Source organism: Acomys minous (genome assembly GCF_964271855.1).
Source record: "Acomys minous genome assembly, chromosome: 2".
Taxonomy (NCBI): Eukaryota; Metazoa; Chordata; class Mammalia; order Rodentia; family Muridae; genus Acomys; species Acomys minous.
In genome coordinates, this window is record NC_140484.1 from 78,009,814 (window position 1) to 78,126,360 (window position 116,547).

Genomic DNA, 116,547 nt, shown 5'->3' on the forward strand with positions numbered 1-116,547 from the left:
GTCCACGGGATGGCCTGTGTGCTGGTCCAGCCTGTTCGCTGATCCACATGCGCTCAAGCCAGGTCTGAACTTGCTGCAGCTCCCTCCTCTCCGCCTGAAGGGCGGTCTCCTTCTCCCATTGAGGGTAGATTAGAAAAACAATAGTCCAGGTGGAGTGCCCAGGCCGCTTGCCTCCTGAATTCCAGGCCCAGGATGGCTCCACCCAGTCTATCTCAAGGTATCCATGGGGTGCCCAAGGGTAAAGCCCGCCAAGACTGCTTTCACCTGTGACAAAACTTAGTCTTTCCCACAGGTCATCAACCTTTTATTTATTGAGAGGCAGTAAGACCTTTTGGGGCTGGGGCCAGTAGTATGTGCTGGTGTGAGTGCTGGTGTGAGTGCTGGTGTGAGTGCTGGTGTGAGTGCTGGTGTGAGTGCTGGTGTGCATGCGCATTATTTCCCTCCCTCCTTTCCTCCCCCTCTCTCCTCCCTCTCCTCCCTCTCTCCCTGGCTGTCAGTGGGTGCGCAGTTTGGCTCTCCACTCTTCCCAGCAAGGAATTCTTGCCACAAAGCAACAAAAGTAAGTGTCCGGAATTAAACATTTTTCTCTACTAACTTCCCCCACCCCTTTTTTCTTTTTGTTTTTTGTTTTGTTGTTGTTGTTTGTTTGTTTTTTGTTTTTGTTCATTTTTTGAGGCAAGGTTTCTCTATGTACCTTTGGTTGTCCTGAACTGGATTCGTAGACTAGGCTGGCCTCGAACTCACAGAAATCCACCTACCTCTGCCTCCTGAGTGCTGGGATTAAAGGCATGTACCACCACTGCCTGGCTAAACTTTGTTTTTCCTTAGTAAATGTGACAGACTTTTTTTTTTCCTGGAAACTTAAGTCATTTGCAGTGAAATCATTCTGATCTCAGAAAAAAAAAATCAAAGTCAAGGTGAAACTGAAAACAGGTTGTTTTTCTTTTAATTTTTAAATAGCAGTGTGGGCTAGAGAGAGGGCTCAGTGGTTAAGAGCATTTTCAGCTCTTCCAGAGGACCTGGGTTTGATTTCCAGCACCCACATGGTGGCTCACAAACATCTATAACTCCATTTCCAGGGAATCTAACACCCTCTTCTGACCTCAGCCAGCACCAGACAGACACAGGGTACACACACATGCAGGCAGGCAAAACACTCAAACACACAGAGTTTAATTTAAAACAAAATAGCAGCCTAAAGACCTGAAGACTTGCAGCAGCAAACACAAATCACGAATTGTGCTTCCCTGGAGACCTCCCAGGGCTGCTCACCTGGGAGCTGTACCACCTGAGCATCTGAGCCTGAGACACTACATGGTGTGGAAGCCCAGCTGTGTCTTCTTGCTTATGTAATTGGAGGAAAATCACTTGACCTCTCCATGTCTTTCTCTTCCAAAGCTGAAAGGCTTATTATAGCACTTCACCACATAGTGGGAACCCGCTCTGCTATCATCTTTTGTTTTGTTTTGTTTTTTTGGTTTTTCGAGACAGGGTCTCTCTGTGTAGCCTTGGCTGTCCTGGACTCACTTTGTAGACCAGGCTGGCCTCGAACTCACAGCGATCCGCCTGCCTCTGCCTCCCGAGTGCTGGGATTACAGGTGTGCGCCACCACGTCCGGCTCACAGATCATTTTCTTAAGACCTAGAGTGGTAGTTTCTTTTAACTAACATGTCTGGAATGTTCCCCCAGCTCTGCCTGTGCTCTGAAAGCCTGCGCTCCGGCTGCTGATGCTCTCTGTGGTTGGAGTTCAGGGACCGATGACTAGAACCTCAGAGAGGCGGAGCCTGGCTAGCGGAAGTAGAACTGAGCCAGTGTCTGACGGTTGGCGCCCAGGCCTTGTTTCTCTCTAGTTCTGTTTCCTGGGCAGCCACAGTGTGACCAGCCAGTCACCGCCTCATGCTTATGCCTTTTCCGCCATGATGGGCTGCAACCAAGACTCAGAAGAAACCTTCCGTCACTCACGCTGTCTCTGTCAAGTATTTTGCCATTACGATGAGCATAATGACGTAATATCTAAGCTTAGGAGGTTTTGTCCTAAGGGAATGAGATTGAGAACAGAGGGCAAGGAGGTACAAAACTCAAAGCCATCAAATGGTCAAACAAAAATCACAAATTCAGGCAGCAAACTCAGGTTATCTACTTTCTCAGAGATGCTTGTCTCCTGCTCTCTGATTTATATAACTTTTCCCACCTGATTCATCGCTTTGCCTCTGTGGCAGGCATGATGCTTCACCTATTTCCAGAGCATTCTGAGACTGGTTCAACAGTCTCACACCGACCTCGGTTTCTGTCACAAGGTACAAAGGAAAGAAACTTCCACATGCTCAGTAATAGTTGTTGAGCAAGGCAGGTAGCAAGCCAGGGCCCCAGACTATACAGCTAGAATAATACCCAAGCATAGCAACTCACATCCCTCAAGCTTGCTGCCTCGAGAGGAGGTAGACCCAACCGGCAACCGTGAAATGAGTGCTGAGTAATAAGGCTGAACTGTATACTGTTAGAAAGCTTTAGAGAAACACAGTCTCCCTGGGAGTGGGCGGCGGGACTCTTCAGGGCAAGCTGCTCTAAGGTTAGACGGCTTTGTGGCCCTCCTTCTGACATCTTCCTTTTTGTTGGTGTTTTTGTTTTTTTGTTTTGTTTTGTTTTGTTTTTTTGTTTTGTTTTGTTTTGGTTTGGTTTTTGTTTTGGTTTTTCGAGACAGGGTCTCTCTGTAGCCTTGGCTGTCCTGGACTCACTTTGTAGACCAGGCTGGCCTTGAACTCACAGTGATCCGCCAGCCTCTGCCTCCCGAGTGCTGGAATTAAAGGCGTGCGCCACCACGCCCGGCCGGTTGGTGTTGTTTTTTGTTTGTTTGTTTTTTGTTTTTCAAGACAGGGTTTCTCTGTGTAACAGCCTCGGCTGTCATGGAACTCACTTTGTAGACCAGGCTGGCCTCAAACTCACAGTGATCCACCTGCCTCTGCCTCCCCAGTGCTCGGAGGCCACCACATTCTTCTCCCTTTGACAGCTTCTAAGCTGCCAAGTTCCTGCTGGGCTATAGATGCACCCTGAATGACTACAGAAACAGAAATGGGGTATTTCCTAGAACCTTTTAGAATGTGAGCAATCATGGTCATAGAATTTTGAAGAAAACTATAACCATGCTTTGCATTCAGCCAGCAAGCAAATGGCAGTGATGATCATCCCCGCTGTCTCTAGACAAGGTACTTAGCAGTCTCAGGGATATGCAGCCATCGCTTTCAGTTTAGCCACTTGTGTGTGTGTGTGCTTTCAATTTAGCCACTTGTGTGTGCCATTGCTTTCAACTTAGTCCAGTGTATGTGTGTGCGTGTGTGCGTGTGTGTGTGTGTGTGTGTGTGTGTGTGTGTGTGCCACATGTATCCTTTCAAGCTTATTATCTTGAGCTACATAGTGAGACACTATCCAAAAACCAAAGGCTGTATGTGTATGTGGTGTGTGTGTGTGCGCGCGCGCGTGTGTGCGTGTGTGTGTGTGTGCGTGTGTGTGTGTGTGTGTGTGTGTGTGTGTGTGTGTGTATTAAATATGGACCTTTCAAGAGAGTTTATGAGTCAGAAGCCTGATAAAAGGAGAAAGCTCTTGTTTTCATTGTTTCTGAGGCATTTTCAAAGGTCCAGAGCTCTTTCATCTTGTTTTAAATGTGCTTTCAAAGCAACCCTTATGCATGGCCTCTTAATTGCTCTCTCTTGTACATATGTGGCTTTGGTCTTATGAGTGACTGTTCCCTCTCCACCCAATTCACAATATAACTTTATGACACCTCATTTTGATACACTTACTTTGAGACTATAAAAACCTATTTTGTAAAAAAAAAAAAAAACTATTTGTGACTCAAAAAATTCAAACTTCTGTTTTATATGAGACACAAAAACATTGCCCAGGACCATGAGAATCCTTTTAAAACCTTTTTAAAATCTAAATATTTTCTAACAGAGCAAATATTTGTGTACATAAACAAAGTTATCTAGAAGAGTTTGTATGCTGTGCCGCTGAATAGCCATGTGTCTGCTGGCATGAAGACGCCACTTCTTTGTCTTTGCACAATTACAAAGTGGTTAGAAATGAGGAAGAACATTTTGATGAAAGAGGGTACTTGGGAAATCCACCAACCCAGAAATCAGACAGAACTATCTCTCTTCTCTGGAGAAAACTGTGATTCATTTTTTTAATAGCCACATATAATCTGGGCTTGTTTTATAATTAAGCCTAGGATCTGCCTCATAATTAATGTGGGTACAACTCATTGTGGGGGTGAGGGAGAATAGAGCCTGGGGGAGGAACCTTAGCAGGAGCTCAGCTCATACTGTGCTCCCTGAGCTTGCATGAAGTGCAAGATGCAGACTTCAATACCATACAAAGTGAGCAAGGCTAGGGATATAGTGCAGTGCTTGCCCAGCATACACAAAGCCCTAGTTTAGCACACCAGCACGGCACAAACAGGACATGGTAGTGCATACCTATAATCCCAGCACTCAAAAGAGGAAGACAAAAGGATAAGAAGTCCAAAGTCGGACCGAAAAGATAGTGAAGTATTTTCCTTGCAATCATGAGATCCTAAGTCAGATCCCCAGAACACACACACACACACACACACACACACACACACACAATGACTCATGCTTGTAAACTCATCACTAGAGAGACAGAGACACTGGTTCCAGGTTAATTTGAGACCACATCTTTAAAAAAAGAAGAGGAGGAGAAGGAGGAAGAGGAGGAGGCAGACAATGCCTGTGTCTGAATAACAACACCCAATGTTGTCCCCAGACCTCCACAAACATGCACACAACCTGGAACCACACCCACAAAATTCAGGGTCATGGGCTGGAGAGATGGCTCAGTGGTTAAGAGCACTGCCTGCTCTTCCAAAGGACCCAGGTTCAATTCCCAGCGACCACATGGCAGCTCACAACTGTCTGCAACTCCAAGATCTGACACTCTCACACCAATGGACATAAATTAAAATTAAATAAAATATTTTTAAAAATTCATGGTCATCCTTGGCTACATAGCAAGTTTGAGATGGCCTACATGAGACTCTTTCTCCAAACACACACACACACACACACACAGAGAGAGAGAGAGAGAGAGAGAGAGAGAGAGAGAGAGAGAGAGAACAGAGCATCAGGAAACTCCTACAAACCAGAACATTTTGATGAAAGAGAATACTTGTGCAATCAAACCAGTGCCTGTCTGCAACCCCAGCACTTTAGAGGGCGAGGTAAAGGATTATGTGGCAAAGGCCAGATGGGCTACGTAGTGAGTTCTAGACCGAGGGAAGCTACATAACAAGACACTGTCTCTTTTGAAAAATGTAAACACAGAATGAGAAACTCCCTACTATTTTCCTCTCTGGTTAAAGTGTCACTTGTCAAAATTTGTTTCATACAGGGTCCTAAACATAGATGAAGTCAATACTGAACAGTTTCTGAGTTACTCTCTTCTTAGTTTATTAGCTTTCTAAGATCAAGATACTGGTTATTGACGTCAAGGTCCTGAACACGTTAAGTTAACCTCATGCCTGGTCTCAATGTTGAAGCCTTTGGTAAAAGTTCGAGACATTTCAGGATGTGTTCAACTCTAGCAGCCTTTCCCAAGCACAAAATCTCCTCTATGACCAATAGAATCCATATTCCACATACTACCCCCAATTCCACCACTGAGACACACGGAAGCCAGTTTTGCTTAAGAGCTTAAGCAAGGAGGAGTGTACATGTAAATATAGGTCAGGCTGGTCTCCCACCAAGAGATATCTCTTTTTATAATCAAAGTTATAAATGGCAGTGGGGCCAAAATTTGTTGCAATTCAAATGGACATCTAATTTAAACAAATTGCTTTAGGTGAGTTATATGTCCCCATTGCCTTTTTGGTGTACTGTGTAAAGTACATACATGCTTGTGTGGGTGTGAGTGTGTGCGCAGGTGCATATGAGTGTGTACACAGGTGTGTTTGCATGACTAGAGTTGGCATCAGCTGTATTCCTTGCTCATGCTCCACCTTATTTTTTGGGACTGATTTTTTTTCACTGGTTCAGCTAGGCTGGCCAGTGAGCTCTAAGGATGGCCCCGCCTATCCTCGTCTGTGCCAGTGCTGGGATTACAAATACGTGCCAGGCTTTTATATGGGTGCTGGCGGTCTCAACTCAGGTCTCATGTGAGCCTGTGAGGCAGGTTCTTTACCAACTGAACTGCCTCCTCAGCCCTTGATTTCTTCTCTCGGTTTGCTGTTTGTATATACAAAGGCTCCTGGGGTTTGTGTGTTACTTTTGTGTCCTGCTACTTTGCTGAATGGATCTATTAATCAGCTGTAATATTTTTCTAGAAAGGTCTTTAGGGTTTTTTTGAGACAAAGTTTTACTCTGTGACACCTCCAGGTTGTCCTTGAATTCATGCAATGATTCTTCTGCCTCTGCTTTCTGAGTGCTGGGATTATAGGAATGAGCCACTATGTCTAGACCCCTATTCTACTGCAGTAAAGAGTACCCACTTTGTCGGTACATACACTAAAATTGGAACAAGCAGAAAGGATTAGCAAGCTCCCTACATAGGACAACATGAAAATCTGAAGAATATTCCATATTTTTAACCTTAAAGGGCAGGTGCATAGCCATTTTCAAAAGGGAGAACAAGGAGGAGGAAGTCTTTACTATTATTTATTATTATTATTATTATATTTCAGGTCTGAGAGATGGCTCAGCAGGTAGGTCCTTGCTGCGAAGTCTGGTCTTCTGAGTTTAGCTGCAGGGCCCACATAGTAGGAGACAACTGACTTCTGCAAGTTTTCCTCTGACCCCAACATGTGCATCATAGTATATGTAAACACAGACTGAAGACACAGACACACACACAAACAAAACAAAAACTTTTAAAGAAGAGAACATAGCCAGATGGTGGTGGCACAAGCTTTTAATCTCAGCATTGGGAGGCAGAGGCAGGCAGATCTCTGTGAGTTCGAGGCCAGCCTGGTCTACAAAGCAAGTCCAGGACAGCCAAGGCTACACAGAGAAACCCTGTCTCAAACACAAAAAAATAAAAAAGTAAGAAACAAATAAAAGAAGCAACATTTGTATGCATCACCTTTACCTCCATCCACCTCTACAGTTTTTCATGCTTCCAAGCTAAGATTTTTTTTTTTTTTTTCTTTCGAGACAGAGTCTCTCTGTGTAGCCTTGGCTGTCCTGGACTCACTTTGTAGACCAGGCTGGCCTCGAACTCACAGTAATCTGCCTGTCTCTGCCCTCCTGAGTGCTGGGATTAAAGGCGTGCGCCACCACCGCCCAGCTCCAAGCTAAGATTCTTTATGTTGAATGTTCATTTGTCATCTCTCCTCCCCTCACACCCTGACAACTGCCATTCGGCTTTCTGCCTTTAGGAATTTGACTCCAAGTGTCTCACATAAGTGATATCCAAGTGTTCTTCTATGGCTGACATCTCACTCAGTATAATGTACTTATACCTCATCGTTACTGTAGCATGTGTCAGAATGTCATGCCTAAGGCTGAGTAAAATTCATATACAAATGTGTATATATACACATGTGAATAAACATTGTTTATCCATCCTTCTGTCAACTTCTATATTCCCAGCTCATCCAGTCCCATACCATCTTTATCATAAAAAACAAATGAACATTTGACCAGGACACAGGAGACCTAAAGTCTAGTTCCTTCCATTATGTTTTTTGTGTGCGTGTGGAAAATCCATAGCCCTAACAATTTTATCTGTATACATGGCAATGCGGCCCCGGGAGATGGCTGAGTTAGGACACTGTTAGCCTTTCAAGTGTAATAATCTGACTTTGATTCTTAGGACACACATAAAAAGTCAGGCACAGCAGCGCATGCCTGTGACCCAGCACCAGGCAAGCAAATGATCCCTGAGGCTTACCCACAAAGGAAGGCTAATTAAAATGACAAGCTCCATGTTCAGTGAGGGAATTCTATGTCAAAGACAGACAGACAGACAGACAGACAGACAGACAATGAAGAAAGACACTTAGTACTGACCCCTGACTTCCAGGCATACACAAACACATGCATGTGCACCCACACACACAAGTACACACATCCACACAAAATGATAGTTAAGAAAAACACTAATGCACAAAGGTATAGGATAGTCACGTGTTTGCTTTCAATAATGAATCATGAATCCTGGACCATTTCCTCAAATTCTAATAAAAATGTATCTGCTCTTACACAATCCACAAGAGAAGTGGAAAAGTGTTTTCCCACATACCTTGAAAAGAAATCTCACTGTTTCAGGGTTCCATAACACTCAAAGAACGGGAAACATATTTTAAGAACTATGTAGAAGAAATTCTTAGTTTCTTGTGACCTAAAATAAAATCCTTTGTCTCTGTCATCCATGCACATCACAGGCAGACACACATGCACACATGCACACATGCACACAGGCTCCATCTGCTGTTTCACAGTGTGTGAAGCTTGCCCGGTCCACTGTGAAGCATCAGGGAAGAACTCAAGACATGAACATGGAAAAAGACATATTTCTGCCTGGTGGAATTCTAGGTCACAGCCTACTCATCCAGAAAGAGAGTCCCTTCCCACGTCCCTGCGTGGGCACCACCTGTCACTTAAAACAATGGCAGCACGTACTTGGTGCCAGGCACTGTGCTGAGTGTCTTACATGTGCCCTTTCCTTAGTCCTCGTGACTCTGGTGAGGCTGTTTCTCTCGTTCCTACCTTTTCCCAGCAGCATGCCTCAAGCCACCGCAAGTTTTCACTGCAAAGGGGATGAGGCAAGATTTGAAACCCGGCTGTCTTACAGAATGCCTTCATCTCCTTGACTCTCTGCTGCCTCCTAGTGCTTATGGACAGGCCTCCACATGCTAGCACCACCCTGGCGCTGCTTAAAATGCACGTTTGCGGAATTCTCCCCGGTGTACCGCTTCAGAATTCTATAAACAGGGAGTTTACAGTCTGGTTCACAAAGAGAAGGTCTTCATCAGAAGCAATGACGCACTCAGCAAAACTGAGAGTCATGGGACATTTTATACAGCCTGCTGTGGTAATTCAGAAGAAAAGGTGACACTTCCCAATGGCGTCTGTGAGACAGAAACAAGGTAACAACCAAAGAAAACAATGAGAACCAGTGCTATCACCAACTTTGTCTTTAAAAGATAACTCGCCATCTTTATAATTTTTGAATTTTGACAAATATATATAACTGTGTGACCTCCACCAAAAGTAAGATACAAAGTAGGCCCAAACCTTAAAAAAGTTCCTTTGCCCCTTTGCATCAACATCCAACTCCAGGCCACAGCAGCTGCTCTGTCTTCTGTGTCTTCTGTGCTGACAGGCTTGCCTTCTCTAGGATATCATGCAAATGGAATCATACAGCACAGTCTTTTGCATCTAGCTTCTTGTACTTAGTTTAATGTGCTCGCCATTCAGTAAATAACCTTTCTATTGCTACCTAGCAATCTGTGATGTAGATGTATCACAAATGTGTATCAGTTTACCAGTCACAGGGCATCTGGGTTGTTTTAATTATTCTTTGGTATATAAATGAAACTGCCATGAAGATTTGCATATGTGTTTTGTGTGATCGTGAATTTTCATTTCTTGGGCAAGTTAAGAGTGAGAGTTCTAGGCCAACGGTGAAACATATATTGGCTTACAAGAACACTTCCCATTTCTCAAAGCTTCTAATGACCTTAATTCATACTAAGAATATATATGTTTGGGGAACCCCAACTCCTCAGCTTTTGGCTTGTTATAGGTTTTTAATTCTGTGATTCTTACTCTTTTTTTCCCCCAACATAATTTTATTTTTTTAGTTATTTGGGAATTTCACATTATGCACCCTGATCATACTTATTTGCCAGTCCTCCCAGGTCTGCCCTCCCACCTTTGTGACCTCCCTCCACCCAAAAAAAGAAAAGTAGTCCAACTTGTGTGGTCCGTATACTCACTGGAGCATGATCAAACTCCCAGTGACCAGCCCCTTAAAGAAAACTGGGTCATCCTCCACCACCACCCCAGCCGGAAGCCATCAATGTGGAAAGCTACACTTCAGCATCCTTAATACAAGTTTTAAGAGTTTTCTTTGATGGCTTCCTATCTGGGCTGTTATTTGTGGGGGAGGGGGGGGGTTGGGGCTGTCACAGAAGCCATCTATGTCCCTCTTTCTCAGCTGTGTGTCTGCAGTTATCCATGGCTTCCTTGATCTTTACTGTCAGCAGAACCACCATGGATCATGGATGTGGTTTTTGGCAACAACACAGACCACAGAGGTCCACATGGTCTTTGATGGCAGTACAGACCACGGGCATCAATGCGGCCCTCTGCCACAGCATGGACCACAGACACCATCATAGACCTCAGCAGCAGTGCAGGCCAAGTATGTAGCCAGGCTTTTGGCTACTTTACTGGCACCTCAATCCCTTCCAAACCCCCCAACACTAGGTAGCAGAGAAAGAAGGATCGAGGGGGCATAGATCTCTTTAGAGTACTTCCTGCTGATTAGGGGCAGCAAGTTCTTTGGGGGGAGTTTGAGTTTCAGGGTATCTCCAGCCAGCAGTCCAGCAAACAGTGAAAGCAGCTGCAGAGAGCAGCAGCAGCCTCTTTGGAATGCCTCTGCCCCTTTGGCAGCTCTGGCATTTATGTACTTTCTGAAGAGTCCCCAGAATTCTAATTGTAAACTATCTGCAGCCGGCAAAAGCACACCTCCGCACTACAGCTGCTGTGGACGATCTGAAGCAGCCCCACATTCTACACCTGGGATTAAAACAAAAACATATTCCCAAATAACTTTTTTTTAAGGAACCAAAATTTTCACTACACAAGGACACCAACATGACCTCTGGGGCAATATGGGCATGGACACTAATATGGTCCCCAGTGGCAGCCCAGCCATGGACATCAACATGGCTTCAGGTAGCAGCACAGACTATGGGCATCCACATGGCATCTGGGGTAAGACAGGCCACAGAGAATTCTAATTCTTATATAGTGCTATCTCATTATTGTTTTGTTTTGTTTTGTTTTGTTTTGTATTGTTTGTGTGTCTTCTTTGATGAAATGTCTATTCTTTTTTGGGGGGGAAGGGGCAGTTCAAGATAGGATTTCTCTGTGTAGCCCTGGCTGTCCTGCAGCTTACTCTGTGGACCAGGCTGGCCTTGAACTCAGAGATCCACCTGCCTGTGCCTCCTGAGTGCTGGGATTAAAGCCATATTCCACCACTGCCTGGTTGCTGTTGCTTCTTCTTCCTCTTCCTCTTCAAGAATTTATTTATTTAAAAAATAATAAAAAATAAAAATAAAATAAAAAAGAATTTATTTATTTACTCTGTATACAGTGCTCTGCCTGCATATACACCTACATACCAGAAGAGGGCACCCGATCTCATTATAGATGGTTGTGAGCCATGATGTGGTTGCTGGGAATTGAACTCAGAACCTCTGGAAAAGTAGTCAGTGCTCTTAACCTCTGAGCCATCTCTCCAGCCCCACTGCCTGACTTCTTCACATGTTTTTTAAATTAAACTGTGATTTTCAACTGAAGTTAGAGCCTTTTAGTATTCCCAAAAAAGTCCTTTATCACTAGGCATTTTGTAAACAATGCCTTCCAGTTTGTGGATTGCATGTTCACAATGCTAACATTGTCCAAAACAGTCTTGATTTGGTTTTTTGCATTATAAAACTCTATAAGTTCATAAATATGAGGAAATGTTTCTTCAAAGCATGAGAACCTAAGTTCAATCTGACACAAAACCTAAAAAATTTTTGAGCCAGGCGTGGTGGTGCAAACCTTTTATCCCAGGACCTTGGGAGGCAGAGGCAAGCAGATCTCTATGAGGTTGAGGCCAGGCTGGTCTACAGAATGAATCCAGGACAGCCAGGGTTCTCTGACACAGAGAAACACTGTCTCAGAAAACCAAAAACAACACTTAGGGTAGAACCTGTAAGAAAGAGTAAATCACAGTAAAAGTTTCTGTGTATGTAGTTTACAATAAATAAAGTGTGATGCCTCATGCCTATATCCCAGTACTCAATAGGCCGTAACAGGAGGACTACCTTTGGTTTGAACCCTGGCTGGCCTAGAACTTGCTTTGTAAAGCAGTGGCCTCGAACTCACAGAGACCAGCTTGCTTCTGCCTCTAAGTGCTGGGATCAAAGGTGTACACCACCACACCCAGCTCTTTTATTTATTTTTAAATCTGGATATTTGTTTTATACATTCGTGTTGAATTTGCTACATGTTTTAGCTATCAGCCCCTTCTTGGGTGCATGAGTTACAGATATTTTCTCCCAATATATGGGCTGTCTCTTCGTTCTGCTTCCTTTAGTGTGCAGAAACTTTTCGGTTTTATATAACTCCATGTCTTTTTCTTCTATGTTTGCCTTCATTGGTTTTTTATAGTATTGAATGTTGTTGTTGAGTCTTTAATTTCACTTGACTTTTACATTTGGTGGGTAAAGCAGGTCAAATTTCTAAATGTGGCTATCTAATTTTCTCAACATCATTTATTAAAGACACTTTCCTTTCTCCCACTTGTATGTTTTGTTTGTGGTGGGGTTTTTTTTGTTTTTTGTTTTGTTTGTTTGTTTGTTTGTTTTGGGCCATTTCTGGGCCTTTGTTCCTGTTCTAATGGTTCTCCTGCCTCCTTTTCACCAGTAATATACTATTTTTACTATAACAGTTTTGTAGCACATTTCCAAATTAAGGAATGTAGTGACCTTCCCTACTTTTTATCACAGAAAAGTATGCAGACAATGCTGATACAGTGGTAATGAGGGAAGGTGTAGGAGGCCTCTTCTTGGTGGCAGAGACCTATAATTCCAGCTACTTGGGAGGCTGAAACAGGAGGATCACTGTTCAGGGCCTGCCAGGGTGGGCACTGTAAGTTCAAAGCCAGCTTGGACAACTTAATGCTGCAAAATAAAAACATTTTTAAAATGTACCTCCGTGGTACAACATTTGCCTCACATGAAAAAGTGTCCCAGCTCGAACAGGAAAAAATGGGAGGAAGGAATGCTGCCTTTTCATAAAATTGGTCAGAGAAGCAATATGAGATTTGAAGAACTTTGTTTGTTTGAGACAGGGTTTCTCTGTGTAGCCTTGGCTGTCCAGGACTCACTTTGTAGTCCAGGCTGGCCTCGAACTCATGGAGATCCACCTGCCTCTGCCTCCCAAGTGCTGGGATTAAAGGTGTGCGCCATCACCACCCGGTGAGATTTGGAGAACTTTTAAGAGGGTGTGTACTGAGCGGCGAGCCCCAGTTACACACGGCAGCCCAGCGGTGAAGAGTCTCAGGTCCCAGGCTGTGAGAACGCCAGGAAACAGCCCATGGAGAGGCAGTAACTTAAAGAGGCAAAAACAAACAAACAAAAACACTCAAAATGTGCTATCAGGTTTTGTTTTATTTGCTTCGGGTTTTAAACAGCTGAGAAGGTGTAAAGATCATTTCCGCCTCTGAGCCCAGCACAGCCTGTAAGACCTGGCAAGCACTTGAAGGGGTGTCATGGCCACTGTGCTAACACAGTCCCTACTGAGTAGTCTGTTCTGCTCCTGATGGAGAAGGAGCTCCAAGTCAGAATCTGCACTGTGGCGATGCCCAGCGGGACCACACACACCAAACTAAACACGCTGTCTTGAAGATCTAAAAATATTCTAGGGGAGAAGATGTACAACGGTTAATATTTCCCCAAGCGGCTTCTTTCCTTATTAAGTCAGAGCTATCCAACACATGGCGTTCAGTAACACTTTATCTATGAGATCATTTATCAAGAAAGGGACATTGTGTTGCATAATATTGATTTGTTCGAGTAATTTCTCCCTTCTAGTTGCTCAAAGGACGGTGATCCCCTTCCTTGGTGACAAGAGCTGCCTCTGTGATACAGAACCACATGCCGCGCATGGATGGACAGAGAACAGAGCCCAGGACACAAAGTGGAGGCTTTCAGTGCACCCTCAGGCTGGGCATGGTAGTGCATGCTGAAGCAGGAGGGCTGTGGGTCTGAGGCTAGCCTGGGCTACATAGGCAGTTCCAGGCCAACCCAGGACCTTGTCTGAAAGACAAACAAAAGAATTATACTGCTGGGCCTGATGGTACAGATTTGTAACTGCTGAGACAAGAGGGTCGCAAGCTCAAGGCCTGTCTGAGTTACAGAGAAATATCATTCATCCTGTATATGTATGTGTATGTGTGTGTATATGTGTACGTGCGTATGTGTATGTAATATGTATGTATATACATATGTGTATGTGTGTGTCTATGTATGAGTGTATATGTATGTATGTGTATATGTGTATGTATGTATGTGTGTATGTACATGTATGTATGTGTGTATGTATGTGTATGTATATATGTATGTATGTATATATGCATCCTCAAATGTATTCAGTGTTGAAATATCTGCCAAGCTTTAAACAAAGAGGATAAGTTTAGATATTCTTTCCTAGTACATATGATGCCTATAAAAGTATTATGATGGAACTTCTCAGGGTGATAGAAAAGAACCTTTTCTGTCAGAAGCTTTTCCTACTTTTAGCAAGTGAACTCTACTAAAGGCTTCTCAGAAAAAAGTATATCAACAGTTCTGAAAATATGCATACATGTCAGCTATAAGGCTTCTGTCTAGAATTATATGAAGATATTCCAGCCATATCTACCACCCTCTAAAAGCCCTGTCATGAAGCGGTCGTAGTACCCTGCATTACACTTGTTAGGTGTGGCCATCCTTCTGAGCCTCACTCCTTAAACTCACCCTTCACCTTGACTCCTACAAAGTCTGAGGTCAGCAGCTAGAATGCTCACTATTCCAGATGGTGGCCTCACTTTACTCTGCCCAAATTCTCCATGGAAAATGTCATTCCTAGAAGCATGTGGTATTTTGTCTTCCCAGAATTCCCTCTTTTAAGAAAAATCTTTTCCCCTCTTCCACAGGAAACTGCCTCTGTCCTTGAGACTTGGTGGGGCCTAACTTTCCCACTCCAGTCCCAACAGTCAGAGGGAAGTCATGCCTTATAAATTCCTACTGCCTCTGTGATAGGCATGTGACTCACACAGTGCCTCTTGGGATCTGCCTGCAGACTTCTGATGTGCTGCTGGGTCAAAGGTGCATATTTCTTCACAGCCTGGAGCTATTCAGTCAGTAAGCCTATGAGCTTTGAAGCTACCAGTAGTAAAATCTTGAAGCCAAAACGGAGAGAAGGTGAAAGGCTCCTGACATCATTTGGGACTTTTCACATATAACCAGAAGGTCCCTGTTCTGTTGAGGCTAGCCTACACGACATTGCTGCCACTTGCAGCCACAGTGGCCTGAAAACCATGCCTTCCCAATTGGCACTTATGCCCATGTTACTGTAAATTAGCTGCTTTGACGCATGCTGGGTGAAGGTGGTATGCAATTGGCCACAACCAGTTAATTAGTCTCTTAAGACAATGAGGTTTGAAACAGCTGAGCACAGATTTCCAGAGTGAGAGCACAAGGTCACGGCTGTGCTTTTGAACCCGAGGTTGTAGGTGCGTGTAACTGTGAGGCACTGCTCAGCAGCCCTGACTGTTCATTGCTTTGACATACAGCACACTAGACAGGAGACAATGGGTGCAAAATTCCAAGAGGTAATGGAACCCACATTCCACTCTGAAACAGAATCGTGTCTGTAATAAAAGAGAAAAAGGAAGTGGCCTAATCAAGCCCTTAGAGAGGGGGACCACAACTAAGAGCTGCCTGCTGGGCAGAATTATTACAATATGTGCCTTATGAAAAGGCTGGTTTCTGCTTGGCAGAGGCACCTCTGTGCTCTGGTCTCAGTGTTTCATTAGCTACAGGAGCCCATTATCCTTCAGTATTCTCTAGTTATAACAGATTCCAGCTTCAGAAATATCAAGAAATTGGATTCCAGCTGCAAGGGGCTCTCTCTGGGAGCTTTTCCACCTCTGAGATGGAAACGTCTTTTTTTTTTTTTTCCTCCTGTTTTCCTGGGGAGAAGGTTCTGGAGAACACCTGTGACAATTTGTAGAGTCAGAGCCTCTAGTGAGCATGCTGCCTTAGACTAGGCGAGGCTGCAGAGGCGGCTCTGTAGGTAGTGAGCAGTTGCTGCTCACGCATGAGGACCTGAGTTTGCATGCCAGCGCTGTGTAAAAGCAAGCAAGAGCGCTGGGTACACCTACCACACCTGTAACCCCAGTGTCAGAGCTGGGCGGGGGAGGATGGATGAGACTGTCTGGCTGCCAGCCTAGGGTTCAGGTTTAATGAGAGGCCCTGTCTCCAAGTAGCATAGAGTCAAACAGCAGCACATCCAACATCCTCTTCTGGCCTTCATGCATGTGTACCCACACACATACATGCATATAACACACCGTGTGTGTGTGTGTGTGTGTGTGTGTGTGTGTGTGTGTGGTGTGCGTGCGCACGTGTGTGTCTACATGCTCAAAGGTAGCAAAGGAACAAACATTCCAGTGGGTCCAACTATCTGGCAGCTGTCCTGCTAGAAGTCCATGAGGAACACTTAGGCTTATGTTGCCCTGAACGGCTTCACCCTTTCCAAAGCACCTGTGAGTTCCCCATTACTTCATGGGCTGTCTTGGAGCTCTTCAAAGATTTCTTTGTCTTTCAGGTTCTTTTCTTTTCTCAAAACAGGGCTTTATTGTAGCTGGCCTGGACTGATGACATAGATCAGACTGCCTCAAACCTGGGGCAACCCTTCTGGGGTAACAGGCACGCACCTGCTTCTCAGTGCTCCTTTCCCACGTATCCCACGCTTGCTTCTCAAGATTCCTTTCTCTTAAAATTGTGTCCCAAGAAGAGACATGATTTTAGAGAATTTGTTCTCCTCTCTCCGCTAGAATATGCATGAACCTATTGACTAACTAGGCTATTTTGCTGTCCGCATGTCTTCACTCGTCATTTCCAACCTCACCAACTGTTCTGGTTTGAATGAGAGTGGCCCCCACAGGCTCACTTATTTGCATGCCTGGTTCCCAGTTAGCTGGTGGACTGTCAGGAAGGACTGGAAGATGTGGCCTTATTGCAGAAGGCATGTCCCTGGGGGTGGCTTCAAGTTTCAAGAGCCCTCACCAGGTCCAGTGAGCTTTCTCTGCCTCCGTCTTGCAGATCAGATGTAAGCTCTTAGCTACTGCTCCAGCACCATGCCTGCCTGTGGCCATACTGCCCACCATGCTGATCATGAACGCACCCCCCTGAAACTGTAAGTAAGTCCCCAATCAAGCGCTTCCCTTTTATAAGTTGCCTTGGCCATGGTGTCTCTTCACAGTGCTGGAACAGTAAGATACCAACATTTTGAATGAATCTCCAATATAAAAAATACTTCTTAAGGCAGGTAAGATGACTCAGTGAGCCACATTTGATCCTGGGGACCCTCACAATGGGAAAACAAATTGACTCCCACAAATTGTCCTCTGACCTCCACACTTGCACATGCACATGTTAATTCATTCATTCTTAAGCTGTGCCCATGCTTTTTTCCCACCAAATATTTATAGTATATCTGCTGCTTTAGGTTCTTAGGATACAGAGAAGAAAAAAAAAAATAGAGTTGGGCTGGAGAGATGATGGCTCAGAGGTTAAGAGCACTACTGGCTGTTCTTCCAAAGGTCCTGGGTTCAATTCCCAGGTGGCTCGCAACCATCTATAATGAGATCTAGTGCCCTCTTTAGGCCTGCTGGCACACATGCAAGCAGAATACTGTATAAATAATGAATAAATAGATCTTTAATAAAAAAAAATTAAGTTGGCATTCAACAAGCCTTCTCTTCTAATGGAAGCAAAGAAACCACAAACAAATATGTTTAATTTGAGCATGTAATTATAATGATATTTTTCCTTATGAGAAAATTTTATGCACCCCATTTTCTTTCATGACTTTCTCCTCTCAAGAGAAAAAATAACCTAACTGTAGGCAATAATATCTTCAAATATTGTCATCTAGTACATCTTACTTTCTTAATTTACACCTGCTAAGGCATTTGTAGAGTCAGCGCTCTGAAGCAAAGGGGGGGAGTAAGATCAGCTATCATACTGGAACCTCAATTTTTATTATGTATAAACTCTCCCTAATCACAAAGCTGAAGTGAGGCCTGGCTCCTCTCCACTCTCCTTTTCCCCACTGATATCACCTGAAATTCCTGGGGCTGCATCCATGAAGCAACTTTTATTGCCAGTAGTAAATACTGGCAATCCTGGTCACTGGAGTTGTAAGCCAAGTCAGTACCAATGCATATCCCTGCTGAGGAAAGATGTGCTCAGGATGGAAAGGGCCAAAGAAACTTAAGGTCTACCTGGCAGAAAAATCTCTTGTGACAGAGTTGGGGAAACTCACAGATACAGAAACTGTTGCTACCTTGGGAGCAGAGAAGAAACTCCCCCTTTTGTTCAGTCAGTTGTTAAGAATAATTGCCTATAGCTGGGCCTGTAATCTCAGGACATGGGAGACTGAGACAAGAGATCACAAATTCAAGGTCATTCCACATTACATAGCAAGACCTGTACCAAAAAACAGAGCCAGGAGTGGGGGAGGGGTCTAGAGGTTGGGAACCAATATTGCAATTTTTTCCCTCACGGTTCTAGAAGCTAGAAGTGTAAGACGAGAGAACCAATTTGGTTAGATTTTAGTAGGGGCTTTTATTTGTTTGCAGACAGAAAATGATGCCCTGTGAGACTGCAACTAGGATCTTGCACACATAAGGCAGGCATTCTACCATTGGGCCACATTGTCAGCCCCAGGAAATCATGTCCTTTCATGGTACAGATGTATGGCAGAAAGAGAACATTTATTTATATTTTTTTCTCCCTTTCATGTGTGTGTGTGGTGGTGGTGGGGCAGTGAACATTGGCAGATCCGTCTGCAGCCACATGGCGTGATGCAGGCAGGTGAAAACCCCCAGAGGCCTGCCAGCCTTGTGGCCTGCCTGCAGCGGGAGCCAATATGTAGTGGTGGTGCACGTATGTAGCAGGCAGATGGGAGAGAAAGAGAAGTGGAACAGTCTGAGCATCATAAAGAGGGGCAGAAATGGAGGCAAGAGAGGAACAGCCTGTTGTGAAGAGCCTGCCCTGCTGCCTAAGGCCATGGTGAAGTCACAGCCCTTGCTGCCACTGAGGGCCATATCTAGGTCCACTGCTATGTAGCAGCAGGGTTTTGTGTAGATGTCTGTGGCCCATGTTACCACTGAAGACCACATGGACATACTGGTCTGGGCTGCCTCCTGGGACCATGTTGATGTCCAAGGATCATGCAAAGTTGGCCCCACCCCTCATTGGCTGTAGCACTATGGAGAGAAGACTCTATTTCTTGCTGGCTACAGCACCTGGAATACACGTCCTTCATCTCGCCTGGGCATCACAGTAGAGCTGGCCCAGTGGCTGGAGCAGTGGTGAGCTACCTCAAGGGTGTAAGCACGGGAGAGCTGGCCCCACCACACATCTGCCTGTGAGGAGGCAGGGACACTAGGGAGATGCCCTCCTCCTTACCCCTCACCACCTGCAGCAGGCAGGAGAGGTGGCCTCGGGGTGATGAGAGCAGAAGAGCTGGCCCTGCCCATCACAGGCTGCAGTGCTTGAGAGAGCACCTTGCCTTGGCAGCACATTAAAGCTGGCCTTGGTGGTGTAGATGTAGGCCAGCTGGTCTGAGGGCATGAGAGTGGAAGAGGTAGCCCTGCCCCTTGCTGGCTGAAGCATTGTGTGAACTAGCCTGGGTAGTGCTGGAAGTGTGGGTGCAGGAGAGCTGGCAGGCTGACCAACTCAGCTGCCAACTAGGCCCAGATCCAGGGTTTTGAGCTGTCCCACTCCATCATCTACCTCAGTGTAGCAGGAGCCAGAGGCCTCAAACCAAACCAATGACTCATTGCAATGAACATTTGCAGGTAAAGATATGTGGACAAAAGGATATACTGTGAGACACACTGTGACACACAATAGCTTCCACGACAAGATTTTTTTATGTTTTTTATGTGTGTGTATGTATGTATGTATGTATGTGTATGTATATATGTATATATATTTCATTTTTGCTTTCTTTTGGGGGAGGTTGAAAGGGCAAAGGGTGGCTATGAAGAGACATGGAGATGAGAGGGATTGGGGTGTGTGATGTGAAACTCATAAAAAAAATCAATAAAAAGTTTTTCTTTAATTAACAGAGGCCGTAATTCTATGAAAAAATCAAAAGTACATATATGTTTGTGCTTCTAGGCACATCTTGATAGAATTTCCCCCCACATGTCATAACCCCATTTCTGACATGATATCAGTAAACTAATGTAGCCTTAACTGTAATCCTTTGGGACAAATGTTTTTAATTTATAGTGATGCAAATGCTTGTGTCCACTATAGTTAGTGGAGATAAGAGAAGATCACTCGGGCTCACAGGCAGCCAGCCTAGCTTGCATGCTGAGCCTCAGGCCAGTGACAGACCCTGCCTAAAAAGTGAAATAGCACTTCAGGAATGACATGAGGTTGACCTTTGTCCTCTACATACACGTGCAATTGTATATATGCACACACACATGCGCACACACACCCTAAAGAAAAAAAAGAAAGATTTTAAAATACAAACCTTAAGACTACTTTGGATTTGTAGGTGATTCACTCTGAGATGAATCATTTTGTATCTGAGTCCTTGCTACTCTGCCACTGAAAGAGGGAAACACCACTTTCTAAACTTTATTCATGAATATAATTTTGGAGGTATCTGTTATGAAACTTCAAGACAGAAAACCAGCAAAAGAAATGGTGCATATGTTAAAAATTATTTTAATTTCTGAAACAAGTTCTATATAGCCTTGTCTAGCTTAGAACTCTCTATATAGACCAGATTGACCTTCAACTCATAAAAATCTTGCCTGTCTTACAAGTGCTAGAAATAAAGGCATGTGTCAGATTAAAGACATTTGCTACCACACATGGTGACCTCAGTTTTCTTTAGAGCTGAGTAATATTTATTTTATATATGTATCAGACTTTCATTATTCATTCATCTGTAGATGGACATGAAGGTTGGTTCTAATTCACTACTATACATAGTAAACAGAGCAACAATAAATGTAGATGTATGAATATCTCTATGGTAAGATATACAGTTCACATGGAACGCTTCATATGTAATTTTTAACACACTTGTATGTCTTGGGGTGGATCTCAGTGGCAGAGCATTTACCTAGCATGCCCCAAACCCTGGGTCACATTTCCAGTATTAAAAAAAAAAGGGGGAGAGGGAGGCAGGCATGGTAACGTACACCTTTAATCCCAGCACTCAGGAGACAGGCAGATCACTGTGAGTTCGAGGCCAGCCTGGTCTACAAAGTGAATCCAGGACAGCCAAAGATACACAGAGAAACCCTGTCTTGACAAAACAGAGAAAGAAAGAAAAAAAGAAAGAAAAGGATAAGGAGGAGAAAGAAAGAAAGAAAGAAAGGAAGGAAGGAAGGAAGGAAGGAAGGGAGGAAGGAAGGAAGGAAGGAAGATGCTGTAACCAGATTGGCTACAGGAAGCCATTATTCATTTTGGTTTTTGTCTTGCTTTGGTTTGGTTTGGTTTGGATTTTTTAGATAGGCTCTCATATTCTATATAGCTTAATTTGGCCTAGAACTCCTGTATAGTACATGCCAGCTTCAGAGTCATGGTAATCCTCCTGCCTCAGCCTCCTATGAGGTAGTATTAGAGGTATAAGCCATTATACCCAACAAAAATTATTTCTTAAATGATTTAGTTAGTTTTTCAAGATAGGGCTTCTCTGTGTAGTCCTGGTTGTCCTAGAACTCACTCTGTAGACCAGGCTGGCCTCAAACTCTTCATCCTGAGTGCTGGCATTAAAGGCCACCCCCACTGAGGTTTCAATTTTATTTATTAATCAGTTATTTACAACACACCAGTAGACGAAAAGTGTTATCCAGGGAATAAAACTGGCGGTCTATGAGCCCTGGTGAAATGTACCTTTGTATTCCTAATGCCCTGTGAAGCAGCAGGACTGCTGGGCACTCCTGACGCATGGAGCCGGTGTGCCTGCTGCATCCTGAGCAAGTAACCAATTACACGCCTACATTCCTTTGCAGTTGTGGCTTCTCTCACCTCTGGACTTGCTCAGCATACTGGACTTGCCCTTCTGCCCCCCTAATGCCATGTATACAGAGAGGGAACAAACCTTAGGACTCTAGCTTAGTATTAACACTACAAAAATTTCATAAACATCTACCAAGAAAGAACACAAATCTACTTAGTTGAGCAAGTGAAAGGAGGAGATCTTTTCTATAACACCTTAGAGCTATATTGTGCATTCTCTTGTGCAATATGATGGCAGCTTATTCTATAATTTCTAAACTATCTGCTTCATGTTTGCAATGCTAGGGATTGAACCACACACACACTTGGCAAGTGATTAGTCACTGAACTACATCTCCAGAGTTCATGTGATTTTTTTTCAGCAAATTATGTATATAAAATTGATGATCCATTTCTTTTCTTTTAAAGACAATGTCTCATTGTGTAGACCTGGTTGGCGTCAATTTTACAACATAGATCAGGATGGCCTTACACTCACTGTCAGGTGTGGTAGCATACCTGTTTAATCCCAGCATTTGGGAGGCAGAGAGAGGGGATTTCTGGGCCATCTTAAGCATACACAGCAAGTTCTAGGGCACCCAGGGATACAAGGTGAGAGCCTGTCTCAAAAACAAACAAATAACAACCCAGGTGTGTCCTACCATGCCCAAGCCTGGTCATCCATTTCTACCATCACTACATAACATATCTTACCCCATATAACTAGGGATTATACTGGTTTTCTTGCTCAAGTTACCTAACTATAGACCTCTATTAACAAATTCACTCTAGCCTAGAATGATCTGGAACTCACTGTATATCCCAACCTGGCCTAAAACTCACACAATCTCCTGCCTCGCCTTTTCAAGTACTGGCATCTAGCTCAGAAATAATATTTCTTTAATCACATCAAAACATTTAGAGCATCTTTTAAAAGGGGCAAAGGGAAGAACACTAGCCTGAGTTAGCTGGCTCTGTACACTGGACAGAAAGCAGAGAATCAGACGCTACACTCAGGAGGAGAAGCAGGTGAGTCTCTGTGAACTCAAGGCCAGACTGGTCTACACAGTGATCTGTAGGACTACATAGAGAAACACTGTCTCAAAAACAGGAAGAAAAGAAGGGAGGTAGGAAGGAAGGGAGGGAGGGAAGGAGGAAGGAAGGAAGGAAGGAAGGAAGGAAGGAAGGAAAGGGGTAGGATAGGATGAGATGCTAGAAAACGTATCTGCAAGAGTGACACTTATTTGGACAGACAGGTTTGCTCAGTCCTTTATATTGGTGGGTCTCTGCTCAGCAAAGCACACCTGCTGAGTGCTACAGTCAGCCTCTGGACTTTCAGATAGTATGAGCCACATGAGGCCACCAGAGGCCAAGGTTTAGTTATCACTTAAAAGATAAATGATACCCAAGTGCCTATGTGTGCTTGTATCCCTGAAAATGCTTACAGTATCAAGAAACTAGTTTGCCAACATGTCAGGCTGCCAACGTGTCATGTTGCTGAGCCAACAAGAATCAGTGCTCAGAGCTGCTGGTCCCAAGGCTGTAAATCTCTAGTTTCTCACCTTGGCTTCAGGAGGGCAAAGGTGGGGAGCTTTAAAGAATGCTGGTGGCCGGATCACTCCTCCAGAGTTTCTGACTGAACTGATCTGGGGTGTGACCTGGCCACTGGAGCTTGTAATGCTAATGTACAAATGGGGTTAAGGATCTTGACTGTAGAGCCTTTGTGGTTTTTGAAAACAGAGATAATTCAGAGCAAGTTAAACAAACCTGTTCTTCCTCCCTTGCTGTCCCAATTCTCTAGGAAGCTAAAACAGGAGCTATATGGCCACACGACTCTTTGAGCCTGTCTCTTCCCCTTCCCATCACCGTAGCTTTCTGCCACAAACTTACTTGAAGCTTTTAATTATTCTAGATTTACAGCAGCTCCCCCCATAAGAAAAAGAGTCCCCTAGTACATGGGGATTATGAAAGAGTTCCCTCAGATTCTACTAAAAGATGGGATGCTGCTCAAGGCCCTGAGAGCGATCCCTAGTACCACAAAAACAAAGGTGGCCAGATTAAGCCGGGCAGGGTGGAGTACGCCTTTAATCCCTGCACTCGGGAGACAGAGACAGGAGGATCACTGTGAGTTCAAGGCCAGCCTGGTCTACAAAGTGAGTCCAGGACAACGAAGGCTACACAGAGAAGCCCTGTCTTGACAAACCAACAAAACAAAATAAAAACCCCAAAAACAACAACAAAAAAAGTGACCAGATTATATGGACTTTACAGAAGGACTGTATAGACACGTGGGGTCTGCTCATCTCAGTAAGCCCAGCACTTGGGAAGCAGAAGCAAGAAGGTTAAGAGTTCTAGTTAGATGGCTGAATGGATAAAGGCACTCACTGCCAGGACGGACAACCTAAGTTCAATTTCTTGGACCCCCAGAGTGGAGGGAAAGACCCAATTCCTGCAACTGGTTGCTGGTGTGAGTGTGTGTGCATGTGCACATGCACATGCACACACACACACATGCACACTGAATAACCAAATGTACAAATTTCCTAGAACCAAATATGTATGATATTAATTCTTTAACCTAAGGAATGACTATATGAATTTTCTCTGTACTTTAAGCTATTTTGTGTGTTTAAAATTTTTCATAATGGGGGCTGGAGAGATGGCTCAGTGGTTAAGAGCACTGACTGCTCTTCCAGAGGTCCTAGGTTCAATTCCAAGCACCCACATGGCAACTCACAACTGTCTGTAACTTCAAGATCCAACACCTTCACACAGACATACATGCAGGCAAAACACAAATGCACATAAAATAAAAATAAATAAATACAAAAGGTTATTTGTTTTTTTGAGATAGGGTTTCATTGTGTAACCGCCTTGGTTGTCTTAGACTCGCTGTGTAGACCAGGCTGGCCTCGAATTCACAGTGATCCACTTGCCTCTGCCTCCTGAGTACTGCCATTAAAGGCATGTGCCACCACGCCCGGCACACATTTTTTCATAATAAAAATTTGTAAGGAAAAACAAGTTGTCTGGATTGATAAGCAGAAGAAAGGGACACTGATCAGTCCAATATAGACAGCTGAATCGACGTTTGATCATGTGAAACTTCCTCGATGTTTTCACATATGTGAAAATATTCATAATAAAGTAGAGAAGTTATAACAAAACTTTAAAACCTTTGTCTATGTAGAAAAAACATAAAATTGACAGAAAAAATGACTGGAACTAAAAAGTAATTATAAAAAAACTGCAAAATATTTTGCCATGCCAAAGTCAATGCTGTTCTTATATACAAGCAAAAAACAAGTAGACTTTTACATCACAAATGGAATGTCACTTATATTAGTGCCCCAAAATATAACTTACTTAGATATAAACCTGAAAAATATGCAAGATCTACATAAGGAAAACTACAAAGCTGACAAAGGAAGTGACAGGAGGACTAAATGACCCCTCCTCACAACAAGGCCCTAAGTGCTGGAAGCTGTCAGTCCTTCCCATCTGAATTCACGGAGCCGCACTCCTATGCGTGTTCCTGACCACAGGCAGACTGGGGCAGGGAACACCCCTCCACAGAATCGCAGAACACTGGGTACTTCCGGGAGGATACTTTTGCTTTTGTGGAACTGAACTTTCAGCTTTCAGCATGCTAGGTAAATGTCAGCTGTCATCCCAGACTTTGGCAGGAACGTATCTCAGGATTTTGTAATCTTTAGAATCCTCTGGAGGCTCCTTGTTCATCTTTTATTCCCAGTATTGCTTTATTCAGAAAGTCCTCAGAAACATGAAATGGAGTGGACGGTATATAAAATATAATCAATATGTAGCTTCGTGTGAAGTATACAGACATATGCAATATATGTGATTTCAATAGTGGTATTAAAACCATCCCATAGCTCCTTAACATTAATACTTTTATTATATCTCACTTGAGATATGTGAGTTAATAGCTAACAATATCCAAAGTCCAAGACGCTTTCTTTTCTTTTCTTTTTTTTTTTTTTTTTTTGAGATGGGCTTTCTCTGTGTAGCCTTGGCTGTCCTGGACTCACTTTGTGTTGTACACCAGGCTGCCAAGACGCTTTCTTAATAGTTAATGGGAGAAAGGTGAATTTGCTTGCATGACTGCAAAGGTTATTTTGGTTTTTTACTCTACCTGTTGTTCGGGTCTCCATATCCATATTGGTTTAGCTTAGAGAGTATCAACATGGGAGCTAAAGACTGGGCAGGTCTGGTAAACAAGGAACTGATGCCAAAAACCATCAAGGGAAGAGGAGACCTGTAAGAGACAACAATAGTGTTGGTCTTTGATCAATATAAATCACATTTTGTTCTATTTCTTCTTCTTCTTCTTCTTCTTCTTCTTCTTCTTCTTCTTCTTCTTCTTCTTATTATTATTATTATTATTATTATTATTATTATTATTATTAAGATAGTATGTCTCACTGTGTAGCTCTGCCCTGTTTGCTACAATTTACTATGTAGACCAGGCTGGCCTTGAACTCACAGAGACCAATTTACCTCTGCCTCCCACGCTGGGATGAAAGGTGTGCTCAACCATCCCAACATATCTGTTGTGTTTCTATACTCAAGTAAGAAGGCCTCTTCATGTGTGAAGTTCCCTTCAACCTAAGTAAACAACTATAGAAATAGCTTAGCAAATATAAAATATGAATTCCTTAGTCTTAAGAGAGAATAGAACTTAACTCTTTTGTTGTTATTCTTTTTGTTGTTGATGATGATTTGTTTGAGACAGTGTAGGCCTGACTGAACTTCAACTCACTATTTAGCACAGTCTAACCCTGAACTCAGTCTCTGCAGGGCTACGGTTACAGGTGTGAGTCATAACACACAACTATTTACTGAGACAAGGTCTTGCTATACAATTGGCCTAGAACTCAAGCGATCCTCCTGCCTCAGTCCACTGAGTGGCTGAGACTTCAGGAAGGTGTCACTATGCTTATCTGACAGTAAACAGCCATATGGCATTTATGTGTGTTGAACTTTCATAAATGTTGGTGTACTGAAATTTGTACAACATAAAACAAATTGAGATTTCACTTTAGTTCCTAAGCATTAACCCTGATGTACCATTGGTTGTGTGAGCCTAAGCAATAAAAATGATGATGTCCTTTCAGAAACAGGAAAATACTGCCTGGGGCAGGTGATGCAGCTCAAGGGCAGAGCACTTGCCTAGTATGTGCAAAGCCCTGAGGTTCACTTCACAGCACTGCAAACCAAGAAAAGAAAAAGCTGCCCGGGGTGAGTGAATGCGACCATCCTATGATATTCTGTTCTCTTGGTCCCAGTGACAATCCTTAGCATCATCACTCTCGTATGTGGTAGCTGAGCTGTAGGACTCTGGTAATTCCTATCAGTGTGACATTTTGTAGTTAATACCTGAATACATATACTTACTGCCTGTTAAACTTCAGCAAATCTGCATCGACCATGTCAGCCAGTGGCAAGTTAAATAAGCAAAAAGAGGCATGTACAATCACCCTAGAAAAAAAATCAAAATACTGTACACATATGAACATTCTACAACTACAAAGCACAGATCAAAACAAAACATGGGGGTGGAGTGATGGCTAAGAAGTTAAGACAACTGGCTGCTCTTAAAAAAACAAAACACAAAAACAAGAGACAGGTTCAGTTCCCAGCGCCCACACGATGTCTTATGACTGTCTGTAACTCCAGTCTCAGGATTACACTCTCTTCTGTCCTCTGTGAGGGCACCAGGCACACACACACAAGTGAAACATTCATATACATAAGATAACTTTAAACTTTAAACAATAAGCAAATGTGGGCACAGTGTGCACTCATGCACCCCCAGCCCCTGGGATGCACACGCTGGAGAATCAACACTCACTCTCGTTACACAGTCCAAGGCCCTCCTGGGCTACGTGAAACCCTGTCTCAAACAAACAGAGCAAAACAGAAGAAGACATAGGCGAAGACTTTCAGATTGGGCAAGTCTAACAACAATAAGAGGTCATTTGAGTTGCTCAGCATATGAGCTGATTTAATTTTTATAAAATATTCAAAACACAGAAAACAAGAAGCAGAAATAGACAAGTAGAATTACATGAAACTAAAAATGTACTCAAAGCAAAAGGAAATACATCAAGAATAAGGAGCGAGCTCACAGGATGGGAGAAAATACATGTCAACTATTAATCTGGATTAATACACAGAATATATAAGGGTTTTTTAAAACTTCATAACAGCAAACTATAAAAAAAAAAAAAACAACCTAAAACTAAAGCCAATCTCATTAAATAGTCTGAACAAACTTTTTCCAAAAGAGATACAAATGGTCACACTGGAGTCAGGGCTCAATAGTTAAGAGTACTGAATGCTATTTTAGAGGACATACGTTCAATTCCAGCACCCACACAGTGGCTCACAACCACCTGTAACTATGGTTTCAGAGGATCTGATCTCCACTGGTACAAGTATACATATGCTGCTCAGATATACATGCAGGCAACCTCCCCACACACATAAAATAATTTCTAAAAAGATAAGCAAATGGCATAAATATATGCTAGAGTAGTCATCAGGAAATGTCAGCTATTACTTTACTCCGGCTACAATGTTTATTTTCAGCTGGGCATAGTGTTGCACACATTTAATCCCAGCACTCAGATGGCAGAGACAGACAGATCTCTCTGAGTTCAAGGCCAGCCAGGTCTACATAAAAAGTTCCAGGCCAGCCAGGTCTACACAGTGAGACCCTATCTTTAAAAAAAAAAAAAAAGGATGGCATGGCAGAGGCAGACAGATCTCTGTGAGTTCAAGCCAGCCTATTTACAAAGGGAGTTCCATGACAGCCAAGGCTACAGAGAAGCCCTGTCTCAAAAACAAAACAAAAAAAACAAAAAGGAATGGCTATTATCAAAAGCACAAAAACCAAAAGTCAAATGTGGGTGATGTAGAGAAGGCTCCCCCATACTGCAGACGTGCCTGTGCATTAGAGAAGCGGCTGTGCAACAGCAACTTTAGAGCCTGAAACTAGAGCACCGGCAGATCCAGCTTCTTGGCTGCTGGGTACCCCACCAAAGGAAACAGACGCCAAAGAGATGCTCACAGGGCCTAGTTTACTGCGATACTACGCACAGTTGATATGATATGGAATTAGCCGAGGTGCCTGCTAATGGATGGACAGATAAGGAAAGTATGGTATGTTTATATAATGGCATATTATTCAGTTATAAAGAAGGATGAAATCCTGACATAAGTAGCAAAGTGGATGGACCTGTAGAGCACTAGGTTCAGGGACATAAACGAGACTTAGAAAGACAAGTACCACACATCCTTGTTCTCTCTCACATAGTTTTGTTTTGTTTTTAAAATAAGTCTGAATGTAGAATAGTGCGAACAGGAGGGTGGGAATAGCTTTTTCAAAAGGATAGGCATGGTAAGTACACATGCAGGGGCACCAGGATGTCATGCTCAATTCCAGAAATACACAAAACATTGGTTGGCTTGCTTGTTTCTGAGATGGTTTCACACAGTCCAGGCTGGCTTTGAACTTGCTAAGTAGCCAAGGATGACCTTGAACTTCTAATCCCCCTGCCTCTACGTCCCAAGTACTGGAATTACAAGTGTGCATACACCTGGGTTTTTGTTGTTGTTTTGTTCTACTTTTTCTTTTTTTTTACATTTATTTATTATATGTGTGTAATATATGTGTTTGTGTAGGTGTGTGTGAATAAGCATGTTGTTTGCACATGGGTACTAAATGTGTCTTCCTCAAACATTCTTAATCTTTTTAAAAAATTATGTATTCATTTATTTAATTAGCTAGTGTGTATGTATGCATGTATGTACCATGTGTGCATAGGGGCCCACAGAAGTCAGAAGGGGACATCAAACACCCTGGGACTGGAGTTAAAGATGGTTGTGAGACGCCATGTAGGTGACAGGAACTGAACCTGGGTCCCTATTGAGTTACCTCTCCAGCCTCCATCTTGTTTTTTTGAGACAAAGTCTCTCTGGTTGAACCTAGGGCTCACAGGTTGGCTAGTGAGCTCCAGGGATGTTTTTGCTGTCTCTACCCCATGGCCCATGGCCTCCTCCCAAGCACCTGGTTAGAGACACATGCTGTTGTGTCTTGGCTTCTTAGGTGGTACCAGGAACCCTAACACTTGTGTGGAAACCAGTTTACCAACTGAGCTATCTCACAGCCCCCTTTTGAGGTTGTTTTGGTTTCTGTTGTGTTTGTTTGTTTGTTTTGGCTAGTTTGTTTTGAGACAAACTTACTCTGTAGTCCAGGCTCAACTAAAATTTAGGACAATCCTCCTCCCTTAGCCTCTGGGTGCCAGATTATAGAGATGAGCCACCACACCTTGCTATTAAACAGAGCCTATCTTTGACACAAATCTACTATATGGAATGCTTCTAATATGCAAGCTGTAAACATTCAAACAATTTCACTGAAAGATACAATGCCCTGGCCTACAAATGATAATTAGATTTCATTAAGATCGGATATGTTAAGACGGGCATGGTCCCTCATGCTTGTAACTCCAGCTACTCAGATTAAAGATATTTTGGTGTTTAGAAGGGTACTGAAAAGGTGCAGTATAATGCTGAAAGGGACCTGGCATTTACTTACATGATAACAGTGAGATAAATAGCCAAACAGGAATAATATTCCTGTCCCAGAAATAACATGACAATGGCAGCTGCTCCTTCTAGGTAGAAAGAAATTAAGATAACTTTATAGTAACCGTATTTCTTCAGCCAGGACTGCCCTAGAAGTACCAGGCACTGCAAGGAAAGAGATTGACACTGTTAAGAAGGAACCCGTCCCACCTGTTAGTCCTGCTTACCTGTGATGACAAAGCCAGCTTCTCCTTACAAAACCAAATTGCTTCTGGATTACAACATCTGTTGCGTCACATCTTAAGACTGTCTTAAGGAGAAATGTGTGGGTTTGGTTTGATTTTGAGATGGGGTCTCACTATGTGGCCTCATCTGGCCTGGAAGTTACCATGTAGCCCAGGCTCAGCCTTGAACTCTCAGTAATCCTTCTTCCTCAGCCTCCTAAATGCTGAGGTTATAGGTGAGCCACTGCACCCAGCTGTTAATTGGTATACATCAAAAGTTGAGCCGGGCATGGTAGCATGCGCCTTTAATGCCAGCACTCAGGAGCAGAGGCAGGTGGATCGTTGTGAGTTCGAGGCCAGCCTGATCTACAAAGCGAGTCTGGGACAGCCAAGACTACACAGAAAAACGCTGTCTCAAAAACAAAACAAAACAAAAACAAAAACAAACAAAGTCGAAGGGGGTGTAGCTCAGTGATCAGAAGCATACACAAGGCTCTGGCTTCCACCTCAGCACTGCCAAAAAGAGAGGAGAAGAAAAGGAAACAACTACAGGCATTAATGCTGTGCGAATACTGAAGAAACTGGTACTATTCCAACTACCAGGAAGTGGAAGGCTCAATACACACTTTACAATTGGAAGTTAAATCTAGCACTGACCGAAGGCAGCTACTAAGCATCGTACCACCCACACTGTGAGGCAATCTGAAATGCTTCTCACCCTAAAATCAGAAGTCCAGTTCACAAGAGCTAAGCCACATCTCATTTCTTCTGGTTAAGTGTTATATATTTTAATAATTCCGAAAGATTCACACCAAGAACTTACTTTTTGTTTTGTTTTGTTTTCTGCATTTTTTTTCTGCCAATTCTGAAGATGTTCACTGTTCTAGATTTAAAAGTCTGTTACAAAGCAACAGCCTACAGACTGGGAAAAGATCTTCACCAACCCTTCATCTGACAAAGGTCTAATATCCAAAATATATAAAGAACTCAAGAAATTAAACACCACCAAACCAAATAACCCAATTGAGAAATGGGGCTCAGAACTAAACAGAGAATTCTCAACAGAGGAATATCAAATGGCTGAGAAACACATAAAGAAATGCTCAACGTCTTTAGTCATCAGAGAAATGCAAATCAAAATGACTCTGAGATTCTATCTTACACCCATCAGAATGGCTAAGATCAAAAACTCAAGTGGCACCACATGCTGGTGAGGATGTGGAGAGAGAGGAACACTCCTTCTATGCTGGTGGGAATGCAAACTTGTACAACCACTTTGGAAATCTATCTGGCGCTTTCTCAGAAAACTGGGAATAGGGCTTCCTCAAGACCCAGCTATTCCACTCCTTGGAATATACCCAGAAAATGCTCCACCACACAACAAGGACATATGCTCAACCAGGTTCATAGCAGCCTTATTCATAATAGCCAGAACCTGGAAACAGCCTAAATGTCCCTCAGTTGAAGACTGGATAAAGAAACTGTGGTACATTTACACTATGGAATACTACTCAGCTATTAAAAATGAGGAAATCCTGAAATTTGTGGACAAATGGAGGGGACTGGAAATGATCATACTGAGTGAGTTAATCCATAAGCAGAAAGACTCACATATAATCACTTATAATTGGGCACTAGCCCAAAAGGTACGTCCCACGAAAGTCTTCACTTACCAGGAGATTGGGATAGATGTGAGGACATCCTACTGAGACTCTAGGTAAGACAAATATAGGAGATGGGGAAATAGAAGGACCCAGAGGGTCCTAGAAACCTACAAGAAGAACATTGTGATGAGTGGATTGGGGCCCAGAGGGGTCTCCTCAAACTATTGCACTAACCAAGGACAGTACAAGTAGTAAACATTGAACCCCTACTCTGATCTACCCAATGGACAGGACATTCTCCACAGTTATGTGGAGAGTGGGGACTGACTCTGACATGAACTCTGGTGCTCCATATTTGACCACCTCCCCTTGGTGGGGAGGTCCAGTGGCACTCAAAGAAAGAATAAGCAGGCTACCAAGATGAGACTTGATAGCCTATGACCATATAGTGGCGGGGGAGGTCCACCTAGGGCAAGGGAATAGGGTGAAAGCAGGAGGGAGGGAGGAATGTGAGGATACAAGTGATGGGATAACAATTGAGTTGTAATCTGAATAAATTAATAAAATTAAAATTAAAAAATAATAACATTCACACACAAAAAAGATTAAGGCAGAGAATACTTTTTGTACTTTCTTAGTCAATACCCTCAATAAAGATTGCTACTATTTTAACTCCTAAAAAAATTAAAAATAAAAAGTCTGTTACATGTGCATGCACAAAGATCAGAAGACACTCTTTGTTTTCAACATGAAAAGCACATTGTTTAACTCAGAGAAGTGTCCTCTAACCAAACATAGGTACATTACAATAGAAGAGAATTCTGAATAACCTAAGTGGACTATGAATGTCCTTTAATGAGCAGAGCAGTCCCCTCCGGCCCACTCTTTGGCTTACTCCTCTACTCTCAAGGAACAAGAGCTCATTTTCTAGAAGCTGAGAACCGTAGCTCAGTGATGAACAAGATCCACAGCATTTCTTAGAGGGGAAGTACACAACGCACCCAGCAAGGCCCAGGGGCTCCTTAGTGTGGCTATATGATAAAGGCACTCATGCCCACTTACTGAAATGAAGCTGTTTCATGTCAGTCGCTAATACAGAAATATGCATGAAATGTGTGACAGAGTGCAAAGTGCAAGATTTGAAAATCAGATGCCTTACATCTGCAGCGTAGCTGTGCCACTTTTAGTTGCCTGTGTGTTCAAAGTCAAGTTATTTCACCTAAGAGGGTTTGGAGGGAACACAAGTAAGGGGATAAAGATGTAAATGTATTATAAATTAGAATGTTAAAATGTTAAAGCCCTATCTAGGCCTACGTGTGCAGACCTCCAGGTTCTGCAGGGGCAGAGGCAGGAGGACTGCACTTCATTCCAGCTAATGTCTTTAAGGAAATGGACATATTTAACCCTACAATTCGTGTGGATGCTCAACAGACCAGAATAATCAAAATAATCCATCAAGAAACTGGGGAAAAAGAGCCTACAGAATAGGGAAAATATAAGCAATCTGCCTGATAACAGATTATATCTAAGAATGTATGAAGTACCAATATAACTCAGTAACAAAAATACAAGAGTTGGGTGTGGGGCACACATGTTAATCCAGCACTTGGGAGGCAGAAGTAAGATGCACTTGAACTTGAAGTCAGCATGGACAACACACCAAGACTCTAGATCAAAAACAAACAAACAAACAAAAATATAGGACTGGAGACACAATAACAAACGGAACCCTGGGGGTTGCTGACCAGCCAGCCTACTTGGTAAGTTCTAGGCCAGTGAGAAGTCTATCTCAAAAAACAACAACAATACAGAAAAACTGTATGGCACCTGAGAAAGGATACTCAAGACATTCAAGGCTGTTCTGTGACCTCCACAAGCTCTTGCACGCATGTGCACATACACTGAACACACACATGCACTTGTGCATATATACAAAAATGCATATACATACAAAAATTAGAAGATAGACATAATGTAGGGCTTTAAAAGTATATAATGAAGCCTTGCGTGGTTGTAGAGGCAAGTGGATCTCTGTGAGTTCAAAGCCAGCCTGGTCTGCAAAGTGAGTCCAGGACAGCCAGGGCTACACAGAGAAACCCTGTGTCAACCCCTCCCCCCAGCATATACATAATGAACAAAGATTACAAAGTAACCTATTTAAAAACTGGGCAAATAATCTAACTAGAATTTTTTCCAACAACAAGCAAGCTCAAGCCCAGCTACACATATGAATCTCAACCATAGCTCTCTACACATGGTTTTGATGGTTTCTGCAGTTATATTGGTGAAGTGGTTAAAAGGTTAAGCATGCTGGGTGTGTCATCTCACATCTGCAATCCCAGCATTTTCCCAAGGCTGAGGTAGGACTACTTTGAGTTTTAGGCCAGCCTGGGCTACAGAGAGACAATGTCTCAAAAGAAAACAATTAAGTACAAAACTGCTTTAATGTGTTTACTAAGTGAGATTATAAGTTGGTTATAAAATAAAATAGGTCAAAGGTTAAAGGAATCTCAAGCTACATGAGTCATAAGGAACTCCAGGCCTAAGCTCTATGAATGTGATCCACTATCTTGTTTATAAGAGTCCTTGACTCTTACCTTTTCCCTCCATGTGTTTTGATTTTCCTTGCCTTTCTTTCCTGTCCCTTTAAGATTTCTTCCATTAAGATAAAACTTTACATGCTCAAATAAAGCAAAAATATATACTCAAAGAAAGCCATTTACTTCTTCCACAGTTGGCAGATGCTTAGATTCAAAGCCAAGTGTTAAAACACTGGACTGTGGAGACGGCTTGACACCAAGATTAACACCTGAGTTTATTCTCTGGAATCTACATAATAGAAAGAGAGAAAGGATGCCTCAGATCTGTCTTCTGACCTCTACAGGCCACCCTGGTTCACACACACATATACACATGCACACAATAGTGTAGGCATCAGGCTCCATACATTCAAAGCCAGCTTGGCCTACTAAGCAAGTTCCAGGCTAGCCAGTACCATACAGTGAGACCCTGTCTCAAAACAAACATACACACAATAAACAAATAAGCATAACTTTATTTTTGTTTTGGTTTGGTTTTTTTGTTTGTTTGTTTTTTTGAGACAGGGTTTCTCTGTGTTATCTTGTCTGTCCTGGACTCCAGCTTTGCAGACCAGGCTGGCCTCGAACTCACAGTGATCCACCTGCCTCTGCCTCCCAAGTGTTGGGATTAAAGGCCTGTACCACCACACCTGGCAATAAGCATAGCTTTAAAATCTGTATTTAACTATGCTGCTTCGTCCTCACTGAGCTTATCCCTTGCTTGCTTTTCATTTGCTTTCCCATTATTTCTATGGAATCCTATACAGAGACTGGGCTCTGACTATTACGGTTTCCTGGTAAACATGTGTCAATTAGTAACACTACTCATTTAGTCACAATTTCTTTTTATCTCCTCAGACAGCTAAGAGTTCATCTTCAGTCCCCCTAGGAAAGCCCTGAGAGAATCTTCACATACCTGAGGGCAGACGAAGCCAGCCCCATACATGATACTCCTTATGGAAGAAGAGACAGCCTCGATTGGAATGAGGCTATCTGCAAAGATCATCATGAAGTTACTCAAGAAGGACAAATGGAAGACTTGAAAAAAACTCATGACGAGAAAAAGGAAGAAGTTCCTCTGAGACAAGATTTGCCTCATCAGCAAGATGGCAGAGGTCCACACCAGCTCCTGTTCACTCTCGGAGAGGAGGCTTTCCTCTGGGTTTCTCTTAAATTCCAAACGTCTCATATGGAACATGCCGCCATAGAAGCTGGCAGCCGCCAGGGCGGCAATGACGACAGCGATGGCCTGAAAGTTGGGCAGGATTTCCATGTTGCGAGAGATGAGGCCACAGAAAAGGACGCTGGTGGAGCCCACCAGGGATGCCACCTGGTTCATTCTGGACAGCTGCAGCCTGCTCTCGTGCCTGGGGGACATCTCTGCAAACAAGCGACACTGGGCTTGCTGCACCCAGGCGAGGGTGCTGTCAAAGGCACACAGGGAGACGACCAGTTGGAGTCCACTAAGCCAGTCACCTTCTTGATAGTGTTTCCAAGGGAACCACGGGAGAAGGAAGGCCACTGTATGCAAAAGCGCTCCAAAAAGGGAACAGTGGTAATTTAGACAGCAGTCATACTGAGAGTTCATGCGAAAATACCCACTCAGGTCATTCAGAATGTTGCAGATCATTAAAATTACCTAGGGAGAAAAAAAATACACATAGGACTCTTTCATATAGTTGTTATTAGCATAGACTACTACATTCAAGATGACACTGACTCCTGAGGCTGAGTGCGGCGGCACAAGCCTATACTCTCAGCACGTGGGAGGCTGGAGGAAGATCACTGAGACATGACTGAGCTACACAGTAAACCAGAGAGCAGACAGGAGGAAGGAAAGAAAAGAAGGAAGGCAGGAAACAGGAAGGAAGAAATCCCTGATTTTTTTTTTTTTTTACCTATTTTTACTTATGAGACGTATCTAAAGCTGAAAAATCTGTTTCCAGAACTATTAATTAGCACCTATAATAGTGTCAGGCATGGTGATATACCCTTTTAATCTCAGAACTCAGGAAGCAGAGGCAGGTGGATCTCTGTGAGTTCAAGGCCAGCCTGGGGTACAGAGCAAGATCCAGAACAGCCAGTGCTGTACATTGAAACCCTGTCTCCAAAAAAAAAAAAAAAAAAAAAAAAAAAAAAAAGAGAGAGAGAAAGAAAAGGAAGAGAAAGATTAAGAATAATAATAAAGCAACTCAAAATCAACATGGTAAATATGTAGTTCTGTAATAAGCAACATCAGAAAGCCAAGGGAAAATGTAAAACCACGATAGCTATCCACCCACCTCATGTGTGATAAGTTACAGTATAATTTGTCAATATCATCAATCCTTTCAAGGTACAGCATATAGGCTGTGATATTTTATGTCAACTTGATATAAGTTGGAGTCATCTGAGAGGAGGTCACCTCAACTGAGAAAATGTCTTCATAAGATCAGGCTGTGGGCATGCTGGACGCTGCCATCCTGTGTCCTTCATGTTCCAGGCCCAGGCACCTCAGTTGCTGTTACCCATCAGAACAGGGCAGCTTTATAGAAAGCTTCTGATCCCAATTGGTCTAGCATTTCAGACTGTCTCACACAGGACTCCTATTAAGCCTGGAATTTCTCAACATTTAAAAAGTGGACCACAAATGCTATCCTTGGCTTGTTTAACCATTTTCCCCAATTTTATATGGGCCCCTTCAAAGATATTATTTGCCCTAAGTGTGCCTAAAGAAACCTTAAGAGAACAATGCCCCATTTCCCCTAAGAGGGGTTTCTGTTTGCTCCTTTGGCTACAGATACTTATTTTCATCGGGAGTTGGTTATAAGTTATTATTGGTCTTATACAGAGAGAAAACTAGGTTGGACTTAGGGATGTCTCTCTTTTCTCTTTCTTTTGTAGGTAAGAAAATAGGAACAGAAAAAAAAAAGAACGGGGGATATAGAAATATATAGGGATGATAGAACAAAAAGTAGATTATTGAATCTACTCCTCAACTTAAGACTGTAATTGTTACTCACAAATAAGGTTATTTTTAATTCATCTGTATAGAATTTCGTATATTGATGCAAAATACGGTTAATTTTGATACATTGGTATAGAACTCAAATTTAAGATTATTTTTCATGGGGCTGGAGAGATGGTTCAGCGGTTAAGAGCACTGACTGCTCTTCCAGAGGTCCTGAGTTCAATTCCCAGCAACCACATGGTGGCTCACAACCATCTATAATGTGATCTGGTGTGCATTGTATACATAATAAATAAATCTTTAAAAAAAAGATTATTCTTCACACATATTATATATATTCTACTCTAATAGGAGGTATTGTACCCATCCAACTCAATTATAATACAAGGTTTACTTCCAATACCTTGACAGTGGTAATGCAGGCTGTGTAAGATAATTGAGTAATATGAGCTAATTGTCAGTTGAGCAAATCATGGTCATGCCAATTACTAGTCTATTTTTATCACAAGAATATATATCCTACGTCTAACAGATAGATATGATTCTAAGGCAAAATAGGTTAGGTCTTCAAAAGCCCCAGAGACCTACAGAATATGGTATTTAAAGATGTTTTTATTACTCTAAAGATTCTTTGACAACAAGACTGTGTAACTCCTGGCAACACCCAGAATACCTCAAAGAAGATGATGAGCATCAAAGAATCTCCTTATGGAGATGGCTTCAAATGTGGCAAACCAGCCACTGGGCACAGACAGAATTCTACCTAAAAATGGGCAAGCTTGGATACAGAGAGAGTCGATGGACAAACTCTGCCAAGGCAGGGTAAGTAAGTCCTCAATAGTTCCTGCCTCTCAAATATGTCTGCCAGTTATATTGGGCCAGAAGGCTGAAGATGATGTTCCAACATTATAGAGAGTTTTGGGTCACTTCACAGGCAGTAAACTCTGTCATTTTTTCATTTTGGAAGCTACTAATGTGCACTTTTGGTTCACTCAGGTAATTAAGTTTTGGTCCTTCTCAAGTCTCTGATGGGGTTGAAGACCAGATAGTTTAGTCTTACAATTAAGCTTAGTTGGTTAGGGATTAAGATGTTTTTAGGTCTAGATAGATGTTTGAAGTTAATAGAGATGAGATATGATAGGTATGGGCTTTCATTCAGAATTTTAGACTCAGCAAGATAGGAAAGATGTTCACCTCAAGTTTGCCAAATAGGAATAGGCAAATCACTATGAATGTAACAGTTATATATTCTTGATTGTTTCAGTTACTCCTGCTGTATATAGTTTAATTTATTTATGTGTAATAATATAAATTTATATGTTAAAAAAAGAAATATAATAATAAAAAAAGAATTTTTTAAAAAAAAGACCAGGCTGCAGGCTGGGCTCAGTGATGCATGCCCAGGTGGGTCTCTGTGAGTTCAAGGCAGCCTGGTCTACAAAGGGAGTCCAGGACAATCAAGGTTACACAGAGAAACCCAATCTCAAAATACTAAAAAAAGAAAAAAAAACACTACCTACCCACGCACCCCCCCAAAAAGATCAGGCTGCAGGCAAGACTATAGAGCATTTTCTTAATTACTGATTGGTGTGGGAGGGTCTAGCACATGGGGACATCCCTGAGCAAATGGTCCTGTAAGAATGCAGGTTGAACAAGCCATGGGAGCTTGTGGGCTCCCGTGTGGGCAACCTTCTATGGCCTCTGCACTGGCTCCTGCTCCAGATTCCTGCCATGACTTCCTTCAGTGATGGACTGTGATGTGGAAGTGTGAGCCAAACCATTTCCTCCCTAACTTGTTTTTGGCTGCGGTGTTTTATCACAACAGTAGTAACCATAACTATCTCCTTTTCTTTCTTCCCTCTCTTCTCTCCCAACCCATTCCCTGTCCCTTTCTTCTTCTTTCCGCCCTCCCTCCCTCTCTTTCTTTTTGAGATAGGTTCCCTCTGTGTAGCCTGCACCAGCCTTGGATTCTTAGCAATCTTCTTGTCTCAGAGTAAGTACTGAGACTACAGGTTTGCATCACCACAGCACACACATTTTTTCTTGATAACACTTGCAAGTATGTAAAGAATGCACTCTTTGATAAATGACAGAAACATGCCACTGTAAGTAGGAAAGCTGTGTCCTCTACCTAAGGGAGCGAAAATTATCTCTCACCTGAGATTGATAGAAGGCCAGCTCTGAAATCTTGTATAGTTCCAAGAAAAGTTTCACATAGTAGAAACTGAAGAAAGAACTTAACATTTCAGTTCCAAGTGTAATCAGAGAGTATGCCCAGGCTGTGGATTTGATATTTAAAGGTGTCATTTTTCATACAGAGGCAGTTTTTCTCCCTGTGTGAGAAATAAAGTTAGAATTCATTATTTGCATATAGTAGTTGATGCGTAATAAAATTCCATTAACAATAGTAATTTTAGTTAGAGCCCCAAAACACAGATTTCTTTATCTACTTATTTATACTTATTCAACATTTTGGGATGTTACATGAGCCTCAATTTGCATAAAGTATGACTCTAATTATCTTTTCCTTTGTGTTTATGTGCTGGCACACAGAGACCATATGTCAGCAGTGAGTGTCTTCTATTGCCTCTCATCTTTTTAAAAGACAAGGTCTCTCGCTGAACCAGGATCTCACCTATTCAGCAAGACTAGTGACTGGAAAGACCCAGGCAACCATCTGTCTCTGCTTCCCCCGAGCTAGGGTTACAGGCTTCTCTTCTCTCACGTGGATGCTCAGGATTGAACTCAGGCCCTCAGGACTGTATAGCAGGCACTTTAAACAGCGAAGCCAGTCTCAACCTAAATGTTCACATTTCTTATAAACTATGAAGTGAGATTTCTGCAGGAGTTTGAACATGATTCTCTGGTGACCAAGGAGATATGTTTATTCATCAGCCTCCCTAGTTGAGAAGGAAGAACAGAAAATGAACAGTGAGGTGACAGCCTTTTGCTAAAGCCAGAGAGAAGGAAGAGAAGGTCCTTATCTGTGATAAGCTGCTCATTCCATAGCACACAGTCAAAGGGAAATAGTTACTTTTAACCTTCCCTTGATCGACTATGATCCAAAGGCCATATCTAAGAGGAATACAGAAATAATATAGTTTTGTTCTAACGTAGATGTCTCTCTTAAATAGAATCTATCACCTTACCTTCTGGTCTTTACAACTGGAAAATTGGGAAAGGTTAGCTAAGCAGTAAGGAGGTGTAAATTCGGTTTGTTTTTTCCCCCCAGACAGGTTCTCATATCCTCAAAGGCTGACCTTAAACTTGCCATGTAGCAGAGGCTTGCCCTGAACTCCTGCCTCCACCTCCCTGTGCTAAAGTTACAGGTGGACATCACCACACCCAGTTTGTGTGGGGACCAAGTCCAGAGTCTCATGTATGCTAGGAAAGCATATTGCCAACCAAGCTACCTCTCCAGCCCAGACTAACTTTTGAAAACTTGATTATTGGCCAGGCATGGTGACACATACCTGTAATCCCAGCACTCAGGGAGGCAGAGGCAGGCAGATCTCTATGAGTTCGAGGACAGGCTGGTCTACAAAGTGAGTCTAGAACAGCCAAGGCTACACAGAGAAACCCTGTCTCGAAGGAAAAAAAAAAACCTTGATTATTGGTTCTGTATTTAAGATAATGTAGTTCAGGTTGGCTTTCAACTCTGAATCTCCCTGCCTCAGCTTCCTGCATGCTAGAATTAGGGGGGTGTACTACTGCACCCCACTGATCTTCATTATCCTTGGCTCACTAGACACTTTCTCCAGCTTTCGCTAGACTACTGAATTGGGGAAGAGAGAAGCTTCCACATAATCTGGGGGCATTATTTGCTTGAATAGTTCTTGGGCTTCTGCTTTAACCACAGAGAGTCAGGAACAAAATTAGTCAGACAACTCAGGCTACCATGCCCAGTTTCTTAGGGAGAGGGAAGGTAAGATAGAACAGAACTCATATCACAGATGATCAAGTTATTGGTCCCTGAAACCACAAAGAAAACCAAAAATGAAAAAAACCAAAAAACAAAACTTAGGCGAGGCAATGCAGACCTGTAATCTCATCACTCTGTGGGGCTGGGGTAGGAGGTTCAAAGAAGTAAACTCAAGACCAGCCTAGATTATATGAAAGTCTGTGTCAACCTGACGTCCTCAATTACTGGCTCCCCATCTTTAACCTCTGGTAAGACCCAGGAATTAGTTTAATGGTAATGCATCGTAGAGTTCAACTGGGCATGCTAGTGCATACCTGTAGTCCTAGCACCCTGGAGGCTGAGACAGGAAGATTGTGAGCTTGGTGCCAGCCTGGATTAAACACTGAGACCTTGTCTCACAGATTAAAAAAAAAAGTTGTTAAGTCTATATGAAACACTATTAGTTAATAAATAATTTTCACTTTGCCTGGGGAATGTAGCTCATTGGTAGAGAGAGTGTCTTTACAGTATGAGGATGACCCTGGGCTACCTCCCCAGTACTGTAATAAAAGCACTGAAAATGTTTTATCCATGTGTGTATTTATATGTTTTCTTTTATTATGGGGCTGTTGTATGGAGCTGGTATGTGCACATGAGTTTAAGTGCCTGTGAGGCTACAGGCGTCAGATCAACCTGGAGCTAGAGTTAACCAATGAGTCATCTCTCCAGCTCCCTGTAGCAGTATTTTGTTTGGTTTTGTTGAGACAGGGTTTCTCTGTGTTATCTTGGCTGTAGTGAATTCGCTTTGTAGGCCAGGCTGACCTCGAACTCACAGATATCCATCTGCCTCTGCTTCCCAAGTGCTGGGATTAAAGGCATGTGCGCCACCACATCCAGCTGTAGTAGTAGTTTTTAAGTGAACATAAATTCTGCTTTAATGATAAAATGCAAATCTGTTTTGCATTTTATTGTTATATAGTTCTCAAGGCTTAAGAAGCCCAAGCACTACAGTATCACAAGGCCAAGCCAACAGTTTTGGCTTTAAAAGGTAACTCTCAAATCAGAAGAGCTGTAAGTACTGGTGAGGGCTTCTCCCTAGGGATTTGCTTTTAATGTAAGTTCAAATGAAGACTGAGGCTAGAGGTCACCTTGTTACTTAGTCAAAAACAAGCCAAGTTGGTAGAGCTCAAAGCCAAGATACAAACTTAGCCCACCAAAATCTGAGCATCCTCTTCTTTTATTTCAGGCTTTCTAGAATAAGAGGTTGTGCCTTTCTGAACGCTTCTATCATTAAGTCAGGGGGAGGCATTCACAGACTTTGATTTTTGCAAAGTATCATAAGCTCCTCAAGTTCAATTTCTTCTTTTTGAAGAATTTGAGTTAAATTCCCAGCCTATCTGAAGTGATTACAAAGTTTTCATAGCATTATGGAAAAACTCTGTCTGAACTCTTTACTTATATTCACTGAGGAAATAACGTCTTCCTTAATTCCCTCACAAAAAGACACAGCAATATTTTCCTTTCGATTGCTTTCATCCTAGTCAAGGTTTATTTCATTATCAAACTGAAAATCACTTCTCATCTTTTAAAAGCTGCTGTTACTGTCTAAAAATGATTTTTAAGCCCCTTTAAATGATTTTACTGTAAGACGCAGTGTTTCATCTTTACAGCCAAGAACAAAGGATTCCAGAAGCCAACCTGTCTTTACCACAAAGTGTTTTATAGAAAAGAAATTAAAAGCAGCAGAATGCAGTCATGATGAGGTTTGATGAATACACTATATACTGGTAAATTATTAAGTAAATTCCAAACCCCTCTGCTTAGCATCAACTTGCACAGTGATTCACTAACCAGCTTCTAGGCCAATTTTCACCACTGCGGATGCTATTTGTGATTGCCTCGTGGTGACCCTTGTAAGGCGGGGCTTTTAGCTTGCAAAGCTTTTCTCTTTTTTTCTTTTTTCTTTTTTTTTTTTTTTTTTTTGGTTTTCTGAGACAGGGTTTCCCTGTGTAGCCCTGGCTGTCCTGGACTCACTTTGTAGACCAGGCTGGCCTCGAACTCAAAGCAATCCGCCTGCCTCTGCCTCCCTAGTGCTGGGATTAAAGGCGTGCGCCACCACCGCCCGCTTCGCAAAGCTTTTCTCAATGTGCTTTTTGTTCAGGCTTTTGCAGCACACACACAAAAATGCTCTGTGAAAATAGCATCCCTAAAAATAAATCCATAAGCCAGGTGTGGTAGTGCACACCTTTAATCCCAGCACTCCGGAAGCAGAGGCAGGCAGATTGATGGAAGCCAACCTGGTCTACCAAGCAAGTCCAGGACAGCCAAGGCTACACAGAGAAACCCTGTGTCAAAAAAACCAAAACAACAACAACAAAAAATGAATCCATAAACCCACCTCAAAATGAATAAAGTCTACAGGGTTTGTTCCTTATTTCCTTTGAAAATTGTTAAAGAACATTCTAATACACCCCAAAACTCAAAACTGAGATGGGTTCGCCCTGGAGAAAACAGCGACCACCTTGTGCTGAGGTCAGATGAGTGAATCCAGGCCTCCAGCTTGCACACATCTGCAGGATTTTCTTTCTCCCTGCAGGGCTCTGTCTGGCTATGATAGTTGGTCCTACGCTGTCTCTTTATGACTGGACTGCTATACTGTCATGTCTGGAAGAGGCAGCTTTACGGCAGACCTGCTTTTCTGTTTTAAAAAATTTATCAGCGAAAAGTTGACCAGCGACACCTTGTCTTTTAGTGTACTTGTCCCAGAAGGGACTTGTGTTTTTCATTGTTGTTAATATTATACTTAGAGTGTTAGGGAGGTGTGAGGGTCACAGTATGCATGTGGAGGTCAGAGGACAACTTGTGGGAGGAGTCAGTTTTTGCCTTGCACCATGTGGGTTCCTGGCATCAAACTCAGCTTGTCCGGCCAGGAAGCAAACACCTTTGCCCGCTGAACTATCTGGCCTGCTCTCCTTTGGTCTGCTTCTGTCTTGTTCTTTGAGACTGGGTCTTGCTATGTTAGCACAGGCTGGTTGGCATCAAACTCACACCCCACTTGTCTCCATCTCCCAGGTGCTGAGGGTCCCACCGTCATCAGAGAATCTTACCGTGCTATTACTTTTATATTTTTAGTTGGCATTCCCCTATAAGAAAAACTGTTTCTCTCACTTATTTCACCATGGATTCAATATTAGCACTTTGCAATCTGTTACTAGTCCTACTTATTTAGATACTCATTGACTGGGACTGGGGCTCAGCACTTTTCCTTGCATGTGAGTGGTCCCTCAGTAGCACAGAAGGAAAGAAAAGAAAAAGGAAGGAAGGAAGGAAGGAAGGAAGGGGCAAAGAGAGAAGTGTATTATTTTGATGCCTTTGTTTACAATAAGTGTTTGAAATAACACAGCTTTACTGGGCACAGTTTCTTTGATTCTCAAAACTGTTGAGAAAAGAGGCCTCTGGTGTGCTAAAGGCTTCTTTGCTAGCACAAACTGTGGCTAGACTCCTAGACTTCTAACTCTAGGTCCTTGGTGCTTTCTAGTCTACTAAGGAGGCTTCCTTAAGAAATTAAGAGGAGCCGGGCGTGGTGGCGCACGCCTTTAATCCCAGCACTCAGGAGGCAGAGGCAGGCGGATCGCTGTGAGTTCGAGGCCAGCCTGGTCTACAAAGTGAGTCCAGGACAGCCAAGGCTACACAGAGAAACTCTGTCTCGGAAAAAAAAAAAAAAAGAAAAAGAAATGAAGAGGAAACCCTTTCCAGAACCACCTCACTGTAGAGACAGGGTGTGGTGGTGAGTGCCTTTTGTCCCAGCACTCTGGAGGCAGAGGCCAGCCTTGGGGCTGCACAGTGAGACCCTGTGCAAGCAACATAAACCTCACAATGGGGAGGCTTTCTTGTCCTTCACAAGACCAATTTTTTGTTTGTTTTTGTTTTTGAAGACAAGGTTTCTCTGTCTAGCCTTGGCTGTCCTGGACTCACTTTGCAGGGTAGGCTGGCCTCTGCTTCCCCAAGTGCTGGGATTACAGACATGTGTCCCCACGCTCAACTCAAAAAACCACTTTCCCAGGAGCAGGTGCATAACGTGACACTGATTTGAGCAAGGTGTATGATATAACCCACAAGAATGAGGAAGGGCTGGAGATGTATGCAGCTCAGGGGCTGAGTGATTGTCTGGCACGCACGAGACCCCCTTAGCACTGAAAAAAAGAAGAGAAAGAAAGAAAATCAGGGCAGTTTTCCTTAGTCCAAATTACACAAGATCTAATTCATTTATATAGAAAAACAAAAGTAACTCTGAGGATCTGTAACTTCTTCCTAGCAATTTCTCCTATTTTAAACCATAGTAATCTGGTACTTTTTTTTTTTTTTTTTTGGACAAGACAAACTTATAACTGCTTTCCATTTTAGTTCTGGTGACACTCCGGATGTGTGCGAAGGAGTTACTAACTTCAGGAGGTATCTAGCGACTCTCTACTGCCAAAGCTGGGCATTTTTACTCCTCTCCTCTTCTCTCCTCACTTGTTACAACTCTTCTTCTTTCCTCCATGGACGTTATCAGCTCTAACATCCTAAAGAGCTGCGCCGACCTTTCTCCTTTTTCCGTCTGAGAGGGACCCAAATATGCTAAAAGCTCATCAAGGCAAGAAACAGTAGTTACGTCTGCGTCAACAAGCGACACAACCCTGCTGGCTACCAAGTGCAACGCCTGCTCTCGGGTGTTTTATCTTGGGCTCTACGAACCTTTAAAGTACTCTATGCAAACCCGCTGTCAACTTTTTTCCAGGGGAGGCGTCTCCCACCCGCTAGTCCGGGCCTCCGAGGGTCAAGTGGGGCTGGCGACTGCCGTTTTAAGAGTTTCATGCCCTAGGAGGCGAGGGATCCGACATTCACGAGCAGCTTTAGCTCTACAATTCTCTCGGCCTTAACCTCGCGACCGACCCAGAGTCTCCCTCCGCACGCACATCACCGACGGTAAAGCCGAGGAGACTGGCCCGCTTCCGAAACCCTCGGGTGGGAAGATGGTGTCCCAGTGCCCAGAGGTATGAATCCTCCGCAGTTGGGTGCAAAACACCAGAGAGCGGGGGGGTGGGGGGGGTGGGTGGGGTTGGGGTGGAGGTGGGGATGGTGGCTCGCCGCAGCCACCTCCACACTCCGGAACCGGAGTGCGCTCACTAAGGAGGCGCGACGCACACCAAAGGGGAGGGGCAGTCGGCCGCACCCTCTCCGCCTTTACCCGCCTCCTTTGTTCCTTTCTGAGCCTTTATTGGCTGGTAGCCCTCGAACCCGCGCCCTTCTTTGAGAAACTATTGGCTGAAGTCGCTGTCCCTCTAGCGGCGGCCCATTCGCGATTGGTCAAGGCGCCGCTCCGGTTTGAATCGTCTCCCCGGCTTGGGAGGGTTCTGCCAAAGTGCCACGTTGGGCCGGGCAGCGGGTGTGAGGGAGCCGGCTCCGGGCGGCACCCGGGGCGCTCGCACTTGGGCGCCGGCCGTTGGGCGGCGGCGGGAGCTGCAGCGGGACCCGCGCGTCCCGCCCGAGGGCGGCTCTGGCTGAGGGCGGCGGGGCCGGGGGACAGCCCGGGGCAGCGGCCGAAACGGCAGGGCGGCGGCAGAGCCCGCTGCCCCCGGACGCCCCCGGCGACATGCTGGCAGATAACCTGGTGGAGGAGTTTGAGATGGAAGATGAGCCCTGGTACGACCACCGAGACCTCCAGCAAGGTGAGGGCGAGGTCGCCGGGGGTAGGGGTGGGGGTGGGGCCCCGGGGTGGGGTGGGGGCGGGTGGCAGATGTGGAAAGTGCTAGAAAGTTCCTTAGGTTGATGGTTTGGGGTACGCGGCCCCGGGCTCCTAGCGCTCACCTGGCTGAGGATCCGCCCATCCCGACCGCAGAGAACAAGCGCGCGGCCCACGGCCCTGCGGATGCGCAACATTGGCTGGGCTGATGCGCGGCGCTTTAAGAAGGCGCTTTCGGGGGCTGAGCGGATCCATCCCCTTTGTGGACCTCAGAGGTGGGCATGGAGTGAGCCAGCGTGCCCTGTTTTAGAAGGAAGCTGCTGACCCGGCTCCGGGTCCTACTGTCCTGCTCTCCCACTTGCGCCTTTTATGGTCCGCAGAGTCTGCAAGCCGCTGCAGGTGGTGGGGGGGCAGTACTGCTGTGCGGTACCCGCGCCATCACTCTGCGTGAGTAATTTTTAAAAAATATTTCTTTATTTTTGTTACCTGTTTCCCAGAAAGCAGAGTGGACCCCCTAAAGCCGAATATGGGAGCGAGTGTTTTTGATCCCACACACTTGGTATGAGAAGCCTGTAGACGCTGCTCAGATCTTAGCATCCCAATTGACCACTTAGTTGGGTGTCAAACTGTTTTGGTTTTATTACTTACGAATTGTTCATCGGGTGCCAAGTGGAATTATTCCAGGACAGTTCTATCCTTTTCTTTGCATTCGGGTTTTCAACTAAAAATTACCCTGCCTTGGCTTTCTTGCTTGCTGCATCTCCAGAGACAATCGCAAGAGTGCCCTCAGTCTGAAGCCGGTGGCCTGTTTTCTTGCGCATTCCTAGCAAGATTTTGCATCTGGGGACACTGATAGGCTCTTAACACCCTGGTAGGCTCCTTTAATTCTCCCAATAACGTCAATTGCTGCTATAGTTACCTCTGGCTGAGGTAGATACTGTTGGGGAAACTAGGTTTTTCACTGCAGACTCCAGAGCAAACATTCTGAACCACCACACAGTGTGATCTTAAGGAATTCTTTCAAGCATCCTATTTGGCTTTTCTATATAATTACTTCCACTCTAGACTTGTAGTGAAAATTATTATCTTTTTGAGTTGGCTATTAAACACACTGCTGCTTGTTCACAATTCCACCGAATTTGACAGGGGAAAAAGTGGGCTTGAATGAGCCATATTAAGAAAAGAAAAAGAAAACAAGTATGTCTTTGGAGAGGTGTAATTTGGGTTTGTTTGTTTGTTTTTGTGGGGGAGGGGGTTCTACTTTGGTCTGTCTTGATTCCTTAATGTGCAGCCCAAATGGATCCCTGTACTAATGTAATTATAGCTACCTACCTAGCAGTTACAGTGCCAATTTGCCATCACATTTCTCCATGTCCAGAAGACAAATTTGTTATACATTTAGCCTATTTCAGTTTTGCCCCATAAGGATTGATGACCTACTTTGATACTTCAGGACTAAAGCAACCACTGTACCGTTGCAACATTTTACTGTATTAAGGCAGTTCATATAATCCAAGGAAGAGGTTTTTCTTTGACATATTTAAGAAGCATCCAAAATCTTCAAGGACAGGCTGGTCTCCCATACCTAAGACCATATGTAACTCTAGAAACTTGATTTAATATTTGTTGGCCTGGCAGAAGCTCTCCTTCATCCATGTCCTAGTCCACCCGGCAGCCAACCCCCTTCTCTAGGAGGTTATCAGGAACAAGCAGCTGTGATATCTCAGCCTACAGAGAGGTAAACAAAACATGTTAGGGGCTATGTGTGGAATTCTTAACTTCTCATCGGAATGAAATTGTCATGTCTTCAAGTCTAACAAACCCTAACCTCTGAACTGCTTTGCTGTCTATTTCTATTTGGAATTTCTTCTATACTTTCCATAGTTTTTTGCATCTGTTAACCCCGTGGACTTTGCCATAGCTTTTATATCATAAACAGCACATAAATTACAAATGAAGATGTGAAATCCTAACTTTTAGCTTGTCATTTCACCCCTGAAAGAATGATGGCTGCTCTTTTGAGCATCTTTTCCCCAGTTTTGCAAACTTGGATATTAAACGTTTTTGTGTATATGGTGTGCTGGGATTGATCCCAGGGCCTCAGTCTATGCTAGGCAAGCAGTGTACCACTGAGCCATCCTAGAGCTAAACTTTGAGAAGAGATTACAACTCTATCTATCTCTGTCTCGGGGAAGGGGGGCAGGCGGAGGTTCTGAGACAGGGTCTCTCTCTGTAGCCTTGGCTGTCTTGGACTCACTTTGTAGACCAGGCTGGCCTCAAACTCACATCAATCTGCCTGCCTCTGCCTCCCGTGTGCTGGAATTAAAGGTGTGCACCACCACGCCTGGCTACAACTGTTTCTCAAGAACACATTGTTTTCTCTGTACTAGGTATTAATGTAGGCAATGGTACCATTGTCCCAGCCAGCTGCCTTTTAGGGAGACACGTCTTCTACTCACTGGGGTGCTGTTCATGAATCCCCTCTGTAGAGACATCTCTAGAGACCCTCAGCATTTGCTGCTAAGTAGTTTGGGAGCAGCTCTTTCTTTCTCTTTGTGTAGTAGATTAAGGAGCTCTAATCCGATTTTATCATGTGTTCTTGGTCATCCTCATTATTAACTTAGGCAGATTTGTATTGAATAGATGGCCTAAAACATTTTACAAAACTTGAGACTTGTTTAAGATAGGGTCTTAATCTGTAGCCCAAGCTGACTTTGAACTCAGGCAGTCCTAACCTCAGTATCTTAGTAAGGGTATCAGTTGCTGTGATGAAATGGCACAAGCAAAAACAAGTTGAGTCGGAAGGGTGTTTTTGGCTTACACTTTGACAGCATAGCCCATTACTGAAGGAATTCAGGGCAGGAACTCAAGCAGGGTTGAACCTGGAGGCAGAAGCTGAGGCCACAGAGGGGTGCTGCTTACTGGCTTGCTCAGCCTGCTTTCTTATAGAACCCAGCACCACCAGCCCAGGGCTGGCCCCACCCACAACAGGCTGGGCCCTCCCACACCTATCGCTAATTAAGAAAATGCCCTACAGGCTTGTGTATAGGAAGTATTTTCTCAATTTTGGCTTTCTCTTCTCTGATGACTATACCTTGGGTCAAATTGACATAAAACTAACAAGAACACTCAACCATAGAGCCTAGCCTTTTTATTGGGGGGTGGAGGGGCACATATAGAGTGTATGTGGGCGTCACTTCTCTCATTCCACCATGTGTGTCTTGGCAGTTGAACTCGGGTTATCAGTCTTAACGGCCAGTGCTCTTACCCACTAAACCATTCTACCAGTTCTTTACTTGGTGTGTAACCCAGGCCAACCTCAAACTCAAAGCAACCTTCCTACCTCAGCCTGCTGAGTGGAGACATTACATGCCTCAGGGTATTCTTACTGTGTGGGAAAGGAGGAGCGTGCCATCTGTCTGCATGTGTGGAGGTCATAGAAGAGCGTTGTGGAGGCAGATCTCTACTGCCTTATATGACTTCCTAGGATCAGACTCTGATCCCTAGCCTGGGAAGGCAAAACCTTTGCCCTCTAAGCAAAATTTTATTTTTAGTTATTTTATTTTCTGTGTATGTTTGCCTGCATGTATGTATGTGTACCAGAAGATGATGTCTGATTCCTTGGAATTGGAGTTACAGGCAGTTGTGAGCTGCCATGTGGGTGCTGGGAACTGAACCTAGGTTCTCTGCAAAAGCAGTAAGTGCACTTAACCTCTGAGCTATCTCTCCAGCTCCATGGCCTGCTTTATAAAACAACATTTAAAAAAAATTCCAGCAGAGCACAGTGGGAGAAGTGGTAGTACACACCTTTCCAGGTGGATCTCTGAGTTCAAGGCTAGCCAAGGCTATATAGTGAGACTGTCCGTTTTTTTTTTTAATTCATTTTCTAAAGCATTAGGACTATTACACTTTTTTATTTAGTAATCTAGTAATGGATGCCATTATCTACGTAGACAAACTGTGTCAACGTTTGTCAGGGCCATCCTTTCTATTCAGTTGAAAATAGTGAGAGCATTCTAACCTGAGTCATCAATGATCTCGTGCTCGTATCTTGTTCCATGTCAGGCTGCGCGGAAGCAGAAACGCTTTGCTGAGGACCTTTGTTAGAGGACGGAGTTGGCACACTAAGGGTACTGACAGTGATCTCTGGGCACAGCCTTTTCTGGGACAGCGGGAGCCTTCTATGTCGGTAATAATGGCTCTTGCTTTGAAATGTGCCCTCAGGAACACGGTGGGAAGGCTTCAAAGACTGGTTTTTCCTTTAGACCAGCTGCCATTGCATTCTCAGTTGTGGGGCTATGCAACCTTTAGAATAAGGATTTGGTTTGTAGGCGTATAGATGACCCAGTGAAGTAGTAGTTTAAAGGAATACTGAAATTCCTTTGCAAGATGAGTACAGCTTTCTAAATTTCAGGATGAGCTAATTTCCAAGTTCCTGATGTGCACTTAATTGCTGAATCATTGTTTAGAGGGTCATTAAAACTGACACCATCATTTTTTATGTTAATGTTAAGGTGTGTGTTGTGTGTGTTCTCAATTATAGTAATGTTGGCAACAGACATCGAACAGGAACGTCACCAGATGACGCATTTGACTTTGTAATAGGAAAAGCTTACAGCCTTGGTGTTATTGAATTACTGCTGCAGACTACAACTAATAGAATGCTGTCCTCAGCTTTATTGTTAGTTCATGTTTAAGAAACAAGTAAAATGAAAAGACTGTAGTAAATTCTGTAAGAGAGATTTAAAAAAAAAAAAATCAGTCAGCTACATTGCTAATGTCTTTGCCCAAGTCAGAGCTGAGTGAGTAACTATTTAAAGTTAGCAGCATACACTGAGGAAGTAGAGCATAGTAGGGGTCAGGTTGTAATGAACTAATGCCCTTACTTTTCCTGTATGTAGTCTTGCCTTTGATCCCTGGCATTGAAAGAAACAACAACAACAACAATAACAACTTGCCAGGACTGATGGATGGAAGAGTAACAAACACCTAGAACACAGATACATTGTAAACATATGATATTTATAGTGACTGCCTAAGAAAAGATGATGGAAATCTTTATTGTAATAGCAAGACAAGCAGGTGCTCAAAGCCTTGGAACTATATGATTTCCTTCCTTTGTACCTTAATTAAAAAATAAAATTAATAAGCCAAGTGCAGTGGCACACACCTGTAATCCCAGCACTCAAGAAAGCAGAGGCAGGTGGATCTCTGAGTTCGGGGCCAGCCTGGTCTACAAAATGAGTCCAAGACAGCCAAGTCTACAAAAAAAAACCATGTCTCAAAAACCAAAAACCAAAAAATTAAATTAAAGGGCATTCAGCATTTTCCTGTTCCCTCCACCAATTACTTAGAAACACTCCTTGGGCTTCCTGCCAGCTTTTGGCTCTTTTTGGTTGTGAAGGCCAGATGCTACATGACAGGAAATGACATGTTTTAAGGACTAAAACAGTCCGTTGTCTTTACACTAACAGATGAAGTAATGTCCTACTATACAGTGTGACCTCTTGGGTGTGTTCTTGTTGTTACGCTTTGACTTGCTAGAATTCTAAACATTCCATGAAATATTCAAACAACTGAAGCTTTAGGTTACTGACTCTGCTGGGGACTCTGTTTAACTGCAACTAAGGACTGAGGTAAAGATGAGTCTCAAATTCTTGTTTATTTGCTGTTGGCTGCTAATGGGAAAGAAAAGCGAGGTTATAGTTGACGTGTGCAGTAGCAGGAAACGTGCTCCTGCTTTTGCTAACAGGATAAGCAGTTAATTCATACGAGGAACTCAAGTCTTGATTCTGAAGAAGTCTCACTCAGTGTTTTAGTCAGTTTACTTGGCTTAGTTTGTTTTTGTTTTTTTCTTAATTGGTGAGAATTGGCCTCTATTTTGTGAGAATTGGTTTTTATTTTGTATTTTTTATATTTTCCATTATGTGTATTCATTGTGTACTGGTGCTGTGTGATGTACAAACATTCTCATATCAGTCAGTATATAATGCATGACAAGAGTATTCCCTCCTAGCTCCTGTCCACACTTTCCTCCTCCCAGGCCCTATTGGTCCCTTTTGCACCCCTAGACAGTTTTGCTTACTACACACACACACACACACACACACACACACACACACACACACACCTGACTTTATCTGTGTCAGCTCAGGTGTTAATTACTAGTTTCTGACCTGTCTCAGTGAGGTGTTGCCAATTTGCAGCAGGCCAGTGGAAAGACAGGCAATAGGAGATGCTGATGGTTTAATGCTGCGTCCTTATTGGGGTGGTTTTGGTTTTGTTGTTGTGTTTTAGATTGATTTATTTTATACGTATGGATGTTTGGCCTGCATGCATGTATGTGTACTACACGTGTGCCTGGTACCTTTGGAGGCCAGAAGAGGGAGTTGGATCCCCTGGAACTGGAATTATGTGTAGTTTTCAGCCACCATGTAGGTGTGGGAATTGAATCTGGGTTGTCTACAAGAGCAACAGGTACTCTAAACCACTGAGCCATCCTCCAGCCCCAGTAGTGTGGTGGTTTCATGTGGGCTGTGCACACACAGTACATAAGCTACAAGTAGAAAATAATTACTGTACCATTAGCCATATGCAGTTTTTGTTTATTTGGGTATTGTCGGTTTTGTTGAGATGGGTTCTCTACACAGCCCTGGTTCTCCTGAAACTTAGTATAGAGCAGGCTGGCCTTGAAGGCACAGAGATCTGCCTACCTTTTTTATTTTTTGTGACAAGCCTCACTATGTACTGCTGGCTGGTTTGGATCTCAGGTAGACCAGACTGTCCTCAAACTCACTGAGATCTATCACCTGCCTCTGTTTCCCTGATTGGATTAAAGGCACACACTGCCACTCCTGCACAAAGACTATAGTTCTTTTTTGATTCTGTTGTTTTGCCTTTTGAGACAGGGTCTCATTATATAACACTGGCTGGCCTGGAACTTGCTATATTAACCAAGGCTGGTGACTCCATTTACATTCCATATATATGCTCCTACAACAGTAGATTTCCATATGGTTTTTTTTGGCTTTGGTTTTGGTTTCCCAAAACAGGGTTTCTCTGTGTAGCCTTGGCTGTTCTAGACTCACTTTGTAGACCAGGCTGGCCTCGAACTCACAGAGATCCGCCTGCCTCTGCCTCCCTGAGTGCTGGGATTAAAGACATGTGCCACCATGCCTTCCATATGGCTTTTCAAATGGCTTTTAGAGTTGTTTCTCCCTATATTTCTTCTTTTACTGTTCTCTCCAGTCCTGGGAAGCGTTGGGGAAGGGGAAAAAAAATCAAGGTATATTGTATGAAAAACAAACAGGAAAAGTGTCTATGTCTGGAACTGAACTGGACTGGTATAGAGTAGATTTTTTGCTTTTGATTCCCCCCCTCAACCCCCACCTTTGGTGAGGGAAAAGCAACCCAGCACAATACTAATTTTGTTGTTGGGTGGACATTACTATATAATAAAGGTTTTTTTTATTACCGTTTATTCTAGGTTAACTTTTACTATCAATAGTGGATAGATGCTTAATCTGATGGGCTGATGTTAACTCTTGTTTGTCAACCTTTAAAAATTAAGCTTAAAATCATGTAGCTTTTTTATGATACGTATTTGTTTTCCACTAGCTGAAGTGATTTACCATCATATGGAATATAATTTAAACTTCTCTGCTATGGTTTGTAACATTTTACATGGCAGCTCTTTGCCCGCTTCTCCCATCTCAGCTCACTCCACTCTCTGTTCCTGTTCCTTCTTCCTTGCTGCTTGCCAGGGTATAGAGTATGATAAGTTATTTCCTGGGTCTTCCATGGTGACGTTCCATCTTTCAAGCCATAGCTAAAATTAGATTCCGCCTTACATAATTTAACTTTTTGCCTCTTATAGTCAGTATCAAATTAATCACCAAATCCTTAATGGCTTTTATTTCGAAGTCTGTTCCTTTTCTCCATCTCCAGTGTCTGGTGTGAGCCACCGTCCTTCCTCACTCACAATCCTAGGGTCCTATCGCTGTGTTCTTCCTTCGTCCCATTCAGAGAACCAGCCTGCCAAGCCTCCCTAGGTCTCCGCCTACTTTGGAATAAAAAGCAATGTCTTGCCTCCAGCTTTGTGCTACCCCAGCTGGCATACCTTGGAGTCCCGTTCTGCTTCCGTCTCATTAGCCTCCTCAAGAGCTTCACTCACGACTCCTCCCCGGGCCCCTGCCTAGCTTTGCCTCTGCCTGGAGTTCCATTCCCTTGCTTGTTCGCTTCCCCAGGTTCCTCACATCTCTGTTGTAGGGTCACCTGTGGTTTAGCCGCTCACATCGACATGCCTCCATGCGTCTTACTTGCTTCGCACAATCTCTTGAGTATCTGCTGTTCTCTATTGTGCTCCTTTCTCCTGTAGGCCGTAAGCCCCAAGAAGGCAAAACAGCGTATAAAATCTGAGTTCTTAAACTCCCCAGGGCCTATAATGTAATCTGGTCTTGCTGAATATGTATGTGAGTATGTGGTGAATACAGTCGTCAGAGCAACATTTGGGTGGTGATAGTGCCGTCACATTTGAAAATTTAGTGTTTAACACAGGCCAGCTTCCCCTAGCTGCCTAGGAAAGTCAACAAAACAGGAGCCTCACCTGTTTTGTAGCCAGTTTAGAACAGCAACAGTCATCTTTAAACCAATGCCTTGTAGAAATACTTTCTATATTGCCACTTAGTTTGGAAAGAACTTCCTGTATTAGTCCATTTGATTGTTACAATCTGATATCAACAGAATAGTCACTTCTCCAAATAAGTGCCAAAGCTCAGTTCCCAGCATCCACACGAGGCAGCTTACAACCACCTTAATTCCAACTCTGGCCTCTGTAGGCATCTACACTCATTTGCATATACCTAAACACACAGTTAAAAATGGCAAAAATGAAACATTTAAAAATCACTTTTCAGCCCGGCGTGGTGGTGCATGCCTGTAATTCCAGCACTCAGGAGATAGAGGCAGGTGGATCTCTATGAGTTCGAGGCCAGCTTGGTCTACAAAGTGAGTCCAGGACAGCCAAGGCTACACAGAGAAACCCTGTCTCGAAAAACAAAAAACAAAAAACAAAAAAAATCACTTTTCTAGAAAATATTAGTCAGAACTGGGCCTTATACCTTCCTGCCCAGAGGCCTACTGTATCATAGAGCTGACCCATAAAATGCACTGCTACACAGATAATTATTTCATTTACCTGTGTCACCGTAATTGTTGACATTTTTAAAGTAAAAGCCTTATGTTCTGGCAACTCCCCCTCCCCCAGCTAAGTTCAGCCACCAACCTTCAGAACACCATTAAAGAGACAGGTGATAGTGAGAAGCAAAAGATTTATTCAACATGGCTTCACTGGGAAGAGGACTGACTATAAGGAGCCTAATGACTGCACCCCCATGTCCATTAGAGGGAGAACTAGCATGGCGTGTAAGTGAAAACAGGGAAAGAGGTTTATGTAGCTAAGCTGTGTTGGTCGAGATACAGTCCTGCCCACCGTTGTTTTGGCTCTGGTCTGCCCTGTGGGCTGGCTGATAAGTTGTCAGAACTGTGTAAAACTGGTAGGGGATTCTCAGGGACTTCATTATTTGGGGGACAGGACACAGGTCTCTCTTGAGACTGTTTCTCCTTTCAGGGTGTTTACATTGCCACCATCATTTTGTATTTCTTTTTATATTATTACAAATTTCTATTCTTGGGATTACAATATAGCAAAACCTGCCTTATTTGCACATATGTCCAAGGAGATAGTTGACAAATAAGCTTTATAACAGGAAAGGCAGATGTGGCGGCTCACACTTGCAATCCTCACATTTAGGAAACTGAGGCAAGGCAGTTGCTATGACTGCCCAGGACAGCCAGGGCAACAGTGAAGCCTTGTCTCAGAGGTGGGTGTGGATGGATAAAATAGTGAAATAGCACCTGGCTCTGTGTTTGAGGGAAGTATGGATCAAAAGCATATTGCTGCTTGCTTAAGACCCAGGGGTGCCAGCAGTGGCAGCAGAACATGCCTTTAATCTCAGCACTTGGGAGGCAGAGACACGAGGATCTCTGAGTTCAAGACCAGCCTGGTCTACAAAGCAAGTCCAGGACAGCCAGGGCTGTTGTTAGACAGGGGACCTTGTCTCAAAAAACCAAACCAAACCAAACCAACAAAAAAACCCTAAAAAACAAAAACAAAACAAAGCAAAACAAACAAACAAAAAGCAATTGTGATAAATTCTGTGGGAAAAGGAGAGTAAGAAACAGACTTGTGAAGCAAGTATCTTACTACTGGTGTGCTTTTCTACTTCTTGCATTAATATTTAGTTCCCTTAGCCAGATGGTGGTGGAACACACCTCTAATCGCAGCACTTGGGAGACAGAGGCAGGTGGATCACTGTGAGTTCCAGGCCAGCCTGATCTACAAAGACAGTCCAGGACAGTGAAGGCTGCACAGAGAAACCCTGTTCCCTTGAGAGTCCAGGATAGATGGTTGGAGAGATAGCTCAGCTGTTAAAAGCATATACTGCTTTTGTGGAGGACCTAGATTAGGTTCTTAGCGCTCACATCAAGCAGGCCACAACCTCTTGTAACTCCAGTTCCAGGGGAGCCAGTGCTTGCCTCTGACCTTCAGTGGTGCATAAACTCATAAGCACACACACACATACACATAAATTCAAAGGAAAAAATATTTTAAGAGTCCAGATATCAACCTTTACTTTGATGGTTGTGTTCCCAGCAGCTTGATGGGAATTTTGGAGGCTGCAGAGAGGCCAGCTTGTGCTTTGGCTCAAGGATTCATCTTAAAAGCAGAATGTCAGGATTTGAATAAGGTTATTACCAAATGATGACTTTAGAATTGTAATACTGAATGGTCATTCCTGAATGAATGCCCACATCTCTGTGAGGTAGACTGCTGTCTTTCATGTCTGACAAGGGTGCATGAGTACTTCACCTGCTAGCCGGCCCCAGGTCAAACTGAATTTTGAGTAGGACTGTGTTTTGTTTTTTTTGTTTTCATTTTTCCAAGCCATTCTGCATTCCATTGGGATCTGACTTGTGTGTGTTGGGACTTGCTTTATATATTTTAAGAACTAGGTTATATAAAATGTTGACGTGAGCTCATACTTGCTGCAGTCTAAGATCTGTTTTTTGTGATAGATCTCCAGCTTGCTGCTGAACTCGGAAAGACACTGCTGGATCGGAACACAGAGCTGGAGGATTCTCTTCAGCAGATGTACACAACCAATCAGGAGCAGTTACAGGAAATTGAGGTAATTTACTCAGTGGAAGAGTTACATCCTCTCTGAGGTGTGGCTCTTTACTGTTGAACCAACCAGTCACATGCTGCTAAAATAGCACTTGTAGCTAGAAACAGTACTCAACTTCCGAGTTTTTTGAGAAATTGAGCCACCAAAGATATTTTCTTTAGCTTTTGCACTTTCTTTCAGTTTTCCTATTACGTAAATTTCCTCTGATTTTTAAAAAGTTTTTTTTTCAACCTTGGTAAAATATACAAGAAATAAACAATCTAGGATTTGCCAGTATATAAAAGCAAAGTAAAGCTTTACTTAATTTAAGTTTTTTCTTTTAAAAATTAATGTGCAGGGTGTAGTGGCACACACCTTTAATTCCAGCACTTGGAAGGCAGAGGCAGGTAGATCTCTGAGTTCAAGGCCAGCCTGGTCTACAAAGGGAGTCCAGGACATCCTAGACTGTTATCACAAAGAAACCCTGTCTGGGGCCGGGGAGGAAAAAGAAAGAAAATTAGTTAATATAAAGTATACAGAAAAGCATGATTATATAAAAGAGTGCACATCAAAGATCCACGCATATCTCCATATGCACACTGTTGACATTCCCTGCATACTGTTCCTTGTGGCACCTCCCTCCCTCTAACTAAACACCATTCCAAATTAGGTAAGAAGTTTTGTTATGTTTTGATGCAGTATCTGATTTTATAGTGTATTTAAACTCCCCATGCTTGAACTCAAAAAATTAATAAAACTCTTGTTATATTTATTTGTTTATTTATTTAATTATTTATTTGGGCAGAAGGTCTTGTTCTGTGATCTGGATCAGTTTCAGATGTGCAGTGCTCCTGCCTTAGCCCATGCGGTCACCATCCCATTCAGACACGCTAGCCTGGCCTCTATTTGAACTTCACATGAGTGGAATGACTTGTGCAAATTTTATGCAAATTTTAAACGAACCTTTTCTTTAGTTTCATTTGGTGCTGTGAACTGCACATTTTGAATACACATCTGAGACTGAGTAAGACTCCCAGCCCTAAATTTTGCAAAATGTTTGTTGACAGTATTCCTCACTAGACAGTGTTCCTCACTAGACAGTGTTCCTCACTAGACACTGTTCCTCACTAGACAGTGTTCCTCACTAGACAGTGTTCCTCACTAGACACTGTTCCTCACTAGACAGTGTTCCTCACTAGACACTGTTCCTCACTAGACACTGTTCCTCACTAGACACTGTTCCTCACTAGACACTGTTCCTCACTAGACAGTGTTCCTCACTAGACACTGTTCCTCACTAGACAAGTAATTAAAACATGGGGTCGTAGGTCTCTCTTTTTTTTTAAATTTAGAAAAGTAATAAGCCAAGTGTGGTGATGCACACCTTTAATCACCCAAGCCAAGACAGGTGGACCTCTGAGTTCGAGGCCAGCCTGGTCCACAGAGAGAGCTCCAGGACAGCCAGGGCTCCACAGAAAAGCCCTGTCTGATAAGAAATTTTTAAAGAAAGAAAAAAGTAAAATAAAAACAAAATCAATATCAATTATGGCTGAGAATCAAAGAATCAGCACTTACCCCCTCACCCAGAGAAATTTAAAAATATTGTGGAACAAACTATTCAGGATAGATGAGGAATATTGGTAAATTGGTGAAAATAGTAGGATAAAATTCCTAAAACTCTTACTTACTATGAAGAACGCCAAAGACTTGTTTGAGGGTGGGGGTGGGGGCATGGCACAAGTGTAAGTGTGAGGGCAGCGTTCTCTCCTCCATTCTGTGAGTTCCAGGGAAAAGCATCTTGATAGCTGATTTTAAACCTCAAAGACAATGCTTGACAAAACACTGACCATCTTTAATGATGACTGTTTGAAACACACGAATAGCCTTTGAAAGAATATTTGTATTAGTATTATAATCATAATCAGTCTTTGGAAGCTGAACATCATACACCTTTAATCCCAGCACTTTGGGAGGCAGAGATGGGCAGTTATCTGTGAGTCTGCATAGTGGGTACCAGGCCAGCCAGGATTACATTGTTGAGACTTTGTCTTTTAAAAAAAATACATTTTTAAAGTTTTAGAAAATTGTTTTTATGTGTATAAGTATTTTTTCTGCACTCATGTCTATACATCGATGTGTGTGCCTGGTGCTCATGGGAACTAGAAGAGGGCATCAGATTCTGCAGAACTTTTTGTTTTGTTTTGTTTTGTTTTTATTTTTTGGTTTTGTTTGTTTTTTGGTTTTTCGAGACAGGGTCTCTCTGTGTAGCCTTGGCTGTCCTGGACTCACTTTGTAGACCAGGCTGGCCTCGAACTCAGAGCGATCTACCTGCCTCTGTCTCCCGAGTGCTGGGATTAAAGGCATGCGCCACCATGCCCGGCTGATGAACTTATGAGAACCTCTGTGTGAGTGTTGGGAATTGAGCTCCAGTCCTCTGGAGTAGCAACAAGTGCTCTAATCTGCTGAGCCATCTTTCAAGCCTTAAAAAAAAAAAAAAAAAAAGAAGAAGAAGAAGAAGAAAAAAGAAACAGTTGAGTAAGCTATTGAAAGTAATGGTTTTACTGGCTTCAGAAAGGCCTGTAGCTTGAACACCCAATTTTAAAATTACATTTATTATTTACCCAAATTTGTAAACACACACACACACACACACACACACACACACACACACACACACACGGCGGTCAGAGGACAACTTGTGGAGTCTCCTTCTACCATTTGGGTTTCAGGGATCAAACAGTTCTTCAGGCTTTGTGACCAATGCCAGCCCTACACATCTAAGTTCTTAAAGAGTGCCGAGAAAAGCAGGCTTTTGTTTGCTTGGTTGTTTCAGGTCCTGGATGGGAGAGGGATGCTATGGAGGTTGATGGGATTTGACACCATCTTTCCTGTGCCCATGCATTCTTGTTACTTTGTTGCTTTGACACTTGCACTGTCCCAACAGGAGTTGTACTTGCCTGTTAAAGTACATCCCAGAGCATCCCATTTTGCAAGAATTCATTCCTTGGGAATGAGGGAGGAGAAGAGAAAGGGAGAAGGGGAGGGAGAGGAAGGAGGGAGAGGGAGGAAGAAGGAGGGAGAAGAGAGTGAGAGCACGCCTGTGCTTGTGCTTGTGCACACCAGAACCAGAGATTAATGTGAAGTATTTTCCTCTACTGCTTTCCACAATCTCTTTTTTGTTTGTTTGTTTGTTTTCTCTGTGTAGCCTTGGCTATCCTAGACTCGCTTTGTAGACCAGGCTGGCCTCGAACTTACAGCAATATGCCTGCCTCTGCCTCCCGGGTACTGGAATTAAAGGCGTGCGCCACCATACCCAGCCTGTATTTATTTCTAAGTTGACTTTATTCTACTTTCTCTTCATTTCCCATAATAATACCAAGATAACACTAAGGCTTGCTGCATTTATTCATGGTGCACATAGTAGGTAATTGGCTAATATTTTTAAAATCAGTATCCTAAGAAGAGAACAGAGCTCTAAGCACTTCTTGACTGTGGGTGTCTACCTCTGGAGACTTGTAGAGGGGATGCAGGGAGCATTGGCCTGTGTATTCTGAGGCTTTGGGCATACGCCCTTGATGATATTTGCAAAGAGAGAGTCCAGCCATGTAAACTGCCTCTCAGCTATGTCTGCTTCATTGTGGAATGGTGACAGTTGGTACACTGCATTGGTACAGAGTGCTCTGAAGGGACGATGAGATCACGGGAATTATGTTTTGGACTTCTGTGATTATTACATCATTACTTACTCATTTTCAGAATATTTACAGTGGAAGAGTCTTAATTCTGAAAAAAAAATTGTTGATTTAGTGGACAGTAGATCTTAAAAACTTGGCAAGCTGGGGCTGGGGAGATGGCTCGGTGCAGCTATGCAAACATGAGTTTGGGTCCCCAGCACCTACATAAAAGCCAAATATGATGGCATATATCTGTAATACAATGGGATCAGAGACGGGGGATTCCCAACACCAGTCTAGCCCATAGGTGAACTCCAGGTTCAGAGAAAGACCCTATCACAAAAAATAAAAGGAAGACACCTAATGTCAGTCTCTGGCCTACACACACACACACACACACACACACACACACTATACATACACACACAAGCTAACTTGGTAAAATTTGTTTTCTTCTGTTTTTGTTTTTCGAGACAGGGTTTCTCTGTGTAGCCTTGGCTGTCCTGGACTTGCTTTATAGACCAGGCTGGCCTGGAACTCACAGAGATCCACCTGCCTCTGCCTCCCTAGTGCTGGAATTACAGGTGTGTGCTAACGTACCTGGATCCTTGGTAAGCTTTTAATTGTGTAATTATATCTGACTTTTATTTTCATATTCTTTCTTACTTCCCCAGTCCTGTATGTTTTCTGGTGGAAATACATTACTGTAACCAGGGGAGATACACTTTTCATCATTCAATAGGAAGTACTTCTTCATTAGTATTAAAGGTTACTTTTGCAGTAAATTTAAAAGACTTGGCTATAATCCTTGATTAAAGCATAGTCCTCACACTGCTGGGAAACCAAATTTCCTTTTGTTGTTGGGTCTTTTGTTTGGTTTTGTGAAACAGGGTCCCTCTATGTAACCCTGACTGGCCTGGAACTCCCTATGTAGACCAGGCTGGCCTCACCTCAGAGGTCCACTTGCCTCTGTCTTCCCCAGGGCTGGGATTAAAGGTGTGCACCACTCGGGGTTTTGGAGGGTTTTGTTTCGATTCTATTTTGTTTTGATTTTGAGGGGGTTTTTGAACAGTGAGTTCTGGGGACTGAAGTTACTTTACTGAAATGTCTTCCTGAGCCTGATGTTCCTGCCAGAAGTTGTCACTTTTGTCTACTTTGCTAACAATCCCATGGTTCCCCATCTTGCACTGGCTTTTTTGTTTGTGTTGTTTTGAACTGGGGTTTTGGAGTTTCTATTTTGCTTTGGAGTTTTGTTTTTGTTTTTGAAACCCCTTTTCCCCTATTCAATATGGCAGTCAGATCTAAAGTAGTATCCCAGATTCTGAACTGAGAAAATGAGTCCATTTGAGGTAAATGGTGGGAAAGATAACTTTTCCTTCTATACAAAGTGAAGAGAAAAATACCAAGGTAGAGCCTGAGGCTGAGAGCCTGATGCCTGCCTTACGCAGCACTTACTTAGAAGCCAGTAGCCTTTCTGTGCAGCCGCTGACTAGGTGAGACTCCCTTGTAGGTTGTCTGTGACTTGAAGACTGAGCGGCTTTTCAGATTAATTTTGGCATGATATAATTAAACCCCTACCGTGTGAAAACAAGATTCTTGGCATTCTTGGGTTATCCTCAAAGCCAAGTCCTCTAAAGCTTAAGATATCACAAGTTCTTCAATGGCTTCATTGTCTTTATCACAAATTTTATATAGTGAACAAGAGGCACTTTCTGTAGGCTTTTAGTGGCCTCTTTGTACTTACTTGCATGTTGACTTATTTCTTGTATGTGGGCACAAACCTAAGTTGGCAATTTCTTTAAGAGGCTTAACTTAGGACCTGTACAATATATGGTATGTGTTGTACGTATCTCCACTTCAGACTTCTGAGTGGTGTGCTGGGGCCATGGGGTTAGTGGTTAGTAGGCTTTTCCCCAGGACGTCTGTAGCCAAGCCCATCACTGAAGCTTTCAAACTAGCCCTTCCTTGACATTTGTACTCTGAATTATGTGGTATGAACAAAGGTGAACAGAGGTCTAGAAATTAATATTTAGCTAGTGAATTGCAATCCCTTCTAAATATGTAAGAAACAGGCAAATAGAGAACAGTAACTATTCCTTCCCAGAAAGAGTGGCCGTGACAGTCAGACTTGAGTTGATTGTTATGTTGCTTGAGGTGCTGCTGTAGACAAGAGCAAGTACTCTGACAAGTGCATTTCATGTGTATGGATGCTTTACCTGCATGTATGTCTATGCTCCATGTAGTGCCTGGTGCCTGCAGAGCTCCTGAAACTGATCTTAGAGACAGTTGTGAGCCACCACCTGGGTGCTGGAAATTGAAGCTGGGCCCTGTGCAAGACTGGCAGACTAGTGGGAGGTGCTGAGTGTCTCCCGCCCCCGGAGCAGGTGTTCTGAAACAGGTTGCAAAGAGCTTATGTTTGAAATAAGGCCTAAGAAAAACTAAAGTGCTTGTCCTGTGTTTTGTGCCACAGATCCTGTTAGCTGTCTATCAAGGTCTATGGTAAGCCTCTTCAAATACATACTGGATTATAGCACCAAGTGTGGTGGTTCAGTTTCAGAATCTCAGGATTTAGGGGCTGAGAAAGGTGGATTGACAGTTTAAGGCCAGCCTAGGCTACCTAGCCTGACCTCCCTGTCTCAACTAAACATTGAATTATAAATGAAATGCCATTTAAATAGCCAGAAAATATTGTAGAAACAAATTCATGATATATAACATAGATAGCAAGATCTTGTGGCAATCTGGAAACCATCATAACTTCAAATATGTAAGTAATACATCAACACTTCTGATAGTATGACATGAAAATACCTGTGATTTCTATTGGTGTTAAATACTCCAGTACTGCTGTGGCTGTGGCTCCATTTATAATAGAAGGAAATGCCAGTTTTCAGTTAGAAATTTGCAAAATAAGTTGTCTTCCCCATCAGTGTTCACAGACCCTCTCTAAACTTGGAATCCAAGCAAAGGGCTGCTATGTTAGATGGAGCCACCCACCCGGAAGCAGCACGTTCTGGGGCGGCGAGATGGCTCAGTTGCTGAAGTTTAAGAGCATGGAGTGCCCTTGCAGAGAGCTGGAGTTTGGCTCCCAGCTCCCACATCATGCAATTTACAATGGATTATAACTCTGGCCCTAGGAGGAATCTGACACCTCTGGCCTCCATAAGCTCTGCATCCATGTGCCCATATGGCACATTCAGACACACACATTTAAACATAGTAAACATAAAATTTCAAACTTTCCCCTTTACTTTTATGTGTATGGCCATCAGACTGGAGTTACAGACAGTTGTGAACAGACATGTGGATGCTAGAAATTGAACCAGGGGTCATTTGGAAGAGCAGCCAGTGCCTGTAATTGCTGAATGATCTTTCCAGCCTCGTACAAATAAATCTTGGGGGTGGGGGGGAGGCAGCCGGGGGTGGTAGTTCATGTCTTTAATCCCAGCATTGAGATGCAGAGGCAGGTGGATTTCTGTAAGTTCAAATTTGAGGCCAGCCTTGTCCACAAAGTGAGTCTAGGATAGCCAAGGCTACACAGAGAAACCCTGTCTCAAAAAAACAAATAAAAAAGTGTTCCCTAGGAGAAAGGCAGGTGGGAGAAGGGCCTAAAGGAGGTTGGTGTTTGCTCTTATGTCTTCAAAAGTTTTTGGTAGAGCTATCTATTGAATTTGAAGACAGAAAATCTATAGCTAATATATGAAGCTGACAGGAACACTGAGGTGACTGGGAAAATTATGAAGCCTGGTAAATAGCAAGAGTGCAAGGTTTCTCCTTAGTTGTTGTGGCTACACTAAAATGAAAACTGAAAAATAGAAATAGATGTGCACTTGGACGAAGACGTCTCGAATTTGTTCTGAGATGACAGAAGATGATAAAAGTAGAGGCGTTAAGGCCAGCCTGGTCTACAGAGTGAGTTCCAGGATACCCAGGGCTACACAGAGAAGAAAGGCTGTCTCAAAAATAAGTGTGTGTGTGTGTGTGTGTGTGTGTACATATATATATGTTTAAAAACATGATGGGTAGGGTTTAGTTACCTATATAAAGTCAGAATTTGAATGGATTGAGAAGTCATGAAGTAATATGAATTTGAGGTAACTAGTGTGTAATGTTAGGGAATTCGTAGTTGTAAGAACATAACACCTGGGAATGTTATGTTTAGGTGGAAAATACTGTATCAGGCAAACTATAACCTGATTGTAGTGAATGACAGCAACCAAGTGATGTGAGAGGGAAGTAGTAGCCATAAAACATAGTTTGGGAGTAGAGTTACAGCTTACTGGTAGTTTACTTGCCTGGAATGCAGGGCGTCTGGATTCAATCCCTTCAAAGCATGCATGTGCATATCCATGTCAGTTTATCTTGGTGAGTGCTAGACTCCAGAGAAAAAGCCACTGAGCTGCATCCTGCATGGCTTGATGCTGTAAGACCTGACTGAGGTATCAAGGGAAATGAAGAAGTACAGAAAATCTGGGATTGGTGGTCCATGTTCACTCTGATAGAAGGCACCAAATGCAGCAGCAGCCTGGACCGCAAGTGTTTATTTAAACACTTGGATGGAAGAGACAGGTTTTTTATTTTGGTTTGTTTTGGTTTTTCTTATTTTGGTTTGTTTTGGTTTATTTTGGTTTTGGTTTTTTGAGACAGGATTTCTCTGTGTAGCCATGGCTGTCCTGGACTCACCTTGTAGTCCAGGCTGGCTTTGAACTCACCTGCCTCTGCCTTCCAAGTGCTGGGATTAAAGGCATGAGCCACCACACCTGGCCAGAGACAGGTTTTTTAATGTACAGCTGATAAAGCGAGTTTGATTTTGGTTTTGGTTTTTCTCTGTGTAGCCATGGCTGTCCTGGAATTCACTCTGTAAACCAGGCTGACCTAGAGCTAAGCTCATCTGCCTCTGCCTCCCGAGTGCTGAGATTAAAGGTGTGTGTCACACCACAGTTTATGGTAGGTATACAGCCGAATGAGGAGGCAGGCTTAGCTAATCTTAGTGGGAGGTTTCTGCAGGGGAGCAGTTTCAGGCTGTAGTCACCCAGGAGGAATCTGTGGTGTTTGATAGTTTCCACATATACTGGTCAGTTTGTACACCCTTGTACTTAAGACTGGAAGAAGTCTTCGCCATTCTCATGGGTCTGAGGCACCAGGAACTTGACATAACTCTGTCCATTCAGCATCGTGCATCCTCTCAGGATGACATCTGCTCCTTGCAGCCAGTCAGCTTCCTCAGCTCACACCACTGGGTCAGCACAAGGGGACTTCCAGGATTTTCCAAGATCTCAATTTCTCTCATTTATTCTCTCCATGTGCCAGTAGTCAGGGAGGTTCTGCTAAAATTTTAGATTCTTGTTTCTGTCATGGTCTTACTGCATCAACATTTGAGGAGAAAGGATCTAGGTCTCTGCAGTTGTCTTTCAGGTGAACCTTAGCATTGCACATACGAAGTTTAAAAACTAATTCTAAATGAAGATGACAGTAGCTATCCCTTATTGAACACTTTCGTCATTTCTCAGATACCAGACTGGGTTCTATATATTAAACTTCATGTAAATAAATGTGTGTATAGAAGGAGAAATAATGGACAGTTTAACAGGAATAAAATGTGTGTTTTTATATGCATATATAGGTGATTTTGAGTTCCATCTTCTACACGATAATGAAGAACAGTGTGCTCTTGGAGCAGGGATTAGATGGAGAAAATGGACTGTGACTGTGAGGGTGGCAGCTTACTGGGAGACGAGTAGATAAAAGCCAGTGAAGCTTTGTGGTGTGGAGTCCTCTCGCGCTGGCTCCTGGCCCAGCAGAGTCTAAAGTTGTGCTCAGTGGTTAACCTTCGTTCTGCCTGGTAGATGGGGAGGCCATGCAGCCTGCCTCTGCTTCCCAACTGCCGCCCACAGTCCTTACACCAACAACACATATCCTGAAGCCACATATCCTGGTCACATATATTAATCTTTATAGCCTCGTGAGGTCCTGGTGAGGAAATCACAGAAAAATTAGCAATGGCAAAGGGCCTTCAAGCCTGTACTCTCAGTTAGAATACCACTGCCTCCTACGCCACTCTGGTGTTGTCCTCACTAAAGGACTCATTAAAAACTGGCTTTTTATGAGCCTTTGTGGGACTCATGTAGAGGATGTAAGAATAGTTTCTTTATAAATAAGTTGTCTGATTATACATTTGCCTTTTTTAAGGTTATTGTGAGTCAGTCCCAAAGAATACTTAGGACTTGTTATAAATTATAAACTGTCGTATAAAATGTCTAACTGTATATGTATTTATTTTGAGAGAGAGAATGGTGTGTGTGCTTGTGTGCAGATGTGCAACAGCATGCATGTGGAGGGCAGAGGACAACCTCCAGGGGCCAGTGCTCTTCCTCACACCATGTGAGCTCTGGTCACTGGGCTTGCGTTAAGTGTCTAACCCCTGAGCCGTCTTACCACTCCGGCCATATATATTCTTTTGACCCTAAGCGCTTTACCCAGGCCGGTATTTCTAAGAAACTAAACACGTTCCTGTGGATGGGAGGAAACCACTGTGTCATTGCCAGCCAAAGGCAGAACCGTGAGCTTTCTCATGAAGGTCTGAAGAGGCTTTCTGCCAGAAGTTCGTTTCCAAGGGACCGAGAGAAATTTGTGGAGGTTCGGACAGTGAAGATACATGGGGTTTCATAGATACCATGCTACATGTTAACTTAGCTCATTTAGTCGTGTCCGTTCCAGCAGTTCCTAAGGTCTACAGCCTTTCACCACTCCAAACCCATTACCACGTCCGCACCCCAGAAGTCCTACTGAGGTCTTCCTTTTCCGTTTGCAGCAAATTAACTTGGTAGCAGTAAATCTTGAACTGATCCGAGGCTGTTTGTAATCTTATACTTTTTCTTTTTTTCTTTCTCTTTTTGTTTTGTTCATTTGTTTTTCGAGACAGGGTTTCTCTGTGTAGCCCTGGCAGTCCTGGACTTACAGACCAGGCTGGCCTGAAGTTCATAGAGATCTGCCTCCCAAGTGCTGGGACTAACAGCGTGTGCCACCATGTCCAGCCTAGCTTTATACTTTTTGATGCAGAAGTATCAATGCTTAATTACAGAGTCCTGCCCAGACCTCACAAGGGCATTAAAAAACATGTTATAATGGTGTCAACTCAAAAACTTTTCAGAATACTTTTGGCCCCAAGAGAGTGACATAAGTTGGAGTTAAAAAGAGGTTGTTAGTTCTGTTGGCACTGATGTGAGTGTCTGAAAGGGGGCCGTGTCATCACCGAATATCACTTAGCTCTGTGTTTTTTGTTTTGTTTTGCTTTTAAAGATGTATTATTTATTATTATGTATACAGAGCTCTGCCTGCTTGTACATCTGCAGGCAGGGTATCAGATCACATTGTAGATGGCTGTGAGCTACCCTGTGGTTGCTGGGAACTGAACTCATGACCTCTGGAAGAACAGTCAGTGCTCTTAACCGCTGAGCCATCTCTCCAGCCCCTAGCTCTGTGTTTTTTAAAGAAGACTGCTGAAAGCCATTGGAAGTGTTAACACCTGTATCCCTAGGACTAGGAGTCTGAATCAGGAGGGCCAAAGGTCAGAGCCAGCATGGCTGGGATATGTAACAGACTTTGTCTCAAAAAACAAAGGTCACTTGGCCCTGATGGTGCTTGAAGAGTTGTGTTCAAGAAGTGTTTGTAAATCAAGTCTGCCTTTCTCCCCCCACTCCCCCTTCTGGTTATTTCCGGAGAAACAGGAGCAGGAATGTTCTGCTTGGAATATAAGCTAGGCTTTAGTGGGAGTGGGTAGGGAGGGAGGCCAGGTGACCTAACTGTGGTATTAGGATTGTGCTTATTCCCCTTATCCTCAGTCTCAGCAGAACCAAAATAAACTGCCTGCTAAGTGTCTGTCTCACGAGTAAGGAGAATAGTGAAGAGAGCGTTCTTGTAGATTAGTAAAGTATCTGGTAAAATTAATGTAGTTTCACTAGTTTTTGTCTGAAATGCCTCATTCAGGAAAAAGGTTTGTTTGTTTTTCTTTTTCTTTTTTTAAGATGTATGTATTTATTATGTCTACAGTATTCTGCCCGAATATATGCCTGCATTCCAGAAGAGGGCACCAGATCTCATTATAGATGGTTGTGAGCCACCATGTGGCTGCTGGGAATTGAACTCAGGACCTTGGAAGAGCAGCCAGTGCTCTTAACCTCTGAGCCATCTCTCCAGCACCCGGTTTGTTTGTTTTTCAAGTAAAAAGCATCAAAATTTTTCACTTTAAGCTTTTCTTTCTTTTTCCTTTTAGTTAAACATATTTTTAATCTTTTCTGTTTTTTAACTTATCTGTATAAATGTTTTTGCCTGAACATGTGTATATGCACTGTGTGTATGCCTGATGCCTGCAGAAGCTGGAAGGACCGGCTCCCCTGGAACTGGAGCTAAGAGTGCTGAATGATGCTGGCAGCGAACCCATGTGCTCTGCAAGAACAGCCAGTGCTCTTAGCTACTGAGCCGTCCGTCTCTCCAGCCTCTGTTAAACACATTTTATTTAAACTTTTATTGTGTTTTTCAAGTTTTTCTTGAGGGATTGCCATATTGCACTTTGCGTTTGCCTTTTAAATATTAAGAATATATTTTGTAAAATTAGGCTTGCTTCATGAACATGGGAGTTTGGAAAGCACTAATGGAGCTAAGCACATCGAGGGCAGCCTGTTCCTTTTTCTATTACTAAAAGCTTTATTGAGATTTAATGTTTTCTTTTCCAATAAGTAGGCCGATGACAATGTGATATAGTAAAAAGTTCCCATTGGTCTTTGCCCTGATTTCTGGCTAAAAACCCTTCTAAAACTGTTTTTGTCCTGAGTAATGATGAGGAATGGCCACAGTATTAGATGGTTGTAGTCGCTAGCCAGGAGAGAGGCGAGCAGATCATCTGTCAAGTTCAGCCTTTGACAAAACTCTAAAATAAGGCTGTGGGAGCTTCTGGGCTGGCAAACACATCACCATGGCAGAAGGCTGCTGAGCCCACAGGTGGGAACCCTGGGCCTCACCCGGCGTTGGTTGGTGTTGGAAACCAGAGACCCGGTGTGGAAGCGTGCAGGGCATCTGCAGCTGTTTGTGTTAGCTGACGCCACTCTTCTCTACAGTATCTGACCAAGCAGGTGGAGCTCCTACGGCAAATGAATGAGCAGCATGCAAAAGTGTATGAGCAGTTAGATGTCACAGCACGAGAACTGGAGGAAACCAACCAGAAGCTGGTTTCTGAGAGCAAGGCCTCCCAGCAGAAAATCCTGAGGTAAGAATTCTAACTGTAACCGAGGAATTAGTATTTCTAACTGTAACAAAGGAATGAGTAAAGCTTGAAGTAGAGTGTGCCTCTAGAAGGTGTGGGCAGTACAGGGAGAGGGCTCGTTTATTAGGAGGACAAGGATTAACTCTTAAGTCCTTTCCAATTAAGAAAGCCAAGTTTGAGTGGCTCACACCTAATCCCCATTATTGGTTTTGATCTTAATTTAATTTGACAAGCAGCAACCAGCTTCTGTTTTCTTCACAGCCTGACTGAAACAATTGAATGCCTACAAACCAACATTGATCACCTCCAGAGCCAAGTGGAGGAGCTGAAATCTTCCCACCAAGAAAGAGGGAGGCAGAAGGCATATGACCAGGAGAAACCAGCACCCAGCTTCTCCTACCTGAAAGAGCTCTATGACCTCCGCCAGTAAGTGCCTGCTTTGCTGTGCTTGCACGCTGGGCCACACGTGTGCTGACAGACTCTGACGACAGGCGATGGAGAGCTCCGTTTCAGGAACTGCCCTGGCCTGCTAGGACAAAGCCAATGAATGTTCAACAGTGAGAGTTCATGGGTGTCAGTAATTATGAAAATAGTTTTTAAGTTTTTTCATTTTAATTTGTTAAATATTAGTTCAAGGGGCTGGAGAGATGGCCCAGTGGTCGACCTCTGACTGCCCATTCAGAGGACCTGGGTTCAATTCCCAGCGCCCGTGTGACAGCTCACAAGTGTCTGTAAGTCCAGCTCTGGAGGCTCTGACACCTTCACACCAATACACATAAAATAAAATTAAGATTGTTAAATATATGTATATATATTAGTTTAAGATGAGTAATACTTCTGCTGTAGTACAAATTTGAGAGTTGTATTTCAGTTTAGAATGAATTTTAAAAAATGGAAACTTTGAAAGCTGAGCGTGGTGGCGCATGCCTCTAGTCCTAGCACTCCAGAAGCAGAGGTAGGCTCTGTGAGTTCAAGGCCAGACACAGCAAGTACTAGAATGGCCAGGGCTACAGAGAGACCTTGTCTCAAAAGAAAAATTTTGATAGAACAAAAATTGAGGCAAAAGCCAGGCGTGGTGGCGCACACGCCTTTAATCCCAGCACTCAGGAGGCAGAGGCAAGTGGATCACTGTGAGTTTAAGGCCAGCCTGGTCTACAAAGCAAGTCTAGGACAGCCAAGGTTACACAGAGAAACCCTGTCTTTAAAAAAAAAAAAAAAAAATGAGGCAAAAGTATTTTCACTTAAAGAAACGACTTTATAATTTATAGTTTTGAGTTTGTATCTTTAATAATGTTTACTAAATACCTATTACACTGCAGTTGATATGCCAGACATAAGAGGGCCAAAATGATCTGAGCTGTGTCCTCACGACCCTTCATTCTAACAAGGAGTCAGATGCTCCATAAGCAACATACAAATACACACAAGGTGCCTCGAACTGAGCAGCAGTGAGGCCAGTTTATGCTTCTTACCCTTTCTTGTCACACTACCTATGGGAATTTTGAGTTGTTTTTTTCTTTTTAAACTGATCTATGAGTATGGCAGAATGTCATTAGGAATTACTTTATTGCTGTGTTCTTACAGCGGAACAGTAGTATTTTGTTTTCCCCTAGGTACCTGGTCTATCTGGTCTCAGGTCCTCACCCACCCAAGTACCACTGGGTGTGGGTTCCATCTCATGGAGTCGGCCCTAACTCACCAGATAGTCTTGGTTACTCCTGTAAGCTCTGTGCCACTGTTGCAACAGCACTCCTTGCAGGCAGGTCACTCTCATAGATGGAGGATTTGTGGCTGGCTTGGGGTTTACCTTTCTCCTTTGCTGGAATACAGAGTGTCTTCTAGCACCGTGACTACTTTGTGGACATCCATGGAGGTGAAGACTCTGTAGGCACCAACTAGCTGAACTTCTCTGTGTGCAGTGAGCTGTACCTGTGTTGTCTTCAGCAGTGGGGCCTTACTGTCCCGTTTGTGGGGAGACACCAAAAGCCTTGGCAATAGCTGAGGTTGTTTGAGGGTTCTCATGGGATCCCTTCAGCCAAGGACGTGATTCAATGTAACCCAATTCTGGTACTGGAAACTTTGTTGACAAGAGATGCCAGACTGTGCTCTTACATTGTCTCAGTAAAGTAGAAGGCTGAAGTTCAGAGAAATGGAGCAACTTCTTCAAGGTTGCACAGCTAGTGCTAACTGCGAACTGAGGCCCAAAGTTTACTCATACTGACCCCTTCAGTCAACTTTATTTCTTGAGTATCCATGCTTAACCGCTGAAAAGTCTTACATTGATGAGTGGTTCCATCTTTTTCAGTAGGGTGGAGTTAGGGGATGAGGGCTTGAGAAACTGATCAGACAGAATAGAAAGGGTTCACATGACAGCCGGTACGCTGGGGAGAAGCTGAGAGCAGTTCTTCCCAACAGAGGAGTTTTTCAGATAAGGTCTCATACAGCCCAACTGGCCTCAAACTCCTGATCCCCCTGCCTCAACCTCCCACGTGCTGAGATTGCATGTATGCACCTGGCACTGTGCATGTTTTCCAAGAGCAGATACTCTTTTCCTCAGGTCAGAATTTCTAGGTGTGAACCTAGATCTTCCCCAGTGGTTCTGATGTGTATCCCAGGTTAAAAGTCCAAACATTGTGTTCCTTAACCTTTTTTCACGTGATGGAGAACATTTAAAACCCTGTAAGTCCAGGTAACAGACCAACAAGATGAGAATCGAGGGTGTGCGTGCTGGGTTTTTAAGACTGCCTCACTGATCTGCAGGTGAAGATGAGAATCTGGTCCATTGTATCTCCTAGTAAGCAGCTGTCATTCTGCTGGTCTTGGAGTGGGTTTTCTATTACGATTTTACTATTAGGGGAAAATCAGTCACAAAAACTATATTTGCTTTCAAGAATTTGCCAGCCTAATATAATTTCATTTTAGCTACTGATTGGAGCATGGAATGGGCTAAAAATTAGTGTCACCACTCCTTTAAAAAATTAGTTGAGCTGGGAAGCACTTGGAAGGCAGAAGCAAGCAGATCTCTGAGTTTGAGGCCAGCCTGGTTTACAAAGTGAGTTCCAGGACATTCAAGGCTACACACACACACAAAAAAAACCTTTGTCTTAAAAAACAAAGATTTAGGTGAAAAACTCCAGCAGCATCCTTTGTAGTGTCAGTTGACCTTTATATATTTCCATGTTTCCTCATAGACACTTTGTATATGATCATGTGTTTGCTGAGAAGATCACCTCCTTGCAAAGCCAGCAAAGCCCTGATGAAGAAGAAAATGAGCACCTGAAAAAGGCAGTGACGATGTTGCAGACACAGCTGAGTCTAGAGAGGAAGAAGCGAGTGAGCGTGGAGGCAGAGTATAAAGTGGTGCTGAAGGAGAACAGCGAGCTGGAGCAGCAGCTGGGGGCCATAGATTCCTACCGAGCCCGGGCGCTGGATCTGGAGGCGGAGGTGGCTGAGATGCGGCAGATGCTACAGGCAGAGCATCCTTTTGTGAATGGTGTTGAGAAGCTGGTACCCGACTCTCTACTCGTTCCTTTTAAGGAGCCCAGCCAGAGTCTGCTGGAGGAGATGTTCCTAGCTGCTCCAGAAGCACATAGAAAACCACTGAAACGCAGCAGCAGTGAGACGATGCTCAGCAGCTTGGCAGGGGGTGACATCGTGAAGGGCCACGAGGAGACTTGCATCAGGAGAGCTGAGGCTGTGAAGCAGAGGGGCATCTCCCTTCTACATGAAGTGGACACTCAGTACAGTGCTCTGAAAGTGAAGTATGAAGAGCTGCTCAAGAAGTGCCAGCAGGAGCAGGACTCACTGTCACACAAGGCTGTGCAGACCTCTAGGACCAGGGACCTGACAGGACCGGCCACCCAGTGTGAGGCTGGAGCCAGTGGCTGGGACCCCAGCCCTGTAACCCCAGAGCCCACCAGTTCCCCCACCACTGCACCTCCAGAATACAAAGCACTATTTAAGGAGATATTTAGCTGCATCAATAAAACAAAGCGGGAAATAGACGAACAGAGAACAAAATACCCATCTCTCTCCTCTTACTCTTAACGAGACCTCCAGTTGTAATCAGCGTGTTTACTCTCACCCCTCTCCCATTCAGACACATAAGAACAGTCTCCAAAGCTTGATGCTGCTAATGACATTTGCCCTGTTGCTTTGCTTGCTTGGCAAAAGCAGGAAAAGAGGTGGCTGATAGTGTTGACTCTAGGGTCCCTAGGAAATCTCTTGATAGCCTAGCCTCTGGCTGGGGCATTGACTAAGCTGATTTCCAGCAAAGGCCCCAGAACTAGTGGAGGGGGGTTCCTATAGTACTTGGGAGTAAGGCTGCGGGACCTACAGTGTGGGGCAAAGGACAGAACTGGAACAAAACTAAGGCTGTTCCTGTTGTTTTCATATTCAGCTTTTCAAACTACTTGGAACTCCAATGGCTACCTAACTAAAATCCTTTTCACAAACACTGTCATTCTGAGGAATGTTGAGAAGGCAAGAATCTAACATGAAATAGATGACGTTAACAAGCTCCTTAAGCCCTCTAAGTTGTGCTGCATCTCCTACCAGTTGAATGATGTTGACAGGTAATTCCAGTATATCCAGATTCAAATGAATAGCAATCGAAATGGCAAGTTTTGGTTTGATCAGAGCCTGTTGGTATGTGCCCAGCATTCAGCTATTCTACCCAAAGCTAGGCGTGTGAGAGGAACTCAGTTTTCAAGGGGAAACCAAAGGGGAAAGCTGCTAGGTGTGATTTGCACTGGCCACTTGGCAGCCACAAGCTGCTGCTCCTCAGCTCCTCACATTCCTAGACTTTCAGAAACTGCTATTTCGTTAACACAGTGTTGATGTTCTGACTGTGGAAGCACTCCTTTTGACTTGCACACTTTTAATTTAAAAATATTTAAGAGAACCATAGTTCTGGTTGTTGTATATATTTTTCTAAAAGCTGAATAAAGCTCTCTATGAATGTGAACAAATGGGATCTACTGCCTGATTTAAGTTTGAGGTTGAAACCAACTGGCTTTTTCCCGGAAGACAACTCTAGGGAATTTGGAAGCGATTTCCCCTCATTTTCTTTTAAGCAAGAAATCTTGGGATTGTATAACAACACAAATTCTGTCCATGTTGCTAAATATTATTGAAAACATTTTCCACAATTGTTTCACTGTTTTAGGAGTGTCTGGCTTAGTTCTGAATTCATAGCGCTTCACTAGTTGATTGTTAAGCCTCTGATCACTTAGTCATGGTTGAAATACTTCTGTGTTTCACTGTTGGGCTGCAGCAGTGGCTCAGTTGAGTAAAGTGCTTGCTGTGCAAACGCTAACACCTGAGGTCACTCCACAGCGGCCATGTAAAATACTGAGTATGGCGGCACGCACGTGCAGTCTCAGCACTGTAGAGGTGCACACCAGATCCCAAGGATTCACTGGCTCCAAAGTTCAGTGCGGAGCTGTCCCATAAAATATGTCCCAGTGTCTCCAGGAATGGTCCATTGGTTAAGGGGCCCTGAGTTGCCAGCACCCACATCAGGCAGCTCAGCACTGCCTGTAACTCCAGCTCCAGAGCTTTGGGATGCTTCTGACCTTGAGTGCTCACAAGCATAATTTTTTTATTAAGAGAATAATGATAGAGGAAGACACTTAATGTCAACCTCTGGCCCACACAGTGACGCACAAAATAACAATAGTCGAATAGTATGAGTATTGATTCCTAATTAGATATGCTTTGAATTAACTTAAAGTTTTACACTAGGGAGCTAGGTAAAGGATCTGAATTCAACCCCCAAAACCCACATGGTGTAAGAGAGCCAAGTGCCACAAGTTGTCTGCTAACTTCCATAGTGGTGGCACGCATGGGCTCTTCATATATCCTCAAACAAAATGTAAAAATTTAATTTCAATTTTGATTTTCTGAGACAGGACTTTACTATATAGCTGTGGGTAACCTAAAACTCTGTAGAGCAGAGTGGCCTTGAGCTTGCAACACTTCTGCCTGTCCAGTGCTAGGTTTCTAAGTACCTCCAGGGTTTTTGTTTTGTTTTGTTTGGTTGGTTGGTTTTGATATGGTGGTCTCACATAGCTAATGGCCTTGAACTTCAGATGCCATTGGAAGTGTTGCTAGTGTTATGCCTGATCTATGCCATATTGGGGCTTACACCCAGGGCTTACACATGTTAGGCAAGTACTCTGCTAACTAGCCTACATCCCCAGCTCCCCTCCCCAGTCACACATGGTCCAGACCTCAAACTGTCTGATCTTCCTGCTTCAGTCTCAGGTGCTGGGATTACAGTATGTCCTGCTACTGCCAACTTTCAGGGTTTTATTTTGTTTTGTTTTTTAAACTAAAAATCCAAGCTGTCTTTCCTGACTACCAACCTACCTCTTCCCTAAAACCAACTAGCCAGTTGCTTATATACTCTCCCCAGATGGGCGTACACTAGTGAGAAATGCTTGCCACTGCACATTTAAAAACAAAACTATTGTATATACTGTTGGGAATCTTACATTTTATGGGACTGTATCTTCGTAGCTAGCTATACTGTGTAACAGCCTCTATGAGGAGTTGGATTCTATTACAGTTATTGAAAAATGTAATGAACGCACACACATATATGTAACATACGTTTGGACATGACTTGAAGTGAAGGTGGCAAGGCTTTGGCATCACTGAACTGTCATGACCTGGTAACTCCGTATAAAGATGCCTGGTTTCTCACAGCCACTCCAGTGAACTTTTACTTTTCTGAGAAAGGGTCTCATGATGTTGCCGGGGCTGTTCAGTAAACTTTACTATTGTTAAACTAACAGCAGGAAAATGGTGTTTCGCTAGTAGCTTATATTCAATTTGTTTTACTAATAAAGTTGTATATTCTCTGGCTTGTACTTTTTTGTTTGGGCTTTTTTGATGGTGGTGGTGGTTTGTTTTTTTGAAACAGGTTCTCCTTATGTAGGCCGGCCTGGAACTTGTTCTGTAGACCGGGCTGGCCTCTGCCTCCTAAGGCAACTGCTGGACGAGTTGAATATCCCTAGTATTAGCCATTTGTGCTTTCCTTTGCCTGTTTGTTGAAGAGCATTAGTACTTAGTAAGTATACTTTTGCAGTTGAAAATTGTAAATATTTGTCTTGAATATCTTTTTTTTAGATTTATTTATTTAATATGTACACCTACAGGCCAGAAGAAGGCATTAATCAGATTACATCATAGGTGGTTGTGAGCCACCATGTGTTTGCTGGGAATTGAACTCATGACCTCTGGAAGAGCAGACAGCGCTCTTAACCGCTGAGCCATCTCTGCAGCCCCTGTCTTGAATATCTTACTTTTAATGCCATTTTGCAAACATATTTATAATCTTGGGAGGTTTTTTGTTTTGTTTTTTGAGACAGGGTTTCTCTGTGTAACAGCCTTGGTTGTCCTAGACTCCCTTTGTAGACCAGGCTGGCCTCGAACTCACAGAGATCCTCCTGCCTCTTGCCTCCCTGAGTGCTGGGATTAAAGGTGTGCGCCACCACTAATCTTGTTTCTTGATTAGGCTTTTTTTGTGTGATAGTTCCAACCCTCTGAACTTCAGTCTATTCCCCACCAACTGAAATGCCACTCACAGACTTGAGTCAGTTTGCACTCTAGGATCTGACTTCCATGTGCCTAGGTCAGTTTAATTGCTATACTTGGATATTGATATTTTTATAACTGAAAGGAAAAATGAAATTTCTTTCATAGAATTTTCCTTTTTTTTTTTTTCCCTTGGTGGGAGTTGGCATGTTTCTCTACCTAAACTTGTGTAGTTCTTGAATGGAACTATTTATTTATCAATGTCAGATTTTGTTTTGTTTTAAGATTTGTTTGTTGTTGCTTGTAGTCCTGGCTGTCCTGGAACTCAATTTGTAGACCAGGCAGTCCTCAGGTTCACAGAGATCTGCCTGACTCTGTGCCTGCATGCTGGGATTAAAGGTATGTGTGCCACTCTGCCCAATTAAAGATTTTTTTGTGTGTATGGGTGTTTCTTTTTTAAGATTTACTTATTTACTATGTATACAGTGCTCTGCCTGCATGTACACCTTCAGGCCAGAAGAGGGCATCAAATCACGTTGTAGCTGGTTTTGAGCCACCATGTGGTTGTTAAAAATTGAACTCAGGACCTCTGGGAGAGCAGGCAGTGCTCTTAACCTCTGAGCCAGTTCTCTAGCTGGTGTATGGGTGTTTTGTCTATGCAATATGCAGTATCCACAGAGGCCAGAAGAGGGCCCTGAATTTCCTGAAACTTCTGTTACCCGTGGGTAACACCCGTGGGTGTTGGGAACAACCTGGGCCCTCTGCAAAAGCAAGAAGTGCTCTGAGCTGTCTCTCCAGACCCTCGATGTTAGTTTTTAAATGATTTTGTGTATGAGTGCTTGCCTCCATATATGCATATATATCTCTGGTGCCCAAGGAAATGAAGATGGTGTCATCCCTGAGAACTGCAGTAACAACTGCAGTAACATGGTCATGAGCCACCATACAAGTTCTGGAAGTTGAACACCAGGTTTCTGAGGAACAGCTGGTGCTTGAACTGCTGAGCATCTCTTCAGTCTGAGGTCAGGTTTGTTTTGTTTGGCTTTTTGAGACAGGCTTTCACTATGTAGCCCTGGCTGTCCTGGAACTTGATCTGTAAACCAGGCTGGCCTTGAACTCATCTGCCTGTCTCTGCCTCCAAAGTGCTGAGATTAAAAGCATATGCCACCACCCCTGGCTTAAAAAAAAAAGAAAAGAAAAGAAAAGAAACATGATCTGAATAATATGGGACTTAGCAGTAGCTTTTACTTGATAATTTGGAAGTTTTCAACTGTTTTTCAAGGCATGGTTTCGCTGTGTACCCTTGGCTGTCCTGGAACTCACTCTGTAGACCAGGCTGTTTTCAAACTTGGAGAGATCAGCCTGCCTCTGGTGGGATTAAAGGAGTGTGCAACTAACTGGTTTTTGTTTGTTTTCCGAGACAGGGTTTCTCTGTGTAGCCTTGGCTGTCCTGGACTCACTTTGTAGACCAGTCTGGCCTCAAACTCACAGAGATCCACCTGCCTCTGCCTCCCAAGTGCAACTGATTCTTTAAAAACCCTTTTCTAACTCTTGTCTCACTGACTGGTTTATCTAGAATACCGTAATTATGATGAGAGTAAACATACTTCTCAGTCTCAATTGAAGGATATGTCTATTGTTCAATTAGTTGTGATGCTAGGTTTTTATTCAGCCAATAATTTGAAGAAATTATATATCAAATCAGTATCCATTTAATCAGATAAGGTTTATTTTTACTTTTATTGTGTACACGTATATACTTTCCTCCCCTTTTAGCCATGAAAAGTAACATACTCAGTGTCATTTACTTTCTGTGACAATACCCAATCTCCTGCCAAATTTTCAGCATACTATTTTCTTCTCAGCAGGTCTAATGTTGTTAGTTATCCTACATAACTGCAGTTTTATACTCTGATCTACTACCCCTGGTAACCACCATTTTTATTTTTTATAGATTTATTTATTACTATGATTACTACTCTGCCTGCATGAATAACCTGCAGGCCAGAAGAGGGCATCAGTTCACATTATAGATGGTTGTTAGCCACCATGTGGGTGCTGAGAAATGGACTCGGCCTCTGGAAGAGCAGTCAGTGCCCTTAACCTCTGAGTCATCTCTCTAGCCCCAACATTTTTATTTATGCATTTATTTTTTTGAAGTTATTGCACTACAGGTACTGTCATATTTTTCTGTGTGCCAACTTTTTTTTTTTAATGCTTAATAGTCACATGTGAGTGTGTGTGTTTATAGACCACAAGTAGCCATGTTGATGAGTGATTTGACTGTCTCCAGATCTTGGAGACTACTGCCTTACTGAGTAAAGGAGTACAAAGTATCTTTCAAAGCTGGTTTTCTCTCTTTGGCATATGAGCAGAAGAGGGACTGCTGGATCCTACAGTAAATCCATCTTTATTTAACAACCAGTTTTCCATGGTGGCAGCATGTTATCCTCACCAACCATGTATGAGGGTACCCTCTTCCACACACCTTAAGTACCTTTGATACCATTTTAGCAAGTGAAAGATGTCTACATTCATTTGGACTCTTGATTTGCAATCTTCTTGGTGGCGTCAAACACCTGTTGGCATTTGGTACCTTTGGAGAATGGTCTGTCCAACTCCTTTACTCATTTTAAAATGAGGTTCTTCGTGACAGGTTCTTATTGGGTTGGTTGCTTGGCTTCTCAGTTGACTTCCTTATGTTTGGTAGTAATCCCTTCCCTGGGTATGTGGTTTGCAAATACTTTCTCCCAATCCACAGGCTCCCTTCTTGCTCTGTTTCCCTCGCTGTAAAGGGGCTTTTCAATAATTAATCTTACCTACTGTCTTGTTGCCTGTGCTTTGACCAAAAACCCATTATAAAGACCAAGGAGGTCCCCCCCCCATCCCCCAGCTTTGTGTTTTATAGCTATATGGGTCTTATGTTTAGGCCTTTAGTTCATTTTTAGTTTTAAATACATTGTGTCCATCTTTGTGTGTCTGCCTGTGCCCCTGCACATGCAGTGTCCATGGAGGTCAAGAGTGTGCTGAATGCCCTGGAACTGACGTTACAGATGGCATGAGCTGCCATGTGAGACTGGGAACTGAACCCAGGTCCTCTGGAAGAGTAGCCAGCACTTAGCAGCAATTAAGCCATCTCTCCAGGCCCTTGAGTTGACACACACACACACACATACACATTAGATGAAGATCCAATTTCATTCTTTACCATGTAGATATTGCTGTAGTTTAGATCTGGAATATCCCAAACCCACATGTTAAAAGCTTGGTCCCAGCTGGGGGCTATGGAAGAAGCCCCAAGAGATGGTTGAATGTTATTAGGTATGTGCCCTTGAAGGGGGTAACAGGGATCCCTCCTCTTCCCCACACCCCCTTTTTTTGGAGGAGCGGGGAGAAGAGGGAGGCTTCTGGCCCTGAAGTAAGTATTTTTGTTCCACCACCGATTGCACTGAGATAGCTGCCTCTTCAAAGCCCAAAACACTGGGGTCAGTGGGTCTTGTATTGAGTTGTTTCAGGTGATTACAGTGGCAGCTAGTTACACAAATTTTCTCGTTACCACTACTGAACATAGAACCTCTCTCCATGTTGTGTACTTTTATGCCAGCACCAAGGTGTCTAACTATTGTGGGAAAGATTAAGCTTTGTCACAGGTGGAAGCAGTCTTCGCGGGCTTTACCCTTGGGGCACCCCATGAATACCTTGTAATAGACTTGAGTGGAGCCATCCTGGACCTGAAATTCAGGAAGCAGACCTGGGAACCCCACCTGGGCTATTGTTTTCCTAACTGACCCTCAACGGGAGAAGGAGACCGCCCTTTCCATGTGACTGAGGGAGGTGGGGAGGAGAGAACAACAAGTTCAGCCCAGGCGTGGGGAGCAGCGACTAGCCAGAGAGACACCTAAGGACCCGTCCCGTGGAACGGATACCGGAAGGTTCACTCTTTTGTCCCTTTAACCTTTTTTTCTTCTTGTGTAAGCTAGTTGGGTTGTATAATAAAGTTTAATTGTTAAAAAAGAGCCAACAAATTATCATCACATTATAGACTTTAAAAATCAGGTACTATCATGCCTCAAGCTTTGCTATTTTTGTTCAGCATTGCTTTGGCTGTTCAGGGTCTTCTGTGAGTTTTAGGATTATATCCTGTGTCTGTGTAAAGCGCCACCGGAATGCTGGCAGCGTTGCTTGTAACCCATATACTACTTTGGGTCATAGGGACTTTTCACAACATTCAGCATATGAACACGGGTTACCTTCCACTTTTTTGAGTTATCTTGAAAGTGTCATTCACTTTCTTGGCTGAGATTATTCCTGGGCACGTTATATATTCAGCTGCTGTTCTAAGAGGGACTTTCGGAGAAAAGCTACTGTACTCATCTGTGCACGCTGCAGCTTTACTGATGACGTACTGCAACAGGTTTCTTCCTGCGGTTGTATTCTTCGGGGGAACCACGTCATCTGCAACCACGACAGTCTCAACTTCTTTCCATTCTGGGTATTTTCTTTTTCTTGTCTAATGGTTCTGGCCAGGATTTCCAATACTGCGTTGAATAAAAGTGGTGAGTGGGCATCACTGTTCCTGAACTCAGGAAGCTTTCCATCTTCACCACTGCATGCTGTATTTGTTGTGGCCTTTGTTATACATAGTCCAGGTTGTGTGAGCTATCTTCCATCCAATGAGAGCTTTTAATAAGAAAAGATCCTTAAGCTGGGCAGTGTTGGTGCACACCTTTAATCCCAGAAATCCCAGCACTCAGGAGGCAGAGGCAGGTGGATCACTGTGAGTTCGAGGCCAGCCTGGTCTACAAAGTGAGTCTAGGACAGCCAAGGCTACACAGAGAAAACCCTGCCTCCAAAACAAACACACAAACAAAAACCCATAAGCTTTCATTATTTTCCCTTTGCATATTTTCCTAACCTCCCTTCATTTTCTCAGTTCTGCTGTTGACACTGCTCTAGCCTTCATTTTATCAACCAGCCTTACAATTTCAGAATTGGTTTCCTAGGGTTGGCCTGGATTAACTGAGGTCAATCCAGGGCTAGGATGGGCTTGGAGCATGTTACTTGATACCCTGGCTAGCCATGTGTCTGAAGCCTCACACAATGGAGGCCAAGTGATTAGTGGAGGTGATCCAGAACCCTGATCCACTATGACTTTGAGGTGGGCCTGAGTCCTATAGCAATCAGCCTGATTAAGCCATAAATTAGTCATAGGCCTGAAGGCTCAGGCCATGGGTACTCTCCTATAGTGTGAGGAACGAGGGCCTGCTGAGTGCTGGCTTTGCGGTCCAAAGCAAAGGCCAGTGCTCATTTCCCAGTTCTCCCTGTGAGTTTTTCTCTCTACACAGACTGAGGTTAATGGAGGTGCATTATAAAGCTGTTTTCCTCTTTATTGTTTTATGTTGGCTACATGGGATGCTAAGCTGTAGTTTCCTCAGCTCTTGTGAAGTATTTTTGCGTGTGGAGAGTTAATCAAATCAATGTGTCTGTGGAAGGAAGGTGAGAGCTGGAAAGTGCAATGACATCATCATCTACATTGCAGCTTTTCTTTAGTAGTCCATTCTTCTTCTTCTTTTTTTTTTTTTTAAGAATTATTTATTTATTGAGCATACATTGTTCTGCCTGCTTGTACCCCTGAAGGCCAGAAGAGGGCATCAGATCACATTATAGATGGTTGTGAGCCACCATGTGGTTGCTGGGAATTGAACTCAGGACCTCTGGAAGAGCAGTCAGTGCTCTTAACTGCTGAGCCATCTCTCCAGCTCCTTCCTTCCTTGTTAATTCAGTATTGTAATTCTTTTTTCCCCCCACTTATTATGTATATGGTGTTCTGTCTGCATGTGCACATACATGCCAGAAGAGGACACCAGATCCTAGCGTGGATGGTTCTGAGCCACCATGTGGTTGCTGGGAATTGAACTCAGGACCTTTTGAAGAACAGCCAGTGCTCTTAACTTCTGAGCCACCTCTCCAGCCCTGTAATTCTTCTTTTTAATCTAAGGCATGGCCATCCTCACTGAGACTAAACTGAGTACGTTCTTCCCACATGGGCTCTGTTATAGCTGTGCCAACCCACGTGAGGGCTTCTCCTTTCAAAGGGCAAACATATCCCAGTATATAATGGTAAGGACATATTCCTTGTCAGTTTCGGTAACTTGTACCTGACTTATTAACAGCTCATATATGTTAACAGTTACCAGAGCCACCCTATTAAATGAGGGTATTAACAAATGTTTAATTGACAGAGTACACCCCTGATGGATATCTTACTGAATTACACTAAAGACAGTTCATTTCCTGAAGAGAGCACAGAGCATCATTTCAACCCCCAAGCGGTAGTGACCATGCTGCAGTCGATGGGATACAGCAACACGTCTTACCTAGATGGCACAAGTCACACCTCACCCAGCCTAGCTCACCTCTCCCCCATCGTCTAGGGCTGTACTGTCTGGCATGTTCACCACAGCTAACTGCAGCACCCCAGCATGCAAGCCAGTGCTCTGAGGGCTTTAGACATGTAAAACACCACATTCTAAAGATTTAGTACCAAAAAAAAAAATACTTTTATTACATTTTAATTTAAAATATTTGGGTCTGAAGTACATTAATATTTATTTTAAACTATTTTAATGTAATTACTAAACCTTAAAAATTAAGCAGCTCTCATATTCCGTGGAAGGAGTTGGCTTCCTTCCGTCCTTAAGAAGTTTGTGTTCACTTTTCATCCTTCCTTCCTTTTGCTCCCATGTCTGTAACAGCTAAGACCACGCAGTGGTTGCACCTATGTCTGGCAGCTTGAGCAATGGGAGCAGACCAGTCTCCGGGGACCTGCAGGACTATCAGACCAGTCTCGAAACAAGTGGATTCATGAGCTGGTGTGATGGTGTCACAGACTCCCTTCTCTCTTTAGTACTTAATGCTCTGAGAGCACAGGTGACATTTTCTTCCAGCAACTATTTGGGGACAACAGCACCATGATGCCAGTTTAGTGTTAGCATTTATTTTAAAAATACACAAAATATAATTTTATTTTTTTACATCAAAGAGTGATAACCTTGCTTACACACTGGTTCCACACTTACCTGGTTCAGTTTGCACCTTTATGGGAACAATAGGAGAAGATGCAGTTGATCTAATGTTTTGCTATGGTTCGTGTAAACAGCTGAGACTGCTACAGAAAGTAGGCTGTTGTAAAAGGGAAAGTGGCCTCAGAAACCCAACAGTAAAATATTCAATTTGGTCTTAATAAAATTGGCAGAAGTCTTAGCAGAGAGAAACTCTAAGACTAATTATTGGCTCCTAGGCATTTTAAATATTAAAAACCTTAAGGTTCTTTTCTCTTGTAAACATAACTAACTTTGTTGGCATCATTTAAAAAAGGAAAATATTAAACCATGATTTTCATAATCCTGCCCACGTCAGTATACACTCTCTTTATTATGAGAATGAAACCAAATAAGCAAAATACATCAGGAATTTCAAATTGTACTTCAAAGAAGGCCCGGTTGGTCTCTGCTGGGAGCGCTCTCACTTACGCTGGCCCTGCCACTGGCCGAGTATGAGCCCCTCTGTCCTCTGGGCCAGGCAGTGCCGCAGGCCACGAGGTGGGCAGATCCTCTTGCTCTGTCTTGAGGCAAGTCGAGGCTACTTCTGGCTCTGCCATCCTTCCCTGGGCTTGGATTCGTTGAGCTAGTGGTTTGCTACTATTGTCAAGATTGCACTGTTCCCTTAAGGTACCACATGCCACCATAGCTTACACAGCAGTCCTAGGAATTAAGAAAACACGTTAAGGGCAGATTTTAGCAGGAAAGATAGCTATTGCTATCACAATCTGATTAATGAATAGAATACAAATAGCAAATCAAAAACTGCTAAGTATTCTGTTATGTAGCCACTTTGTCCCTAAAGGGTTTTGAGCCACCATTCCTCAGGGATATTTTAAGAGGTATTATAAATATAGATGTGCTTTACAAACAGGAAATAAATGCTTTTCAAGTTGACCAAGACAAGAGGACTTAATAAGGCACACCACTTCCATGACTAAGATAACAGGGAACATGTCAGTGGCTTGCCGGGTTCCATGTCTACAAATATACCACAGTTCAGAAAAGCATTCCTCCAAGTATTTTCACTTTTTTTGTTCTTGTTGTTTTCTAAGACAGGGTTTCTCTGTGTAGCCTTGGCTGTCCTGGACTTGCTTTGCAGACCAGGCTGGCCTCGAACTCACACAGATCTTCCTGCCTCTGCCTCCCAAGTGCTGAGATTAAAGGCGTGCACCACCACGCCCAGCTCGTATTTTCACATTTATGCAAATGTATTCCTTTTTTTTTTCTTTTTTTGATTTTTCGAAGTTTCTCTGTATAACCATGGCTATTCTGGAATTCACACTGTAGATTAGGCTGGTTTCAAACTCGAGATCTACCTACCTCTGCCTCCTGAATGCTAAGATTAAAAGCATGCACCACAACTGCCAGGCAGTACTTCTTTTTAAATTAAAAAAAGGATTGTACTGCAAGTGGTACAGGATTCACAGGACACAGGATTCTCGTCTACACCTGCCTTCTACTAGATGAAGATGATACAACCCGACACAAGCTCTGCTGTGTGAAAAGGTTCCGTCTCTTGCCCGTGAACCCAAGCTAGTCCTGAGCAGTTGATGCATCAGACTGGGGACTGGGGTAGAGCTGTCCTGATTTTCTGTGCACAGAGCAGGAATAAAGGCACCAGACACAAGTCCTTATTCCACACACGAGTGTCCTTAAAACGACAGGTCAGAGCCCAAGCCTAGATGCTCCGGTGAGGTCACGCGCACAGTGAACGCACCTTTAGCACTTTATCCACCTCCTGTTTGCTTAGGTCTTCGCCACATTCTTGAGTCATCCGAGCCTGGATCATGTTCCGGCGGACTCGGTAATTTTTGGAAAATATTTCAAGCAAAACCTGTCGATGCTTTAAGAAAGAAAATGTTAATATAAGAAACAGTATCCCAAATGTGAAGTATCCCCAAACAAAAGACCCAAAATGGTGGCCCCAGCTCCACCTTGCAGTATCTAACTAAAAGCCTGTGGCTCAACACTTCTGATTAAAGATTAGCAACTCTGGCCCATTTGTCACTGTTTCAGGGTGAACAGTTTGGACTTTTAAGAATTAATTGGCACTTCTGCTAAAACAGTAAATTTTAATCTTTGGGGTCCAGACAAGTTCATGATTTAAAGACACCCAAACCTCGGCCCCAAGGGCTGCACTATACAAACACCGGAGAGGATCACAAGACAAAATAACCGTTAATTCCAGGTCTGAGACAGCTAATAAAACACCTTCCATCCTGCTGTTGGGAACCACAGAGAAATGTGTCGGTATGTTGTTTGCAAGCCTGGCTGGCATCTCTATCCCTTGGAAGCTCTTCAGAAACCTCATAATGGGGCCACCACACTCCTGGAAACCGTCATCTTCTCTTTTTTTTTTTTTATTTTCCTTTCCGAGACAGGGTTTCCCTGTGTAGCCTTGGCTGTCCTGGACTCGCTTTGTAGACCAGGCTAGCTTCAAACTCACAGCAATCGCCTGCCTCTGCCTCCCAAGTGCTGGGATTAAAGGCATGTGACACCACCACCTGGTACCAGTCATCTTTTCGAAGGTGATACTGTTCTACTGCAGCAGACCCCTAGTTCAGGTTCAAGCCACTGGCACACTCTGCCTGTCCTGCAGGGTGTGGAGTGGTTTACTACAGTGGGCAGCTCCTAAAGGCCTCAACTTTACAGGACTCCTACTCTTGAGAAAGAGAAGATGGCGAGAAGAAAAATAGAAAGGCACCTCACCTGGTCACTCATGTCTCCAGACTCCCAGAGGGCAAATACCTTCTGCTCATCAGGGGAAGCAGCAGTCTGTGGGGGAAACTGGCCCAAGTATGAGTTGGTCATTTCTCTGTCTTATGGACCTGCTGCCCTTCCCACGTCACCCCACCTGGCCTGCAGCCCAGTCCTAGGAAAGTGTGGTCCCAGCTTAGTTCCTTCTACTCACTGTCTCTGGTTAGGAGAGACTGGATGCCAGGGCAACAAGAGGTGTTGGGGACGGCATTACAGTAATGCTGCCCTGCGCTGTCTGCCTGGGCTCATGCTCTAAGCTCTCCCCTCCCCCATCAGTCCTTAGGGCCTCCGTTTGGCTGTTTCTCACAAGGACAGCATAAGGTGTGTGGCAACAGCAACATGTTGGCAGACTCCCAAGCCTTTAATGCCACTTGCTTCAGGGTCAACCAGAAGCAGATGACAGTCCTGGTACCTGGAAAGGAGGTCAGGGAAGAAGCCAGCATTGTGCAGCCCAGTCTCTCCATCCTACACGAGGATCCTAGGAATTAGTATGCTCTTACCTGAGGGGTCACCCAACTCATTCGCCAAAAGGATAAGCAAATCCAGAGCTGTTCACTGTCTACAACTACTTAGCCCATAGTAGCAAACCCTGAGTCAGACCTGAGTCTATACATCTACTTGCTCTCTCTAAGCCCCATGTCCTTTGTGTGAAAAACTAGAAGGCAGGATGACCCAGGGCCCTTTATTCTTGGATATACTATGAATATGGTCCCTGGGTCAAACTACCTCCAGAGGCCAGCACTTCCAAGAGGAAGGACATGGCCAGAGCAGCTTCTGAGTGGGCAGGGAAAAGCAGCACATCCACAGCAGGTTCCGCACCTCCATCCATGCGGATGGCCCAGGCAATCTCACTACCACCATGTTGGTGCCCTTCTCTTGCCCAGTACACAGAAAAATAGGGCTGCCGAAAATGGCCCCACTTGGGGTGACCAGGGACCCACTCCCAGCACCTTCTAAAGCAGATCTCAGCAAGGAAGCTCTCCCAGAAGAGATCACAGGGACTGTTCCTTACACACAGAGGCAAGGGCCTTGGCCTAAGCATCATCCTCAGCCACAGGCACTTGTGAGCTTGGCACATGGCATACTCCCTATTTATAAGTCAGCACAGCCACCCCACCAACATCCTTACTACATTTGTCTCCTGGGATGGCATGGGCAGAGCCAGGCACTCCTTTCCAACCGAAGGCAACAGTCTCCTACCCCACTATGGCGCCCACGCCATGGGCAGGAGAGAACTGAAGTAGAGGTAGCTCATTTTACCACTGCCATGCCTAGTGCCTGAAATGTATGTGCAGAGGCCAGAGCTTATGTGGTCAACTGGCCTGCAAACCAAGGAAGCCATAGCTTCCCCATGTGCAGAAGTGCTTAGCTGATCTCTGTGAAAGCAGGACAGAGGCTCCAGACTGAGGTTCGCATTCCAGCTAGCTGTACCAGTCACGTCCTACGGACTACGCACCAACCAGCTAAAGGACTTGTGTTCACTGAGCCCTTGACAGCGGCTAGAGCCCTTACACACCTTCCTTTCCTGTGGTAGAAAACCCACACATCCACTTCAGATGAGGACAGGGAGCCTGAGAGCTGACCCAGCACACTGAACGCCCTGTCCTCATGCAGCTTCATGGCCACCGTCAGACACAGCCGCCAAGACAGACACAGCCACCGTCAGACACAGCCGCCAAGACAGACAGCTGTGGCCAAGGCACGGGTTTCTCCCCGTGCTTCTTGATTCCTGAGAAGGTGCAAATTGCCCAGCTGCCCTCCTGAAGGGCTCTGAGTGACCTTGTTTGCCTCCTGGCAGACACAGGCTTTACTTACAGGCACCAGTATCTGCCTGCAGCCAGCGGCCAGCACCGTATCCTGTAGCATTCGGTCCGAGATGCCGCTGAAGAGTGTGTGGCCCGGGGGCAAGCCTGCCAGGTGCAGATTGAAGAGGCGCTTGAGTTCGCTCAGTGTGAGCACAAACTGTCTCTGAAAGGTGGCTTCCACGAAAGCTTTCAGTTCCCGGGCCACTGGGCTGCTGGCACAGCCTGGAACTGGGTGCCCGTTTACGCTGTCCCCGCCCACTGCCCGTCCAGCAGGCAGCCCATTGGCCAACTTGGTGCTGAGGCAACTGCTGGGTGCAGTGTCCATGGGCTCCTCCTCGTCAGCCTCCAGCTCATCCCTCTCTGCTTCCTCCTCACTCAGAGGCTCCTCCTTGATCTGCACACTGGGCAGGGCAGTGGCTGCCCGCACCTGCTCCTTCCGACGCTGCAGCTCGCGCTCCAGGAAGGCATGGTTCTGCTGGGCCTTGGCTTTGGCTGTTTGGACCCGCTGTTCCCCAGAGACCAGACCGGCAGGCCCTGTGTAGACAGGCAGTATGGTTCAGAAGGGCACAAGTCCCAGGCAGACAAAGCATGGAGACAGAGAACAGGGGACACTAGAAGACGGCTCCTGAAGGAAGGAACCACGTGCTATCTTCCACCCTTCCTTGCTCAGGTAGAACTTTGTTACCTAATACTGGGGGAAGAAATCAAACTGGGCACAGAATTACAGAGCCCTGCTCCTATCACACTACCTGCTGATCCAAAAAGTCTCAGAATCCACTCTGCCCTGAAGGACACAGTACCATCCTGGAGGGGGAGGGGGGCGGTAGGAGGAAAAAGCTGTCCTGCTGAACAAGCGTTAGGCTGACTTGGTGGTGGGGTGGAGGGAAAAGGGAAGACAAGCACAGACGGTGAGCTTTGAGAACAACATGGCTGTTTTCTGGTTCTGATCCCAAAAAAAGGTCCCTTCTGGGCCAGTGACCACATTGGGAGCCTACCCAGCCTGAAGCCACACACACCTGATTGTCCATCCGGCTTCTTTGGCATGGTTTCTTTTACGAGATTATAGACTTTTTCTAATCTGAAAAAGAGAATAGACCCTTTAAACTCTAACCTACATGTAGTACTACCTGCCCCTAAGGAACAAGGCCCCAAGCCCAGGACACTGGTCACCAAAACACCATGTACACAAGGTTTTGTCAGGCCTTCTCCCCTGCAAGCCCTCTGAGCACACAAGTCCCTGGCCAGAGCCCAGGGCGAGTGTGAAGAGAGCAGCCGTCCTGTCTTTCTTGCTAGACTATGTGCCTTTCTCCTCCTCTCGAGCCCCTGAGAACACAGCAGCTCTGACAAGCAGGGGGTGTGGCTGCATCAGCCCTGTGCTAAGAGGGCTTGGGGACATTTAGCAGTCATCATCTTTGTGGAAAGCAGTGTACACATTCCCACCCGTGTGTCCCTCATTGCCCAGGTGCACTCCAACTGTGATGCTCCTAGGGAGCAGGGCCAGGGCCACCTACTACACCCCTCACACCACTCCACAAGCCCTTACTTGGCCTGGATGCCCGACCACAGCATATGCTGCCTCTGGACCACATCTGGGTGTTTCTTGATAAACTCCAGGTCGTAAGGCAGTAAGAACTCCCATCCTTTGTTGATCCTCACTACAGCCATGTGCTCCAGAAAGTCCTTCACATCCTCGGCGCAGAGCTGACAGGGAGGAGGAGTGTGAGTCATCGGCAGCTTCCAGCTCCCTCCTATAGCAAGCCCTTAGGGCTAGGGCCATGAAGAACAGCACTTACTTTGGTCACTGCTGCCACCTCCTTCCTTATCACCCATCGGCTCTGTGTGAACTTCCACATCTGAGGGAAAAAAGCATCATGTTCTAGGAGGCCTTGGCGAAGAATCTTACAGCAGAACAAAATGGGGCTCCTGCCCTACTCTTTTAGGAGGTGCTTTGGGTAGTCTTTTTCACCTAAGCCACTTTCAGCCTTTAGAGATGTGCTCTTTCCTCTAGGATGGTTGGGCCACCTCATTCCATCCAAAACAAAGTGTTCAATGGACAGGGCCTTGCACATCCCCAGGACCACCTAAGAGTGTCATGAGGATTAAGTAACAGGGTGCTGCCCCATGCATGGCGACATTCCTCTGTAGCACCTGCTGGTAGCTGTCATGGCTCCCTGCAGCCCTCTCAGTGCCTCATCAGCTGTCGTGTCTCTGACCTACCTCACAGGAGTACTCGGGAGAGGGGAGAGTGACTGACTGAGGGCCAAGATAGAATGACTGGTTGTCTATACTAACGTATTTAACACAGACCTTGCAGCTCCAACCCAAGTGTATGTGCCCACCTAGAGAAGCAGCCAAAAGCAAGGGGCACCTGTGCCTGAGTGAATGAGGCCGGGTGGGAGCAACACTCTGTGCCCAGAGCAAACAGACTACTGAGGGTCCTCAGCACCAGCTTCCCTCAAAGCTAACAATATCTAATCAGAAGAGCAAATGCAGCTGTCCTCAGACACTGTAAAGGCTGGTCCCCCATGACGAGCCTGTGCAGAGCACAAGGGCTATCATCAACAGCGCTAAGCAGCCGCATTTCAGTAAATTCAAAGTATAAAAGCCTAGGGTTAGAGGGCAGTGCAGAGTCCAGAGACGTAAGCTCTGGATATAACAGGGCAGCGTGAGAGGAAGGAGGGATGAGCTACCTAGCTCTGACATCACCAAGTCCAGAGATGTAACCAGGAAGCGCCAGGCTATGGTAAAAGGGAACTATTGGTCCCATCCAAATGCACATGTGCACATACACACATGTAGACAAAAGTCATACACATAAGTCTAAAAATAAATAAGCAGAAAAGCAGCCAGGCAGAGGTAGTACACGCCTTTAATCCCAGCACTCAAGGCAGAGGCAGGCAGCCCTGGTCTACAAAGTGAGACCAAGAAAAACCCAAAGTAGGTGTTGGACGGGGCTATGGACCCCATGCTGCCAATCACTCGTGACAACTGAAAACCTAATTTATGGCAAAATCCTGATTTAAGCTAACTCTACAACCACGGTGAGCTTCCTAATACACTACTTAACCCCATGAACACCACACACTGATAACTGGAGCCCTCTGGAATGCCCGCAGGGTCTCATCAGCTCAACATGCCCAGAGGAGAAAAGAGCACCGAGTAGAGCCCCACAGTGAGGCCTGCTCACAATGACCTCCCTGCTTGGTTCCACCCCTCCCCGTGGCCGGAGCCTAGGTACTTACGACAAAGTCTCGGCCCCTGCAGAGCACCTCAGCAGGCATGCCACTGTGAGGGCTGGATGAATCCTTGGGATACAGGATATCACTGACAAATCAAGCAGAGGCAGCTGGTCAGTCCCTGTCTGTAGTCCCACCACCACCACATTCTACATTAGAAGCCCAGAGCTCATAGTCCCAGCCCGTCCAGTCCCATCCTTTCACAGATATCACGCCTGAGTCTGCAGCCCTCTTCCCAGGCCCAGGAAGACGTGTGGAAAAAAGCAGCCCCTTCTCAACTCACCATGTCACTGACTGACCCAACCTGAAGGAGGAGTTAGGAGCTCAAAGACAAATACGCTTGGGACCTCAAGGAGCCAAGGCCTCTTGAGAAGACTCTGTCTCACAGGTCAAATATGTGTGGCTTCAAGAGGAACTAGTGCCGAAGCAAGCTGCAAGGTCTTCCCTGCTGCCCGCCCGCCTGCCTGCCCTGGAGCATGAAAGAACAGAGGCTGTGCCAGGGCCCAAAGAACCTTAGGGAAAGCCCAGAGGCACATGAGCAGGCCTGGTCACTATACAACGCCCACCCTACCTCCAGCCACAGCGCCAGGCCAGCTGTCATGGCTCCTCTGCTGGAGTCCTCCCCTCATACCAGCCAGTCCCGAGCAACTCAAGCTCCAAGGTTAAACTCTGTGGACACAGACCTGGCAGTGCTCTTGGCTGCCACATAGAGATAGAACCCACTGTGAACTGTGAACTGAACCTAGTCAGGCACATGTTGTGGGCCCCTGTGCTTTGAGGACAGAGAGGGACACTGAATGGGGTAATAAACTGAATACACACAAAAAAAGACATATTTGAATCAAAGTCCGGTTGTTGTTTTTGTTTTGTTTTAATCTTATATAGATGCAAAGATAGACCTGGCTTAACATCCTTAACATCCAAGAGAAGGCTTACAGAAACCCTTGCCATGTGTAGGACACCCAAGCTGAGATAAGCCATACCTCAACAGCTAGGCTTTCCAAGGACAAAAACAGTACAGACTGAGGCCAGGCAGATTCAGAGTCCACATTCAAACCCTTGTGAGGTACAAGTCCTGGGCCGGCCTCTCTTGGTCAGTGTCTTGAGATGTGTGTGATACAACAGCCCCTCCTGGCTTCTATTTGCTCACAGTGTAAATACAAATAGTACCCACCACCACATTTAACAAGCAATGCGCCATGGTAAAACTCTTCCATAAAGAAAACTAGGTGGGGCTGGGTATGGTGACACACACCTTTAATCCCAGTACTCAGGGAGGTAGAGGCAGGTGGATCACTGTGAGCTCCAGCCCAGGACAGCCAAGGCTTCAGAGAAACCCTCTAATCGCCCCCGCCCACACACACACACACAAAGAAAAGGAAAGAAAAGAAAAAGAAAAAAGAAGACAAGAAAGAGAACTAGGTACTCCAACATCAAGGTGTATTTACTGGGAAAGGACACCACCGTGTGGCAGTGAGAGGGATACACTTACAATCAGGTTGGCAACAAGTAATGTAATGAAATGTTTTGAATTTTAGAACTATCCACATTTTATACTATTCACTTCACACTACATTCTTCAAAGCCTTTGTTAATGTATTTACTATAACACCATTTCATTCTAATTAAAGTATGCATTTACAAGGGTTGGCTTGTGTATTCCAGACATCATGCTGAGAGCTAGGAACTAATGGGGCTAACAGACTATCTCTACTCCCTTGAACTGATGGTCTGATGAAGAACTGGAGGAGAAAGGAAGCTACTGAAAACATCCATAAAGTCAGGACCTAAAAACCCCAACAGGTAATGTAAAAAGAAAACCACACTTAAGCCTTTCTAATGCAACAGTGGAAAAGCCAAAACAAGGAAAACTGCTTCAAAGCAACCAAAGGCAAACAAAGATCACCATCAAGGAACAAGAATTAGGCTGACGTGGACTTTTCAGGCCGGGGAGGTGGCTCACAGGCTAAAGCACACGTGCTGCACGAGCATGCGGCCACAATTTAGGTCCTTAGATCCCACATAAAAAGCCAGGCAGGGGGCCAGAAAGATGGCTCAGCAGTTAAGGGCATGAACTGTTCTAGCAGAGGCCCTGAGTTTGTCTCCCAGCATCCACAGCAGGTGGCTGTTGTACAGCCATCTCTAACTCCCAACTCCAGAGCGATCTGACCCCTCTCACCTCCAAGGGCATCTGCACTCACTTACAGTACCCACATACAGACACACAGACACACATAATACACCTATAATCTCAGCATCTGGGAGGCAGACAGAAGAGCCCCAATGGCTGGCAAACTAACCAAGATGGGGTAACTCCTGTGTCAATAAAATAAAGTGAGCAGGGCCTGGTGGTATACACCTTTAATCTCCCAGCACTCGAGAGGCAGAAGCAGGTTGATCGCTGTGAGTTCAAAGCCAGCCTGGTCTACAAAGTGAGTCTAGGACAGCCAAGGCCAAACAGAGAAACCCTGTCTCGAAAAATCAAAAATAAATAAATAAATAAATAAAAATTAAAAATAAAATAAAATAAATGTATAAAATAAAGTGGAGAGCAATTGAGAAAGACACAACATCAACATTGTTTGGGCCTTCACATACACACATACACATGAACATACATACATGTATGTGTACATCACATACACAAAGAATCCATCAATGCACAAAGAGAATAATCAGGAACTTAAAAACTAAGGAAAACTGTGTCTTTAGGTCTGTATTAAACGCTATAGCACCCTTCAGGCAGACTGTAGTTATCCCAGATGTACGCTGGGATAAAAGTATGATACAAAAGGCAGACGTGTGGAACTGCTGAGTTGACTCAGTGGCTAAGAGCACTGACTGCTCTTCCAGAGGACAGGGATTCAATTCCCAGCACCCACATGGCAGCTCGCAATTGTCTGTAACTCCAGGATCCAACACCCTCACACTTATATACAGACAAAACACCAATGTACCAAGGAAAGAAAAATGTAAAAACCTATATATATGTATGTATACATATGTATATGGCAGACATGTGAGTAAGCCTACGAGCACTAACTGGATAAAGTCTTGTTGGCCTGAAAATATAGACACAATTAAAATATACATGAGAGATGTGAATAGTTAAACATTCTAAGATTTTGAGCTGTCTATGAAGAGAGTGAAAAGCAATTGATGTGCAGCTAAGCTGTCACAGGTGCTGTAGGGAGCCAATAGAGTCAAGAGACAACGCCCAAATTAGTGTGTGTGTCCGTCCCTGTCCCCCCCTCACTAATTACTAATATGAAAAAAATGCAAACAGAGTCCTGGAAACATAAACCGCAACTAGGCAAAACAATACCAATAATATCATTCAATTTATAGACTCCCAGACAGCTTACCTTTTTACCACCCAGTTTCCTTGGACTAACATTGCCACCTTCTGGATGCCACGAAGAACAGCCACGGAGTCCACGGAGGGGCCCAGGAGGCTCATGAGATTGGCAAAAGGCATGACTTTCACTGAGGTGGATAGACAAAGGACACAACTCACTGGCCAAGTGACGAGAGACTTGACCCCTTCCATCTTCCTCACAAAAGTTTGTAGAGCCTAAGTTCCCAGCCCTCATAATTCATAGGAGTGTGAGTAGTAACAATGGTGCCAGCAGTATCACAGTCAATGGCAGACTGTATGTCAGGCCTGTGCCTCTCAAAGAACAAATGTGAGGATCTGTATGGAAAACTAAGGGGTACAGACAAGATCTTTTCACTACTAGGCCCAGAAAGAGTTGAAAATTCCCCCACATTCAGTTGGCTAGAAAAAGCAGAGCCAAGATTTGACCCCAGGCCAGTTAACCTCAGGGAGCCCAGCGCAGCCTAGAGGGAAGGTCCCGTCTGGAGCCGTCTACAGAAGCCTAGACAAGGCAGAGGGTCCTGCTGTATCGGGTCTAAGACTTCTCAGAGGAGCCCAGAGCTTGGGACTCAGCCCCCAAAAGCTCCGAGAGAAAAAGCAAACAGGAGCTAGTCCTTAACGTATGGAGCCCAGTAAGGCACCAAGACAGAATCCTACTTCACACCCCATGTAAGGCTGTCCTCAGGCCCATCAGTGTCCAGGAACCCACACTAGTCTTCTACAGACAGACCAAAGCTCACGCTACCCTGCCTGGGTTCCTATGGGAGAAGAGCTCATCGGAAGGGCAGTCACACCTGCGTGACTTGGCACAGTGGTGCATTACTGATCTGCCCAGACAAGAATGGAGCTGCCAAGCTGGGTAGACTCCGGGGAGAGGGGCTTTGGCTCTGGAGGCAGAGAGCAGGACTCACCATTCTTCATCAAGACCTTAATCTGATCAGCCAGGGGCAATGTGCGCAGCTGGGCCATGGACAGGACATTGCTGGGAGCCACAGGCTTGTCCCTGTTAGAAGCAGGTTGAGTGGTTAGAGGAAGCCAGTGGGAGACAGTGGAGGGGGTGGGACACAACAGCCCTTTACTCACTTCTCCTCCTCCGGGCTGGGTGGCATGAGCATCATGAGGTATTCACTGTAAGAGGTAGGAGTGCAGGGGTGTCAGAGGCTCTGTGGACTCTGCCTCACCCCTGCATGTAAGCCAGAGCACAGCCAGGTTGAAAGCTGGACCGGTGTAAGCAGACACCCAGCCCCCCAACCCCCAATAGTCCCCAGCTCCTAGACAGCAGCCTCACAGAACATGAGGCTCACCTATGCCACGTCACCCTCCTGGAACGTCTCCAGGAGCAGTGTCTGCGTCCCTCCTTCACCCTGCCTACACAGAGAAGGGGCCACAGTCCCAAAGGTGCCTTTCCCAGAGCCTTTCCCACCTGGGTGACTTGACGAGCTCCGTGTTCTCCACCCCGCTGGATCCCTGGCACAGCAGGTACTGGCGCTCATGCTCTGAGCGGCTATCCTGTGAGGAAAAGGCAGCCTAGATCACCTCCCACTCCAGCCCCTCACTGCCCTGCTCCAAGGCCAGCCATAGGCCCTATGCAGCACCCGGAGCACAGCACTCACACAGCCTCTGCAGTGTGGTCTCAATCACCCAATCCCCTGGCTTCAGGACCCCAGCCCTCATGATCTGTCTGTAGTGCAGAAACACCAGCAAGGACTGAAAGTGAGCTAGCACTTCCCAAGCACCTGCCGTGCGCCAGGCTCTGTACCATGCTCATTCACATAGTAACTAGCTCTACACAGCTCAAACTATTCCTGTTTCACAGGCAAGAAACTGAGACTAACAAGGAAAAGGCATCTTTCCAAGGTCACCCAGGAAGGAAGTTGTAGAGGATCGCAAGTCTGACCCTGAACCTAAGGCTCTCCTGATACTAATCTCTTCCTGGAAAGTTTAGTTGGACCTTCCCCCAAAGATTGGGGAGACCTAGTCAGGGACTGAACACTAATGTCCAATTGCTTTCCTTGCTGAGTGTAGTGTCAGGTTGCAAAGCCCTGGAAACCAAATATATTAAAACTCCCCTGGCCAGGCGGGCAGCAACCTGAGAGTATGTAACAGACAGCATTCTCCAGGACAACCCCAGATGAAGTGTCTAGCTTGCAGTCAGCATGTATGGTGCATGAAAACCACTAACCAAACACCAGCGCCACTGCATGCACAGCTTTGGGGACCAAACCCTAAACTGGAACAGTGGATCTCTGCTTCCCTCGCTCTATGACATCTGCTAAGTGACACGTGGACACGATGCAAACTGCCTACAGGACTTCACACTCTCTATGGCATTCAAAGTGGCCATGCACACTGTGAAGCTGAAGGTGAGACAAGCAGCTTCTGGGCATCGAGGATCACGCCCCCCCCCCGCCCCCCACCCCCGGGTCCTGCCCCGCTCACCCTCACACCGTAGTAGTGCAGGTGGACCCATGGTTCCTCTGCATGCTTCTTCTGCAGGAACTCATAGGACTGTACACGGCGCTGGCGGGCCTGCTCAGACTCTGGTCTGGAGAACCGCACCTGTTAAAGAGGTGAAAGGTCACACCCTTGGATCTGTGGCCCCACAGATCTTGCCAGACCATAGATACCCCCCGCCCCCAGCTTTGCTATTGAAATTCAGTCTGTGAACTGCCAATGAGAGATGGGAGTGGTGTTTTCTTCCTTCTGTCTGCTCTGGCTAAGGCTTTATGAGTGGGCACACAGGTGCCTGAGCAAACCTTTCCCAAGAGGGTACAGGAGGTTTTAAAGACTACCCAATAGGCTGATGAAAACAGGACAAACCTCCGAAGCCTGAATTCTCTGCCACATGACTTCAGAAGACAGTCCACCAGGATGTGCAAAGTCTAGTCATTTCTCTGACAGCTGCGAGATTATTGTAAACTTAATACACATAATCAGGAGGGACCTCATACATCCTGAGTGGAGGCCTAACAGTCAAAATCTTCCAAAAGCAAACTTATTAGCACAGTAACCACTCTTTGGCACCCATTAAAAAGGCAGAATCACACAGGTAATCAGCATGAGACTCTGTGAGCCTGTGTGACTTCACTGGGGCTCCTGGGCTACACCTTCCTGTTTCCAGACAACTCCTGCCACACCCCAGGATCCCAGCTGTTACACAGAACAACAAGAGTCAGGCTGGGCAGGGGTAGACTTCTCCCTCTAGGCAGCAGGCGAGGAGGTTCAAGAGCTCCACATCTGTTATGCCCAAGGCTGGGGAGTCCATTCCGCTCAGACCCTGCACCCCCCGCTGTCTCCTGCCAGCCATGCTGCTCCCACTTTCCAGGGCCAGAGCTCACCGTGATCTGCTTAACGTCTTCTTCTGCCTCGTCCTGAGAGGAATCCCCTGCTGCAAAGCAAGCTGTCAGTACAGCCTCTACTGGAACTGCTCATTCTGCCCCAACACAACCCTCCCTCAGGAAGGCCGAGCAAGGGGCTGTGGTCTCAAATGGGGCAGTTTAAATCTCAGGTGCTGTCTGGCAATCTGTGGAGACATGTTTTGGTTGTCCCAAAAGTGAGGATAGGGGCCTGGGGTGCCAGTAAGCACCCCACAGTCTGACCTTTTTCTTATGCCCAAGTCGGCCCACCCAGACCACAGACTGTCAGCAGGCTCACCCTCATTGGCTGCCTCCCTCTCTCGGTGCTTGGCATCTGCTTTATCCAGGTAGGAGAAGCTGGGCCGAAGCTGCAGGATGCCATGTAAAGGCGTCAAGTGGAGCTCACCTGGCAAAGGAAGAAGGGCTTGAACATGCCTCTGTGAGCCAAAGCAGATATACCCAACTTGCTCAAAGGAATCACCAAGTCCCCCAAAGGCCTACACCTACGGCTAAACCACCATCCTACTCCAGCCCCAAATCTAGCCTCTTCAAGAGCACCAAGTAGGCTATTTCCAACTAGGCAAAATGAGAACACCCCAGAGCAAGAGCTCAAAGGCACTTCCTGGAGACTGACCTCCCCTCCCCTCCCCAGCACTCATGCCCCTCCCTGCCCAGTCAGGTCTCCTCTCCCCTCCCCTCCTGCTCCCTCTATGCACCATGAACAACTCAGTACTTTCCCTTGGGCCTCTGCCTCACTGCTGTTGCCAGAGCCCTACCAAAGTCCATTAGAGGACAATCTGGTCTCTATGATCTGTCTCTGGCTGCAACAATCACAGCTTCCAGAGCTGGAGAGATGGATCAGTAGTTAAGAGCACTTGTTGCTCTTGAAGGAGACCCAAGTGATTGATTCCCAGTACCCACAGGGCAGCTCAGAACCATCCATAACTCCAATTCCAGGGGATCCAAGACCCTCCTCTGGCAACAGGCATGCACACAATACACATATACACATGCAGACACAACAGTCACACATAAATCTTAAAAAAAAAAAAAAAAGTAAAAGTAAAAAAGCAGCCAGACAGTGGCAGTGCAGCACTTGGGAGGCAGGAGCAGGCTGATCTCTGTGAATTTGAGGTCAGCATGGTCTATAGTGACATCCAGGGCTATACAGAGAAACCCTGTCTTAAAAAGTAGCAAGGGACTGGGGGGAGATCCAGCCTAGAGACATGGCTCAGTACAAGACATAATAGCTATGGGACATGATTTTTTTTTTCTGAGACGGGATTTCACTATGTAGTTTTGGATGTTCTAGAATTTAACAAGCAAACCAGGCTGGCCTCAAATTCGCAGAGGTCCACTTGCCTCTGCCTTCCAAGGGCTGGAATTAAAGGTAAGCATTTGTGACACAATTTGAACGTGTTTCCTCTGTACTTAGAGCCAAGCCCAAATGCGGGATGAACTTAAGTGCCCTGAGCATCTGGCAGGTGTGTTGAGTGGGCTCTGACACACAGACATTCACCTACCTGAAGCTCACAACTCCATACAGGTTAATAGTCTCAGAATTGTGGCCACTATGCCACTCTCAATTTTGGCACATTTTCAGCATTCCAAAAAGAGCCTGTCACTCACGCCCCACACATATCACCCTTCCTCTCTACCCATGGGGACCAGTCAGCTCCATGCATCGACAGACTTGCTTACTCTGCAGCTCATAAAGTGGGACCATGTAGCATGATGGTTAGTTCTGTCAGCCTGACAGCCTGGAAAAGGAGTCTCAGTGAGGGACTGTCTAGACTAAGTTAGCCCAGGGCAGGTCTGTGGGCCACTGCTGATTGTGGGCGGGATGACTCCATGGGCAGGGCCCTGGATTAGAGTGGAAAAGCAAGCACATGCATTTGCTCTCATCTTGATATAAAGTGATTACTTCCTGCTGCTCTGACCTCCCATGTGGTCCATAACCTGGAACTGTCTTTTCTCTCTAAATTGCTTTGGTCAAAGTGTTTTATCAAAGCATAGGAAAGAAAGCTAAAGCGTGAGGTATGCAATTTTTTTTTTTTTTTTTTTTTTTTTTTTTTTTTTTTGGAGACAGGGTCCCTCTATATATCCTGACTGTCCTGGATTTCCTACGTAGACCAGGCTGGCCTAGAACTTAGAGATCCAACTTCATCTGTCTCCAAAGCACTGGAATTAAAGGTGTGCTTAGATTAAAGGCTGTACACAGTCTTCTGAGCCTGGTTTCTTCCATGAGTGTGTAAGGTTCGTCCACCCACACCCTCCACATGACCGTGAGGTTGTCGAGTGGACATGCCATACTTTGCTTATGCGTCACTCGATGGGCTTTGGGTTTGCTCCCATTCTCTAGCTCTCGTGAAAACGGCCCTAAGAACATCTGTGTGCAAGGTTTTACGTGGACATATTTTCATTTGTCCTCAGCGAATGCTGTCTATGTAAGAACCATGTACTTAAAAAGACAAACTTCTGCCACCTGTCCCCTGTGCTACCCTATAGTGCATATGTGTTCCCAGGAGCAAACAGACTTGAAGCTCCAACTCTGTCAGGCTGGAAGTGCCTGGCAAAGTCCTCTTCATAGTGCTTTGACTCCAGTGTCATTTCCATGCTGCCGTGATCCTGCTCGGTTCAGTGATAAGCAGAGGTCGAGACCGTGCACAAAGCTGGGGAGACCCAGCCTGGGTGACATCTCCAGGCCCAGCCCACCCTGTGCTCCCCCCAGGGGACAGCCAGCCCCAGGTACCTTGCCTGTAGAGTGCGGCTGCATAACGGGCTGTGTTGCTAGTGGTCTGGGAGGAACAGAAGGTCTGCTTGTCCATTAGCTTCCTGGGAACATAAGGAGAACTGGTGTCAGAGACTAGGATGCTCCAGGGAAGCTGACCCGGCCCCATTCCACCCCAGCACACTCCAGTCACACTAGCTAGGGCTAGGAGATGGGAAACCCACAGCTTTGTGGATCAAGAGATGAAGGATGGACACGGCCTCCAGAAGGCAGTTTCCCTTGCAGCCCAGAAGCACCTGGCCAGGCCAGGATAAGCCAACTTGAGAAGCAAGGTCTACAACACGATAAGTTAAAGGCCGAGACCCTGACATGACAGGGATCCCAGTGAAAGGGCAGAAAGGGCCCAGGGCCTCTGAGGCCGCTGGAGACTGCTCTTTAACCTTTACTTGCAGTAGAACCCTGGGGGCAGGGACTCACGAGGAATATGTGCTCGTCTCATCAGCACAAGCACCATCCACGTTCAATGCGATCTGCTCCCCTTTGCTGCGGCAGTAGTTTGGATTCAGGGTGTCGATGGCCATCTCAAGCTCTACCTGGAGGTACAAAGTACCAGCCAACTTGGAAGGTGCCATGGCACAGCTCCCAGGAACACTCCCAGAAGCAAGGGGTCCCTCCCAATGGACCCCTAGGATACAGTCTACCCAAGAGGTCACCAATGAAATTTCCAACAGAAATGTCTCAGTGCCTTATATGGTACAGACATAGTCTTGTTTGTCCCCTACTCCTCCACACCCCAAAGTTGAAAAGAAATTCTGAAACTAAGATATTAACTCCAGCAATCCTAGAACAGCATCTCCCCGTGACTAGGGACTGAGAGCCACATCTCCCACAGATGGGGAATTGGTCTCCGCTTCTCCTTGTCCCCTCACCCCAGCCAGAATGGATACAGGAGCTTCCTCTATTCAGCTGCTTCAAACCAGCCCACACCCACACCTGAGCACAGGCTTCCCCCAGGCTACCTCCCAACCTCCCCTGAGCCTGAGCCTGCTGGAAGCTGCCTCTCCTGTCTGAACAAGCTTGCCTTCCTATGAGTTCAAGGCCTGCACACTTCTGTTACCCTAATCCTCCCACTGCTCCTTCTCTGGGCTTCCGGTCCTCAGGGATCTGTCCTCTCGCTTCCGTCAAGCCCCATTTACCCTCTGCACCCACTTCTTTGGGAAGACAGCCCCACCTTCTGCTGCTTGGGCTTGATCTTGGCTGAGAGATGTGGAATGTCATCATAGGTCATCGAAGCTGGACGCACAGGATACTGGAGACAGAAAGGTACCCATCAGTCCACCCTGCCCAACACAAACTAGAGCCGGGCATCAACGGTTCCAGTCACAGACTCATCAGCAGCCATCCCCATTCACACTACTCCCACACCTACAGCACCCCAACAGAGACCAGAGCACCCAGGGCCCCACTCTGCCCGATCAAGGGGCTACCCTACAGCTTTCACCTGCAGTCTGACTCACAATGGCTGCTCTGAGCCTGCTGCTGCTGGACTACCTCAGAATGTCTGTCTTTCAAGGAGCGTGGCTGAACCCCTTGGTACCCTGAAGCTCGAAAGCAGGGCTGCGGGAACTGAGAATAGTGGGGCGCAGGACACGCTGCCACTCAGAAGGGCACTGCAGTGAGAAATAAGACAAGAGGAAGCCAAGAGGGAAACAGACTGACTAAGACTGATGGAGGCTGATCTGGACGCTGCACACAGGAATTTGTGGCCCCATTTTCTCTCCTTAGCAAGTATCTGTACTCTCTACAAGACCCTCTGGAGAGGGGTCGGTCAGTGGGTCCCTCCTGTGTACGGCTACTTTTATGTAAATGGCTTTCCCTCTAAGCCTCCTCTGAAAGTCTAGTCTTAGCTCTTGAGCACACAGCACCTTTCCATGAGTCCCCACAGAAATACTTTCCCTTTCTCCTCTCCCATGGAAACTGCTGATGAATGAACCCCAAATTGGTCCCCTGAGCCCTCAGTTCAAATCATCAATGCCCAATGTCCAACAGCCTCTGAGTGCACTTGAGGAGGTACAGCAGCTTGGGCTGAAGCTCCACTTTTGGGGCCACCTCAGGTCATCCACATTTAGCCTAGGAAGAAAGTGGTCATGTCCTAAAAACTACTCAGTAGCAACAGCAGGGCCAGCCTGCAGCACAAGTGCTTCAGGGAGCTATGCCCTCCCACAATAGCTCACAAAGCCACGGTATGCCTGTGCTGAGGCCCAAATCTCTAATGTCATCCAACGCCAGGCTAAGAAGGCTGGTTGTGAGCTACAGTACGAACTCTGCCACTTCCTCCATGCTCTCCCCTCCCAAAGCCGTGAGTGTGAACAAAGCAGATGGAGTAGGCACCAGCAGAGCCCAGCACAGGTGGGCACACATGGAGCCAGTCAAGGATGCAGGTCACCCTGGGGAATGGACGGCCTCTCCTCTGCACAGGTGCTGCTGTGGCCGTTGTTACTTGCCCCAGGCCCTCTCTGCAGAGCTCAGGATCCTCCATCTCACTCCCTCATGTGCCACACATAATCAAAGTAACCCTGATAACCACCTTATATGGAGAATGTAAAATGGCCCAAAGCAGGCCAGCAAGTCCTCAAAAAGTTAAATGGCGTATGAGGCAGCCATCCTATTCCTAGATGTGCATCCAACAAGTGAAAACATGACTCATAAAAACACACACACAGATGTCCAGAGAGCATTATTCAAACAGTAGCCAAACACAGACAATCCAAATGCCCAGCAACTGACGGATGATCACACTGCACTTCGTCCATAACGGCTACTCTTCCTTGTTTGTTGTACGTGTACCTGGAGGCCGGAGGACAAGCTCAGGTACTCCTCAGGAGCCATCCACTTTCATTCTTGAAACAAGGTCTCTCACTGGCCGGGAGCTCACTAAGTAGGCTAGGCTGGCCAGTAAGCTCCAGGAATCTACCAGCCTGCGTACAACCACAAACCTCCACACCCAGCTCTTGAGGTGAGTTCCGGGGAGCAAGCTCATGTCATTGTACTTGCACAGCAATCACTTTGCTGAGACACATCCCCAGCCCCACAGAGGCCATAAAAATGAGCCACTGATCCAGGATACAACACGGATGGACTCTATGTAAAAGAGACTGGTACTAAAGCCCACCCGTGTCATTTAATCTACATGAGATCCCAAACAGGCAAATCCACAGAAACAAAGGCAATGGCTGCCTAGGGCTCAATGTGAGAATGGGGTCAGTGCTGAGGTTGACTAAACACATGGGAATTCTTTCAAAGGGACAAAAATGTACTAAAATAGTGTAGTGGGTGCTGGCTGCACAGCTCTCAAATTGGTTAAAGTCTTGAGCACCGTTCACTTAAATGTGGAAAATATGGTATATGAATTGTATTCTAGTAAAGCTGACGTAAAAGTATAGTGACCACCATCACAGCCACATTATGGGACTGAGTTAACTTAGGAAAGCAATGCTGGAACACAGTAGGTGCTCAATACATGCTAGCCACAGCAGGGAAGGACAGTGGTAGGCTAACAACTTGGGGCACACAGGGGACAGGCCCAAGGCTTGCACATGGCCAAAGGATGCTCTGGAAGCAGTAATGGTCCTTGTCAGCACTAACTCTTTGGCAGCTGTGGCCTAAGCATTTCCATGCGGATGCATTCGAGCCTCTCAGGATCTCTATGAGCTCCACACTGTGACTTTCAGAAACCAGAGGCACAGGGATGTGGTGGAAGCCCAGTCTTGATAGAGCTGAACGGGCTGGTCTGGGACAACACCCCACATGTCGTCCTGTTGGCCATCTGAGCAGGTGAGCCTTACCATGCCTCCTGCCCAGCTCCGCCCTCCCTCAACACTGGCTTTCCCCTTACCTGCAAGTCCCATCATTACCTGAAAGAGATACAGCTTCTCTGCCAGACTTTTAGCCAAGTACACGTCGATCTGGGAACAAGGGAGAAGACACTTACAGTAGCCCAGGCACTCAGAGAGCACCAAGGCTCACAGAGGCAGCTTCATTCTAAGAACAGAGGTAACCAGGCCATGTCTCCCAGCCAGGCACATCCAGGATCCCCTCCCTACAGCTAGCAGGGAATCAAGACAAGAGCTTGCCTGGCCCCTACCCAAGGTCACTCTAACGTGGAGAGAACACACAAGCCTGGACACCAAAACTGGGGTGCCTCCTAAAGCCAGGAAAAGTGCTTTCTGGAGACTGGGGAGGCAATGTCACTCTCTACCTACATGGGTTTCTACTCTATGTTTTCTCCAACCTTGCCACTCTAGCACATGCACGTCACCGTCTAAAGGTCTGCAAAGCCCTATGCACCTGTCTGTCTCCGTTATTCTCCACCCACACTCCTAACTCCCAGGCTTTGCACACAAACTGCATTTCCTCCTGCCCATGGGCCTTTGCACATGCGCTTCCCTCTAGCTGGGATGCCCTTCACAGGTGCCTCTGACAACTCACTCATCCTTAGGAACTCAGTAGGGTCACCATTTGAGCAGAAGCCAGCCAAGGCTGTCTGGCTGCAGAGGGGGTCCCTCTGTGCTGTCTTCAATTCTCTCTGTGGTGACTTGCTTTCTTTACTGTAAATAACTCAAAGCTAAAAACTAAGTAAGTAGTACTGAACGAGAGAGGAGTCACTGTCTGTCTGGGAATGGTCTCCCGGGTGACCATGAGACTCAGGGCGGGTTCCAGAGATATCTAAGGAGTACTGGGGCAAATAGAGGGCCTGGGCTGGAAGGATTCTGAGGGATAAGATGACAACAAACAACTTTGTCTTTCTGTGGAGTCTGGAACCTGCCTGCCCACAGTTTGTATTCAGAGGCTCCTTATCTATCTCATGCATAGGCCAGAGGCTGCCTATAGTCCAGGACACAGGCCGGTTATTATGGCATTGCCCCTGGTACACAGTGAATGGAGTGAGAACCACTGAATGACAAGATCTGGTAAGCCCCAGCATGGAAACCACCAATCTCTTTCAGGTACTAGCATCTGTTCAGTGTCTAGCACTGCAGCTGGCTTTGTAGAGTGGGACAGCCAGCAGACAAGCTGAAGTCTAGACACATCAGATGAGGTCTCAAAATCAGAGTCATGGCCCCGAAAGAGAAAGTCGGCCACACAGGTATCTGGGGAACAACAGAGGCAAGAGCCAGGTCCCTAGATCATCACCAGGCCCTAGCCTGGCCTATGGACATGGACATGGGACTTGGTCCCATGGCCTGTGGTCCAACAGAGACCTGAGAGCAACAGTTACCTCCTGTATGACTGGGTCATCTTCTTCATTGGCCATACTAGGAGAACCCGCCACACAGTCCTCAACTCGATCTGCAAAGACAACAAGAGACCTGGGCAATCAGCGAGCCGTTAATCAACCTTTCTGATGCATCTTTCTTCACAGGAGCTTTGCAGGGAAGGGGAGGCCAAGACCAAAATATGAAGTCCTTTCTGTGTCTCAGGTGAAGGCAGCAGTGAGCAGGGAGGAGCAAGCCCGCAAAGGGTGCAAGCAGGAAGACCCAAGCCAATACATGTCAGCTGTACCTCTGGGGAAGAATTAACGAGCAGTTGTACAGGTTTCTTGCCCACTCAAAAAGAACTCCCAGCCAGGCCTGAGGAAGCTGGCAGTCCACAGCCATAACTGAAACACTGCAGTCCCGCGGGTCCTGTACTAATATAAAAGCCAGCCATCACATGGCCCACAGACTTTCCATAGTCTTTTCAGACAGCTGGCTGTCAGACTTTAACCCCAATGGTCTGATTTTTTTTTTTTTTTTTTTTTTTTTTTGTGCTTTGGGGTCAAAATGACTCTCTTTGAATACTCTTCTCTCAGGTTTATGAGGCAACAAGGCTGTCTCCATCTTACAAAACAGAGACTGAATTCAGAGACAGGTTACAGGACAGGTCATTATTGAACTTCACACCACATCAAGACAAGCACTGAACTTCAAATCCAGGTCTTGGGACTTGGTGACAGCCATAAGGAAGAGTGGGACCCTCCAGAGGGGCACATGGGTAGGCTTAAAGGACGGCAAGAACATAAACCCAACAACACAGACAAAGGGGGAGTTGGGGCCAAGGAGATAGAGTGGGATGCTTGCAGCCTTCCAGTCTTCTGCACCCAAAGACTCCAGCTGTCCCCACCCCTCTGCTCCTGGGTAAGAGACCCCAATTTTATCCACCTCACACCTGAATTATTTAAGACTTAAAAGAACACTAGGTGTGCCAATGAATGACTGTGATCATCCCAGCACTTGGGAGGTAGAGGCAGAAGAATCAATAGTTCAAAGTCAGCCTTAGCTATGTGGCCAGCTGGTGGCAAGTCTGGGTTATAAAATACCCTGTCTCAAAAACTCCCCAAAAAATTTAGCTGGGCACGGTGGTTCCTTTACTTCCAGCGCTTGAGGGACAGAGGCAGGAGGATCTTTGTGAGTTCAAGGCCAGCTTGGTCTACAAAGCAAGTTCCAGACCAGCTATGGACACAGAGAGACTGTTTCAAAAACAAATAAACTTAAACAAGAAGTTTACAAGATTTAAAGATGCATAAACAATTCCTTCAGTACAGGGTTTGGTATAAGCTAAGACCCATGTAAACTCATTTGTGGCAGACGCAGGCCACACTTGGACCGCCCCATCCTTGGCATCCCCCTTCCTCTTACTTCACACCAGCTCATCCTGTCACCCTGGCCACCTGGGCCACACCTCAACCTAGCCAGCTCAGCCTCTGGGCTGATTTCCTGTGTCCTTCCTGGCCCACAGTCACTGTTCAACTCTCAGGTAGCATCACACTGAGGGTTGCCTCCCCATCTTCTTCAGAGAGAACTTCACCTTTCCAGTGAACCTCAACAGACCTCAACCCTTTGCCTTAGGTCCACCGCCCACCACCTCTAACCTTCCTATCTCTTCTCAATCCATCTGGGAACCAAACTAACTGTTCTACGCTAACGTCAGGTTTCTTCCTGTGCCCTTGCAGGGCTTTAAATGCCATCTCTTTTTTTGTTTTTGTTTTTGTTTTTTCGAGACAGGGTTTCTCTGTGTAGCCTTGGCTGTCCTAGAATCGCTTTGTAGACCAGGCTGGCCTTGAACTCACAGCGATCTACCTGCCTCTGCCTCCCGAGTGCTGGGATTAAAGGTGTGTGCCACCACGCCCGGCCTAATGCCATCTCATTTTAAAGATTTATTTATGTATTATTTATACAGTATTCTGCCTATGTGTGCCTACATACCAGAAGAGGGCACCAGATCTCAAAATAGATGGTTATGAGCCACCATGTGGTTGCTGGGAATTGAACCCAGGTCCTTTGGAAGAGCAGGCAGTGCTCTTAACCACTGAGCCATCTCTCCAGCCTGCCCCTACTTTTCAAAACTGAAAACTGGCCCCAACCACTTTTCTTTCTTTGGCCTCTATAACACATTATCACCACCTTGGGGCAGTTTATGCTGTCCTTCCTGAGCAAGGGAGAGGGGAGAGGGGAGAGGCAAGCTGCTGGGAAATGGGCCGTCACAGCAGATCAGGACATGGAGGGCAGAAGGTCTGAACCATCTAAGCACAGCCCTATATGGCTGCCACTGAGCATCTGCACTGAGAGGATTTCAGGGGGAAGCAAGGAAACACAGCACATGCAAAAAGAGGCTGTAGGTTTGGAGAGTCTTTCATGGCTGATTCTGCCCAGCCCTGCCATCAGGCAGACTAAGGTGTCCTCCTAGCTGGATGATAGAGGCTCCTCCCTCTGAACACTGCACCTGCAAAGGTCATCACCCCCTTTAGCCTCCCAGCCACCAGTATCCAACTCAGTTGCTTTCAAAGGTTAAGCCTATCATTGGCGCTAATCTTTTCCTACTAACGATGGCAGCAGGTAAGTGAAATGCTGAAGAAGCAGTGCTTTGTGTAGCTTGACTCTTACGTGCCGCAGTGATGCCTTCCATCCTTGCCTACCCAAATAAAAATGCCAGGAGCAAGACCCCCAAGCCAATTTTATGACCCTCACTAATAAATCCTGACCTGCAATCTTTATAGCCAACAAGCCAAGCTTCCAGAGGCAGCTGTGGTGGCCCATGCCTGTAATACCAGCACTTGGGAGGGTGGGGGAGGAAGATTACAAGTTTTGAGGCCATCCTGAACTATTACATAGCAAAGCCTCATCTGGGGGGGAAAAAAACAGACACAAAACAAACAAAAGCTTCCAGGCACAGTGGCATAAGCCTGTAATGCATCATTCAGGGAGGCAGAGGCTGGTGGATCTCTGTGAGATCGAGGCCAGCCAGGTCTACACAGCGAGTCCAGGACAGCCAAGACTACATAGAGAAACCTTGTCTGGGGGTGGAGGGTAGTCCCAAAAACAAATAAACAAAACAACAACAACAAAACCAAAACCAAAAAACAACCAAAAAGGCTTCCCTAGCACCACTTTCCTATCTCCAATTCTCCAGGGACTGCCAGCCAGGCTTTGTGATAACTATGCTCCCTGCTACCTTGCTCCCAAGCCTTCAACTGCCCCACAAAGCAAAATCCAAACTCCCTTCCATGGGCTGCTAAGCTCTAACATGATCCTGCCCATCCCCACACAACTATCTCCCCATGGCCTGGCCATCAATCACTGAGCCTCCAACAGGCCAAGCCCCAAGCATGCTGAGGACCTCTGCACAGTGATCCCAGGTCATTTCCAGGACACTCAGTTTCCTTAGATGTAACCAAGGCCCCTCCCTCCAGGACTAGACAGGTTCCCTGACAAGCCGACTCTAACAGCTGTTTCCAACCCCTCCATTACCAGCACAACTTCTTTCCTGCATGGTCCTAACCTGGGACTTCCTCATGGGCTGCTCAGGTGCTGCCTGTCCTCTGCACTAGACTTTAAACTCCACGAAGGCGTCTCCGTGCTTGAGATTCCTCGACCATAACATGGAGGTGATAATACTTCGTTGTCTGTTCCAACGGGATAGTTACTTTTTAAATAAAAATAAAAATAAAAAAATTCAGCCTTACACAAGCCTTTGATGCCAGAGACAGAAGCAGGCAGATTCGAGGCAAGCCTGGTCTACAAAGCGAATCCAGGACAGCCAAAGCCACAAGGAAAAACCTGTCTCTGTGAGAAAAAAAAATAAAAAATAAAAATTCACAGCTCTTCTCCCAAACGCTAATGATGCCAAGCACCAATATAGTACCAAAAATATTTAATCTTCTCATTAGCTGTGTAGATCAAAATTTATAGTACCCAACTTAGAGATGATTTGCCCAAGGTCACAGCCCCAGGGAACCGGGTAATCAAGAAAACCAAATCTAGCTGAAGTCAAAGAGCCTTGATTTTATTCTTAACCAGTATGCTGCACACATCTTTGATAAAAGACAGTATGGTATAGTGGGTAAGAGACCGGACTCCCGTGCAGAACCTTACAGGTTCAAATCCCACCTCTGCAATGTTCAGGTTGAATGATAGCGTGAATTGCATAACCTTGGTTCCTTTCCTATTTTCATCCCTAAACCCGCGATTAAGCAAGCACCAGCTTCAAAGGATGAGTGGAACCTATAGGAAGGACTATTGCTACGTGGCAACACGTTTTCTTCCAATGTAAGACCGAAAGAGAGCCACAAATGAAAGGAGCTGGAGTGTCTCCCATCTTACCCTCTAAACCTTGTAACACGGGAATCAAACTATTCCCCATTTCGCAGATACGGGTATGATCTTATCTTTTCGCTCCCAAACCCATCAACTCTAAAGGCAGAATTCCAGGATGAGCTGGTATGTGCATGCACCTCTGTCCCCTGTGACTAGAGGATGCCCGGGTCCGGGTCCCGGTCCCGGTCCGGGTCGCCGACTCTGCTTAAGCACTAATCAATGAATGATGAGTCTCGGGCACCGTAGGGCCAGGCAGAGTTGACCAGGTTCGGCTAAAGCAACGCCCGTGGCCCGTGCAGGCAGCCCCGGCGTCCGAGGCTTCCTCCATGTCGCCGGTGCCCAGGCGCCTTCCCCACACCTCCAAGAGTAGCCACGCCACCGGGAACCGGTGCCCTCGCAGGTGCGGCTCGGGAGCCAGGCCCGGGCGGGGCAGCGCAGCCGAGGCCTGAGTCAGCGCGAGCCCCACCGCCATCGCCTCCCCGACGTCCGGCCGTGCGGGGCGACCCTGACCCAGGACGGCCGGGGAAGCGGGGCAGCTCCCTGTGCGCCCTGCCCAGGTCCCGGGAGGCCGCGGCCCCTCGGCTCGCACAACCGCGGGCCTCTCTGGCCTACCGGGCGGCGCGGCCCAGATCCCCGCGCGAGCGCAGCAAGCCGCGGCCCGACCCCCGCGGCTGCCGAGTCGGAACTCACCTCTCCGCCGGGGCCGCGGGCGGGCGGGCGGCGGCAACGGCCCAGGGACCCGCGGGCTGCAGAGACGGCGGCGGCCGGGTTTTTCTATTAGGCAGCGGCCATGTTGCTGCTGGAGAAACTCCGGCGGACACGTGGGGGGGAGCGGGGCCCGCCCTCGCGCTTCCTCTTACCCACAATGCCCCGCCCCGGCGCGCGCGGACCCGCCCCTTCGTCGGGCCACCGGAGGCGCAGACAGCGCCCGCCGACTGCAGGAGTCGCTGCCGTGTGCGCAAAAAGGAACCGGGAGAGAAGGCAGCCAAGGTAAAAGGTACTGTTCCTGGCAGCGGTGGGATTCGAACCCACGCCCCCGAAGAGACTGGAGCCTTAATCCAGCGCCTTAGACCGCTCGGCCACGCTACCCAGCTGTAGAAAGAGCTTTCTACGAAGCTACTTAATGTTCTCTTACATGTATATTTTTGATTTTGAGGGGAAGAGTCTAATTGTGTTTTATCTATGCCTGATAAAAAATTATCATAAACAATACTATTAAAACTCAGATTATTACAATAAAAGTTCTTACTTATATACAAGCTTGTTCCAAATAAGTTTTTAAGCAAAAAATAGTTTAATTTGCATTCTGTGTCAGAATCAGGTTAAGCCACTCCGGCACCCACATAACCCGAATTAGGCATCTGGTCCTGGCAGTAATTCTCACCGAGCTCCGAGAGCCGAACCATGACTCCGGATCTGCACAGTTCTATCAGAAAAATTACGTGTTTAAATATTTAGTACACAAACAACATTAAAACTTTGCAGATAAAATATATTCTTTGTAAAATTAAAAAATAATATTCAATGGCCTTTGACTTGCTCTAGTTTTCTAGTAAACAGCATTACTGGCTGACTAGATATCCTTTCAGGTCTTTTGTTGTCAATTTACCTCCACGGAAAATAGTTTCCTTCGTATTGTGTGTGGGTTGGTAAATAAATATTTATTAATATGCTAATGCATGGATGTATACAGCTGGCTGGTTTCTCTCGAGACTTTTTGTTTATTTTTTTCCTTTTGTTTTTACCGGACTTTACTTTTAAATTTCTATGCTTGTTAATGTAGGCATACAGACTTTGACGTTTATTTTATTTATTTGTTTGGGGGTGAGGCATGAGAGGACACTTTGCCGGGGGTAAGTTCCCTCTTTCCACCACGTGGGGGCAGCTTAGGTTGTCAGTAACACTTTCTGAGCCATCTCACCAGCCCTAGATACTTTCAAAGAAGACTGAAAAGGGCTCAGTGAAAAAATAGCCACCCACATCTCCATCACCTAGAATTAAACTCATCTCTGCATATACATTTGCACACACATATACACGCATTTGTTGTTCTGAGTCAAGGTTCACTTTGCCAAGGCTGGCTTTGAACTTGCGATGTAGCTGCGAAGCGTTTCAACTCCTGACCCTCCTGCCCCACCTTTCCAAGTACTGGAATTACCGGCCTGCACCTAGCTAATATGGCATTTTGCTTCCAGTTCTTTTCTCATGCATATAATTTTTCTTAAAACTTATACGGGTAAGGCCTGCAAGATGGCTCAGCAGGTAGGGGCGCCTGCTGCTAAGTGTGCGAACGTGAGTTCAGTCCCTGAAACCCACAAGTTGTTCTCTGACATGCAAACCTACAGAATAATATTAATAATAATAATAATAACAACACATATGTAAATGATAAATAAATATTTAAGATACACAGGTAATGAATGGAATATACTCTTTTAAAACTATGGTTTTTTGTTTTTTTGTTTGTTTGATTTTGTTTTTTGAGACAGGGTTTCTCTGTGTAGCCTTGGCTGTCCTGGACTCGCTTTGTAGACCAGCTCTCCACCTCCCACGTGCTGGGATTAAAAATACCCAGCTGGGAGTTGGGTGTGGTGGTTCACACCTTTAATCCCAGCACTCGGGTGTCAGAGGCAGGTGAATCTCTTTGAGTTCAAGGCCAGCCTGGTCTACAAAGTGAGTCCAGGACAACTAGGGCTCTGTTACACAGAGAAACCCTATGTGGAAAAAACAAAATTAAAAAATAAAAATAGGGCTGGAGAAATCGCTCAGCGGTTAAGAGCACTGGCTGCTCTTCCAGAGGTCCTGAGTTCAATTCCCAACAACCACATGGTGGCTCACAATCATCTGTAATGTGATCTGATGCATACTGTATACATAATAAATAAAACCTTTAAAAAATAAAAAAATAAAATAAATAAATAATAATAATTAATACATAAATAAAAGTGGGCTGGGCATAATGGTGCACATCTATGGCTCCAGCACTCAGGAGGCAAACGCAGGAGTTTTCAGCAGATTTGAGTCCTGCCTGGTCTACATAGTGATAGAGTACGTTCCAAGCCAGCCTGGACTACATATGGATACTCTGTCTCAAAACAAAAATGCACACATTTTTTTTTAAAATATACCAGACTAAGAGAACTAAAAAGCACTACATTTTAAAAGTTCTTTCACAAGCAGCATTCTAGTTTCTAACTAATATGAATTTGATAC

General features: G+C 45.0%; 3 protein-coding genes across 12 annotated transcripts; 1 reads left to right on the forward strand and 2 right to left on the reverse strand.

The window, feature by feature from the left end:
- Positions 1-13,387: 13,387 nt before the first annotated feature.
- LOC311592599 (transmembrane protein 180-like) lies at positions 13,388-47,843 on the reverse strand. 8 transcript variants are annotated; one of them, XM_084773217.1, is made up of 8 exons: positions 46,651-46,948; positions 46,030-46,106; positions 40,170-40,345; positions 35,979-36,701; positions 30,666-30,820; positions 27,458-27,541; positions 26,196-26,318; positions 13,388-13,655 (listed from the first exon to the last, which is right to left on the reverse strand). In XM_084773217.1, exons 3-8 carry the CDS (start codon positions 40,317-40,319, stop codon positions 13,505-13,507), a joined length of 1,386 nt encoding a protein of 461 aa, XP_084629343.1. In that variant the 5' UTR covers positions 40,320-40,345; positions 46,030-46,106; positions 46,651-46,948; the 3' UTR covers positions 13,388-13,504. The 8 variants fall into 8 exon arrangements, with proteins under 8 accessions (XP_084629343.1, XP_084629349.1, XP_084629347.1 ...); XM_084773223.1 differs by lacking the exons at positions 46,030-46,106; positions 46,651-46,948 and adding an exon at positions 47,764-47,843; XM_084773221.1 differs by lacking the exons at positions 46,030-46,106; positions 46,651-46,948 and adding an exon at positions 47,148-47,266.
- Positions 47,327-78,671, forward strand: CDR2 (cerebellar degeneration related protein 2). Of its 2 annotated transcripts, none has more exons than XM_084773224.1 (5): positions 47,327-47,624; positions 58,775-58,887; positions 71,651-71,799; positions 72,058-72,222; positions 74,988-78,671. In XM_084773224.1, the coding sequence occupies exons 1-5, from the start codon at positions 47,549-47,551 to the stop codon at positions 75,841-75,843; spliced, it is 1,359 nt and encodes a 452-aa protein (XP_084629350.1). In that variant the 5' UTR covers positions 47,327-47,548; the 3' UTR covers positions 75,844-78,671. The 2 variants fall into 2 exon arrangements, with proteins under 2 accessions (XP_084629350.1, XP_084629351.1); XM_084773225.1 differs by lacking the exon at positions 47,327-47,624 and adding an exon at positions 48,065-48,085.
- Positions 78,672-86,733: 8,062 nt separating this feature from the next.
- On the reverse strand, positions 86,734-114,179 carry POLR3E (RNA polymerase III subunit E). 2 transcript variants are annotated; one of them, XM_084773194.1, is made up of 21 exons: positions 114,025-114,179; positions 108,981-109,051; positions 107,617-107,667; positions 104,934-105,011; positions 104,180-104,295; positions 103,724-103,806; positions 101,270-101,377; positions 100,954-101,000; positions 100,055-100,174; positions 99,039-99,124; positions 98,699-98,743; positions 98,527-98,618; positions 97,605-97,725; positions 94,246-94,327; positions 92,797-92,856; positions 92,547-92,704; positions 92,020-92,081; positions 91,014-91,537; positions 89,151-89,228; positions 88,159-88,284; positions 86,734-87,101 (listed from the first exon to the last, which is right to left on the reverse strand). In XM_084773194.1, the coding sequence occupies exons 2-21, from the start codon at positions 109,014-109,016 to the stop codon at positions 87,045-87,047; spliced, it is 2,130 nt and encodes a 709-aa protein (XP_084629320.1). In that variant the 5' UTR covers positions 109,017-109,051; positions 114,025-114,179; the 3' UTR covers positions 86,734-87,044. The 2 variants fall into 2 exon arrangements, with proteins under 2 accessions (XP_084629320.1, XP_084629319.1); XM_084773193.1 differs by having other exon boundaries at positions 100,954-101,003.
- Positions 114,180-116,547: the final 2,368 nt, after the last annotated feature.

Coding starts and splice junctions, on each gene's coding strand:
- POLR3E (XM_084773193.1), bottom strand. CDS start 109,016: ATGGCCAATGAAGAAGATGACCCAGTCATACAGGAG. Junction 107,668..108,980: donor ATGACCCAGTCATACAGGAG/GTAACTGTTGCT, acceptor CCTTGTTCCCAG/ATCGACGTGTACTTGGCTAA. Junction 91,538..92,019: donor GAAGCCGGATGGACAATCAG/GTGTGTGTGGCT, acceptor CTGTCTACACAG/GGCCTGCCGGTCTGGTCTCT.
- CDR2 (XM_084773224.1), top strand. CDS start 47,549: ATGCTGGCAGATAACCTGGTGGAGGAGTTTGAGATGGAAGATGAGCCC. Junction 58,888..71,650: donor AGCAGTTACAGGAAATTGAG/GTAATTTACTCA, acceptor TCTTCTCTACAG/TATCTGACCAAGCAGGTGGA. Junction 72,223..74,987: donor GAGCTCTATGACCTCCGCCA/GTAAGTGCCTGC, acceptor GTTTCCTCATAG/ACACTTTGTATATGATCATG.
- LOC311592599 (XM_084773223.1), bottom strand. CDS start 40,319: ATGACACCTTTAAATATCAAATCCACAGCCTGGGCATACTCTCTGATT. Junction 36,702..40,169: donor TGGCCTTCTATCAATCTCAG/GTGAGAGATAAT, acceptor TTTTCTCCCTAG/GTAATTTTAATGATCTGCAA. Junction 13,656..26,195: donor TATGGAGACCCGAACAACAG/GTAGAGTAAAAA, acceptor CTTCTCCCCTAG/AATATTTTTAGATCTTCAAG.